Here is a 116208-nt window from a genome sequence, read left to right on the forward strand (position 1 = left end):
TTTTAAAATTTTTCAATGAAATAAACTTTGAGGAATAACTTGCATTCACAAAGGATTCTAAAGTCTACTCTTACCGTTGCTAACAATAACTGCTTCAGGTCAGCTCGACTGAATCTAGAACCCATTGACTACAGATAGGTAAATCTTCGCAGTTTTATTCACTCTTATTCTCACGTGAGCACACGAAGTGAAAGAAAACTGAACAAGGAGACCTGGGAACGATCACGCCGCAAGTGAAAGGTTGTTTGAAATTCGTCATTTTATCCATCTCAGGGTGACTTTTCTGCAATGTTACTTGAAGGACACAAAGCTAAAATTCCAACAAGAGTACTTCTCGGAGTGATATTAGTAAAGAAGTATTCTTCCATAATTAAACCCAAAAATGATAGGGTGGGTCCCCTGTAAACTCCCGACAGGCGGACCGAGCGAGGGTTCCAGAACTCACATAGTGACCTTTTCAGGCTCTGTTGATGACGGGGATTCCATTTCTGTAATGGCAACTCTCATACCCTGTACGTGGGTTTATGCATTTCCAATCACACTCTCTTATTTTCAAAGACTGAAACTAGGGAAAAGACGATCTTTTAAAAATCTCTCTGAATTGAGAATGGAATGGTTTGAAAGAGAACTGCGTCCAGTGAGAATTTGAGTGAAATTTTGTTCTATTTGAAGAAGAAAATTTCACTTGGATTCGTCTTTTCCTTAGTTTCAGTTTTAGGGAATGAATTTACCCTCTTCGGAATTTAGGGAGCAAGGGATTCACTGCATGGACTAAAGATATTGCTTGCAAATTTACTTGATCTCCCCGTCTGAATATAAAATTTCATTCCTCTAATCCCATCTGAACTTAACGCTGGCGCCTACGGCTACGGGACGTCATTACTACAGCATACCCGCCGGAGACCCCAGGAGCTGAAAAATGACGGCGTCTCTTCCGACGTCAGTGAACCTTGCGAACTTCCTGTGACAGAATGTTGAAACTGTCCCTCCAGTCGGAAAATGTTCAACCGCCATCCCCGTCTAAACCGCAACACTAATTGGTGATCGCATTCACAACATACTTAATTTATCTTACCCCTTTGCCTGCTAAGGATGTACGCTGAGAAAAAAAAAACATTAAGGAGCTTGCATGTTTGCTTCCCCCTAACTTGGCGTCACAAAACTATCTGGCATTACATAAACAAGCTTTCAAAATTATCTCGTGTAATGACACCCTGTGACGTCCGAGTCAACCTGGGCACGAAGCCTGGAAGCGGGTGGCACGGCGGTGTGTACATTCGGCCCGTGGCTGAGTGCGCCGTGCCAGTCTCTGTGAACATCCAGGATGTAAACAAAGGAGCGAAAGTGGCCGTCAGAGTGTAGCCGATCCGGCCATCAATCTCTCCTCAAAATGAAAGGGGGCTTGCACAGCAAAACAGTACTCCACTGAAACAGGGTTTGCATGTTTTTATTCGAGTAGGTCGGGTACGGATCGTAAATTGTCCTCAGACCTGTGAAAAATGTTTTTGGAAACTGCCTAAATTCATGCTGTTTTGTTTCGAATTGTATCCAAATATGGACAATTTCAAATATGTTGAACATGACAAGTACCAGGTGAAAGGTTTTGTTAGGACCATGTTGTCATCTATCAACCCAAAGCTCTGTTTGTGGATTGGTAAGAATCTACTCAAAGATAGCGGAGGTTCCCAGTTCCCAAAATCGGCTTTTCAGATGTCAAATAATGAGATCAAAGAAAATAATGAATATTCATTAAGGAAATAAAGAACCATGTGGCATTTGCTGCCTGTTCGACGAGCGATGGATCAGTTGGTTAATTCGATCAGTTAATGGTTGTTGCGCTCTTTCTTGTGCACCCTTAGCTCCTAATTTTCAGTGGCTGTTTCGTTGCAGTCCGCCAGAATGTTCATCCCTGTATTTACTTTAGTCCATGTAAAACGCCCCAAACTCATCCCGCAGGCATCTATATTTATTTATTATTATTATTACGCGGTGATTTTGTCTCGAAGAAATCATCTGCATTCCGATCAATGCAGTGCATGCATGAGCGTTCCTTAATTTCTCGAGTGAGCTAAGTTGGAGTTTGAATGTTTGATGGCAGTTAGTGGAGAACCACATCAAGAGAACCGAACATGACCTTAAAATACATGTACAATGTATATCTTTTTATCTTGATGGTTCATTGAGGCTCGCCTGAAAGTAGAAGCTAAAGACCACACAGAGGACATAACCTCAATGCTGCTCTCCTGCGATGAATTGGTGAGGGGTTGGGGTTAGCCGAGCCCGTGACAATCCCGACCAAAGACGAGGCCAAGGCATTCCGATGCGTGCAATATGAACGTCTTTTGCTAAATTTATGAGAAGTGCCTGAATATTTCAAAGTCTTTCTGAGCCCGTAAAATATGTCAATTAAGTTGAGCTACGTGTTTTAAATTTGTAAAAAGGGTCCCCTGTACTACTCTGTGTAAATATATAGTTCATCTTTCATCGAATTTGTGATTTAATAGTTACATTTACAACGCAGAATTCCTGTCCCTTTTTTGCCATGCTAAAATGTTACTGGAGAAGTTTTGGTAACACTTTTAAGCATTTCGAAAACCAGGGTCATTTTGAAACCACGAGTGTTCACTTTCAGGGTTTATTTCACTTTTTAAACACTGTCTCACCTTCCCATTTTGCGTTTCCAAACTGTTTCGAAGATTCCCATTAAAGTCTTCGAAAAACTTAACTGCAAGAATACACACTAGTTGCCGGCCGGGGGGGGGGTACTTGTCCAGAACTTTTTGAAGATGGCTCTGATCGCTCCACTTCATTCAGGGCAACTCAAGTCTGGCAAGCATCGAGATACTGTACACTGCGGCGTGCTACTGGTGCTCAGTTATGTAAGCATATCTTACAGGTTTAGCCTAGTTCAACAATTTTTTTGTGCCAAGTGGCAATGTTGGCATGCATTAAGATCACATCTTAGTATCTAACGCTGGTAAATCATTTAACGCTTAACGGCAAGCCAGACAGAGCCCTGCAGATGGTACTCCGCTCTCTGCTCGGTTAACGGCTGGAATTGAAGCGTTCATATACTGCATACAGTGCACTTTGCACGGGTTGTAACCGGTGCACGGTCGGTAATCTATACCGAGCACTCCAGTTGAGTGGTTTGCTCTCTTGAGCCGCTCGGAGCTGATTTGGTGGGCGTTACCGTAATTCACACCTGCTATTTACAGCTGGTGTGGCTTGCTCTACCAATCGGAGGACGCAACCTCTCGGTACGGATATCCAGCTGTGGTCTCGGTAACTCAACACACCTTGCGCCCTTGGCTAAATGTAGTGTATGTTTGGATTTTGTAATTGACCAGCTGAATGGAGCGATAATTATTTTCTTTCCAAAATTAAAAGTGTACCCCGCGTAGCTGAACATTGTGCTTGTTCCATGTCTCAACGCCCATCAGTGGTTTGAAGGGGAGGCGGGGACACGACCCCCGTTCCATTTTTCATTGCCCCTTTTGTGACCTCTTGAACATTTTGAGCTTTCTTTGTAATCGCTGTTCTGAAGCACTGTTTAATTTGCAATTCAACACTGGTGATAAAAATGCTTAAAGTGTAATTTTTTGAAACTTTCTATCATTATTTATTGGTGCATGATAATGAACTTTAACCTCTGTAATTAAGCTTAGATTTTGACAGTGCTTCGATGATTCCAAGAATTCTAGACCAAGTATATGATTTGGCTAAGCAAGGTCGAGATATTTGACCAAGCGATCTGGTCTTCTCCCGGGTTTTAGGCCCACGTGACGTGTTAACAGTTTGGTCAATCAGACGATGCAACCGAACAACTGAACGGATAAGCATACACCACAAACGAACTTTTTCAGCAAGTACTTCAGCCATATTTTCAGCCTCTTCGTGATCACCTTAGATAAGGGCAACCTTTGTTTCGCTTCACCTGATAAAATATACAGCGCCCTCTAACGAACTGGACCTTGTCAGTATGCTTTCATCAGATGCAGCTGATTTATCCGCTTTCAGCGAATCTGGCAATGAAGATGTAATTGGTTGCCTCAGAAACCACAGTTGTCTTGTTCCTTCCCCTTTTTTATTTCCCCACAATATAAGGTGTGTGAAATTTTTCTGGATTTAGTTCACAGTTGCCATGATGTATATCTCACGTAGATATCCAGACGATACTGTGTGAAAATCTATTTTCGGGATTTTACCGATGGTGTACACTACCTTTAATGACAGAGATTAAAGTTCAATTGTTATTTAGTCCCAGTGTAATTCACACAAATTTGAGAGCAAGGTTTTTTTTTAATTTACAACTCGTCAGCAAATAAAAAACGGGGATATGGCAGATTGATTTTAGGAAGCAAACGCAGATTCACGATCACATTCCAAAAGTTTCACATTATAATCTACAAATTTTATTATGTTTGAGTCGACTCAAGCCACGGCATCCTGCCATTATAGTAGCGTGCTATGGAATCAGTCACACATCCTGCAAGTTTTTGATCAGCTAGCTAACTCCAGTCCGGCCGTGAAGCAGAGGGTCACGTGCCCCGTTTGGTTCACACTTCCGGGACACTCTCTGTCAGTGGGGTAAATTTATGCCAAAGTTGGGGGGGGGGTTGAGCCTCGGGAAAGGTGGGGGGGTGTGTTGGCCGACCATGAAAATTGGAAAGTGGGGGGGGGGTTGACACTACATGGCGCTATATAGAGGTCAGTGTTCATGATATTGATGTACATTTTTAATACGTATTCACAAATGGCAAATCTATGTCTTTTGAAATTGTTTTCTTTTTTGAGTGATATTGAATGCATATTAACCGTTGGAAGTCTAAAAAAAATTCTTCAAAATCCGCTTAAACTTTTGGCTCACCACAGAAAAGTGGGGTATGATTCAATAGCTCATCCCCCAACTCAAAAAGTGTGCCGGGATATACCTCTATCACCCGGGATTTACGCCCATGCGGTCTGTGGGTAACATCCCTGAATACATGAAATATAATGTAATTACACTTTTTGGGGCAAGACCGAATATTTATAAGACCAGAAGGTAACAAGCCCAGGAAAATTAACTCAAGTAACTTAAGTCGAGGTAAATTGTGAAAGAAAAGTTTACGTGATGATTAATTCCATATTCTCCTGCATGGTTACAGATACAAGATACAAGAAAACACACTCCTGAAAAACTAGTGACGTTTCCAGCAGGATTTGTTGCTTTTGAAAAGAACTTGACGAAGCTAACACTTCAGAAACGGTACTACCACATTCAAATTTTTTTTACTTACAGAACAGACACTAGAGTCAGGAAAAATATCCCCATATTGCCGCTAGACTCAAAACCCTAATGAAATGGATACCGTTGATACTACTATTTTTGAGAAGAGGTCTAGTTCTATAATGTAAGACTTTTGTGTACGGTAAACTGGCCATGAAGGGATGCCAATTTCGTCATTTTGCCAATCCCTTTGTCAATTTTTGTGAGGAATGACAACATTTCAGTGGGGACTGGAAGGGTAGTGAGTGATTGATAACATTCACAACAGCATAGAAAGGACAACCTCTTTTTCGAGCTGTCCTTTACATGGTTCCTCGCAGAGTGGAAATTTCACTCTTTTGGAGGTTTTTTTTATACTCTTTTGGAGTAGACTCATGAGGTACTCACTCTTCTTGAGAGTGAGTTTTTCACTCTTGCCTTATAAGATGGTTAGGATATCCCATTTCCTATAGCTCAAAGACAAAATGCCTTGTGATTTTCCGTAAACATACGAATACAACTTACAACGGAATTTCAGTCGTGTCAAAGATATCCATGCAAGGATCAGAAGCCACACAGTCCTTCAAGATTACAAGGCCGTGATAATCGCCAATGATCATGGCATTTGACCGCATCATGAAACCTAACTCCTGCTTAGCAAGCAGGATTTCAGGTACTTGCGCACAGTGAAGTGTACGTGTATTTATACAAGGAACACAAATGCATTGTTAAAAGTCTGACATCATAGCGGCTACATCAAACTTGCGGTTTGGCTTTTCAGAAGTGAGCATAGTCACCTTTTTGTCAGCGTCCAGCGATTTTGGTATAAATATCACACTCGGACATATGCCTTGTTGATATCATCCCCCTTCTTAAACTGTTTACCACAGTTTTTTGTTTATTTATGTCGATTTGCCACTTCTAGGAAACCCTTTATTTCAGTCGGGAAGTACAAACGTCTCACTCAGCCTTGGAAGATAAGGTTGGTTGTTGGAACTCCCACCCTCAACATTTCAGATTCGGAGCATTGTCAACTCCACGACAGCGCGGTAACCCCGATCACAGGGTTAAATCTTTAACCCCATCAAAGATCACTAATGATGATGTCGTTGCTTATCTGAATGTTCAAAGAGTTACTTTGCGTGAATGTCTCGTTATTAAATCGTACAAATCGGAGCGCAAAATAAACGAGGTCGACCCAGCCCAGTCCGCCGGACCTGGCTTAGGTTTCACGGCAAAGGTTTCTTATTACCCGGGACTTTTCCTTCGCGTTTGGCCATGATCTGCAACAGGAACATCCTACAAGTACAAGAAAGATACACAGACCCTCTGGAGGGTAGATGGTTGACGTATTTCAACAGATACCCGAGGACAGATTTATGAACATCGGACTGGGTCGGGTTCTTACGATACCGACTCCACAGGAAATGCGCCCGAAGCCCGCTTCCCGCCCACCTATATGCGTGCTGTCTTTTAAAGAAATGATTTAGTATCGAAAGCGGAGCAACTTGTGGTTTTTATACTGTACTTCTCCAAGTTTCCAAACAACTTTAGACAGCTGTGTTTGTCACATTGTTTTCACTGGCCGTTTCCCCCTTAACATTTTCCCAGTAATTCTATAGGGCCGGACGGGGGACTGGCCGGTTTCCCATTGAACCATGGAGTTAAACGATTTAGACAGCTCGAGCAAATGTTGCTATCCGATTGTTTCAAGCTCGATGCACTGAGAAAAAGAAAGAGCAAGTGCCTAGTTCATAGCGGTGAACTCGGTGCTTTCGGGGATGACGCTACTCGCTTGCGGCTATAACGGCTTTGGGGGCGTGCACTATCGCCGTGAGAGGTCGTTTGAGACAGGGTGCATGGGCCAGTAGAGGGTGGGTCCGACAGGGAGATAGACCAGATGGAGTACGGTCCTTGGTTATTTACTTCTATTCAGTTTGGGTTTTTGCCATTTGGTCTAGTATGGGTGGGAGCACGGTTGTTCTTTCAGATGTTCTTAATTATTTGGATTTCCGCATTGACGCACCTGACAACCGTACGCATGCTAAGGTAGTGGGTGAAGACTTTTCGCAGTAGAAAATGCTCCTGCCACAGCTGTGGATTTCATCAATTTCATACGTGATGCACTATGTCCTCTGCACCCCTCATAAAAAGCATGCGAGTAGCACTCAGCGCAGCGCGGTTAACAGACATTTGCACTTTCCCCTTTACACATTATCACATTAGCCGGAACTGATGTTTAACCGTTTCAGTACGGGCTTTGCGGCGAGCTATATGTTAATATGAAGGAGTCCTGAAGAAGTGCAGCTCTACACCAACTTCATGCAAGTTACAAGCTCGGTGTCGTTGGAGCAATGGCCGCGGGGAGCTAGTGGGTCTGACTCCCCATGCCCGGGTGTGGTTGTCAGCTGCAGTGGCTGGCATTGTCTTACCTGGTGACCTTGTCGGGGGCCTCTCAGAGGGCTCCGCTTTCACGAAGCCGAAACTTCTCATCTAAATGCCATCTTTTGTCGGTAAGTGCTGAAGTGGAATTTGATCAGATTCGGAGAAACTGTACTGGAAAATTAGAGAGATTCTTGTTAGATCGTTTGTCTTTATTGATGTTTCAAGGCAATTTATACACCCTGTTAATTTTCCAAACAACTCAAGTGCGTTGCGACCCCGGTTAAGACATTCGATATTGATGAAAGAAACCCGACCCTTGGTCCTACAACGCTGTGCCATTGGTTTTCGCTTGAACTACTTGATTTGATGAGTCATTTCTCCATCGTCCACAATTAAAAGGTGTTTAAGTATAAGCACGTTGGTGCTGATCGGAACGACATTTCGTCCTTGGGTATTGGCTGGATCACAGACTCATGGTTTTTGTCACCAATGTGCTTTATTTATCGTAATGACACACCTCGAGACGGTTGCATTAAACCTCCGTGTTGGAATATGTAGACGTACACATACGGATGCTGCGCAATGTCGATAAATTGGTCGAACTCCCACATCATTTCCCGTTGGTGCTATTTCGAAAGAGCGTTTAGCGGACTCTCGGTACAGTTTCGTTTAAGCCAAGTCTGTCATCGTGCTGGGTTCACGGAAAATCAAGGCTATTTAACATCTTCCTCTCCTGATGGATGGATCGATCGATGACCAACGATTGATTAACAGAAAATTATATATAAGGTTAATGGTCTGATTTCACAAGGAATCTGTATTTTAGGAAATCCTTTGAATTTCCTGGCATCTATGTTCAGTTGCAGTGGTTCTGATCCAGCTGGCCACGTTAACAGATACTTTGTAAAAAGCAAAAAATTTTAACGCATTCGTATGTGGTTGATATTTTCCATCTCGGAAAGACAACTGTGCTTCGAACTCAGAAAGGTACTTGATTTTTCAAATTGGAGGTGACATCGAACATAAAGATAATTCGCCAGAACGTACTTCAAATCTATTGTTCTTTAATGTGGCACAGAGCCAATTAGTTATGAGTTGAGTTAGAAATCTCTATGAGGGGAAGACCGAATCGAAATTAATTTCGCAAAGCAAGAATTCTTAGAACTGCTGGTCAGTCAATGGAGGGGTTGCACGTGACTTCAGTTCGACTGTTGTCATTATTTTTGGTAACGGCCCTTTCTCGTCCTGAGGACACTTTTGCCATGGCTGGACGTATGGGACAGTGATGATCTCAAAACTGCCATCGCAAGATAAAGAATCGCGAGGCCGTCAAGGCCCTTGAAGTCTGATGCCCTGTTAGGGCGCCACCTATATGTCTTACTGGGACGCCGTTGTTGAGAAATTGCCTGAATTAAATTACTGTCTTATGCACCGTTCATCATGAAATTCCTACGAGGCAGCATCGAAATCGTTCCCCTTGTAGTTTTCGGGGGCAAGAAAAGGATTAAAGGGGTACTAGTTTAGACCACTGTCTCTGAATCATCAAATACTTGATTCGTTTCAAATTTGAAAGATTAGTTTGACTCACGAGAACATCATCGTTAGAGTAAAATATTCTCTTATTCTGAATTGGGGGGTTTGTAAGAGATTATCTGTGTAGTGCAAAGAAAGTGTCCACGCAGTTCCACCTCTCGACGAGATTCACGAATAAGGCCCAAGCTATTGATGAAATAGTTAAAAATGTAGAGATCGAAGTAAAATCAAATACTGGCCAATCACAAAAATACAATTAATTTGGGCCTTGACTACCGCGTATAGCATTCACACCACAAGGAGAGGAACGGTAAATATAAATAGAGGAATACCTCTGTAGATGCCTGAAAATTATTAAACGACGAGGTAAATCAACTTCATCCCGTTGGATATGATGATTCAAAAGCATCCGGTTCAAGACAGCGCCCCTTGGGATTCAACTTGAGCGTTCACGGCTAGTAACCAAGGTTAACCATCGGCCTTCGCTGCACTCTGGGGGCTTCACCGATGCTTTATCTCATTCAAAACTGTTGACAAACTGCTCCAAATTTTCTGCATAAATCTGGTATTTCCCGCAATTCTTCCTTATCGGAGAAAAGTATCGGCATTTTTGTCGTCGAGCGGCTAGGCTAAGCGACTACGCGTGGTTGACGTCAAGAAAAAGGTTGCTGGACCTATATGAATGGACGAGGCGAGGACAGGCCAGTTTTGCGGTTGAATTGAAATTGGCGCCTTAATTGTATGAATGTCTCTCTTTAATCTTGTAACACAGCGAAGGCTGGACAAGATACACGAGACGGTCAACGAGGGCAGCATTACCTGTAATTATACTATACTAAAGAACGATTTCTACACATTTGTGTGTCGGACAACTGACCTTCAGGAACTTCTGGAATTGACTGGAAATGAAAAAGGCCGCTTGCAGCCCCCTTTCAATGAATTAAAACTATCGAACGATGACTTTTCGATGTTGCGGATTATTGTTTCTCTTAGAAGAAAATTGGAACTTGTTGTAGGCTTATTAGAAAAATTTTGTGCCTTTCTTGTAGATAATTTACTTTTCAAAACTCTAACAGTTTTTGTTGGCTCCCCCCATGAGCAATCCGTTCAACTTGTAAAGTATGCAGGCAGCCCCCAAGTCAAGACATTAGATTGAAAAGTAGGCCTATGCCCAGCTCGAACCCAGTACCCAATTGGGTACGCATAAATATTCACACGTGGGATTTTATCGGGCGTTAAATCTGGTGCAGGGTGTTGAATAAGGCATGCGACACATTGTAAAATCCTATATAATGCAATACTTCATTTTTTTTAAAGACTGTAATCCCAGACGGCCTGACGTCTATTTTCGTTGAGCAAAGTCTTCCTTCTTGGGTGGGGAAACGTGAGTTTCCTGCAGGTAATAATTGTAAAAAGACGCTATGGATTTTCAGAATACAACATTCTGCTGGAAAAGTGTTACATTTGTGATGTGACGCAAGTGAACTACAAAACATTCTAGCTAAGTGTTGATACTATATTTGAAGAATGATGCCGTTAAAAAGTATTTTTAACAGCAATAACAGCCGATTCTTTCATAAATCTTGCGAATGTTTCTCTGGTAGTATGGCGTGGCATGTATGGGGGCCATGAACTGTCATAAACTAAGCGCTTAAAAGTCACTTACGACATACGTCAAATACCACTCGTTTGGGTGTCAAGTGCGTTGCGGGACCCCCACGAATTAACAAAGTATAGTAACTTTGCTTGTAAATGTTTGGCGCGTGTCTCGGTAAAATGTCGATGTGTTCATGGCATTAAGCTCTCACAAACAAGTCAGTTACCCGCGTTATGGATTCACTGAATGCATCGACCCGTGGAACCTATCTTGTCCTTTCAATCTTGTTTTAAGCACTTCTCTGTAAGGGCACACGCACTGACGCTCATGGCATTAATTTGCATGATGTTACTCTCATAAAGAACAAGCATGTCAAGGAGGTTGCTCGCTGTTGAGTAAGCCAGAATATAAAATATCTTGATTTTTCTCAAAATAACCCTTTTTCCATTGTTGCAGGCCGCAGTGTGACAAAACTCACGGTTTTGCTTTCCGGCGTACCCAACGCGAAATCCGAGCGAACCATCGATACTGGTTACTTACACAAGCGAACCCTACACAAATAAATCCGCGCAGAAATCTGCATTCTTATAAATTTGATCCTACTATAAATGTAATTACAATTGTATTGTTATCGATGCTCTTGATATCCCTGGAATAAACATAGACGTGTCATTTTCTCACAAAGACTAGACGATTTTTCCTTTGATTGTTTTCAGCAACACAGAATAGAGATTCGATTAACTTTCTGTTTCATTTAATTGACCCGAACTAGCCTTAAGAAATACATGAAACATGAATTCCTCCCAATTTCTGGAAAGTTGAAGTGCTTAACGGGAGTCACCGTGTTACCGAACTCACAAATCGCACGCGGCCGGAACAAACCAATCAGTATCGGTCATTTGATCGCCAGCAGATGGTAAACTATGAATGTGTTCCAAAGCGAGAACTCTAGGACCTGTTTGTCAAGAGGGAACCGCACGAGAAAGCCATAAAAGGGAATCACTTGGAATTTTGTGTGTGGGGAAGGGGAGTTTCTTATGTGGTTCACACGTGATAGGGTCGTTAAGATGATTTTTCTAATTATTTAACCTGTATCCTCCGTCCGACAACCCACATAGAGACCCGGAGGCGGTTTAGCTCGTTGGCGGGTGCCCAAGGGACTAGCCAAGATTTTACCATTCTGCACGCAATCTGCGCAATGACTGAACTGGCTCCCAGGAAACGGCAGGATTACTCCCCCCACCCAAGATCGCTGGGGAATTCATTCTCCAAAAGCCATTACTCAAAATTTAATCTAGTCATTATTTGATGAAACGAATATCGAGGTATTCTGTAATACTAATAGGTCCAAGTGTCAAGTCTGAACACTGCCCCCCAAAAAGGATTTTCGAAAACTGGAAGTCTATAACCACAACTATAAATCTTCCTGGAGTGCCGTGCGTTCTGATTCTTTGTAGACACTGACCCAGACAGATCAATTTTGGCAACAATTTCTTGGCAGGTGTGAAAGACATCAGCACATAAGCGCTAGAGACTGGGTGGTAATTGATCTCATTAGGCAAGGTTACCCGCCGTTACCTGGTTATCACCACACTTAACAAGACGCGGCAAGTGTCACTTTGTGTGCCCCTACTAGGTCAGATAGTGGCTTGATGACCTGAGCGCGCTGATTAGGAATCCATCTTTCTCTGTATTGGCTACAAAGATTTAACCGACCGCACATCGCACACAAGAATGCATCATCAAAATATTTGCGTGGAGTTGAACTCTGTTGACACGTTTTATAATGTGAGCTTCATTTGGCAGAGTGGTATATTTTCTTGTGTTAAAGAAATCGGAAAGCAGTCGCGGTCTTGCAGATGATCGATGATGACTCAACTATCAAACGCGATAACATTTGTGTCACGGGATGGAGAGGCAAGCATATGGTTGCAAAAATATCATGGGAAGACAACGATTTTGACCTTCAAACTAAATGCAAAATAAAAGCTGTAAACTTGCAGTTTGAAGTCACAGTGACAGGATGATAACATACATGTACATCGACCAGCATTTCCATCCAACCAACCCACTCAGCATAGCTGCGGTGTCGAATTAACACCGACATTATGGTGTTTTGATAGGACCAAAAGGCGTCACGTGGTGTTCATTTTAACACCTCGCCGAGTTCACTCGCCAGTACCACATTTCCTGAGGCAGTGCGCCACCGTAGACAGTCTACCGTGAAAACCGGTGAAAGGCCTGCCGAGATTCCTTGCTGAGGCTGCACAAGCCCGAGCAGCGATGGCAAATTTTGTCCCCTGGCTCTTGTGTCAAGTTGCTTATAACCAGATGTACATATTTTGAGATTTTACTGAAAAAAGGTACGAAAATGTATTTTTTAACTGTCGAAAAGAAACGCTGTCTCATCAAGGAAAAAGCAAAGACCTACAATAGACTCAGAATCAAAGTTCTGAAGGAAGTCTTCATGACTTGGCTTAACTTTTCTTTTCGCGCATACTGCTTGACCTCTAGGCAATTATTATGTGTAATTCGTTATACTTGTAGTCCTGTTATAGTTTCGCTGGCGGTGGAGCTTTTCTTTTCTGCATGAACTTTGGGGAATATCGGCACACAGGGGCACAGGCCTTGAAATCTTGGTCCTGCCCGTCCTCTTTTAAATAGGTATGGTGGAGCTATGATAGAAGTTGTTGCGTCATAAGTCTAAACACCCAATCAAAATTATACGTCGTTTCATACAGAGGCAAGCACCACCCCGTCCTTCAGTTTGGCATACAATTTATGTTTTCGGTTTCCTTTATTATGAAACCAACATGACTTTGCTTCGGCCGTCACCAATTAAACAATGGTCATAAAAACCATTCATAATGTCGTCTGATGCATTGATTTATCACCAACGTATGTGACTGAGGAGTAAATCCAAGACTATCAACGCTTGCTGGATGTTCGGAACACCGACCTTCGATTTATAGTCATATAGGATTTTGGTGGCGTTTGGACTAAGTTTTGTTCTCGTCCACGTCATAATCGTCTACCAATGAGGTACACATACATGATGTTAAAGTCATCAGACAAGCCACTACGAGTTCACCGTTCGTTTGACTTTGTTGGTTAGCCGACTTCCTCAAATGTGGTCATTGTTACCTTCGGTAATTTTCTGAAAATGTTGCCAGTTACCTATGGCTTACCGCAGGCACAGCTTGAAGGACGCAAAATGCTGTGAAGGTTACGAAATCAAGAAGACAAGACAGCCGCACCAATGTTCACTTTTATAACTACTCTTTTTCTCTGAGAAAATATCAATTTTCCGAACCAACAGTCCCAGAGGACAGTTCAGAAGGAATAGGTTTCAACTTAAGCCCTTCCTTTACTTCGTTTTTTTTCTAAGCATTGTAAACAAATAAAATGTACTGGTGTTCATTGATGATAAAAAGTTTGCCGAACTTGATTTCATGTCCTTTCCGTGCGCCTTCAATGCTGGAGAATAATGGAGCATGAAAAGATTCGATGTGGGTCCATTTTTCTTATCTTGTTCCTTTTCCCTTTAGGGCAGTGCCGGTATGTGACGCACACTCCGTAACGACTAATATGGAGACCAGCTGCAGTCGTTCACTAGTGCATACATATGGCGGTGGCGCTATACCCAGTATATCTTTGACGTTGGAAGTATTATGTATGTATGTATTATGTACAGTCATTTTCCCAGTTCCGGATAGAGAAAATTATTCAATCTGATTCTAGCTCAAATAATCCTCCACTTCCAATGAAATGTAGTCAGTAGAACGCCTTGTGTGTAGGAGATACTACAAAATTATTTTTAATGTTTAAACTTTTGATTTGAGCTACCGACGAAAGTGACAAAGACACTTTTCCAGCTTCTGGACCGGTTTAACAAAATTCCTCATCGCTTCAAGAACTTTATTGTGCGTGTATCAGAATTCAAGTGGATTAAAAAGAGAACTTGCATACATTTCGACTCGACTTGTCTGGCTGCGCGCAGCGCGCGAACTACCCATTACGCCACATACAAATCTTTTACGCGCGTGTAGTTGAGGTACCCACTCATGTACACGCATTTGCATGCGCGATCGGAAACTAGGAAAAAATACTTTCAGGTTTCGACAAATTTAAAAAAAAACCAACAATTGAGACTCCAGAATATTCAGTTCGAGAGTTTATGTGTCTGTTGAGCTTGAAGGAAAAAAGGACTTGGAATCACGAGTATTTATTTTGTTACGGAGTTCTTTTAGGTCAAAGTTGATTTTTTATGTCGCCTCTAAATGTTTTCCAGCACCTGGAATCCCAATCAGAAAGTAGCAGTCTCTCCATTTGCAGCGATTAACGCGGAAAAAACCAGCGCACAAACACGAACACGAAGCCTGATTTACCGACTGTCATCGACGCAGTGCCCATTTCCCCCTTTTATTGCATCTTTTGGGGTTAACTTGGAATCGGAAGCCATCGACACTAATGCACCATTAACTGTTTAGAGAACATCAAGTTTAGGGGGCATATACGTTTAAGTTGGCAGTTAACGTCACAAACTGCACGCTATGAAGAGTACAAACTGCTGCTTAAAGAGTTGAACGCATGGCATTTTGAAGCAAGTATCACTGGATATCTTGGCACGGTGGTTGTAAATCCAGCCATTCCAACCTCCTCTTGCTCTTAATGGACAATGTAAACCAATGCTCAAGTCAACTGAGTTGATGGGAAACACGCGGGCCTCGTATTTCACCGAGAGAACTTCAGGAGTGTTTCGTATAATATGGTGTGTTCGTTATGAGCAAATGGAAGTCCCGGTGGTGAATGGCGATACTTCAGACCACAGAGCGCAATCAAAATGACGCACACGAGTAGGACTACATTCTTTTAGAAGGGTTGTAATAAATTTGAAATAAGCATTGTGTGACAAATTCCAAATACAAGATATCATTTTAAGGATGATTTATACAGGACAATCAAGGCATTGGCGGGGGGGGGCAGAGCTATACAAATCTCACACGTTTGATCGTGGGAGTTTTCTACGACCCTTTGCATTGCTTCTCTGTATTATCTTTCAGAATCATTGGGGAAAAAAAGATGGCGGGTGGGTTCGGTTTCTATTAATCCCTCACACACAGCCACCCACCCCCACCAGCCGGAGTGCATCTGCACACGTATTTTCAGCTTCAAGAAAAACGTATTAAAAGGTTCTACTGGTTTTTGCCAGCTTGTGGACATTTGGTATCGGCAAATGCTGCACAGCAGAATGGTTTTGAGCTCTTACATCTACAAAGAGATTGCAGAATAACATTGGATGTATAACACAGAAAAGATGCATATCACAAGCAGCTAACGGATAGGCCTACTCAGTTTAGAAGTTGCACGTATCAAAGATCGACTGAGTGTCGGCCGCTTTGTTTAAGCAACTGGCCCGCATGTGTGCAATGGGGCAAAACACCAGACAAAGGAATGAATTTGAATGACCAGCTGTCTTCTTCTAAATTTCTGTGTTGCGTGATTATCGGCCCAGCATGGAATCCAGTCCGTGCGGCCACAATGAACACACCTGGACCAGCAGCAAGAAATATGGAAACCATCTGTACGTGTAACTCGCTTTCATAATTCACTTCTTGCCGGTAGGTATTTCGCTTCAAACTTGAAACTCGTGACGACAAACATCGCCGAGGTCGACTTAAAGGAACTCTCCCCGAGCTGGGCTGAAAATAGAAATATTAGTAAATAAATAGAAACAATTATTAACAATAAAAAAAAGAATGTTTCGCCTCCTGAACTTGGACGCTATTTTCCTTCAGAAATATTTTACGGTTTATAAACATCGGCAACTGATGAGCGGCAACACATTCCTGGGCCAGGTTCTACACTTCGTATTTATGATGGTCATGGAGTTTATTTACACACGCCGTATATCTTTGAAAACTCATATTCACGTGTTAAACAAACACAGTGTGTACCTGTGCAGAACATGACAAGTACTCCAAACGAAATGCCGAGGGGGTGCTATATGCAGACGCACGGGCAAATTCCAAGCGTTGATTTACGTTCGGTGCGGCACGGAGGTAAATGAAATATCGTACACCTTTGAATTGGGAGAATCGGTGGATGTTTTGAGTTCTCATCCTTTCGAATAACAGCAGAATAGTGCGGTGATCCGGCATTCAACGGTCACCGTGCTGGTCTGTTTTTTTTCTTGGTTTTTCCATCTGCTTCTTGGTTTCATTTTGATCTTGATTATGCTACTGCTCAGCGTGCATGAGGAGGGGTGTGTTCTTATTTTTCAAACCATAACTATTAGAAAAAAGGTCATTAAAGAACAATGTATGCAGGTATTTTATCAAATTAACCAACACAAAGTAGACGATACAATTATTGTTTCGTTTGGTGTTTCGTAAAAGCACAGAGTAACAATGAATTTCAAAAGAATTTTAAACTCATTTAACCCCCCCCCCAAAAACAAACTAAACTAAACAACCCTCACCCGAAAAAAACCCAAAATGCCGAGACACACGCTTTCTTTGGGTCACCTGGCATCGTTTCGATGAAATCATGGTTAAATCTTTCATAAATTCCCTGTAAACTAAGTCCTCCTTGTGTCTAACAGCTAATTGGCGGCCCTTTAATACTTCTAAGAGTTCACGGGAGAAATGAATGAAACTGTTCCCAACTAGGCATGTTACAGCACACTTAAAACTCTGAAAGATTCCGAATGAGGCCTATGGATACTAAGTCCGGGGTACATCTGGTGCTGGCTCTATCATATCGTGGGAAAGTACAACGCAAGGGCGAACAAGTCTTCTGACCTACAAGGAAACCGTTGAGAAAGCACGTTTTGTTTTTGTATACCTGCGGAACGCTGAAGCCACCGGGGACGCCTTGGCGGCCGGGTGGGCTTTCATCCTTGGCCCGTCAGGGACACACGCACGCCAGTCGTTTCCTGTAGGGTTTTCTTACGCGCTGCCGTAGGGTTTCCGTGGGCTGCGTTAGTTAGGCGAACCGCAAGTGATTGCCCAACCGACGTGAGGGAAGGGGGCCCCCACAAACAGGAAGCTCTACATGGCCAAGGACAGACCGGGCTATTACCTAGATCCCTATCAACGGTTACCAAGTACATGTACCTCAACCACATCTTACTTAGCCAAATATAGCCGCCCAGTATCGGCCGTTTATACAGCAGCATGCAGTCCCTGCTCGAGTCTGTGACAGCGCGGCTTGCACTTCAATGGTCATAGCAAGCTACACTTATGCACCGTGAAAACACTGCTACCTGCCATTTACAAGTCACCGAGTTAATGCGGGGCACAGGGGAACCAACTGTGGTAACATGAATCATGACTGATCATTTGTGAACATACTACAGACATTGTCATTCTAAATAGAGCTTCGTGCATGTCAAGTTTCTACAGGGAATGTTCTACCGCTGCAGTGCGGCTGTTACTGTTAGTAAATGCCCGATTGATTTGCACTTGTAGGGGCTTATCACTAACATTGCAGCTCTTAACGCCCTAAACTCCATTCGTCGTGCATCCGATCCACTCCAAACCATACCCAACCTAAAACTACATTTGACCACAATCTCTCCAAAGCACCCGTCCTTTACAGTGAAATGCCAATTAACATAAAACAGTTACCGGTGTCAAAAAGACTACATGCACAGCACTGATCTAGCACCACAAAACGGTCATACAACCATCACTCTGCAGTACCAAACTACTTCGCTTGCTAGTATTGAATTTTTTTCACATGTGTTTTTTGTGCAACTTGAGGTGTTTAGTCCTCTTCTACGTATGGATCTATTGATTGGTACCCCTTTGGGATTTAGCGTATTGAAAATTCCACTTTTTAAAACATTCAAAATTGTTCATGCTTTTCGAGACAACTGAGGGCGCCGTTGCAGTGACATCAAGGGAAAGACACTGTTTATTGTTTTATACATTTTTACAATAAAATTGTGAAACAAAATTTCGCTCAGTGAAAACATTTCTGGAAACGAGCGATTCACAATAGCGCGTGTCCAATGCGCGTTTGGAAAGGGTCAACAGATTTCGCACATTGTGATTGGCCAACGCAAACTCTTGGAGGCGCGCTATTGTGAATCGCCCGTATCCGGTTCGTGTGACGTCACTTCAGTTTTAACAACGCTCAGTGCACATGCACTGCACAGAGTTACATGCATTGATCGCCGTTTACATTGAACCATGGAATCGGAAGTTAACACACAACTTCAGCGATCGTCCAAGAAAAAAGAAAGGAATTCAGGCCATTATAATAATTATGAAAAATTCCAGCATCTTGTTTATGCACATATCAATGCGTTGTAACATTGCGGTTTTCTCCCCGGGACGACATTACAATTTTGCACATGAATATGGAAATTGTCATTAACAGGAAAATAGGAAAACCAAATTACCCTATAAAATGGCAACAAAAAACTGAAATCAAGCTTTATGGAGACACAAAGGTGCATTTTTAATGGTTGTATTTAGAAGGAGTCGCACCGCATTGACCCTTGATTGCAGTCAACAATGGCAAGTCGATATTAAACAGGATCGACGCCGATCTACAAGTACATGTACAACTATGGCTTATCGGACTGGATATGTCTAGACGTTTGTCTTGAAGGGGTGGAGAGGGGCTGGAGGCTCTAACACCTGGCATTAATTTGTTTGAAAGCTTCCCTAAAATCGTCCAAAATTCTTGGAAAAAGTTTACAGAGAAAAGCACCCCGATCATGCGGGGTAAGCGGGGAAGGGGCTATTTCGCGGAAGAACCCCTCCTATTAATAGGCTCACACTTTGCTGACAGCACCGTCTCCGCGGTCGGCCGGACGTCTGGAGACAGCGTCTAATGCATGACACGTACTGTGGATGCCGCCAAATCGCACAAAGCCCCGTTTCCGTTTGACATCGCCCCAATTCCCTCCAGTGACACTTGAAGAGAAAATCAAACCGCTCCACAAACTATATCGTTCCTCAGACGAGATCCTCTCAAAGATCTGACTTTCCTGAATAACAAGTTATCCTTTTGATTTTGCTATTGCTATAACCTTGGAAAAGTTTTATTGATTCTGATGGAAACTCAACAGTAATCCTCTCTTTGCGTCAGCAGCCTTGATCATATTCTCTCCACTGCACTTTTGTTTCATCAATAGATGTCTTAAACACTCATATTTCTCTCTCGCCATCATGTATCAAGGGGACCGACAGAAATACACGACAACGTGAATTTTCAGAAACCAGCGGCTTCCGAAGACCAAAGCCCACGGGGCAAGACAAAAACACCGGAGCAGCGTGGTGTTTGTACAGGGGTTGATTCCCCTCCAAGCCATGGCAACAAGTTGTGTCAGGACACATGCCCGCTACACGGCTCGTTGGTAAACAGTCGACGGGGAGGAAACAGATCGGCCTGAGGGACAGTTGGATGCAAAAACAGTCCCTATTGGGAAAAATAACCAAGCTACGAAGCAAGTCCCACATACTGAACAAGCGCCACCACAGAATACCTTCCACTGTTTGATCAACAAATGTCCATGGACTTGGCGCGGATCCACCCGCCCAATGTAAAGTTAAAAAAATAAAAATATAAAGAAATGAAATAACAATCACGGTAATAGTTACAAGACGAGATCCTGTAAGGCCTGTATGTGATGCATGTGCCTACCTGTCCGCAACAATTGGACATAAAAAGCTGACAGGTCTGATGACCTCCCATTGGAAAAACTCCTGGATCCACCCCCGCTTGGTCAACTGACAAAGTTAAGAGAACGTGAACAGTCAGGGAAATTATAAGAACCGTCCAAATTCTGGTGCTCAATGATACAGCCCCGCGCGCTCGTCAAGCAACATAGACTGGAAGGTATAGGTATTCAGTAAATGTCACCTTAAGTTTGGTTCATCTGTGACAGGCCCGAATAAGTTTTGCGTTTCCGTGCCGGTTGAAAAATTATACACCCACGCTTTAAACCACACTCACAGGATCACGCATGACAATCGTTCATTTCATTGCTATTTGAGCCACACCACAAATAAATTAGTGACTCCTTGAAAACACCCAAAGTTTAGAGGCGTTAAACTTTTCGTAGAACGGCAGCCTTTGCGTTTTTTGGTCATTTTGGCGGTAAAAATGCTTTGAAAAGACCACCATGTGACTGCGTGTGCATCGCAACGACAGAAACAACGCCCTGCCCAAAGTGTGACACGCAAGTTTGTCAGTTGCTTTGTTCTTATGTGTTTGCGTCTTGAAGGGTTGTGTGAATGCGAGCGTACAATCCTCGATAGTTCACTCATGAACTCCGGAAAATTTCACAACGCAGAGTTGATACATGTGCACACATTTAGCAAAAAGCTTCGCTGGGAGCAGAAGAGAGCTATGAACCGCGAGTACAGGTCTATTTCACTGCCTATATACTAAAGTGATTCCCGATTTTGCCGCACTTGATGCAAATACGAATGCTTCTTGGGTCAACGTACCCCGAGCTGGGAGTACGCTGGGGAGGGGGGGTCTGACAGTCTCTGAGCGATGGACGAAGCTTCCGTCTAATACGCGACATGAAACTGGGGCTTGTATTCTTTGGCAAGAGCAAACAAATAGACTTTTAAACTGTTGGTTTCATGTAGAGGCGTTCCTGCTTTATTATATTAATAACAGGAAGCTTCAACAGGAACAAGAAATGGATATATACCGCTAAATTAAGCTTATAAAACTACACTCAGTCGTGTATCTCATTTGAACGTGAATTATACGGACGGCATTTGGTGGACGGTGTCACTCAAAGGTGATAATATACAGATAAATAGAAACAACCATTTTCTTGTTACAAAAAGGTACAACTCATTACCTTACACAAGCTACTGAATAAAGGAATCTTTAATAAGAAAGCTTTGTTATGGTGTAAATATCGATTATTTAAAACCCTACCAAAACTTGTGAATATAAACTATGCTAAACAAACGCAACTCTTTTAAACTTATGAATTGGTAATTAAAACCAAATCCAACGGCGAAGAATATTATCAAATATTATTTTGTTATAATACAGGTACTTTGTTATAAAAGTGATACAAAATAAAGCATCCACAGAGAACACGCAATCTACACACGTGTGATTGAAAATATTCTTTATACTGGCAAGACAGTTTGGACACTTAAAGCAACACACTATTAGTAAAAAAAAGCTCTCTTGCTTCATTAAAATCAGGTCTGGAAATGAAAGATGTCTCTACCAATGCAATAACTATATTACATTTGTATCTGTAAACTACAGTAAACCCATAGACGATTGAAGCGAACAGTATCAAGTCCTCATTTTTCCCCACATGGGTCCTCGGCTGAGCAATTACATGTAAATCTGCTACAGCAAGATTTTCAGCTCAGCTGTTCCATTGAATGTGACTGACCTGATTGGTTACACTTCAACCATGAGGGAACCTTCTTTCTATCGCACAATTTGTTGCCAACTTTGCAGGGTTTTATCACTGCTTGAAGATTTTCATGCTCATTTGGATGACAAACCAAACCAAACGTCTTTTTTGAACCTTAAATATACACCTTGAGTTATATTCGATCTGTGTGTAAGAATCCCATGAATCGTTGAATATTGTAATAACGTCAAATTTGGAATAAGTTCTGAGGCCAATGGCGGTAGAATGATTTTCAAAGGGGGAGGAAGTGTGAAACCATCAGACACTGGCCATTAATCGATCAGTCCATGAAGCCCTGACTCATTTTAGTAACTGCTAAGTATGGGGGCATGCCCCCTCCCCACCGCCAAAAAGTGTGCGTGTAGGCCTACGTGAGTTTGTTTCTGCATTCAACTGGGGACCCTGAACAAGAGAGGACAATAAGGTCCCCGATTGACAGAGGGTCCCCGATTAACAACTGTGTACAAAACATATGGGTGGTCTTCTAAAAAAGTTAAAGTACAAACAAAAGAGGAACACTAGGGGGTCCCCAGTTGCAGGCAAATACACACTTGGGTGTGTGTGTGGGGGCAATTGGCCCCCCTTCTGCCACCAGTGCCTGTTTCTTACATGTAGCTTCTGGCATTGCCATTTCAAGCAAAACATTATAATGTGCACCATGTGGTCATCACATTGTCAATGTACCCTAGTTTCAACAAATATAAAAATTGAACTCAATAACTCGTAGAGCCAATTCTTGGGTGTCATTTCTGTGTATCCTTTCAGAGTTTGTAGGTCTTCCCAAGGAGCACAAAAGGCGCCAGACACCATGTCCTGGTCACACTCAAGACTTGACCTGGGGAGGAGGAAACTGCCAACAGCTCCCATCCCACAAGCCTACTACATGTATCATAACTGGCACATTTTTAACGCATCCATAGACTAAATCTGTAGATTTATACACATGGATTCAATCAAATTAACAGAAAATTGTTCAAAGTGAACTAGGATTGGTTGAGAGTCAATATAATCCTATAAGGCTGATGTGACAGGCTGTCAATGACATCTTGGCCATACCTATTGGCGCTTATCTGTCTTGCCGTTGGTCAATGGTCTTTGTTTCGATGGTATCATCCTCCCCCTTGTCCCCCAGTCTGAGGGGTGGGGTCAACAGGTCCCAGATCCTGACATTACCGTCATCACTACAGCTCACAATACGGTCACCAGAAACCTGACCAAAAAATGGTATTAAAAGTTACTGAACATGTCCTGAGCCAATGCAGAGGGTCTTGACACAACTAAAACAAAGATGACAGGTTGATTGCAGACGTTGTGCATTTACCATAACTCTTCTGAGCTGAGAATAACGCAAAATGGTAAAACAACAAAAATTAATATCATTCCAAGAAACCGTATACACGGGGACCCAATTTCAGTCAGATTCCCCATCGTTATGTATTTATTTGAAAATGTTAAATTTAAAGAACCAGACTCTATGCTACAATTTCATTCCGACCCCCCAAATCACCTGGTACCATTCCATTAAGGGTTTCGAATGTATACAATACGTTCAGGAATACCACTGAAATTGGGTAGCCCGCGAATAGGGTCTATTGCCTAAATATACCCTGGACAAAATGTTTATGATGGGCATTTTTACATATTGTATGATGATCTCAGTTATTGCTGTGGGGAAAAATAGTACCTTTAAACTCATATCTCACCTGAAACTAATTGTCCAATAAGGACAGCAAAAGATGTATTTTGACAATGCAGTTTGGGTATAAACATAAAATACCCTACTACAGTCCACTGTTGTGGCTTGTTCCTTGCCCTCTATCTCTACTGAACCTGGCCATGGATTGAATGCAAACATTATATGCATAGCTAGGGCCTCTTAAATTTTGACCTGATTGGTGCTGGCATCCCCAAGATCGACTCCATGTTTATATTCCTGCCTCATCTTAAAACTGACACTTCCATCATGACTTAGCTTTCAAACTTGGCTACGCTAGACAACAAGTTGAATGGACTTTTCGGAAGTCAGTGGCACAACACAACTGAGAAACAAATCAGAGCATCAATACAAGTTTTCAAATGCAGGTTGGTACTTCCTGAAGTGGCTGCTCTCAAACCAGCTGGAAGTGATTTTGCACGATGCCATCCCCTCTCAAAAGCAAGAATCCCAGTTAGAATTCATTCAGCAGACTAAATCTATGTTGAATCGTAACCTGCCAGCATAATTTTGGAGGTGGTGGAACTCGAAGCTAGATATCTCTGGATAAATACTGCATTTCAATAATCCGGCAGAGGCCATGAGAAGTGGAGGTGATTACCGAGTGAAACCAGTTACCAAGGAAAAAAAGTGTGAAAAAAGGGTTGCTCAATAATTGAAAAAGGAAAATGTTTACCGCCACTGGAGTAGACGATTATGAAGATCACCCCAGTAATTTGAATTTCAGATGGATAAGGCCTATGAGTGTGGTACCGACGGTTCATGATGGATCTCCCATGTGCACCAAAAGGGCACCTCACTCACTAACGGAAGTAATGGGAAGTATAAGGATGGTGCGAACAACAAATGTTGTGGAAGGTCTCATTCAACACATTCAAGGTACACTGCAGGAGAATATTTTCAGGGAAGAACCTGTGTGCATTTGTTTATCACTGCATGAGCACCCTTTCTGGTGAAAAACTGATTGTATTCATTTATACTGTACAAATTTGCTTGTTTTGTCTTGTACTTAGCTTTTCAGCTATTTACTGTATACGTGTACATGTAACTTGACTAATTTTTTTTCATTTTTGCTTGATTTGGTAGCAATTGACCAAAACCGAGTTTCATTTTAAAACGGAAAACACTCTCTGGACTCAATCCAAAAAGACCTCCATTGATACATATGAAGAAGGGACTTTGGAATGCCCAAGGCATGGCAAAAATGTCAAAACCATCACCCAAGCAGTGTCACTCAAAAGTGCCGGTAACTTACTGGTCCCCTTGTCTTATGACTGGATCAATCTTTCTCCCCAAATGCTCAAAGCTCTTAATGAATGTTTGATGCAGTATGGATTGACTGACCCCACCCATGCGATGTGGTATCAACTTATCATCTTTTTTAATCTGGTGCATAACTAGACCAGGAAATGTGGAGGGATTCAAGGGGGAAGGGATCACAGATCCATTTCCAAGTTAAAATGACGATGAATTTCTGCAGAATTGTATCTTTCCGCTCCACATGGCATTTTGATGGATGGGAAGAACTACGCATCCAAGAGGGTGCACTTTTTTGATTGAAGCCTAATGTAGTTAAATGTGTTATCCAGCGATGACAGAGTAAAATACTTATGTACATCTATTTGGTAATTCGCCCAAGGTAATTGGTGCAATGAACTTTTGTGAAGGCCAAACATCTTCTGGGAAAATCATGAATCAGATGATCAGTCAAATGCCAAGTACTCAATTGCTCTCTGACATCCCTGTCACAATGGAAATCATGAATAAACATGAAATTTGAAGTTCACAACTGTTACCACTTTTTTTGCAAAGAATTCATCACACTCCTGACACCAACCCTGAATGTGCACTCAAAGTTTTGATGCGACCCAATGGACAGTTTACAGCTACCGGTATCCTCTTCTGATCTAATCCCAAAATGGCAGTACTCCCGCTGGGTTGCAGAGGCCATCAAAGAGGTGTCTCAAAAAGAATTCATGTAGCCCCGGCCATTTTGAGGCGTGAAGAGCAGTGATAAAAGAGTTGAGAAGCTTTGACAACACCCGACACGAGCGACACTCAGCCCAAGAGAATTTGGCTTAAACCTTTCAGTTGATTGGAACAAAATAGCTCGGGCGGGCTCAAGAAATAGGCCCCGATGGCTCCAGAATAACAGTCTCCATCTCTGGCCCGCACCTGCATATCAACTGTAAAGTGGCAGAAGGCCCAAAAGTCTACCATGGCAACGCACCATCAATTCAGCACCTTTTGCTTTCCTGTAAAGTGATCAACGCCATATTGCTTTCTTGTTGGTATGTGTCTCATGTTAGAAGTTTCCTCAAGAAACAAGAAGACTGATGTCCACATGTGGGGGAGAGCTGTTGTATGTGACACAATGTGTAATGCACTTAATCTCTGTGAAGACGAGAGCCTAGAAATGGCCAACGTGATGAAGCCTTATGCTGAAGGAATACATTGTTACCAAGGTAATGAGGCTATGTTCATCATGTGCCCATCAGCTCCATGCTGGATAGAGAAGTTCTTGCAATAAAATCAATGCCTTTTCCTTTCAGAAATCAATGCATGTCACACACATAAGGCAGGGTGTTGCATAACAGCCAGCACAAATTTTGACAGTTTGGATCTCAATCTCTGCAATAATTTCCACACTTGGAGAGAAGAGTGAAGCTTCAATTCAATTTCTTCCAGAGAAACAAAACTGAAATCTTCAGATATTGTGAACACCCTGGCATGCCAACAAGAAAATTGGCAAGAGCAACAATACTTTTTCAAGGAACCAATCACATCCAATGGACAACACTTTCTTAAAGTCACAACAAGTTCCAAGCCAATGACAGATTTTCCTGTTAATGGCTATTGAAGGTGTCTTTCGCAGGGATCAGCATCAATTACACACATCCCTCCAGAATTTTACGAGCAAAATATCTGCCAGAAATCTGGTGAGGGAATCTGCCGTTTTCCCGGTGGCTTTTCTGCGCTGCCATTCAGAACTGCACACACCAAAACTTGGCATCTGATAACGCCTATGACAAATCCTTGGAGTCTTCATGCGAGGTGCCCCTCCCAATCCATGTCTTCTATCTTAATTAGAGTTGATGAGGCAAGATATATTGCAGTGAGCTTTTGGCTAGCCACAGATAAGCGGGTCTGAGTCAGGGGGGCAAGTCTCTGGAGAAGCAGTGTGCGGTGTCAGTAACCTGGGCATGGGTATTTTGGAATACTCACACTTCAGGCAACCATGGGGAGCATCAGGTTGTTGGACATTCTAATTTTCCTGGGTTGTGCTCAGAAATGAAATCCCTTAAAGAACTCTTTCCCTGCCTCCCTGGCTACTTGACCCATATCCTGGGGAACAATGTGGTGCTCCGTTTGAAGAAGGGATGGATATGTGGATTTGGAAGAAAAACCATTTTGAAGGGAAGCAAGGGAAGTTTCTACTATTTTAAAACTGCAAAAACTACTACTTTGCCAAAACTTTGTTCAGTAAGAAAACTTTAAATGATTCTTTGAAAGGTGAACTTTTACATCACCCCAGTGATTAGAATGAACACCCCAGTTGATTAGCCAAAATTAATTAGCAAAGATATCTGTCCCTTCGTAAGAACGAAAATCCACTTTTGCTACATTTTCATCCCTCTGTTTAACCTGTTTTCCCATAGGGATGGGTCACACATGTTTACGAGTGCATAGCTGACATATTTTGTGGCTTCTGCTATGCCTTCTGTCTTTGCCATTAGCAAATCATGGAAAGTAGTCAGAGCCTTTAGCCATAAAATGCTCATTTTGGACACATCCTGCTATCAAAGGTGAATTGAGGGTGGTTTGGGGGAAATAGGGGATGTCAAGAGTCTTTAGCAGCTGTAAGCTCCAAGGAAGGGGAGCCCGAGGACTAATGTGTTGATGGCAACTGCATGAATGTGCATACATCTATTTTCAAATAGAAGAGCAGAGAGACTAGACATCCTTTTTGCACTCCTTACATTTTGTCTTCTTTCAAAGAGATGCCTCCTCCTATTTCTGACTAATCCTACCATGAACGATTACATATGACCTAAAGTGTGTAATTAGTCCCAGGTCTGACTGCCTGAGGCGATACAATGCCTAAAACATCAGCCCAACGTTAATTTCAAAATATAGCTGAAGTACATGTGTTTGTAATCGTAATGTGAAGATATTCTGCAAGAACGCAAAATAAAGAGAGAAAACAGGACTGTTGTTAGCGTTACCTACATGTATACCTGAACAATGAGAATGGCAAAAGGTCTTTAACACACAGCATGTAAGAAATGTGGACAAACAAACGCTGGGTTTTGCAACAAAACTTCCTCATTTTTTCTTTGATTTCAAAATGAACTGTTTGTATGTGTTTGCAACTGATCACATACACAGGTCTCTTTGAAAGTGAAGAGAAAACGTGGAAATTTTGTGAAAAAATTCAACTTTTATATCTTGATATGCACAAACTATTTTTACTTTGCATCTTTCCACTTCGTTATAAAAGCATGTAGGTTTTATAGCTCCCACATGAGGTCAAATTGAAATAATTATAAGGCATACCTTAACATCCCGGACGGACCCTTTGTGGCCATGTAGTGCCCTCACGCATGTCATGCTGTACAAGTCCCACTCTTTAATGGAGCCATCGCTGTGAGGAATATAAAGACACAATATCTTGCTAAATACATGATCACACAATCATCACAACACTGAACATACTGAATTACCTCCAAGCTAAAACTCCAAAACAAGATGTGATAATTTTTTCCAGCTGCTGCAAGAAACCTATTGGTGGTGACTCAAATGTGAATGAGACACAGTTTGTGGGGAGATGTTTTTAACTGATGTGATGGCTATAACATTCACCTACCAAAATGTGACTAAAGTCTCCCGCTGAAAGGAAAAAAATTGAAGTAAATCTCAACTTGGGGAAAAACCTTTGTTGGTAAATGTGATGTACATTAAGTACACAGGATGTTTCCCTTCGCAGCAATGTAAATATTGATTTTTTTTTACCCTAACCCCCTTGGGTGTGTGTAGCATCCCATTGAAATTGAAGGATTTAGGAGGGGAAATAATAATAATTATACTTATTTGGGTTTTCAAATTAAAACCTAAAACTATCGGGTGAAAAACTAACAAATATTTAAAAACAGACAATAATAGACAGTGTGATAGCCAGGGAAGCTAAAAGTTTAAATTAATCTGTCGCCGAAAGGCATATGTCTCCCAAAAGAAAGCAACAAACGTAAAATGTCAAGTGAGACAAGGTTTGAGCCTACAAGATTCTCCTCCCTTGAAGTACTAATAACTACCTCCATGTACATGTACCTGTATCTAAAAATTCACAGAGAACCATTCGATCATTTCTAAGAACAAGAACGTGCCAATGCACAACCTTTCCAAATTCATGTGGGCTGAACTAAAACCACTGACTATCAAGGCAGAATTTTTCAAGGAAAAAAAATGCTCGTTGGGAGTTTGGGATTATTCCTGGAAGTGCTTCTTGTCTGTGATGTTACACATATTACAGATGAGGAAAAGACGTCATTACACAGGGCACTCCCTGTAACAGTGTGAACAGAAATCACCAAAATCTGGTACTTCTTGCACAACAGAAAGAAGGAACAGTGAACAACTGTACATAAATGTATAATTGGCAGTCCAGGTGCTGTTTCGAGAAAAAGTAGAACCTGCAAAGTGTCTTTCAATTCAAAGGGCACTGTACGACTATGTCTTTCTTTTTACCCTAAAGACAGGTCACACTGATCCAAATGTTTTTCAAATTGGCTCTGCAACATAAAAAGCACATCAACTTCAATCTAGGTTGGTTATAGGAGACTATTTCAAAAAGAACTGGATAATATTACCACATGATTTTCCCCGAGCAAAATGAAGTCAAGAGACATTTTTCTCACTTTAGCGGAGTGACCCAGTTCTGTGACTCAAGTAAACAACTCTGCCTTCTGCCACAAAAGCAACTGTTGAAATGAGCACAACACGCCATACAGTTTTTCACCTGTCACTAGCAATTTAGAAGTATATGGACATGAAATTTTACACAAATTCGTATTGCCATCAGTCAGGTATTCGGCAAAAGTGGATGAAGCTGGCATGGTTCTTGTAATGCCATGGACACTTGATGAGGATTAGTTGGCCCTTCAAATGGAAGGCGAAAGGTCAGTGACACTCGACATTTTGTGGGTAAGGATCCAGAGGGGGGTCAGACTCGGGAACACAGCGCCACCAGCAAAAAAACAGAAAAGACATCCTTCTCTCCTTGAGCTCATAAACCAAGCAAGAAACGAGCGGAAGAGAGAGAATGTACAATTGTAAATGTTTACATCTTGTGCAAACTTTGCGGGACCGGATGACAGTGACTATGAAGAATTAAGTGCCATTATTCATCATAGCGTTAACGCTTACCAACACTCCAAATGAGCAATTTGTTGGAGAGAGGGCCAGCCCGGCGTGGGCCAGCGGCACTTGTTACAAACTGACGGAACTAAACAAACCTTGTGATTTACAGCAAATCATCAAGAGGTCTCATAACAGCCAATCGCTTTCATGAAAGTTAAGTGTATCATATTGCAGTTTGTTTGCCATCTGTCTAAGGTTCAGCAGCAAAAATAGAATAGGCTTATCAGAACAAATAGTCCACATTTTTCCCAGCCAAATTTACTTTTTTTGCCGGATGTTTGCAACTGCGCCAAAAACGAGAACAAAATCAAGGCATGCATTTCTTAACACAGTCAGACCCCATCTCCTGACATTTTGAAACTAAGGCCTGTGTATAATAATTCATGTGGCGCAATCGCTTTACGTCTACAAAAGTGACAAGCAGAGATTACAGTTTTGAAAATATCTACACAATCATGCCAGGCATAAACACCTATAGAGGGTATCAGTTTTGAAATATCTCTAAGGAATTACACATTGGTTGTTAGTAAAACTTCAGTGAAAAACAAAAATGCAAACTTAATGCTGTAGCACGCCAGCTACTTCATCTTCTAATAAAATGCATATTCTAAACAGCTTTTACCAGATCAAGAACTAAAGTTTTCCAAAGGACTCGAGAAGATTTACATTTCGATTCCAAGTCAGAATCATAGTTCTGTATCTTACGATCCCTGTTCGTACCATTCTCAAAAGTCAAACATTCACACATGGGGTCCATTCTTGCCTCTGCTGCAAATCAAGTTAGTTTCATTTTTTAGAAATGGAAAGCACTTGATGGGGTATCTGTACATGTAAATCTAATAGGGATGTTGAACGCAGCACACCAACTTAACTGTTGTCGTGATGAACTCTTCAGAAACTAACAGCTGACAAAAATGTCAGGTACCCAGATCCATTTTCAGAATTAAGTTCAGATTTCAACTCCCCTTTTCTGAGAGACAGGTACAACTTTTTATCCCAAAATACTGACATACCATGAGTTCGAAACAGGAGGAAGCCTTTGCTATGCATCAAAAGCTAATGCTTTGTTTTTGAGTTCAGTTGCTGACAATTTCATATGATTGAGATTGCAGAAGAGAGTACACTAGCAAGGGTACATGTCGATAGGGCATTAGCAAGGGTACATGTAGTCATCAAGAATCTGTGCTGTCAACATACATGTACTTTGCTTTTGCTACGATTTGCCAGGATTTTACAGTTCTGTGGGTACCCAACTGTTACAAAAACAGGTAGGCCTACACGTATGTTGTTCCAGTAAAAAGACAGCTTGAAACCTTACACAGTTTGTGGCTTCTAAATTCGATCATTTTTTTTGTAACTTTACTTCAAGAGCTCAAGGCAGTCTATGAAATATACACCATTCACTTGTTTTTCCATCCGGGAGAACCCTTAACTGTATCAAGTAAAAAAACCCCTCCTTTCTGTACTTATCGTATATCAATCACGACAAAAATCAGTTTAGCAGCTTTGGACGAAATGCATGACTTCTTTTTGAAAGAGCGATGCAAACATCCTGCTGTGGGCCACTCCAAGATTGATGGTGATCCTTTATAATGATCAACCTTTACACAAATCAAAAGATGGGGGAGATTTTAATTTATCACTGGGCAACCAAAACCACCAAACAGCAACACACCATCCAGCTATATCACCTTACACTTTTCATGGGGTTGCATAAAGGTAAAATCAACATTGCCCCTCCTGTGGTCAGAACTGCAGGCTATAAATTCATCCTTGCACACCAGATCACTTTTTTAAAACTTGGATCAGGCCCTGCTCTGAAGCTGCATGACACTTTTCTGAATCTGGTTTGAGAACTGGTGACCAGTCACAAAAAGGGTTTGAGGTGGGAACTTTGGGCCAGACTCAGATTCACTGTTGGAAACTCCCTGCCCTGTGACTAAAATCCAAAACTTGTTTGGTTCTACTGTATTCATTTTCACAGGTGGTCAAATGATTCCAAACCACAAGTGAAGACATTCATCCTGTATTTACAATTGGCTGTCAGAAAGTGTGGATGAAACAAAAAACAAGTGGGGGAAAATTCAGGGGAGCCAAGACAGGTGTGTCTAATGGACCAGCAAGGCGGGTACTACTGAAGAAGTCATCCATCAAATCAGACAGATGCAATCGGGGATATTTGTGACACTTCCCAGCAATCATTTACTAGACCCGATATACTGTGTTTTTCATTGGGTGATTTGACTGTCATAGATTACTGACCCACTGAGGTGGGTTTCCACAAAGGTACAACTCCCCATGGGCAGGGTGAAATACTGTTTGCTTGCATTCTAGTGGCATCACATGACTGGTGAGTACAACAAGTGGTTTTGGAAAACAGTCTTTAAATCTTGCCAATGTAACACTTCACTTGTGTACAATCTAGCTGTTACTGGTGTGAACGCAATACTTTGAAAGTAAAGTTTCAAAATGCATCTTTCAACAATATGGACACTCTCAAGAAAAATCGATTCAGTGACTTCAAAATTTAAGATGTTGTCGGTTCTCAAACAAAATTGTGGATATGTAATCTGCATGTCACAGTTTATGGACAGAAAACAATTCAGAGTAACATTCTTTCACTTGGAACAAAAAAGAAGACAAGTGAATAGTTAAATGAAGGATAACCTGCAGCTTTTGAAGAAAACAAGTCACTAAAGGTTAATGACCTGACACATGCAGTTAGTGCCTGCAATCCTCAGACTTGCCATTTTCAAGTAAACTGGGCATTTTTCATGCCCGGGCTTTGTGAGTAAACCCGTCATCCTTGATAAATGATTTTGTCCACGCTTGTTGCAGGTAGTGTAAATGGGTGGTTGACACCATTGAAGGGCCTCCTTTTTTTATTGAGTTGTAGTGGAAGGGAGGGTCAGTGGCACTGTGTTGGGGTGGTCAAACTCTGGGTCACAGGAGGTCACAAGGGAAGAAAACAGACCTCTGGACAAGAGGAAGGTTGTGGAAAAACTGTTTGTGGAGGATTTTCGAAGAAAAGACAAACTCCATTGTCTGTTGCTGAATTTGTGAGTTTTTCCAAATTCTACAGATGTCTATTGCCAACCCACAACATGATGACACCAAGGCCTACTGGTATCACAATGTCCAATTTTAGCACGGCTGATCTAAATAACAGGCTTGTTTTCACTGGGAAAACTCCCAGAAATTGCTTCCTTTGGGAAAAGGGATTACTAGATGCAAATTAGATCCAAACGAGACAGTCTGGAGAGTTTAATCCCGGATAGCTTCTACAAACCCCCCAGCTGGAAAATTTATGAGGCAGTGTCTGCCCCCCTAAAAATGATCCAAAAAAGAAAAAAGGCATAACAAAACAACAACTGTCTTTATCAATTCAAACAAATCCAAGACTGGACCCAGACATCTTCCAAATCTCTGTGCAGTTGACTAGCTATCCTTGGTCTAGCTGTTGCAAAATATTCGGCATGAAGTTGCTTGAATATTGAGCTCTACAGTGCTCATGGGACATAAGATGCATCTTTTAATTAAGGCTGGGATTTCCATTTAATATGAAAAACATTTAGAAAACGTCCCACTTTTACCAAGGTGTCACTGAAAACTTTAAACACAACAAATTGTATACAATCTAAATAGTTGGCACAAAGTTCTGACGATTAATTCATGGTATTCCTTTGATATGACTAAACAGTAAAGTGTTCCAAAAATCATCATTTCCAATAAAATGAACGCCAGATTGTGTCAATCAAAATGTCAAACCTCTAAAGGGGTGGTTCTGTTTACTCATTTGGGAAAATCTTTTTTTTGTTTAAATGTCTCACCCTTTACTTTGCATTTAGTTCATCTTCCTTTTCAATTTCTGTATTGCACAGGGTTTCTGACTTAGGGATTTTGTGGTGGGAATGCTAATGTAAGATCTTTTGGCATATCTTCCTTCTTGGACTGCAGCTTTGATGCTGCAACTACATACACACTATACTTCAGAATGGGTAGGTTTTTGCTAAAGTCATTTTGTGGTGATTACTGCACAAGTCTGTCAACAAGCAAGAGGTACATGTACATGTATGTACAGATCCTTCAAACAAGCTACATGTACATTTGAGTTCACATACTTGTGCAGAAAACCCTTGTACTGTCATGAGTGACATCATGCCATCACCCTGATTATGGGCCACACTGGGGAAAAGCCCTTCAATAAGACACGTTAACAAGGAGTGTACCATTATTGGCTTTTTTCATAACAATAACATTATTGGCTTTTTTCATATCATTTGCAGGAGTAGAGGTCTGTTTCAAAGATATAGCATCAGTGTAAAACTAATCTCATGTAGACTTTAGACATTTGAAGGAATCCGATCCACTGTGTGATAAGCTTTATCAGTTTGTTGAACTGCAGGGATTAATTTTTGGTTTAAAGTGGGAAAAAAATGTCAAAAAAATTGTCACCCTGAAATGCAAAATCCCCAAAACACTTCGACCAGACAAACAGCCAAAGAATTAATCAGCTTCAGGACAGTGTCCTAGGCATGTGACAGGACTAATTATCAGGCAAATTGCAGACGAAGGAGCCATACCCGTTCCATAACCCTGATGCGATTATTCTGCCTGGCTGGTATAAAAGGACTATAAATTTGTTCATTATGTGCACCGGTTTTTATCTGCACTGTCTCAATCTAGCATGGTCCTTTCCTCCGTTTTTCCCTGTTTCAAGTCAGAGTTTGAGAGCAAACAGCTTATGCCTGCGGCCATGTTTAGTCCAGGCTCTTTGCCCAAGCATCTACATGTAAATATGCAATTAGGTACGTGTCAGGCTGTGCCATCTCATCAATGGGCACATGGTCAAAATCATTGACCAGTTTTTTCTCCTTCCAGTCCCTGAAAATCACATTCAAGTTATCGAAACACCAAGTAAAATATCAAACAAAATGTGGATTTTTCATGGCATACCAAGCAATAATGGTAAGTCAGAGTATTATTCAAAATCGGAGCAAGTTGGGTTCCACAATAATAACCTTTATGGAATCCACATGCATGCATATTTGGTTGGAAAAAACGCTGATCAGTGATATGAATTGTGGTGGGTACATGTTAAAAAACTTTGCCAAATCTCCTGCTCACATGGTGTGGTGGTACATTCTGCACTGACATTCCACATCTGACAACCAGTGCGTAACCAGAAGGTTTCTCCCATGCCAAAGCAACCTTACAAAAATTACCCTACGGACAGGTTCAGTTGATGAGTGGAACTCCTTCACGGAATGACAACAGATGCTCAAGAATTGTTACATTTTTCAACATATATTCCCCCCATGCTGTGACTGAGCTTCCAAGTAGGTGAACTCCAAGTGCCATTCTCAAAGGCACAACACCTTTCCAATATGAGGCACTCATTCCAGCCTCGTCTCATAGTTGAATGGATTGACTGTCTTGTTTTGTTTCATCCCCTGGCTGTACTGTATGCTCCCAGAACCCTGAGCCACAGGAAACTGGCACAGGTAAAAAGGAAAGAACAAGATACTCAGGGGGGAAGGTGTTGTGAGCAGGCTCCTTTGTCACAAGACACCAGGGGGGAATGCTTGCTTCCTGTACAAGTCTGAAGGTGTCTGCATTCTGTCATGGATGTCACCTTCCTTTATGGCCAGCCATTTTGGGTGATGGGTTAGTCAGAGTGACTTGCTATTCCCAACTCACCTTGACAATTTTTTTTCATTAGATAGGTCTATGCCATGGTACCTCTTGTTGATAAGGCACATTCTTGGGATTTCTTTCTTGTTTGGGTCTTCTGGAATACAGACTTGCCCATGCACACAGCAGGAACAAATGGTACATGTTTGCTATCAGCTGTCATTTGAGAGCTAACTGGAGAGAAAAACAAGAAATCAATTCAACTTCCCAATGGGTCACTTCCTACCAAATAGGCATGAACTCAGTGGAGAGATTTTCACAGAGGTTTAAGCAGCATTCCCATTGGCACAAACTGTCCCTTCATCCAAAGGCCCAGGCCTGTATATAAATCTCAAAGCAAAACAATGAGGGGCCATTTTAAATCAGAATTTATGGACATCCAATTGAATTGACTTTCCAGTTTGAAGTTTTTGCAGGAATTGCAGCAGTTCACCCCTGTATTGCCTGTGATGTCACAGTCTCACATTTCAAGGCCGGTCTTTTCTTGAATCTTATTTGATGATATCGGCTAATGCAGGAACTATGCACAGCATACTGGACATACTCTCACCACTTTTTGGTATTTGTCTGACCAAAAGCAGATGTGGTCAGACAAACTGTCCCAAGGAAATATAAAGGTATATCGTAGAAGTCCCAAAAGAGAAATTCTGGGGTTTTTTTCATCCTGTTTTTGTGCTTATATTAAAATAACATGCCTTCTTTTGTGACATTGGTACACACAGCGGTATACATATATATGGCCATATCTGAAATGGACTTCATGAGCTTCTATTGTCAGCACTTCCGCGTGTTTTTTCAATGGCTGCAGACCTACATGTAGACCTTGCTCTGGATACTGCCAACTTCAGATGTGACTTATGTCTGATCAATTTGGCACAAGATTGATTGTGCTGGTACATTTTGTGGGACCACTTTTTGTGCCTGATTTTGCGCACTGTAAATACTCAGCAACATATCAGGCAGACTCCTGACAACAGTCTCAAGGCACCAGTAAAAAAAAAAGAAAAGCAAACTGATTGGAACTGAACTGGTTAAAAGTGTGATGGCACCTGTTGCTCTTGGGGCTTCAGGTGAAGAATTCCTGCACTGAAACCCAATCTGTGCTGTTATTATTAAACTGTGCGATTCTGAGTAGTAACCAGTCTGCAGCCGGTGGACTATTAGCTTGGCCATGTGGCTATTCAGGAAAACATGTAGAGCCTAAAATGCGAGCATTAATAGCAAGCTGATATTCTGATGAACTCTGGCAATGTTGCCCACCTCTAAGCCCTGGCTTGCATAAATACCTCACGCACACTGTACGTGCCCAATTCTCACATGAAACTGCATTCACCAATCTGTATCAACTTGTGAAGAATGAGGGGGTATACCGTAAAGGTACATGAGTATGTATCAACTCTAGTGCAGACCCATAACACACACACAAAAAAACATTCTCGATCATCTCTCCAACCAGGACTATAAATGGGTCTCTGAGAGGGCAGAGACAGCTGCTGCATTTGATTTGGCATCTGTGTTCAAAATGGCAGCTCTCAAAAAATATCACCCCAGGAGCTGAGATGGTTTTTAGGAAAGTTCATGAGTATGGCAAGCAGGGACAGTACCGGTAGATTTGATATGCATCTCAAGCACCAGTCCCGGTATATGTACATGTACATGTGTATGAAAACTTTACAAATCAAATTTCCATATTTTTACCTCCCTAAAGGGGTATCTAATTTACATGCATGCCCTGATTTGAAATCAAATACTAACATGGGCGAATTTTTTTCTCCTCGCAAAGCAGAGTTGCGAAAGTTGGGAAAGCAAAGGCAACAGAAGGAAGCTGCAGTCTCACCAGCGCCATTTCTCATCCCAACATGCCAACAAACCACAACAGTCGCAAATTGCAAAAGCCAGCATGGACACATGCGTGAAACTAATTTACCAATCCTCCGGCCAATGATTAGTGCGCTTCCCAGAAGACCAAGACAAATGACGAGAGTTACCGGTACTAGCAAGTCATTCACCCCCATAATATCACATGCAAACATGGCCCATGGAATAAGGGGCTCTTTTTTCGGTGGGAGGAACATGAGTTCACAAATTGTCGGCACAACTGTCCTTGGCCATACATGTAGTACCACATTGAAGTGATTAAAACAAGAAGTTTCTGATGACTTGCTGAATGAAGTCCAACCTCTTTCAGGGGTACTAGGCCTATCTACAGCTTAACCACTTAACCACAGGAAACGAAGGTTTAGCAGGGATAATTAATGATAAAAAGCAGATTCATTATCAAGCCCTGCTGTGTAACTTAAAGTAACCACTACCCAATCCAGCATGTATGACCTAACTTTCTTTACCAGATGATTCAATTCCTCAGGTGCACTTCCTTCTTAAATTCTGGATTTTCTTTCCGAAAGGACAGCAGCGGGTGCATGAGGGGCAAAGGTCACGAGAGTGTATGTACTTCCCCTCCCCCTCCAATTAATATCTTAGGATGCAGGGAGGGAGGAAACCTCTTTCAAGTGGGTTATGTCACAACAGCATGATGAAAATGATGTGGGAAATATGCGCTTCCTTCAAATCAGGAAAAGTCACCATCAGCCTAAGCCTTGGTGTTCATGCATGAATGACTGGGTGGGGATTTTCAGGGCAGGCCTGACTAAGAAAGATGAAGAGAGAGAGAGAGAGAGAAAATGAGGCAGCCCATTTGGGGGTAGGGTTGTTACTACTGATGACAGCCCATTAAATTATCTAAATACAGAATCTCTTATGTTGGCTGTCCACGGCAAATAGGAAATGTGATACATATCCTATAGCTAATCCGCGGGTAAAAAGATTCTCTATTTTGAGACCACTACCAAAAATTCTAATAATCAATATAATCAGAGCATTCCAAATGTCAACTCATTCTTCAAAGTTCCGATCCTCACCACTCAGAAAGAGAATCTCTACACAGTACTGTTGCCAAATTTCCTCAAGATACTTATTCAGGATTCAAATCCTCAGATCTTACAAAACTTGCAGTTCCAAAACCGATCAGCCCCACAACTAAAAAGTTTTCACTGTCCAGTCAAAGACAACTTTCAAGAGTGGTGATTAGAGTACCTTGGACAAAACTGTGAGACAGGACACAGATCAGTTTGTGGAACATCAAACTTTGACTAAAGCACTCAAAAAAATGGCAACCTCTTCCCCTCACCAAAAACAGAACCAGCAAAGAGCAAACAGAACAAAACAACAAAAATAAAAAAAAGCAAATCAAATTCCCCACAGTTCACTTTTCCTCCTGTCAATCATTATTTAGAGGGTTATCTTCTTCCTCTTTGGACTTCAAACTGACTCATATTCCTCCCCCTAGAAACATCTGACTTCATTTTTCATTCCCTGCCGGGACTCCCTGTCGGAGAACATCCTGCTGCCTCATTTTGGACTTGGAAACTTCCAAACAAAGTTTAATTTGATTTCTATCAAGGTCTGTGTGATTTATCATTCTTGACAACTTCAGGATTAGCAATCTGTAGTTCTCCTCATCCCATATAACTACGTATCAAAACATTACTAATTGGCTTAAAGCTCTCCACATAACTATCAGAGTTAATCAATTTTTCTAGTTCCAGATGCGGTGTTTCCCTCCACTATCATTACACATCCAGTGGACAGTTTGCAGACAGATAACGTTGTTTTGGGTTCAATCAAAGGCCCAAACAAGGCAAATTTCAGAAGGAGTAGGGACTGGTGTCTTGCGCTATTTCAGCTTTTTGCTTTAAAATCGTAATTTGTTTTTATTGAAACTTTCAAGAAATATTGACTTCAGCTCAGTTAAATTTCAGCCATGTTTACCACAGAGTGAAATTCCTGCTTTAGCAGCAATACATCATGGGATAAAGTCACCATCTGTTTGTAAACATTGCCAAGTGGTAGTTGCTTTGTGCAACAGGGTTTTTTTAGTAAAGGAAACATTAAGATAGAGTTTTCATTTCTCCGGATAACCAGTTTGTACATGTATCAGAGGTGGTAGCACATCAAATCTGCAAGTCCAAGTCAACTTACAAGTCAATTTGGTCCAATCACAAGCAGGTCACAAGACTTTGTCGATATGTAAGTAAAAGTCAAGTTACAAGTCAATTTGGTCCAATCACAAGCAAGTCACAAGATTGTTTGTCTACCTGTACGTACAAGTCAAGTCGCGTGATGTGTGGATTTCGAGCTACAGCCAAGTGATTCAGACATGGTCTTGGGAAGACAAGACTGAAGTTGAAGTTGCGAGCTGAACGAAATCTTATGCAGATCATTTTAAGAACTCAAGACTTCAGTTGATAGGCCAGATAGGCTATTAAAAACGTTAATGGGTTGAGTAGTTTTCTGACTTGCATTGGTAACAAGTCATAATGTGCAAATCCAAATCAAGTCTCACGTCTTTCAGGGGGCTTTCACACTGGCCGAATTCCCCGGGAATTGCGCGACGTAAACAACAGCAGCTTGTGCATGTGCGTGCACGGCACTGTGGGATTGGACTTCTGCCCATTATTCATTCGGGAACTTCTGGATGGGCGCCCTCAATTTACACATTTCCTGGGGATTTAATTCTTGGGGATTGGCTCTGCAGTGTGAAAGGGCCTTTTATTGTGAAACCTCAAGATTTCAAACTTTAATAACATTAATAAGAAGTATAAAGAAAGTACATGTCGGTAGCACATTGTATAACATACATTTACGCATGTCTGTAAGGTATATTCTCTCCATGCATTAAGGTACAAGACCAGTTTGAAGATTTACAGCATTGGACAATCAAGAGGATGGGATGGTTGTCAAGGACATACCCCGCAGCGGTGATGAAATGGGCTCCACCACGCCCCCGGGGCAGGAAGACTATCTTGGAGATGCTGCTGTCGTGGGGCTGTACTCCTGCCACGGCTTTGCCTGACAACTTGTCCCAGAAGAACAGTTTCCCACTCAGGGTGCCCCCAACGATCAGTTCTCCCTGAACCTGAGAAAATGTTGCACTTCATTTATCTCACAATGTATAATGCACAATTAGAATATACAGAAAGCTGAATCACTAGAAATCAACACTTGCAAACACACAGTGCAGGCTGTACATTCAAAATGGTATTAAGGTCACACTTTCTTTTGGTCAGATTACAAATGTCTTTTTTTTTCCCTTTACTACTTTTGGGCAAATAAAAAGGCCATCATGTACAAGTATGTGGGATGTTGTAACTGTTGGACACAAAAACAAAATGCTTGCTGCGAGCTATTAATTGCTTTCAAAACCCTGCCACAGCATTAGTAAGAAAGTGTCCAATGGTAGTGAGTTTATTCATTGGAAAAAATATGTACTGGTAAGCCTACCTTATTCATTCAGTGCCTTTTTAAACCGAACTTAAGCATCAAAATTGTATTACACAAATCAATGGGCAATACGGTAATTTGGACTTAACACAAGTGGCAGTATCTTCTGATGCAAAACCTTTTGGAGAAAATGAAAGTGTCTGGGCCATGAAAACAAATCAGAAGGAAGGAACACGAGCCAAAGCTCAAGAACACTGTCAAACCACTGAAATATTGAATGAAAAACGCAAATAAGTAATGACCCAACTTACATCAAGCGAAGTCACTGCATCTAAGTAGTCAGATAGCTTGAGGACACATTCACCTGTAGAGATGCTTGCCATCCGAATGGTTCTAATAGGAGAAAAAACAACAAAATAGACTTTTGTGATGAAAATTAAATCAATTACACCAACACGAGTCGGATGTCAAAACAATGTTCACACCTCTCTCCTTCCCTTATTGATTGATTGCTGTTTATATACATACGTATACAATAGAAATTGCTTCGGCTCTCGTGCATTAAAAGTACTAAAAGTTAAGAAATACATATTTATAACAATACAATAATTAAGCAATAAAAAGAATTAATTTCAATAGCACTCAAAACTAACAAAGCAACAAATTACTTGGTTTCATTTAGTCCCCTGACTGCAGTTGGGTAAAAGCTTCTTCTGAACCATTCTGTATTACACTTAATTACTCTGTAACGTTTCCCTGATCGTAACTACTCAAATAACTCATTAGCTGGGTGAAATTCATCATTAATAATACTGCTGGTCCTATTCTCCACTCTAGATTTGTAAATTTCAAATTATTGTCGGAGCACCACTGGGTTAAATGCTGAAATTGATTGCGATAATTATACTCATCATTACCTTTAATAAGTCCAACAATGGTTGTGTCATCAGCATATTATTGCCAGTGAAAGGGTTTGCCAAAATTCGTGTTCAGCCCTGCTACAACACAGATTTGTTGACAGTGAGTCTCCCAGCGTATGTGTCACAGCAGTTTTGCACAAGCAAGACTCTAAGCACATTAAGTGGTACATGACACACTGCTATGACTAGTACATGTACTGTACATGAAGTTACATTATACTAGAAAGGGGGGCATTTTAAGTCTTGCTTGTGCAAAACTGCTATGACACAGACACTGGAAGACTCAATAATCTGTGTTGTAGCAGGGCTGAGCACAAATTTTGGCAAACCCTGTAACTAGCAATAATCCAAGCGGCCCTTGGAAACAGGTACGCAACTCAGACTTTGACAAAAAAATGAGCAAGTTCCAACCTTTACAAGACTTTGTACTGTGTTTTTCAATTTTCAATGGTAAGAGTAATTTATTTAATTTAATTTATTTAATTTATTTCCTACTTCACACCTTACACTAAGGTTCCTATAATTTCAGTTTACAATGCTTTTGGTGAATTTCTGTCGGTATAGCTCCTTTTAGGAGCTGCTCATTAATAGACTCCCAAAACATCTACAAACACTACACACAAGAAAATTGGTGCCTGTTACAGATTGTGATGCGCAAAGTGAAATGAATTTTTCATACAATGGTCAGCTGACAATCGTTGAAAAAATAACAAAATGTCTGTTTTGTCAACAACTACTGGGCGGAAATATTTGGCAGACTGACTGAGGCTGTTATGTACATGTACTTTCTTTCAAGTAAGATATTTCAGGATTATACAGTAGTCCAACTTGGGGGATTTTGCCAAAGGTGTACACTCCCTTTAAGGAGTTATTGCTTATTGAAATGCTGAAACTGAGCCTTTACCCCTCAAAACAAAGATTTACTGCCAACTCTTGTAGCCTGCACTAGATTCAAGATTGAAACTCTTACCACAAACGTTTATTCAAAGCACACCAAAAACAGAGTATGGTATGAACTTCTGTCAAACTTGAAAAAGTGAACTCTTGCCAGCATATAATTCACAGCTTGTTGGCTTGTTCTGATCTGATCTATGACATGTGGTTCTTGTTAATGAGTGCAGGTTGGTGGGGCTGGGGGGTGGGTTTGGGTGGTTTCCCACACACCTGCAAACCAGAGACAATGACAAGGATCCTCATCTGGTGAACCTTTCTCAGAATTTTCTATACAGAGTGGCAGCCCTAGAAAGGCAGGCTTACAAAGTCAGGAGTCACAAAAGGACTGAGAAAATTTATCCCTTCAGTATTAAACTCCATGACTGTGTCTGCCAAGAGGTGACAAGTTTCCACAAGAGGTCAACAACATCAAAAGGTGATGACACATTTGTGGGCTGCCAAAGTTTTCTCTGAATGCCAGCAATGACGTTTTGGGTTTAATCAGTAAAGCACACACATTGATCAATTAATTAATCAATTAATTTTCATGTGAAAGAAAAGGGAGTCCCCAACACGTTTGTCAAAGGTAGGTTATTTTGGGGAATGTTATTCAACGTTAGATAATGAACTCATCCGGGTAAAGCTGTAAACATCGGCATAAATCAAAGATCATCACGGATCTGCAAAGATCAGCAAGGATCAGCAAGGATCAGCAACAAAAAGATACATGCATTTTTTTTTGTTGGTACCACACTCAAAGTTGCTACCCGCATTACCTAAGAGTCTAAAGTGGCCAGCACTACACAGGATATACTTGTACTGTTAATCATACACAAACTGCACCATCTGTCACAGGTCTCAAACTATTTGGGGAAAGGCACTTTTGAGATGACTACATTACGAAACATTCCAGTTACATAAAAATTGAAGAAGGCAACTATAGCTCAAATAGAATCCACAAATGTTCAGGATTGCCAAGGCTTTGGAATGGTATCAAGTAGATCTTCCCTTTCTTTCTTCAGAGACATGTCTGTCAGCATGTTTTGTATTTTCATATACCATACCCTCAACTTTGCCAATGCCCGTTTTTACTAATTCATGCAATTATTTCTTCTTTTATTTTCCTATTTGTGAAATAAATGCTCACAGCAGGAAAACACTTGTGCACAAGCAGGCATTTCAACTGGTCCTTTTTGCCTCATGGCTGTGGAATGATCTGGAAAACTTTCTACTAATCTTCAGTGATTCAACTTAAGATTGAGGGCAACACCCTGTATGACAGTATGCACTCTCCCACCTAGACTTCCAGAAAACTTTCCTCTTAGTCTTACAAGAAACCAATGATGATGGTTTAGTGGTTAGATTTTGATTCGGCTAGCTAGCAGGCAACTATGTAGGGGGAAGGGAGTGGGGAGATGTGAAGGCATTAGTGTTAGGCAAGAGCTGGATCACTCCCTCAAACCCCAGCATCCCTTTCAACAAATCTAGGCATCAGCCAGCAGCTCTATCCAAACCCCCACTGAGAGGACACATGAGACCGCAATCCTGGCTACTGGACTTTTCTGGGTGTGCTTGGTTGCATCTGTCACTGATTGGGGTGGGGGGGATAGCCAAACTACAAGGTGGGCTGGCCATAGAGATTAAGATGGATTGAGTCACTCTATCAAATAGTTTTTGCACTGTGGCCTGACAGTTTATTATACAACATTAACAGTGCACTTACATCTGATGAGGTTTCTTGTAGTTGAAACAGCTCTCACTGGGAGAATCCAGACTTGGTCAGTTTCCCACACACTTAGATACCACCTACATGTACATGTACTTTACCCATAATCCTTTAGTGTTCCTGTCACTCTGCATTTAAAGTGTTGGAACAAAGGAACCTGTGTTTAAAGTGTTGGAACAAATGAGCCGGTGTTTTGCCTCCAAATTTTGCTTTCCCACCCTGGTATTGAAAAGCAGTGTGGCATCACCCACCCCATTCCCCAATGCAATGTCATGCACTCTACACATTCTGTTTATGTGGCCCCCTCATTTTTCTGTTTTCACCTTGATGCACTGTAAACAAATCATGGCATTACATTTGTTGTGGTTAATTTCCACGAACACAAAAAATACTTCAAATTCCTTTTTACACAGGCTGCCGTGGCAAGTCTGATTCTGCAATGTGTGCTACATTTGTGGCGGACTTTAACAAGGAAGACAAAAAATGCTACAGTAGTTTTACTGAGTGGTGCTCCTTAAGCTATGACCTGTGTCCTGTCAGTGCCGTTTCAATAGTAACTCTACTGTGGTAAATAGCATCATTCAAACAGCGAGGGCACTTCAGCAGGGATAGATGCACATTCTGAGAGAGATACCTGTAATTTCCTCATTACTTGCAAATACAATTATATCACACTTTTTTAGACTCTGTGTGACAAAAAATGCCCAAATACTAAACTGAAAGTTGTGTTCAATGACTGCATGACTGCACTTTTGTCAGTGCGTTCTATTTGGTATTTCACAATCTGTTTGGTAACTTTCTGAAGAGGAGCTATGGTTGGTATGAACTGGGCTCATGTGCATATTCTGGTATCTCACCTGTATATCAATTCTAAAAACAATGTGGAACCTCATTTGTTAATCATAAGGAGGTTCAGAGCTGCAAAAGGCATTCTAGTCCTGGTGGCCACATTACTTCTGGCCACTATGGACAAGAAAACAAGCTAAATTCATTTTCCGCGTCAGCACTCGTGTAAAAGAGGAAATGATGCAAATTAAATTGGTATCATTCCCTTTTCTGAAATGATCTCCTTCCACTTGTTGGTGCATCAAGGCTTCCAACGCACATCATGCATGGAAGACAGACATGTACTGTACATGAACAGACACAAGAACAGCAAAATGCGTGGAACAAATAGACTGGTAAATTTCTAGGTATGATGTCACCCCTACATTTAATTGGTAGGGCCTGAAATTTGACACGCCTAGTGAGATATACAAAGTGTGGCATGCCAAGGGCCTGAGTGCCCGCTACCTACCTGGTGGGGTCACAGGCTCCTCCATGACTGCGGTGGCAATCAAGCCTCAATGCCAGCACCAGGCCAGCCTCACGTTATATGTCATTACCAGCACACGCCAGCTGAAATTCACACCTGGTACACATGGAGGTAAACCCTAGCCCCAAAACCGCACTTTGATTTACCACCACATAAATCAACTGCGCAGGCAATCCTTCTCTGTCTTGGGGGTTTTGCGACCCAGTACTGCCTTGTGTCAGGGGTTTAAGTTGACTTAGGGTTCTCTTCTGGGGGGGGGGAGGGAGGAGAAAAAGGGGTAAGTATTTTCCAGTAAATACTTTGTTATTCTGGGGGACTGGATGGGCTTTGGAAGGTCACCTCAGGTGATTAGCCTCTGGGACTAGTTGAGATGTTTCCCCCCCTCAATTTTACCAACGATTTCTAGGCCACAGCCGGTCAGCATCAAAGCCCAAACCCCAGACTGCCAGGAATGCATATAATGTTACTGAAAGATAAATTGCGTTAATAGCCACCAATATGTTTTTGTCCTTGGGGTTTCTTTTTGTTAGTGGGAAAGCTGGAATTTTTGAAGGAATGATGGCTCTATCTGCTCAGTATCACTCATTCACGTGATCTAAGCCAATTGACCCAGTATCAGATCAGAAGGGGTACTTCCTCTCACTCATTAGCAGTAACCTGACCCTATTATTACTTCCTACCACTGAAAACAATCGGCTGCTGACCATGGACAGAACAGATAGATGGGCCTCTCCAAAGAATCATTCTGACAGAAATGACGGGTGGATAGGATTAGGAAGCACTGATAAAAATAGCCAACACCTGACCTGAGCAATGTTGGTTTATAAACGGATTGGGAATTCTTGAGGCAGTTTCTGAGGCCTAATGAGAATTTCCTTGAAAAAAGGAAGGCTCTCCTCTGACTCTTTCTGCAGATTTAAATTTTAATCCCGCCATAAACAGCAAAATCTTTGAAGAAACACTTTCAATGGGGCATTGCTCGAATATCGCCACAACAAATGTTTGAAAATATGGCTTTCTAATAATTCTTTAAACAAAGTATGGTTCCAATAAAAAACACTGGTCTCCTGTTATCCATTTTTGACCAGGAATATGCCCAGCCACTTGCAGTACTGATTAGTGTTCTTGTCACATCCTCCATTTCACAGCTGTAACAGGTTGGACTTCAATGCTTTCTAGGAAAATAATAGCACAAGGTCAGGTTCTGATCCAGTTTTTAATTCTTGACCAACAGAGGGCAGCAGTCACATTTTCCAGACACACAAACTGAACTTGGAGTGTGCGCCTGCTCCTGTCACATACAAACTGTCCTGCCCCAAGCACGTTGGCTGCCATGAGTGCTTTTATGAGCTTCAACAGAACATACTCTTTCTTAGATGTCAATTGATTTTCCTTCCTCACATTCCCTCTGGGGCTCTGACTATTTTTTACTAGTTGCTTTTCATTGCTTCGGTTTATGGCTGTATGTTATACTGAAAAAAATTTAATTAAAAAAAAAGGACATCAATAAAATAATGTACATGTAGTAAGTTATGAAAATTATGGCCAGAAAATATACATGTACATTTACATGTACCAAACTACTGCACTAAGAGAGAGAAAGAAAAATCCTACAACAAAACGGTTCTTCTTCACCGCTTTGACAATGTTTGCAAAGTCAAAGCAACGCTGTCAATTGGACCCTTTTTGAAAACCATTACACTTCTGCTTCACACATGTATTTTGAAATCATGAGAACAAATTTATGGAGGATGGAATGTTTCCCTGAACCTGCAACCACAGTACCCACATGAAAGTTTCTGAGTGCCAGGTTGGGATGGCACATTGTGATTGGATGCCCAATGTGACATCATACACAGACGGCATGATGCTGCATCAGTTGATGACTCGCACACTAGGTGCATGTAATTATCGCTTGTCCACAATCCTTACCATTTTCACACTTAAAGAATCCATACAATAAACTTTTCTTAGAGTTACTTTTTGGGCATGATTAAACTCTTCTTCAGCGTACGAAATCTGCACTTCAAAAATTTAAAACTGACTAAGCTTTTCCAGAAGAGTGAGTGCTCAGTAGTGAGATATAAACCAGGAAGACACTGTTCAGTTTTCGTGTTTTAATGTTCAAATTCTGAACCCCAACTTTGCTCTTTGAAAAATTTGAGAAAAAGGTTGCTCGCTGGCTTATTGCCATTACTTATCAAGAATAAATTGCCAAGGAACATGGAAATCTTTGATAATGAAGTATAAAAAATCTACCAGTATTTTCCGCACAAATTAATGCAACACTGAGGTTCAGTGCATTGGATTAGATCACAGCTTTGCTTATGAATATGCAAATTCATATTAGCATAAAAACCAAAAAAGCACCAAAATACAGATAAATATAGCAAAACAATAACTGAAAATAGAGGTTAAACCTTGCTAGTTTCTCAGAGGCTGCTCTTTGTAATTTTAATATTGTAACAGTGAATGCATGAAATGTTTATTCGAGCATATCCAAGAGGAAGAAAGAAATACCCTCTAACGTGATGTCATATGCATAATTTAAGTCTATAAGGTTAGTTGAAACATGAAGGTGCTATTTCAAGGATGTTAGCAAAATATTTCAATTACATGGTCCCAAGGATGTGGATCAGCTCATACCAAGGGTGCAAGTCTGGAACCTGGCATGAGCGCAAACAAACTGGAAGGGTGACTACACCTCCTGTAACAAGAGTGGGCCTCTCTCAGACAGACAGCATCTGAGATGACACTGACTACCTCAGAACACAATGCCTATAACCTAGGGCTCTATCCCAGACTCCTGCGGTTATCATACCTGTAGATGTCAGCCAACCCCGTTTCATGACTCAGCCACAATCACCCACAGGGTTACACTAAACACCTGGCTGCTGGACACTCACTGACATACACACACCATTATTCCCTGTCAAGTTTTAACTGTTTAAGGAATACCATACTTCCTGGGGAGTCTATGATATCGGCAAGAGCGGTCAAATCCTATTCCACCAACATTCTGCATTCTGTATAAAATGTCTACAGCTTTCAATTCGAGCTCTCATATCTATTAAATTGTTAAAACAAACCATGAAATTGCAATTAATAGGAAGCCTACACTGCAGGTATAGGAAAATACATTTATGGAACAAAGTGAGACTACCCTGGTATTTGGTGTAAAGATGATATGGCGAGTATGGTATCCTCGACAAAAGTTCCAATTAGTAAGAAACCATGCAGGACAAATCGATGCCAGTGGAATGCACAACTCGATCCTTTCTTCGGGTGGGGCATAATTGTGGTTAAGATTTATTTGGGAAAGAAACAAGAAAAGAGTGGAGAAATGACATGCCTACCTGTCAGCCGATCCACTTGTCACAAACCGGCCATCAAACACCAGACATGTCACACTATCCCTGTGATGTCTCAGGACTTGCAGACAACGGTAGTCGTCCATCGACCACACCCGGATTGTGCTGTCATGCGATCCGGTCACCCTGGTGAAGGGAAGGACAGAAACGGGCAGGTGGGAGGGGGGTTTAGACTCTGGCTGGAGGATGAAGCGGTCCCCATCAAAGCTTCAGGTGGTACAGGCTTGTTTGCTTTAGAGTAGTGTCAGTGTGACACTGGATGCCGAGGAGTCTGGGTACTGTTACATTCCTCCATGTAATCATGTCTCAAATTGGGAGGAAGGAGCATTCCAACGTGTTAATTGTGGCTTGGCACACCTGAATGACTCATCCCTTGGAGAACATGATACAGCCAAGACAAAGTGTTTGGCATAACATTCATTTCTGGGAATATATGTCACATTCACACCTGAGAAAAACTCTTGACATGCTTAACATGGTCAACTTGTACCCAGCTTTAAATGAAAAGCACTTTGATCAGGTTTTCTAATTACACATCTTTTGGTGGTCTGCTGTGCTCAGGTAGATTCTGTGGCATAACAGCAAAGGGGGGGAGGGGTAGACACACGCCCCTTGCACATTTATCTGTGCTCCAACCGCCAACCCAAGCTTGAAATGAACAAAACGTACATGTACATGCAAGCAAAACGTCCATGTGCTTCTGATGCCCCCTTGAAAACGTGTGCTCATTCGCGGGTGCTCCCTCACAGATTCAGCCCAAGTCGTATGTACACAGATGTACAAGATGTAACTACTTGTACACTGTGCATCTACATGTATATTTGATTTGAATTAGTTTTTATCCTCTCAAAGAGACCACTTGATGAAAATGACCCTTCACCATGTCCATGATGATGAGTGTGACAGTCTATGAAAGAAGTGACAGGAAGCCACAATGCCTTGTCCTCAAGCTATTAATATGGAAAACCCAAATGTAATGTGCATGGACAACCTTGTATCTCCAACAGATTACATGTACAGTGATACTGAATCAGTGTTTCTCTCCTTTATGAAGTTTCCCCCTGTCAGGGAACTTCAGGAAGCACACTCATCATTTGACACATTAACCAACACAGTGACACTGCACAGCAATCTGACGCAACAACCAACTGTGGATAGTTTCCAGTCTTGTACAAGGCTTTGGCCTCCACACTCTCAAGAGCTTTAAACAGAAGGGGTGTGTTCAACTCACAAGTGGGCCTTGTTGAACTGCAGACAGGACACCACATCTACGTGCCCCGTGAGGGTGGCAAGATTGTCAAATTTGACAATGTCCCAGACCATGACCGTCATGTCCCAGGAGCCGGACACAATGCGGGTGTCGTCAAACTGAAGGCATCGGATGCCTCCCTGCAAGGAGACAAAGGCCAGGGGCAAAAGGCTGCTGGGTTACAACGGGGTTAAGCAATTTGTTAACTTTGCATCCATTAAAGTCAAGGATGATACTAATCGAAACAACTGACATACATATTTACCCTTCAGTGGGTACACTGATCTTCTACTGTATTGGTTGTAAGCTTCAGTTTTGTCGAAACTCTACCAACATTTCTTTTCTTGGAGTTTTGTTAATGTCATTGTAAAAATTAGCCTTTTCCTGCTGTTACCTAAGCAGAGGGATGTTTAATATTTCAAGCACTTTGTTTCAATTTCTGTGTTTCCTGAAGAAAATTATAAATACCAGAGGTGATTTGGTGCACACCTCTCCAATTACAGGTTAGGGAACAGGTGAGAAGAGAATTCAAATTAAAAAAAAATAATGACCTTATTTCATCATCCTCTAGATTTGCATGAATGAAAAATGACATATGATGGATGAGTTCTCTACTGCCAAACTGATCTACTTTGAACCTCTCCCCACAAAAATAATAAAAATTAAAAAACGGTATGTTATGTGCTTATATTTGTCAATGAGTCATGGACACATACCTTGTGGCCATAGATCTTGCGTATACTCCTCCCACTTCGGATATCCCAGACACGAATGGTTCGATCCATGGATCCAGTGAGAATTCGACATTTGTCAAACATCAGACAGAACACAGCGTCCGTGTGGCCCTGTACGGAACACGAGATGAGATAAAGGGTTTTCCTCTCTCAATTCCTGGGTGACAATAAAATCAATTCAGCCACTTCATGCCCGATTACCAGTAAACACATATAAATCATAATTCTGTATGCAGTGCCAGGTGACGTCACTCTTGTCCCCAGACTAGCGCGATTCTCCTTGAGGGGTTGAGCATGTGTGAAGTCTTCAAGTGGCCGTGGATCATGGCTGGGCAGTGTTGCAAATATCCCCCGTCCAAATTGTCTCAGTCTTTTGAAAAAACTACTACATGTGACTAGAAAACTTTCACTAATGTTGAAAACATGACCGCAGAGGGTCAACATTTATAAACTCTGAACCTGTAATGGCTGTGTTTGTAATACCTTGTCACTCTAAAAAGTAGGCATTTTGGGCCAAAAACGATGCCATGTCAGGAAAAAATTTGCTGTGCAGTAATACCATGGCAAGTGGTTGTTAGAGGCCAACACTGACAAAACAGTCAGAACTGCAATGCTCGGAGGCCAGCAATAAAAACCTTATTTTAAGAAACAAATGCAATCACACAGGTATATTAACTTTAAGACAGTAGAAACTTCTCTGTACTGTTTACAACACTGTACATACATGACTACCCTTGAACCTAACACTTCACAGATCCTTTGAAATCTAACAGAAACTTTTTGAGTATTCAGGTAGGTTTGCCATGTGACTCATATTTGCAGGGAGTTTGAGAGCACTTGAAAAGAAAAAAAAAATTGTTAATGGGACTTTGGCTTATTGCACAAGTTTTTGGAGGAACTGAGAAACCTTCAAGCACAACATCTCAGGAATCAGGAGATGGATTAACAAGTTTTGCAGAAAATACAGCAAAATTTCCTAACCCCTCTTTTGATGGCATTATTTTGAGGATTCATAGATGGATAATTGACTCTACCCTAATAGGGCTCAAAGTACCAATGTGCAAAGAATCAATAATGGTTTACAGCACTTGTTGAACCATTAGGGACTGTTTAGGGGGAGGAGTTGAGGGAACTATCAAGGTTACCTGTAGTCTGCGTACTCTTTTGATCGGTTTAACCCATCCTGGATGTTTGAGGGATTTCATGGGAGGTCCCACGTCTCCTTGCAATTCACTCTTTGGAACAGAATGGAGACAGATATAAATGAGAACAGCATTAATACCGACAAGAAATGGGGGCGTTCAATCTGCCAAAAAAAGAGAGGCACTCGAGAAGGCTCTGATAACGGAATGTGTAACAGAAAGGAAGCATGTAAAACAGGTACAGAAATGAGTTTCCTACTATGAAACAACATGTTACAAAGAAATAAAGGCTGAGATTAGTTCAAATGTGATGCCTCGGGGTCAGTTCTTACTTTTCTTTATGTCAAACACAAGAAAAAGCTTTTTCTGTTGCATGGTAAATAGAACTAACTGTACTGAATCCCGTACTTATGTCTTTAATTCCTGCACTGTTCACATCTTATTTGAACAGTCCACAACATAAATCTAAAATTGTCATTTTCAGAAATTGTTTTGCTTTAGAATTTAGAATTGCCATGGTTTGCGGGGACCCCAGACCAAACTGGATTTTTGTAAAATGGCCAAACTGGAAGTCTGTATTAAACATGGCATCACAGTAGAGGGCTTGACCACACGAAGATATGTAGGAATTAACAGTATCTATGTACTAGAAGGCAGAATTTCCTACCAGAATATCCTTTGCTTGCACCAGCTCTGGCCTGATATCCAAGGCCACGTCGTCGTCTCTCGACCTGGCTGCTTTCTTCTTTTTCTTCTTTTTCTTCTTCCTTGCTGTCTTGTCGGCTGCCACGCCCGGTGCACCCTCTGCTTCTTCGTCTCTGGTTTCGTCCACACTGCCGTCTTTAGCTTTTCTTCCAGGTAAGGGCTGGCCAAGTTCAGTAGGCTTGACAAAAGGGATGGCCGCAGGCAGTTCAGCAGTTGTGGTCAGCTCTGGAAAGAGGCTGTCCGACAAGAAAAGACTATTAGGTCTACTCTTTCCTTGTCATCGTCATACTTTTGCCAACAAGTGGCTAATGCTTGGCTGGTCACCAATACAAAAGAAAGTAATTCACAAAGTGCAAAATCTCACGACATTATCAATGTCAGACTACGCTACATGAAAATATGACCTTATTAGGACAAAGGTGGTTTTGAAAATTCAGGAGGGATTCAAGATTAAAAAAAAGCCTTTGGAATGAAGGTTACAGATCCAATCCAGAGTAGTGACCCTATGGATGGATCACAAACTGCCATCTGAATGTACGCTGAATACTAATGTGCAAACTGTAATACATTATAGTATGAACATGCTCTGAAAGGGTGAAACACCATATCATGGGAACTGGTGTGTTAAGTTTGATAATTGTACATAGTCTAAATTATTACCAAAATGTAGGTAAGAAAGAAGCACTATGCTTTTGGCTTTCCCTGATGTCCATGAATATGTCCGTGGTTTTTTTCTTTGAGATATGATGACTACAACACAGGATTCTTGCTTGGTTTAAAGAACAGTGCAAACTGAAGAATTTACCCCAGAACCAGCTGGTGCCATGGTGGCCACCATGTCTCAAAAGGACTAATTTGCACAAGACCATTTGGTAGATCAGTTGGTGACATGAGCCAGGTTAGGTCAACCATTCTGCCGAACATTATTAACACCAAGTCTAAGGTCACCAACAGAAAGTGGTACGAATCTAACGCCAGAATGGATCTTACTTGAAATCCTGTGCGAGACCCTGGATTGCAAACTCGGACATGGTCAACTCCTCAATGACATCCTCCTCACTCTCCTCGGCTTCAACGGCCACCTTCATGAACTGGATCGGCACATCAACTGCAAACAGAGATGTATGAAGAATGTATGACGGAATGCGTCTAGAAACATTTTGGTACTACTCAACCCTCACAGGTTTCATTAGTTGTATGACGGAATGCCTAGAGAAACATCTTGGTACTAATCAACCCTCACAGGTTTCATTAGTTGTATGATGGAATGCCTATAGAAACATCTTGGTACTACTCAACCCTCACAGGTTTCATTAGTTGTATGACGGAATGCCTAGAGAAACATCTTGGTACTACTCAACCCTCACAGGTTTCATTAGTTGTATGACGGAATGCCTAGAGAAACATCTTGGTACTACTCAACCCTCACAGGTTTCATTAGTTGTATGACGGAATGCCTAGAGAAACATCTTGGTACTACTCAACCCTCACAGGTTTCATTAGTTGTATGATGGAATGCCTATAGAAACATTTTGGTACTACTCAACCCTCACAGGTTTCATTAGTTGTATGATGGAATGCCTATAGAAACATTTTGGTACTACTCAACCCTCACAGGTTTCATTAGTTGTATGACGGAATGCCTAGAGAAACATCTTGGTACTAATCAACCCTCACAGGTTTCATTAGTTGTATGATGGAATGCCTATAGAAACATCTTGGTACTACTCAACCCTCACAGGTTTCATTAGTTGTATGACGGAATGCCTAGAGAAACATCTTGGTACTACTCAACCCTCACAGGTTTCATTAGTTGTATGACGGAATGCCTAGAGAAACATCTTGGTACTACTCAACCCTCACAGGTTTCATTAGTTGTATGACGGAATGCCTAGAGAAACATCTTGGTACTACTCAACCCTCACAGGTTTCATTAGTTGTATGATGGAATGCCTAGAGAAACATTTTGGTACTACTCAACCCTCACAGGTTTCATTAGTTGTATGACGGAATGCCTATAGAAAACATCTTGGTACTACTCAACCCTCACAGGTTTCATTAGTTGTATGACGGAATGCCTAGAGAAACATTTTGGTACTACTCAACCCTCACAGGTTTCATTAGTTGTATGATGGAATGCCTAGAGAAACATCTTGGTACTACTCAACCCTCACAGGTTTCATTAGTTGTATGATGGAATGCCTATCGAAACATCTTGGTACTACTCAACCCTCACAGGTTCTATTAGTTAACATTTGACAGTGCAGATGTTCCTTTGTGTTTGTGCAGTTATTTAAGAAACTTGGAAAAAATTCTCAATTTTCTGGCACTGTAAACACTGTGAGAGCTAGAGTTTTACGGACATTTCTTCGACTCTTCCTCATCAGTTTGCAAGCAATAACTCTGACCCCAAAAATGTCTACAAAAACCATTACTCAGAGAGAGGGAGCCTTGTGTTGGCCTGGCTCAGCTCAATCTGCACAATGTTCGCATTGCCTGCATTATGTGGACCTGTAGTCACATGTTTAATTCTCAGGTCCATGCAAGGTATGTGAAAGAAACTTGTGCATACTATGACACTGCAACATTCAACTGACGCAAAACAAAGACTATATTAGGGCCGTGCATCAGACACTGCTGCTTGCATACCAGACCTATCGCTAATGTGCAACCAGTATTGAATTATTATATTGATGTCAAACAGAAAAGTGTTAGGCACTTGACATAATATTCTGCCAATAATACAACCAAGTTGGCTGGTACAGACACAGGTTGGCAATACAGTAGAATCTTGTTTGGACTTGGCAATTTACCGGTACCTTGTTATAATAACAGGAACCTCGTATTATCAGGAATGAAAACAATGAAAAACAAATGATTGGGACCTAAATGCTCCTCGTTATAAGCAGAATCATGTATTAACAGTGCTCTTATTAACGAGGTTTGACTTAATAGGACAAACACCAGTAAACTGTACAATACTGTTTGTGGAAACCTAACCTCTGAATACCACTACAGACTTACTGGACTGGCTGTCTTTCCAGATTGAATTATTTATGCTAAATTGAAGAATCATGAAATGATTATTTATTTCAATACTGCATTTTGTCCCTCACAGCCATGTTGCCCTGCATTGAACACTCACTGCTTTAATAACGAACACTTGCGAGGACGATTGTACCAAGTCATTGAGAAGTAACTCAAATCCTGCTCACAAGTGGAGATGTTTTATTATAACACCTAAACTGTAGATTCTCTTTCTTGATTGGCTGAGAGCTAGTCACGTGGCATTAACTATTTCTACCATCTTGCTGTGCACAGCCAAAATGACCGTACCCACAGCAACCAAAGAATTACACCTTTTACTAACCAAAGCAATTATTATACACATAAATGGTACTGTGTGCAAATGCATATATGGGTGTAATGTGCGTCTTGTGTGTATGTCTGAGAGGTAGCACTGCAGAGCTGGGGTAAAACATTTTATGGAGAAATTTGGAAAGTGAATATCAACAAATTTTGTGTTGAAATGGAAGTATTGATCCCTGCTATTCATGGACATTCATCTTGGGAGGCTACTTTTATTACACTACTCGAAGCAGCAAATATTTGTGTACTACACTACATGTACATTAGCATGACGGGGTCAGCAAGTTTGTTTGAATCCAGTGCAGTAGACAAGGGTCAAAAGCATTGGCTTTCCTGAGAATTCGTAACTCACCTACTGTGCTGTGCTTCCGATCAAAATCTTCTGTGGAACTTTCTTCGGATGACAAACTCTCACTCTCAATAGGTGCTGAAGTCAAGAGCGAGTCAATAATGAAGCATTGCTAAGAGATGGAATTTCTTTACTTTCTTTATTATCACAGAATCACAGGATAAATAGAAAGTCACTTCAAGTCAATGCACTGCATATACATATGATAAAAAAACTTGCCAAAGAATGTTTGCAAAATCAAAGAAAAAAATTTAAGGTTTTTGATCATCCTTTTTGGTAATCAAGTTTTTCCGACATTTCACTAAGCATTGAAGTGTTAGATTTCCAGAGTTTTATGAGAAAATGTAAACTGCACAAAAGATGAATGAAAACATTTACAGAAAAAGACTGTAACAGAACCTCGAATTCATGAGAGGAAATTCCCACTTTCAAACGTAAACCACGCCACCCACGTTTATGAGCCTAAACCTTTGGATGTAACAAATCATGAAAGACGGCAAATTTATACTGGCTCTTAGCCACAACTTCTTTAGTTTTGTTCTGTTGACATTTTGACCCCCCCACTTCTTTTTTTGCAAGGGCATCGTGTTGGCCATGTGTCAGTTGCCTTAAACCTGAAACAACTTCAGCTAAGTCTCTCTTCAGCTGCAAATTTCTAGAGGCTTAAATCCCCACATTCTCCCCCTCCAATACTGACACCTTGTACTGTCATCAATTGACAACACTCACTCAGTTTGTCAGACTCTGGTGTCTGGGTCCGTTTCTTCATAAATTCTGTGAACCTGATGGACAGCCACTTCTTGGTCCCAGTCTCGCCAACTGAAGAGAAAAGGAAATATTATAGAAAACACTTGAAAGCAGCATTATGGTCGTACTTTTCTAGTCTTTTTGTTATCCTCAAATATTCGCCAGTTTGCTGTGAACTTACACGTTGCAGAAAAAAACAAGATACGAGACAGCAAACATAGTCAGCATTAGAAAGAAAGCTAAATTAGGGAATTTGTTTTGAATTGAGCTTTGGGATAAAGTACTCAAGAACTACTGGGTGAGTCTGTTATGAAAACTACTGTCTTCAAAGCTTGTTTTATACAAGTTCTTGAATTTTTGGGGGAGGTGTTTACTGTCCAATGTTTGGACTACGTGCCTTTATCCACATCAAGCATCTAAATGCCTGGCAGTAAACACACACACTCAATTAACAATGTGGAGTGACTAGGACTGTGGATCTAACACTACAACACCTTCACTACTCTGAGATACTCTGTCTCTTGATTGGCAGAGAACATGCCTAGTTGTAGCCTCAAGTTTGTTTCGTTAACAGACTATTCCGTGGTAGACTGAAACTGTACGGTACTACCCACTGTGACATACATGTACATGTACGTGCACGTACATTCATGAACTTTATGTTTTTGACACCAGAAAGGAATGAAAACATTTTATCAGGAAAAATACTGAAATGTATGGGTCAGGTTTCAGTTGATTTTAAAATAATGAACAGTTACAGCTGCATTGGAATTTGCTTGAACTGAAATGACACTTCTTAAAATGTGCAGAATCTCTGGGGTTGTTATAAAACAAGTGCCACTACTTCAACTCTTGGTAATCTATTTAGCACTTCATTTCATTTTAACCCTAACCCTCCTCAATCCTCAAAAATCCTTCATGTGGTTTTGGAGGATTTCAGAGAATTGAGGATGAATGGCAAAAGTGTATGGCTTATTGCGAAGGATGCCATGCATGTCATGGTTAGACCTTGTGTTATTTTTGCTTAGTCATGCATAAATTCAGCCCGATATGTTTTAAATCAGCTACACTGCTCAAGAATGTCATTCGCACTGCCTCAATATGACAGGAATTGCTGGCGGATTTTGAAGGCTTGAGGCAGTAGGCACACCTCCAAGTAACATTTTCAAGAAATTTGGGAGGATTTCGGCGGATTGAGGGAGATTCCAATTTCTTCATCCCCCAAATTGGCGGATTTTGGAGGATTGAGGAGGGCCCCTAGCAAAAAGGGCCATGTTGAGAGGCTAGTTTGTACTGCATCTTTTGAAGCAGTTAGTATTCCAATCATATCCCACCTTGGGCCGTAGGAATGGCCGGTTTCTTAGCATGCTGGGCGACCTCACACAGCTCGGTGTATGCACTCCTCCAGTCCACACTGTAGCCTTGATTGAACTCCTCAATCAAGCCAGGCAGGTCTAGCAAGCCTTCCTTGGCACCTGCATGCACATACATGAAACAAATGACCAATGATGCTGCCAACTGCACTGATTCACTCCAGGAGTCTACACTCCCTAGGAGGCAAAAGCACCAAGTCTCACTCGATGAAGTAGGAGAGCTAAAAGACAAGGTATGCCTGAGGTCAATCTCTTCTCGGGCCTGGCAATTCAAATCTACAAATCCAGTGTTTACATGTGCAACTCAAACATTTGAGTGTGTCATACTATTCCAATTTAACTCACAAAAGGCTATACAATGCCAAAACAATGCAATCACATAAAAAGCAGAAATCTTGGAACTACATTGTACATTACAAATTCATAATTACAGGCTGTCAGTTGTCATTGTTACCAAGCAGCAAATATTGACAAATTTGGCTACAATCCTGACCAACTGGCTTCACAAAAATCACACTACTATTGCGTAAAAATGATCTGGCTACACAAACTTTGCCAAATAGGACTATGAATTATCCAACAGATACAAAATTTACATGTACATGTACATACATGTATGTATTGGAGACTGACATTTCACAAGTTCTGATTTACAGTAAAGCATACATCCCTGACGTAACCGAAACTTTACTATTTCACATAAATTACTATTTTTCATTGTTACATGAAATCTCTTCTGTGAGAAAATGCAAGGTTCTGAAAAGTTTCAAAACAAAGCTTTTTCCAACAGTGTCACATATCTCGCAAAGAGTTATCACAATTTCCAACCATCAATTTGACCAACAGTTTACAAAGTATCTTTTAACTTTTATTCTGCGAAACTTGTGTTTTAACTTCAATTACCACTCACCCATCCCTTGACACTTGATTCTCCACAGGGCATCCTGCGCACCAATGTAGCGCCACCTTCGACAGACTCTCTCAGCCATGAAGATGTCATGCGCAGGCAGGAAGGAGAAGATGTGAAGCAGTAGCTTGTCTGGCAGGCAATTGATGTCATTGCGATCGCGCAACCTGCACCAATCAACACAGACAAATATCGCGGCTCAAACTATGGGGCGCAGATGCTATGACTGACAAGTAACAACCGTGTAAAAATCAGGATACCGTTAAACACACGGGCACAGGTGAAGTTTGGGAGATGGAAAATAGTTACGTGTACATGACAGAGTTAGTTTCAGCCATGTCTTCCTTTTCACAGCTTCTGCATCCAATCTGATGTGTTTTTCACTTACATGAACATGAACTGGGCTCAGTGATACATGTTCATAAAAGTTGAAAAATTGCTGCTGCATTGTCGAAGTTGGCCAAGTTCTATCACTGTCACCAACCATGAGCTATAATACTCAAATTCAAACCCATTTTTCCAGAGAAAGAGTAATTCACCTCATGTTCAAACGTCAGGGCTTTGACTACATGTAATAATATAACACCCAGATCAACAGAAAGTAGCCAGAGCCAAAGCGGTTGGCTTTCTTACTGCATGTGGTTGTTATTGGTAACTGCAGCTGCATGTGAGCATACATGTACATGTAGCTACCTTTATTGACAATGACAAGTTTCATAGCTGCTGTTCCTCACAGCAACATACAATGTAAGGATACCACAATATTACTCATTTGATGATTGATTGCTCCTTCATGAATACTTTACCTGTGACAGTTTGGCCAATTCTATTTGCAAGGAATGTACCTGTCATATGCGGTATATTCAATATCTAAGATTGGCTATTCGAAACCTATTACATTGACTAAAAAAACCAAAGTGGAAAGACCATGCAAGATGCATGAAGTGGTAGTGTTGAGTGTGGTCGCAAGAAGATTGCTGACAGACAGCAGATTTAATGTACAGTACATTACATACATGTATGTGCATGCAAAAACACAGAAGAGACATGCTCATTGACAGACACACTGCTACAAAATATCCAAGCTCGCACGTGGAAAAAAGGTTGTGTAGACAAAAAAATAAAGTTGGGTCCCAATTATGAGAATACGTGAGTCATCACATACATGTACATGTAATAATAAATTCCTAATTTTGAGCCGCACTGACGAAGAAAAAGAATGACATACACATTTTTACTGGACGGGGTACAGCTACCATTTTAGTGATGAAACTCACATACCTTTAACTATGAAAGCCCAGGAGTGCCATCAAGTATATACATGTATTTTGAATAAGTGATGTATTTTTTTTGAAGTCCAATTTAGGGAAATATATTTTGGCCCACTTTGTGCGAGACATACATTCTACCGTTTGGAAATCTATATTTAGAAACATTGTTTCTATCTTTGGAAACACATCATTTTCACAAGATATATTTTTGATGAAATTTGTTTTTTGTGAGATACATTTTTCCAAGTTAATTTTCAGGAGATATATATTGTCAGGGTTGTATTTATTTGTCACAAAAACAAACTTCCAAAAAATGTAACTCATAAATCTGAACTTTCAAAAATATCTCCTAAAACGAACTTGGAAAAAATATCTCCTAAAAACGATTTGTTTCCAAGAATAGAAACATTTCTATTAATAGATCTTACAGGAACAAACTTGAGAACAAATGAACTTGGGAAAATATACCGCTACTTCATAAAACAAACTTCGAAAAATATACTTCACTTTTTGAAAATATATGCTTGATGGCACTCCAGGCCTTTTGTACTTATCTACCCTCGTCAATTTGGAGGTAAATTTGACGTACATGTATCTCATGTGCACAAAACTTATTTTAGACATTTTGGTGGTCCAACTTGGGTCCATAAACTTGCTCAATCTTGGTTTCAATACTACCAAATAATGGACTGAAAAGTGAAGCACTTGTTAGTAGTGTCACATAAGTATTAAATCTGTTCCATGATCACAGCACACCTTCACTGCATTGCAGGTATACATACCATTTGTACAAATGTCTCAGTCTATGATTGCGTGCAAAATGGAAAAAAAACATACACGAACAAGTAAATTTTTGCTTGGAACAACTTTAGTTGTGACTGGAAACGACAAGAAATGATTAGATATTCCGCAGACAAACAATCACATGAAAACAAGTATACTGCTTCAGGCATTTAGATGTACATGTGACTAAATAAGCCATGTCATTAAACCAAAAAATGGAAATGGATCTCGATTGGAGGTTGAAGACAGTGGAGTGGACAGACTCAGACGCCAAAAAATTTAACTTCAGCCTATCATGTGAAACTGCAATCTAATCTTATTTTTTTTTCAGCATTATATATTGCTCCAATCTGAGAATGGAAACATTGAAAAATGTGCTGGACGACTATGTGCAGTATTGGCATAAGTCTCCTGTTATCACTTCATGGCATTCAAGAGTGACTGGAAATTCAACGTCAAATCATTCTTTGATTCTTTTCTAGTTTGTAAGCAACTGCTGTTTCAGAAGGGTGAGATAACAGTCTGAGTTACCTCTGTTGGAGACAATCAGCCAGAAATTTCAAGAGATCTTGGTCGCACATCTTGATCAGCTCAACTAGCAGATCTCCCTTCTCCAATTCCTCCCAGTCCTGCATCCACTATGGGTAGATTATATAGGATAGGATATTATTATCAAGTATGCATGGGCTTGCTTGATGGTAACTGCATAGGTATTGTGCCACGAATGTTCTTATACAACGAAAGGCAATTGACAATGTATTACATAGCTCAGAGTTGGCCTGTACCCGCATGGCCAAAGTTTCCACGTGTACTGTGCACAAAATGTACATTACGCAAATGTACATATATGACGCATGCATAACATGCAGGGAGCACCAGTGGATAGTCAATTGAGACTCTGTAGCCTGCTTTGAGGAGAGACAGATGAGTGGTGGGGTATTCTGCAAGGGAGCCACTGTTATTTCTGGTTGTCATGTTCCTGTGGAACTTACCACCCACACTTGAGCTATCTGGTTCTTGAAGTGTTCTTTTAGATCCTTGTGATGAGCGGGCACCAGTTGCCGAGTACCAGTCGGCTCCTTTCCCCACCATTTGGCATGTTTGAAAGTCTTTTGAAGCGGAATGGAAACATCAGTAAGCTTGTCTGGCTTCCGGATCTGACCAGTCCGCAAAGCCCTGAACATAGTGCCTAAAAAGAGAGAAAAACGTAGATAATACGATGATAAGATCAGATAAGATTTGATAATTTTTTTTAAGTAAAATGAATGTCATTGATTACAAAGGATCCACCCACAATGTCCCACTTTGAGTTATACTGTGGGTTATTAATGAAACGATTACAACAACAGTCCTGCCACTTTGCCAGTGTCTCTCTTTGTGGCATGACAAGCAATTCTGAGATCAATTTATCACCATGACAGCTTTCTACATGTATATTTGTCCTGCCACTGCAATGTGTTTGAAATGCATGTTATTACTCCAATGACAGCAGTGGTTTCTATATTTCACTGTTGCTTTGGACAAGAAGTTATCGGATGTTTTGTTTTTTCATCATAAAATCAAGTTCATATGCATGTACACATGGACTGTTTTCTTGCTTGTATTGCTCATAACTGGCTCTCTGCTAATTTGGACCTAGCATTTATTATTTGCTAAGCCATGGTGAAGCCATGAAAGCTGGTGCCTTTCTGTTGGTAGACCAAAAGTGATTACCCAGCTTTTGTGACTGTTGCTTGTGCTCAAAGAAATCCCTTGTGCTGACACTGCCTGAGCTGACATGGCTGTTGTGATGATGAGATGCTGGCCTGCTGGCCCCTGGCGATGCTGGACTGGTTGGTGTCCTGTCCCTTCTTTGGTGTTTCATACACCAAGTCAATGTAGAAACCTAAAGTAAGAACAGGTGTGCATGTACATACATTATGTATAGTGTATATGTGTTTTAATAATACATGTGCCTGGTAAAACTGAACAGTACATTTCCATTGATATGAATGCCACATAAGTATTAAACCTTTCCATGTTAAGCCTTCATTTTTGGTGTGTCTTGAGCACATGTACATGTAGGTTTTCAAAAGCACTTGTTTTCATACAAATGAGTGATTATTTCATTGACTGTGTATGCAGAAAAGAGCTCAATAATGGGATGTGGTGTAAATTACATGTAAATGTACTGCAAGATCTTTGCAACACATGTGCACCAATGATTTGTCATCAGAAAACTGTGATGTGAAAGGGGAAGCCCCTTTCCACTATTTTGGGTGGTATGGTAAAAAACCCCTCTTTTTGGATTATTTTTAAGATCGATGGTCCAAATGTATTTCTCTTGTTTTCTCATAAAGTTGTACACATGTGTACAAATGTGAATGAAATGAATTCAAGCCAGAGCTAGCGTTGATCTAAGGTTGAACGACTGTTTCCACTCGTAAAATCTTTTCAAGATTATTTTATTCCTTACTTTATTGGCCTGCAGTGGAGCATAGCTACCAGTCCCATAACCTGGAGTGAAATTTGTACCACTGTCCGTGGCCACCCGGCCTGTCAGATTATCGGAGAAGAGGGGAGTTTGCAGGTTCTGGCAACCTGGGAAGGTCCAGTGGCGCCCGTGCTTGCAGTGTTCTGGAGGTGGCTGCAGATCCTGGACAGACCTGGCTGGACTTCTGGACTGGGAGCCATAGCTGTGTGATGGTGGGGCAGTCAGTGTGCGCGTGGCTCTTTTCATCCTCTGCACCTGGTGATCGGAATCGGTGGTTATGGTCGGTATCAACTGACCGGTGCTTTCGGAGGTCAAGCACTCCTCCTCTGATAGTTTCCTGAATTTCGGAACATCTAGGGTAAGGTGTGGAGGGACGGTGCTCTCGCCCCGTTCATGTGGCTGGAGTGGCTGTTGCATCTGGCATTGACCTTGATGATCACTTGGCGGTTTGGTCTTGGAAAACCTGCCGTACATCATCTCGAGGGCTCCCTCTATCACCTGCTTCACATACTCCTGTGCAAATCCCTCCAAATCACTGTATCCACGGGACTGCCTTCCTGACCTCACCAGTAGATAATCGCCCTCATATTTGGTCCCTTTAGTGGCCATCTGCAGTGCCTTCAGCAGTGCCATCTGGGGGTCTTCCTCCTGTCGCTTCTTGGGAGGCGTGCCGGAAAACTTCTCCTTGTTGAACGATGCTGAGAAGTCGCGGTGGAAGACTGGCTCCAAGGCTGTGGCCAGATACTCCAGTTGGCTGCTGGAGCATCGGTCGGTTATCCCGCAGAGCAGGATTCGTTTCTGCCACGGCATCCATGTCTCAAACCACTGGCACACTTTCTGGAATATCCGCTTGTTGTTGAAGTGGCTGCCTGTCTTTGCCAGCTGCTCACTAGTGACAGCTGCGCTGCCAACATGTGGGAGTGCCTTCACACCCTCAAAGTTACCATATCGTAAGTTCTTCTGTGGAAGTTGAAAAGTACTCCGTCTTCCATTAACAACAGAGAAATCAAAGTCGGCCATGGTCCATCACATTTTTCTCCCGAGCCTCTGAAAAAGCAGACCACAGCAAATTATGTTTTAGTTAAATTTCATACCTTGGCTGGGCCTTACTCTTATCCTCAGACGTGAAGTACATGCTAAGTTCATGTACTATCCCATGATATTTTAAATAAATGGACACCATCCAGTGGGGTTGAGTGAAGCGATGCGGGAATGGAACATACAAAGGATGGGTAGCTTTGCCTTCTTCAGCTTTAAACACTTTAAAAGGTGTGTCAAATAACATCTAAATCAGATTGAAAATTCCTGAGATTTGTTTGAAAAAGTGGAATTCTAACAAAGATGCTAACTTCCCATCAAAGCTCAATTCAGTTTCCCTCCGTCTTTGTTACGACCTCCCAAAAGTACATACAACAAAAGTAAGTGCCAAAAAGTAAGGCACACGATGAACTTCTGCCATCAGACTGTGTTCTACTTTCTGGAAGCTGTATTGACCATGAGGCGATCAATTACATGTATTTATTGGATTATGGAAAAATAAGAGTTCAGACTCTAAAGTTCCATTTTTCTCTGCAATTAACATCTCTAGGATCAAAGGAGAAAAAAATAGAGCTTAGTTCATTTCATTTTCAAAACATTTAATAACACTGTAAGGAATGAAATAGGGCCTACTGTTAATTTTTTTCATTTTACTTTGTTTTTCTAAAATTGCTCAAAGTCAGTGGGTCTTGCAGAACTGTATGTGAGACTTAAACAATCACGAGGCAAGTGGTAACAGTAAGTAGCCTGGGCCTTGTTGAACACATGTACTGTAGATGTAGGGCCTAGTTAGTGTCACATTTAGGTCTAGACCCATAAACAGGGCCCGACGAATACTCCTCCGTCGTATACTGGGCCATTTCCCGATTCATAGGGATTTCTTTCGAAAAAGGATATCTGGGGGCGTAACTAAACATCCGCTTGATTTTTATGAGCTGAAATTGCACCAGCATGTTCACTACTTATGGTGTAAACCATGCACTAGGTTGTTAATTGTAGGAAATCTGCCTTTTCCTCATTTGAGGAAAAAAAGTTACTTTTTTTTTGCCGTTTTCCCCCTCTGGACGAAGTTTGTCCTACTAGCACAAAAGCAACGGCTGTTTCGTCACTTCATGTTACTGAGAGCGAGCCGCGCTATTTTCTACGAGTACTTAGATCGACAGGTACTCTCGCAGATCTGAACGAGATATGTAGGTGCTGAAGTCTGGGTGCAAACTACTAACTAGACGGGCTCTCGTACAGGGTACCATTACTTAATCATACAAAGGAGTCTGTGTAATGTACAAGTCAGGCGAAAATTTGTATGAAGTGGGAAAACGGCAAAAAGGCAACATTTTTTTCCTCCAAACGAGGAAAAGGCGAGTTTTCTATAATTAGCAACCTAGTGGATTTTTTACAGTGTAAGTAGTGAACATACCGGTGCAATTTCATCTCATAAAATTAAGCGGATGTTTAGTTATGCCCACGGATGTCCTGGATAAAGTTTTTGAAAGAAATCCCTATTAATTGGGACTGGGCCCAGTATACGACGGAGCTTTGTTGGGCCCTGTTTACGGGTCTAATGTAGGTCTAGATAGAGGTACATGTACATGGCCTAATCTGGTCGACGTTGGACCTGCATTATCTTGGACTGTCCAACCCCAATGCCAGTCTTCATTATTTTCATCTGTATCTGTATCACTATCAGGTTGCTGCAGCAAAACCTGAAAACAGAAGATTCTGCATCCCGCTAGAGTAGGTGACTAGGTAGCCCAGGTAGGACGACGTATATCTTAGTCGCAATGTAATGTAGACGTCGTCCAACCTGGGCTGGTGACTACGTAATAAAGTAACGTAGGTTCCCTGGCCGTGCCCGGTAGCAGGGCAAGACTACTGGGTTGGGAAACACGAACTTCTAGAGATATGTAATAGATTAGTTTGTTACCTAAGCCAAGTACAGACACCTCCACGCTCTTACCAGCATTTCCACCGGTCTCATCACGGAAGAATATAAGCACGCAAACATTAAGCCAAGGATGCGGTGCGGCGCGACGATCCGAGAGCTAGACGTACTCATCACAGACTACACGTATTTGGAGGTACACAAATATGAACTTGTGTCCTGCCGTATTAATGAGAGATTATGTGCTTGTAACCCCAGACAACGGCACCAGTCTAGAGGCCGAGCAGTTATGATGATGGCCTGCTGTTCTGACAAAATTAAGAGCCATTTATATTAATGCAAATATTTGTCAAGATTTTGTAAAACACTAAAACATCCTACTTGCCTTGATACAAAGAACAGTAAAAGTCACCAAAGTATAAAGGTTGACCTGTTCGTGGCAACCACACTGTTCATATACCTAGATTCGGACAATAATCTGGGTAATTTTATTTTATTTTACTTTTTAAAATTTAAACCATATTCATTGAGGGTAACCCATCCAGCAACATTTGGGACCCTCATTAAAAACGAAAAAGAAATCCATCAAGATCGTAATATAAACATTATCACAAATACATGTGGATGACCACAAAAAAGATTTCTCATTCTTAAAAAAAATTACATTTAAAATCCATTAAGAAATAAAAAGTGGAAAAAGAAAGCAATTCAAAAAGAGGGGAAAAATAGGTATAAGTACAAGGGAAAATACATAAAGAAAACATTGAGCGTCCCCTACCTCCCCCAAGAATTAATATTAACTATCCAAAAATGCAAGTACAGATGAACTGGCAGAGTACAAGGTTAATACATGTATGTGGGACTATCCTATTATTATCTTTCAGCAGCCGCCGAAAAGAAGAATAAGGGCCTTAGCGAATGGCGAGAGGAATATCTTTAAAAATACAGAAGCTCTGTAACTAAAACTATATTCTTAAAAAGTTCACATTTAGGTTTAGGAATAACGAAGTTGCGCTGTGATACTACGCTGGTCGTTTGCCAAGCTGGATCCGGTTGAGTTTCCGGCACAAATAGTTCGGGGCAACACCGATGCCACTGAGCCCTAAAAGCCTGGCAGCCAAGTTGAAAGTGAATACGTCAGGGAACTATCATTGTCTCAATGGTACTGAAAATTAGATTAGTGGTCGAAAATGGGGAAAATTTAAAAACAACACGTAGGGTTCTGTTTTGAAGTTTTGAATTTTGGTGGTGAGAGCCACACCATGCACAAGTAGTCAATATGGGGTAAACGAGAGCGTTGCATACCCCCCCCCCCCCCAAAAAAAACCCCAGTAGTTTTAACAAACTTTTTGTCTTGGTTAGCACAGAAATAGAAGAATTGATTTTATTACAGTCTATAGTAACATGTTCCGAAAAGTTGAGTTTGCTGTCTCTTACTACACCTAAGTGCTTATGCTAATTGTTTCATTGTTTGTCCCGAAATGAAGATTTTCAGAGTTGTTTTTGAGCAGTTCCAATCAGCATAACTTCTGTCTTTTGAGGAGAATTTGTTTATAGCCTGTAGCCATTTTGTCATGTTGCGAACATCCGACTTTAATTATCCGTTTTCAATGAGTTCCGTGTTTTTATCACCACAATAAATGAGAGTATCGTCTGCACATGTCAATGCTACAGTGGTAAAGACATCTGGGCAAATCATCGATATGTAATGAAAAAAGCAAAGGGCCGAGAATCGATCCTTGTGGTATGCCAGATGTAATTAGGTTGACTGAAGAAGGTGTAGACTTGTAACATACTGCTGCGTTCTACCAGGTAAATACGACGATAGCCAGCCAACGATTGAAGTGGAAAAACCATAGAAAGGAAGTTTGTGTAAAAGAATGCTGTGGTTAACAGTGTCAAACGCTTTCTGTAAGTCAATAAATAAAGAGCCATAATTTACCATCGTTACTGTGATGGAGCCAGCTATCGTGGGCACGAGCCACTGCTGCTAGGGTGGAGTACTCAGGTTCGAATCTGGGGTGGTTGGGGGAAAAATATTATTTGTAGTGAGGTAAGGAAGGAGTTGGGAGTGGACCGCCTTTGCACGGATATTTGAAACAAGGGTAAAACTGATATCTAGGCCGATAGCATTTTACGATTTCCTGCTTTAAAATCCGGAAACTTTTGCCATTGTCCATACTTGAGGAATAGAACCAGTTGAAATGGCAAAATTCAAAATGTACGTGAGAGGGAGGATGACGTCATCAGGGGCTGCCAGCTTGAAGAGCTTGCCATCGATGTTGTCCAGACCAGAAGACTTCTATGGATCCAGCCCAGCAATCTCCATGAAGAAAAAATCTGGGGAATTTCTTCAACACGAAAAGGTAGTAGAACATTGGTTTAAGTAGGAGCACTGATCTTGATCATCACCATCTTGAAAATTAGCTAGAAGACCATTGCTAATATGATGCAGAGGCAGACCACGCAGGGGGGGGGGTTATGTGACATTATGCCAATATTCTATCGTCTTGAAATAAGTTATTCACGGTAAGCTGATACTCTATGCACCGCTGTAAACGCAACTTAAACCGAGCGAGGAATCCGCGCCCAGATGCCACACCGTCTGTCCCGAACTTGCTGGATTATGCGGAAAGGCCACGCCCTTAGCGATGGGATAACGTAACCGTTGTTCGCGTCTGCCTCAAAAAAGTTAATGAATTCAGAAATTTGGAAAGCAGTATAATCAGTGCTCAGGTTTCGTTGAGGATTGTGTATACAGGAAACTCAGTTTTAAAGAACGTATTGTTCTTATAGCCAAAACAAAATTTAAAAAATCTGTGAACAAAAAGGGCAAAGAGGTTTGGAATTTTGAGATCCAAACTGACAGTACTCGAAACTTGGGAAGGGGGGGGGGTGGAAATGGGGTAGTGGGTTAGCGGGTTAGTGTTACGCTAGTGGTTCTTTCTTTCCTCGCTTTGCACTAGTGAGGCACGGGTTCGAGTCCCTCTGGCTTGGCCCAGGCTTTAAATGCATTCGGTTTCCAGTCCATTTCGCTCTCGCAGGTTTTCGCCGGGTACTCGGTTTCCTCCTGCCTCTAAAACTGGACCTTCTTTCTAATTCCGTAAAAAGATGCTGAATAATAAATGTTATGAATAAACGTATCGTTGCTGGTGCAAATAGCCTAAGTAGTCCAAAGCGCCATTAAAACAAAACAACAACGAAAGAAGAAGTCACACTTGGTCATCAGGCCAGCATTTTTTATTTATTGGATTATATTATTATTGGATTATGAACATAAACATAGTAGAGGACGGAAAAAATCAAACTTTAAAGTTCCATTTTTCCCCACAAAATTAATTTATTTTGGAACTGAGGAGAAAAAATAATGTAGCCCTCTTTTTAAATTCAAAACACTAAAAACACCATAAGATAAATTTTTTTTTTCTTCAAAAATTGCATTGTTCGGAACCGGCATGTTGGTAATCAAGCTACATGTAGTAACAAACTGTTGCCCTTCAGATAGTAACGCAAGTAAACTATTCCTAGTATTTACATGGCGCCCTCAACAAAGTCGGTAATTTCAAGCGTTCAAAGTTTTGAACGTTAGGCTGCCCATACACATTAATGGTCAAAACTGGTAGTGGGAGATTTGAAACGCAAACCTGCACACTGACATAGAATTAAAAAACGCTCCTAACGACCCCTGCGTAACCAAGCAGCGACGCTTCCAAAATTTAAAACGCCTACATGATCTAACGTTTAGACTAGTTAGTTGTACCGTGTCCGACTTCATAACATAATTCCTGCTATGTCAAAAGAAGAAATGGGTGTACCAGTTGAGAAGAACGTACCAGTAAGTAGGTAGGCCTAGGACTAGTTAAGTTGTTAACGAACTAGCAGTCATGCCTGTTGAGTGTTGTTTCGGTCTCTTTCCCCTATCGGCTGGTAGACTTACTGGCCATGACATGGTGATAGCTGAGGCGTCATTCCCCCCCCCCCAAATTTTGGACTAAATAAAAGGAGTCTAGTGGGTCTAGGCAACATTTTTATGCCAATATGCCTCCTACATCATACATGTACATGTACTAATGTTCAGAACATTTTGGTTTAAAATTTATGGAAATTTCTTTGGAAAAAAGTAAATTTTTTTGACTTGTGAAAAAATAAGGCAATTAAAAAATTACTTAGACATCCCATCAAATGCCAAATTTTGTTTGTTGTTTTTGAAAATTGCCGAGTTATTTTCAAAAAGTATAGGCCAAGGCCTAGTACATACATGTACAGGTAGGCCTAAACGTTTAGCCTACCCATGTTAACCACTTCGGACCAGGGCATAATACATGTACCTGTTCATTTGGATACAAGTAGGCCTATTAGTTGTCATCAGAAAAATGGTCCTCTCCATTTCTATCCTAAATTGAGAAACGGGCATCTGAAAGAAATGGTCATTTTTTCATGAATAATTTTGGAAATAGGCCTATTTGGAAAATGCACATGTAGGGCCTAGCACTGCATACAATTACAAATCAGCAAACATTTTATGCAGTGTCAACAAAATTTCTGATATAAAAGAAACATAAGCGGGGTCAGAGACATGTACATGCAGTATGATTTTAAAAGGACTCTGAGTAGGCCTACATGTATGTAGCAAGTATCCTGCTGAGATGTTGTTAGCGAGCATTAACAATTGGTGTCAACAAGTTATTCAAGCAGATTTGTGCAAAGATATTTTATTTACAATGTTAATTAGGATCCTACATATCAAATTTGTGTATTTATATCTATCTGAAGTGATATTTGAGTGTTGAAATTTGACAAAATTGGGCCTGTTTGTGCAATGCGACCGGCCACCATCTTTTTTTCGCATTGACGGCAAGGGAAAGAAGGATGGCGGCCCCCATACATCAAGAAAAATTTTCATTTTCCTGCGAGAATCTGAAGCAAATTTAGTGGTTTTTTTACACATTGGCAATTATTAGAATCTCTAAAATATATATGTGATAAAAACCACTTTTAAATCTGTAGAGGGTATTTCCAACTTGTTGACGCTTTGTTGACACTACTTGTGTTTGCTGATACTTGTTGACGCTAAATAGCATGACCACATGCTTAAGCTTGAAACAGTTTAACTTGTCTGAAATGAAAGAGCCCAATTAATTAAAAAGGGATGTAGGGCTCTATTCACCTGGATCCCAGAAGGCCACAGGAAAGCACCTAAAATGACTGAATTTTCAAATCAATGCATGTACATGTAGTGTGTTTGTTTTCTGTTCAGATGCCTGAGGATGTTGAGATGGAGGAGGAAGATGGTATAGACAAAAATGAGTCCTGTGAGTTTGACACCTCAGATGACGATCAGCCATTTGACACTTCACCCTTAAAAATTGATTGGTAAGATGCCCATCTGTACGAAAAATGCACTCGTAAGTCGTAACTGTATGTGTTTTTCATTGTTTTATATACACCAACAGACCACTCAGTTGACTTCAACTCTTGCGTTTGAATGCGTTTGCCCACATAGGGCAGAATGTCAGTTTGTTCTTGCTGTGATGGAATTTCTCTGCCTCTGTTTGGTTCAAAATCTGTAGGTTGGATTTGTCTGCGTATGGTCTTCCAGGCCAACTTGGTGTAAGTGCTATTCCAGGTAAACTTTGGATTTTCATTTGACCGAGCAAATTTTGGTTAAAAACATCAGGTATAAAGTAAGTTTGTGTAAAAAATGCTTACATTCAGCAAGTTGTAAGCCTCTCACCCAAATCCTATAGAGGCTTTATACGGTAGCCATCTTGCAGGGCAGTTCTTTTGTACCACAGGGAAATCTTTATGCATACCCTGTGGAACAAAAGCATGGGCCTGCAACCTGGCAGCCATGCAAACCCTCTATTAATGTGTACAGAATAACTTTCAATTGTCACTTTTATGATGACTGCCACAGTAACTTCCCAGTGAGTTCTAGTATGTTTCATGTGTGGTTTTTGTTTTCTTTCTTCTGAATGTAGGATGTCGCTTTGGCGAAGTGTGGAGAAAACTGAAGCCAGATATTGGTAAGATAAGTTAACACATATTGATCCATTATCTGAAGTTCAGATTTTGTGCTTCTCCGTTAAAAGTCTTGCTCATAATTTCATACTGCGGCGTTTGTTTTTAGACGACCGCACAGACGCTGCTGTTCATTCATGGGGTGCTGTTCAGTGCCACAATGAAGGTGCAGCACGTCTGCATTCCATGATCTCAATCATTTTTTGACACAACATATTCAAGGAGGTGAGGTACTGTGTGTTTGTATTTTTAGATGACCTAAAAAGGCTGGGTATTACAGATGTGTTCCTGTTGTGCACCAACGCCGAGCTGCTCCGATACAGAGTGCCGACGCTGCTAACTGAATATGCTGTGGCCCAGTTTGGTATCCACCACTTGCCCATGGAAGATGGAGCCAATCTGGAAGTCTCCAACATTCTTGGAGCACTTCAAACTCTGAGAGATCTCCTTGCAGCTGGGAAGAAGGTAACTCTACGTGTGCTGGGTGTATAATGAAGTTTTGTTCATTCACAAAGACTTGGAAACATGACTGGATAATGCATTGAGAGTGATGGCTGGATGCCACTCTCTTTATGAAGTTTGTTTGTGTACGGCAATATGGGCATGTACACCATCCAGTTAGTACTTGGGTATCAGTGATTGATGTCTCCATAAAGATCATGGATTTATCAAACGTTCGCCATTACACTTTCATTCTTATTAAAAAATCACACATGTTCCTCACTTTCCAAGCCCTTTTTGGGAACAAGCAGCACTTTCTTTTCTTTCAATTTTCCTTACAATAAAGCTGATAGGAGCTCAACTCGAATGTTATTTCTGATTTGCCTCCAGGTTTTATTGCACTGTTACGGAGGACTTGGGAGATCTTGCCTTGTTGCCGCCTGCCTACTGCTGCAGTTGGACCCGGGGTTAGATTCTGAGACTGCCATTCAGAAAGTACGGGAGCTGAGGGGTCACAAGGCCATCGAGACCGTCAAGGTAGGAGTTTCAAAAAGCCCCTCCCCCTGTAGTTAATCATGCATGCAGGGTCCTCACGTCATCCAGGTGCATTTCACTTCCAATGTTGGCCAAAGGGTACAAATTGTGCACTGTACATATTCAGGCTTTTTCAAAGGGAGACTTTTGAGTTGCTTGTAACAAACATGTAAGGCCCACATAACCCAAAGATGCAGGTTATTTCCCCATGGGATTCATACCTTAAGTCAGGGCCATACAAAGGCAGAAATCAAGATAAAACCAAGTCCCGAGAAAGGACCCCCTTCAGAAAGTTATGCAGTGTGCTCGTGGGATTAAATTTTACTCTTTGTGTAGTTATGAATTCAAATAAAAAAAAAAAACCCAAAAAATCCTTTGGAAAGAAATTTATGAGATTCACAGATCGATTTCAGTGGTTATTAAGTTTTCAGCAAATCAGGGAAACAGAGTTTTATTAGCATGTGTAATTATAAGTCCATGATTTGTAACAGAATATTTCTTATGTTTCGTTACTTTCAGCAATACAATTTCATCAACGACTTCCGACAGCTTGCAGAAGACTGCCAAGAAGCCCTACAGGCAGTTCCGGAGCAAAGGTCAATCTCAAGATAACAGTGTGCGATGACCCAGGGGCCATGATCAGGTGATGATATGGGCAAGGATTCACCTCACGTACATGTAAATATGACATGAATAAGAAAATCCGACGTCAGCATTGGGGATTTGCCGCCTTCCAGATTTACACATGCAACTGATGAAAGCTTACTTCACATGGAGATTGTTCCTTTGCAGTGTAAAACATGTAATACATGGTGTGCATGTACATGTATGGCTGTGTCCAACTTACCTGGCTGTGGCTCAAAAATACACACAAGTCTATGGTTGTGGCTTCCGCCATTCCCCATCAAGATGTGTCTAGTTTCAAGCCAGAGCCTAGTAATTTGGACGTGGCCTATGTTATCACGGTTATAGCACCACCTATCCACCATACTTTCACATGGGTCATTCTACAAATCAGGGGTCCAATGTTTTTCATGCCCCTGTCATATATTATTTTGTAAGTTCAGAACACATTTTCTTGTCTCCAAGAGTGATGAATTAATGCAAATTACCTGCCAAACAAATAATAATAGTTAAAAATCAATTTCAGTGATATTTCCATGTCAAATAACAAAGGTCAGATGTAACAGGGACACGAAAATGTAGCACTTTTGGACCCCAAATGCCTAGAATGACCCACATACATGTCCATGAAGCTCACCAAGATCCTGCAGTTGCATAATCAGTTGCACTCTTTATCATGTCTTTTAGTTAAAAGATTTTTATGGTGGTCATGGATTGAATTTAAGAAGAAGACGTGGATATTTATCAACAGAGGTACACGAAACCTCTTAGAATATTTGCTGCACCACTTAGTACTGTTCTCAGTATTTTCAAATATATGATGTATTTTCATTTGCTAGTTTTGCTATCTAATCAGGAAATGAATTCATGTTTTTATTGCAAGAATCATTACCAATCAATCTAAATTTGGATCTCTGTGGAATAGTGAAATTTTTTGTCCGTAATTCAGCTGTATGTGCACTATCAATTCTGCACAGCTAATTTATCTATAAGATATGTGTTCAAAAAGTGATGGAATTGCAGGTACAGGAGTAGGGACATTCAGGTCCTTGCAAATCCTTTTGTTTGGTTTTGTTTGTTCTGGTTTGGGTTTTAGTGAAATGCAGACTGCTTCTATGTATTCATATCCGTAGTCATTTATAAGATTTTTGCTCAGCGAATTAAAAAATGTATTCACGGATAGTGTGTGACATTCATTTGTTGATAAGCAGCTCGGTGCATTTACATACAACACTGTCATGTACAATAAATACAGCAAGAACGCTGAAATTATAAGAGAATATTTGTATTTTTATTGGAGGCAAATAAACAGAGAACAAAGGATATTGTACACCTGACCCGTTTTTGTGTGACAAATTCTTCACAATGCACCAATGGTTATGGTATCAAATATCTGGATTCCACCTGTCTTTCCATGCCTATGCCACTGAAACAATTGTTGACTTATTTCCATTCTCTCTGGACATAAAAACGAAAAGACATACATGAATTAGCTCCTGCTTGTTTTGAAATTAATCAAATTTAAGTGACTTCTTGAGGTTTTAAAGGGCTGGGCCAGATTAGCCAGTGTACTAATTACTAGTCCTTTTATCCACTGTAGATATTTCTGAAATTCTCTGTGTTTCACTGATGCTGCACACTATGTATTTGTATCATCTTCATACAAGGTATGTTACCTAACTGATGAAATGCTACACTTCATTGAAATAATGTCATTGAAAATAATGTAATGTACCCCCGGGCCAGACTGTTAAAGCCTGAGAAATCTTGATCTTGCTCGGTTCCCTTCAGGCTTCTGTGCCTTTCCCAGTCAGAAGCCAGAAGGAAACCCTCTTGGAAGTTGACAACAGATTATCCCATCAAGATGGAATACGAGCACTGTAAACATCTATTGGCTGATGGATTACAATGTCAACATTGGAGGTTGGGTAAAGATGTTCATGAGTGTCATTGTTATTGCTGGTATGATGGCAATTGAATGTGCACTGCCCAGGATGGTCCTTTGGCTAGGAGAGGACTTGCCTCTCATCTTGAGGTACCGTACATGTACATGTAATGTCAGGCTTATAAGCTGTAATGCTGGTTACCCCAACTACATGTACTTCACTTCCAACCTCATCACCTTCATCCCATTTCAACCTATTACAGATTTCTGTTCTCAAAGTTATCACAATGCTATTACTGAATACATGGGAAGCAGAAAAATTATGTACATTATTTGTGAGTACTTTTCATGACATTCTGCATAATTATAACATGGCATATGCACTGTTTACCAGGGCTGACTAGAATTGAAGCTTCTGGTACTAATGACTACATGTGCATAAAAAACTCTAAAAGTGAAAGAAGCTGTATCACCAGCCTCCTCTTCAAACCACGGTTCTGGTTTAGTCTTCTTTCCCCTGAGATTTGGCTTTTCCAAACCATCACAGAGACATGTAAACAGGAAGATGGTGACAAGGTCCAGTCTGCAAACCTTGTGCTCATGCACTGATCACTGGCTATCCGGTGGCTAGTAAACGAGGCATCCTGTTCTGACATCACCTCTGCGACAAAATTGATGATATGTCTTGCGCCGACCACATCATGGCTGGTCTTGCTGCTTAGATGTCCTTGGCATCTTTGTGGACACGCACTCCTTGAACCTGGCCACCTCTTTCTGACACTGTCGCCAGTCCCTATGCTCCGCCATGCAATTCTGAAGAAAGCACACAAACTCTGGAGTTTTGTGTTTTTTGTGTCAGCTGTTAAATGTTGCTAACATCACTTTCAGGGCATGATAAGAACTGGCTTTGGTTTAAAAAGCAGTGTCCTAGTCAAGACCAAAGATCGTATAGTGCCGCCAAGCGGCTAAGATGGCAAACTTCACCGTGAACACACGTAAAACGTTGTAATCGCATAGGCGCCATTTGAGCAAGCGATACACCTGCGCAATGCACATTAATGCACAGGCGCCGCGGCAGGCACGTCCACCTGGTGAGCCTGCGCCCAAACATTACTGTAAACTGCGCAGGCGTATCGCTTGCTCAAATGGCGCCCATGTTAATTACATCTTTTGGGCAGAGTTATCCATCTTGCGCCTTCGGCGCTATACGATCTTTGGTCAAGACTCCTTTGGACATCACAAGACCAACACGAGACTTCCATTCTGAATTCTGTCTTTTCGCAGACATGCAGTTATTTGAAATCAACAGGAACAAAAGCATTCCTTCCCTATTCACCCTGTAGCTAGTGATTGATCTTTTGATGGTCCCGACTTCAACAGTGCTGAAAAGTTAGAAGGAAAACTTGGCAGATGTCTTCACACGTCACGGTTGTACTGTCGTACATGTAGCTGTCCAGAAAACTACACACCATTCTCAGAGTTTCCCAAATAACATGAGCTCACTGCATTTTGTGCATCTAAACTAGAGTGTACATATACATGTATGCATTACATGGAAGCCTATGAAGGTTCCTCACCTGGACATCACGATGGAGTGCCAGGCATCCGGCTTTCTTCAGCATGGAATCTACGGGGTCATCCTCTTCGTCCTCCTCCTGCTCCTCCTCAGGCTCTGCCCCTTCTCCTTTACCCTCACTCTTCTTTTTGGACTGACCCCAGTTGTGTCTCAAGTGGTCTGGGACTTGGGTGGACATCTCGCAAGATCCAAACTACGTGTACAATAGAATGTAAGAGCATCAATGGAATCTACGATATCTCCCATGTCAGATGTCCTGTTCATCTCCAAAGTGGAGAAACAAAGTGTGGCTGGGACCATCCAAACTGTACTTAGGACTCATGCTACAATGTAATGTGATGTCATAGATGTTATGATTGTAAAGCCGCCCAAACCCTCATTTTGGCACCTGTCAGAATCACACTGTAAACAGTAAAAGAAGGAGTCGCCGAGTATACAGTCACATCATTTAGGGCATAACGACCCACATCATTTTCGGCACAACAGAGTACCCCGCCACCCACACCAGTAGCCAGCTACAAGGTCACACTGTCATTCTTAATTAAAAATAAATACATTTGACACCATTTCTGGTTCACATACAAAGCAACACCACCTCCCTTTGATTTATTTGTTGCACTGGGTGATCTGTCTAGCTGGAGAACGTCAAACCCATCTATATCTATCAAATCATCTGGGATGGATGAATTTAACCACGTTTCAGTAAGGTACAGCAAGCTTGAGTATCTAACATGTAATAAATAAAGTCTCATGCTTTTCCAAAATGTTCTGGATGCAAATCTAAATCTTTCATTCTCGTGGCCTACTGTAGGAACAGGGTGCTGAAGGTGGACTCAGGTCAACTCGCCCCTTACCAACTCACCCCTTTGCCAACTCGCCCCTTACCAACTCACCCCTTTGCCAACTCGCCTCCTAGCAAACTAGCCTCCTAAACAAGTCGCCCCTTCGTTACTTTTCCTTTTTCCACATTATCATGTTATTTTTGTTGTAATATTGTTTTCTCTTTTCTTACAAAATTGTTTCCCTTTCAAGGTTAGATAGCTTCTTCCTTGAGCTCTGTTAATTTTTTTAACATTCTGTTGAAAGTTGATTTCTCCAGTTTATATTTTTAATGCATGTGAGTGGGATTGAACTTCTCCAAATCGTGTCGTCTTTGTTTTCTGGCTTGGCCCCCGGTGTACGTCGCCAAGATATCAGCACGGAAAATTCTTCATTAAAATAATAACAATGGTAATAACTTATAATAAAAACAAAACAAACACAGCTTTAAATTTAGAGTAAAGAACATTTCATTTAAAATATATTTAAAGTGAGATTTAAATACTTGTAGGTCAAGGTAGTGATGCTTGCCAGACATCAAATTCTGACAAGCTTAGTTTATTGACTAATTGTCAATAATCCCCTTAAGGTGAACTCTTCAATATCCCACCTTCTGCCAGGACACTTAGGCCTATTATTACTTTGGAAATATACATGTAGTTAATTGTCCAAACCAGTGGACTCTCCTCTGAGGGGACGACTTGGTCGGGGGTGACTCGGCCAGGGGGCGAGTTGGCTAGGTTACACCACACGCAGTCTCAAGGCTTGTCACTGACATGACTGATGAGGAGTTACATTAGTTTTTCTCATTACTCCAATGAAACACTGCATGTCACTTACACAATTCGCTGTGAAATAACCAAGGCATACATGTACATGTAAACACTTCAAAAAGCAACACTTCGTGCGAACATGGTAAGCAGAACTCGAATGTGTCAAAGGCAATTTCGTTTCCTCGCTCTCGATTATTCAACTTCAGTTTACTACTTCTGTAGCTCTAGTGTATTACACAAGCGAGCCACACGCAATGATGCATACGTACATGTACATATGCATGTACAGTATGTGCACAGTAAGCCTTTGCAAGCACCACTGCAGCAGCACATTATGTACGACTGTGACTGGATGATATTTGTAAAGAACGCCACCAATAGTTGGAAATTGTCTTATTCATCTTCCGTTGCAAAGGCTGCTGAAAGTTGCCAAACTTGATATCCCCCCGCCTAACCTGAAAAGAAAGTCTCTAAGACCCACATGAAATTAAAGCCTATTTCCTCCTTTTTTGTTTTTAAAAGAGTATAATCACAGCGGGGAGATTTTCTGTTGTTTGAATGAAAAATACATATTGTTCCCGAAATAGGTCATAAATGCCAACAAGCCAAACTGTAAGAGAAAAAATTAAATTAATTGGAAGTCATTTAATCATCAATTTGAAACTTGTTGATTTCTGCAATGGTTGCGTTTTATAAAATTAAGATTTCACGTGAGTTAGGATGAAGCCAAACCTTCTTGAATTGTCCCCGCCTTCTGTACTTCCCAGACCAAAAATGTTGTGGAGTAGAATCATCATGCTCTAGTCATTGCAACTCTGGTTTGCTCAATTATTGCTTATTGCTATAGTTACTCGATTTTATTGAACTGAAACGGACACAGCCCTTTTCTTCTTTCTATGAGGGATGAATTAAAAGATGAAAAGAAAAAGGGCTCCCACTTATTTTAGCACACTATCCAATTGAGGTTCGCTTGTTGGGGGGCCAGTTACTTTATTGGTTTAGCGTGCAAGGTTGAATTAGACAGGCGATCAAGCCTCATTCTTGCACTGAGTGCGTATAACTACAGTATGTAAGTCCGGAATCAAAGTACATGGTTTTATCATGGCGTATTGTAAAATCTTTGTTTACTCAACTCTTATCATTGAACAGCGAGTGAATTCGAGTAGCTTTTCAAAGGGCAAGCAGGCCTGACAGAGGGATGGCTTTGCGTACGCGTGCTTTAAAAACGAGCCAGACCGCGAGGACGAGGTTGAACCCGAGTCAACTGTGGATCCTACTCAAATACATTTGCATAGGAAACATATAATACCCTCAGTTCCAGGACTGGCTATTTAGTTACATGTATCTCGGACGAAGCGTCGGTAGCAGAATGGAATCCACTATGCTTCGTGCAAATCTTTTCAAGCGCGTCGATGTGGGCTTGTTTCTGATCGGTTGTCTGATTGTTGTCACCAATGGCAACGGTAAGAACTGACATTACTCAGATTGAAATTAAAATTAAGGCATTGAGGGGTGTATTTAATATGATTAAAATCATCATTCAGTTTTGTTGCATTAATTTGACACTGTCCCTCATCAAAAACTTGTTTTACAAATGATTAGGCCCTACTAATTTCTACGTGACTTTTGGCTCATTTTTACAATTCGTTTTCGACAGTGTTGTAAAAATGGATCGTGGCTCATGGCTCAAAATATTTTCCACTCGTGAGGCATTTGACAAAACCTCCTTTGTTTTGTCAACCACCAAGCACTTGATTCTGCTGGTTTAAAAAATGGAGGCAAACTCAAAGCGATTCCATTTTGGACTTACTTTGGGACCACTGACGTTTTACTTTTTGTGCAACTGTCATAAGTTGGAGAAAAAGATGGTTGTTATTGTCAAAGACCAAACGGTTAACTTGTCTGAGATGGATTGGTGTCTAGGGTCTTCTCAAGACGAGGAGTCAAAAGCCTGTGGTTTTTAAATAGTCGGTGCCTTTCACACGTTTACACTCCCGATAACAGAGTTAAAACTGAAGTCACATACTCGACTCAATCAACATTTTTTAGCGACCCGACTCATTTTGAGAACCAACGGGCGAATAACTTGACTCACTGCAAGAAAATTACTACAATCGACTTAAGACGCTCATCAGAGGACTCGACTCGAGTGAAAGTTAATAAGACTTGAGCCTCAAAAACAGAAGTAAAGCTTCTTTTCGGAAAGTGTTGGCAATGGCTGAAGGTGCCAAATCATGTCGTGAATGTCCTTATGTGCATGCGTACTATCACTGTTTCCATCACAAAGAGACATATCGGCCGAAAATCATACTGTTTTGTCGTTTTTCTCGAAATCAATTAAGCTATGTGAGATGCCTACAACTTGGTGTAATAATTTGTTTTTACAAAATCTACTGAGATCAGCAAAATAACGATGATCTCTGTGGGGCAAAATTCAGCTAAACCACATTTTCGTGTTCTAGAAAAGACAAATTTGTCTTCCACAGATATAAAAAAAGCGTAAAACCATGGGAATGTCTCGTTTTGCAGACGAATTTTGACTCCAGAAATGTTACAACTTTTGCACCTGGCACGCGCTATGGCAATTAAAACCCTACCTGCAGCGAAGTTGATTCATTCGGGATCCAATTTTTTTTCTAATGATGTAATTAAATTTAAAAAGCAACCACTTTATAAAAGACCCACCCTGATCCGCGTTGCGTGTGAGCCTCCACGTCCTCAATCTGTTTCTGCCTTTGCTCGGCGAGTACATTTTTAATGTCACTTTTACTTACGACCACTTTATTTTGGCTCGGGAAGGTAAATGTGCCCAACTCGGTCTTGTCGGGTTTCTCCAATTTGAACTGTACTTTGACGGTGGTTTGAAGTTTATAAGACCAAATTTCTCAAAATTCGTCTAATGCTTTCTTCTCGATGAAAGTCTTGTAAAAATCAAAAAAGTGTACAAGATCGTATTCAAAGAAGCTGGGTATTAGCTCCCAGTTGCGGTAGTTACCTGAAAGCGTCTCACCTTTCTAATATCAACTTCTGCAGTTTCCTTGGGTTGGGTGTAATTGTTAACGGCTTTGATGAGATCTTGCTTTAGGACTCTGCCCATGTGTGTAAATGGAATATTGTTCTCTTGAACCGTTTTTAAGAGCTGGCGATATGATTGACGCGGGAGGTACCTGATTTGCTTTTGGTTCGTTCGAATGGCTTGAACAAGTTCAGGTTTGGTGTGAAATTTACGATTTGGTGGTTGTAATGGAATGTTATACTGCTTGACAAAATTTGCTAAAAATGATTTCTTAAATCGGTTGAAGGTCAAAAATAGTGGTCTTGATTTGGGGCTGATCGTATCTCTCTGTTTATATATAGGTTTTTAAATTTAATCTCTTTTTTTCTCGCGACTTGACTTGACATGCTTTTTTATTAATAGCCCATTTATTTAAGGAAGTCGTAAACATAGCGCATTTTACCTAAAACAGAGCCCGAATAGGCCGGGCAAGTCGAGACTTGTAGCGGTTGGGAAAGCGATGGGAATTCCCAAGTAGAGCCTCAAATTGTTTATGAAAAGCAGCGGGGTCAAATTTCCATGTTTTTGTGAGGAAGCCCCGGCGCTTGTGTAAATAGATCTGTGTGCGTTGGACCGTGGAAGCAGAGCGAAAAAATTAAGGTGGCTGATCCCGAACACTCCTATATATACTACTACATTATATAAGTTCGGAATCAAAGTACACGGTTTTATCATGGCGTATTGTAAAATCTTTGTTTACTCAACTCTTACCATTGAACAATGAGTGAATTTGAGTAGCTCCAGTCCCAAAGGGTGAGCTGTAAAAACGAGCAAGACCGCGAGGACGAGGTTGAACCCGAGTCAACTGTGGATCTTACTCAAATACATTCGCATAGGAAACATATAATACCCTCAGTTCAAGGACTGGCTATTTAGTTACATGTATCTCGGACGAAGCGTCAGTAGCAGAATGGAATCCACTATGCTTGGTACAAATCTTTTCAAGCGCGTCGATGTGGGCTTGTTTCTGATCGGTTGTCTGATTGCTGTCACCAATGGCAACGGTAAGAACTGACATTACTCAGATTGAAATTAAAATTAAGGCATTGAAGGGTGTAAATAAAATGATTAAAATCATTGTTCAGTTTAGTTGCATTGATTTGACACTGTCCCTCATCAAAAACCTTGTTTTACAAATGATTAGGCCCTACTAATTTCTACGTGACTCTTGGCTCATTTTTACAATTCGTTTTCGACATTGTTGTAAAAATGAATCGTGCACTCGAACTGCTCATAATGTTTTCCACTCGTGAGGCATTTGACAAAACTTCCTTTGTTTTGTCAACCACCAAGCACTTGATTCTGCTGGTTTAAAAAATGGAGGCAAACTCGAAGCGATTTCCATTTTGGACTTACTTTGGGACCACTGACGTTTTACTTTTTGTGCAACTGTCATAAGTTGAAGAAAAAGATGGTTGTTATTGTCAAAGACCAAACGGTTAACTTGTCTGAGATGGATTGGTGTCTAGGGTCTTCTCAAGACAACGAGGAGTCAACAGCCTGTGGTTTTTAAATAGTCGGTGCCTTTCACACGTTTACACTCCCGATAACAGAGTTAAAACTGAAGTCACAGACTCGACTCAATCAACATTTTTTAGCGACCCGACTCGTTTTGAGAACCAACGGGCAAATAACTTGACTCACTGCGAGAAAATTACTACAATCGACTTAAGACGCTCATCAGAGGACTCGACTCGAGTGAAAGTTAATAAGACTCGAGCCTCAAAAACAGAAGTAAAGCTTCTTTTCGGAAAGTGTTGGCAATGGCTGAAGGTGCCAAATCATGTCGTGAATGTCCTTACGTGCATGCGTACTATCACTGTTTCCATCACAAAGAGACATATCGGTCGAAAATCATAATGTTTTGTCATTTTTCTTGAAATCAATTAGGCTATGTGAGATGCGTATAACTTGGTGTAATAATTTTTTTACCAAATCTACTGAGACCAACCAAATAACGATGAGATCTGTGGGGCAAAATTCATTTAAACCACATTTTCGTGTTCTAGAAAAGACCTTTTTGTCTTCCACAGATATAACGTTGTCAAAAAGGGCAACACCATGGGAATGTCTCGTTTTGCAGACGAATTTTGACTCCGGAAATGTTACAACTTTTGCACCTGGCACGCGCTATGGCAATTAAAACCATACCCGCAGCGGAGTTGATACACGCGGGATCCAATTTGTTCTAATTACGTAATTAAATTTTTTCGGCCAAATGGAAAAACCTCCTGTTACTTTGTACCTCTGTACATGCTGAACAGCCTAGTTTAGTCACCTTTAACATGGGACTTCCCCTGAGTTGAGTAATTCTTTTCCAGAGTCAGCCTCCAGTCAAGTCAAATAGGGATTGTATGTAAATATCTCAGCCCAGTGTTGATAAGGGATTATTGACAAAGACGGTGCCTGGGCAAGCCTCGGCCTGTCTTAAATCAATTGTCGGTCTCTCTGATGTGTCTCTGAGCTGTCTAGACAGCTATCTGAGTAGTTTAATTGTGTTGGGGGATGTCAAATTTGTGTTGACTGTCGTAGGACCCCCGCCTTGACTGGAAAAGGGTACCGTGACCGTACTCAGACTTTTTTGCGTGTTTTTTTTATTTGTAGGCACTAGGGACACCCTAGTTTTAATTAAAATGCCAGTACGTTGGATTGTGGATTTAGGAAGAGGGTTATAACGAAGTGATCTCGAAGTGATCACCTTGGTGCAACGAGCAGAAAAAATAGGCCCTTTGCAGCGCAGTTAAAGTGTGAAATGTGTGTGCCGTTTTCACAAAGAGACGAAGCCAAACGAATTTTAGCGTTTTCACGAAATGACGAACCCATTTATTTGTTTACACAATAAACTATTTTGATTGCCTTATGTGCCATCCAACTTGTTGAGATCCTGCAATACTTTTTTTCGGATGACAACATCGTAGAGGTAAGATGTCGACATCCTGAGATACTTTATCATAGGATGACGACATCGTAAAAGTGACATGATGACATTATTTGTCAATAGATGCCTTGACAAACCACATCGAAAACAGGTGGCCTGAGATGGCAGAGTTTTCAAAGCATTGTCCTGTTGCCGTACATGATATTATTTAGATCACGTCTCACCGCCTGTTACAAGTTGTCAAGTAGACATCACACTTGGTTGATGTGTCTGGATGATATAACATCCTGAGCTGATGATTATCGTCATTTTCTGCAGATGTTATCATCCAACGTTTACCACGTCGTCATCCTGTGATAAATTTTCTCAGGATGTCGACATCTTGCATTTATTATGTCGTCATTCCAAGAAAAACATGTCAGGATCTCAACAAGTCGGATGGCACTTCCAGAGCTCCGTACATGCATGCGTATATGGGAAATTAAACGTTTGTAAAAGAGACCAACTTCAAATGCGCTTTTCTCGAAAGTAAAGTTTTACTCTCCTGCGAGAAACTGCTCTCTTCGTGAAACCTGTGACGAATAATCATGAGTTGTCCTTTCTCATTGGTTCATTCAATAGAGCCTGAAAGTTGACCCCTGATGGCGCGCTTCCAGAACCCTTGGATACGAAAAATAAAGCGCAAAGATTTTAGAATTTGTAATATTTTTCGTTCAGTAACTTCTTTAAATCAAAAGAGAAATATCCTGCCAAGATTGACTCATCATTTCCGAAAATCTAAAATACACGAATAACAGTGCAATGCGGCAGTCTCGTGCGCAGATGAACATTTACGGTTTGAAATTTTATGGTAGTCGTCAGTAAAATCCGAAATAAAAATACATCAAAATATTTGACACACCTTTATAATGTATAAGGTAATAAACAAAGCAATATTCTACTTATACGAAAAATTCTAATATTTATCTACCGGGTATCCTTTGCTTACAAGAACTGCGTGATGTCAACTCAACGGAATCTGGAACCCATCGACGCAGGTAGGTAAATCTTTGCAACGTTGAACAATCCCGTTTTCACGAGAGCGCAGGGAATGAAAACAAACTCGCATAAACAAGGAGACCTAGGTACGATATCGCCGGGCGTGGAAGGTCGTTCCTGAAATTCGTTTTTTACCCATCTCCAGATGACTTTTCCTAAATGTTATTTGACGAAGACAAAAATAAATTTCCAACACGAGTGTTTCATGGGGTGGTTTGAGTTAGGAATTATTTTTCCAAAAATTATCGAACGTGATAGGAAGGCCCAATGTAAAATCCCCCGTAGGCAGACCAAGCGCGGGTTCCGGAAGCTCGCTGCGTAACCTTCTTCTTTCAGACTCTATGATATAAACAATGAAATCCAGATTACCGTAGCGTCTGGGTTAAAGCGTCACGGTTTCTGTCTGCGAATTATCTGCATTATCAGATTCTGTGTATTCAAGTGATAATAAAAGTGTTAAGTCAGCGATAATAAAATGAATAGGACATGTCACACTTGACGACAAGCAGCCCAACTGTCATGGCTTGTCCACGAACTTCAATTCAAATCAACAGGCGTAGCCCTACCTTGAGTAGTAGAGAACTGACAGTTCTGGACCACACGCCCTTTTCACCGTTTTCAACAAAAACCCCTGGGTACCTATACGGCCCAAAAATCTCAGGGAATTCCCTAAAAATCTTAAATTCAAGATTTCAGCAAAAACCCCTGGGTACCTCATCGACCCCCCTAAAATCTGGCTCTAAATATTATACATTTTGAGCCAAAATCTCTTTTACCCATCGCACACACCGCTCGCTACGCTCGCTCACCTTTTGACCCCGGCGCCGCTCGTTTGCTCGCTGACTAAACAACTCGTGACTAGCGCCGGGGATTTCCACTCAACTTTTGACCCCGGCTGGCTAAACAACTCGTGACTGGCAATCGGCACTCATTCACAAACAAAAAGGGATTTCCCCTTGCGAACAAGTCGAGACTTGCCCGTCATAAAAAACGAAAAAATAAATAAACAATACATAAAAATAAATGGTAGATAAAACTACAAACGTGAATTGTTATTTTTGCAAAGACACGAGAAATTCGGTTGACTTGATAGATTCGTACGATTGCTCTCGTTGTTTTAATTCCAAAAGTTTACGCAAATGCATTGATTGTAAAGAGTGTCGCAATTGCCACAAATGTAAAGACTGTGTCAGATGTAAGGACTGCTCTACCAGCGACGATTGTGGCAGATGTATAAATTGTGTGGCTTGTTTTGATTCTTATGACTGCAGAAATTCAAATGTCTTGGACAGTTGTGAGGATTGTTATGACTGCCTTAATTGTATCGAGTGTTTTGGTTGTACGTACTGCGCCTGCTGCGTAAATTGTGTCGAGTTGGAAGGAATGGATCACGTGGTGCTCGTAGACGACAAGCATAAAAAGCTGAGGCACGCGCGACAAAACGAGTCATTGCCCGATTCAGCTACTAAACTCGACGCGGACTTATACAAAATTGGATTAATTATTGAATACAACTCGTGACAGAAATCCCGCCCGAATAAAAATGAAAAAATTTTTAGAAACCTAATTATAAATAGAACATGTCAACTCAAATGTATATCGTCTCAAATGACCACGAACGTCTAAATGCCGGCAACAAAAACCCAAAAATTACTTATGGCCCCTTTGACTCTGAAAACTTAGTCATTTTAAGACCCGCAAAGAATTCTTCTAAGATTCTCTATTCTCACGAGGGGCAACACAAGCGATTGTTGATTAGACTCGAAGACCCTTGTTATGGCGTTAACTCGGTTTACAAATATGGCACTAAGGAACCTACTGGCCAAGATCAAATTTGTTATCAAGTGTCTCCCGATACTGAATCGCTGCTACTACGTATAAATGAGTCAGTTTACAATCATTTTGAAAAGTTAACAGATGGGATCTTGGAAGACTTACCTGCGATTACGCGCAACTCTTTTAAGGTGTCTCAAAAACTAGATGACATACCCGACCAAATTAATTACTTAGTTAAGCCGGCTTATACCGATAAAAATAGGATGTACGTTAAGACAGCCTATGACGCCTCTTTGGTGGATAAATCGTTTAAAGAAATTGATCGCTCTCTTTTTGCTAATAAGAAATGCCAAGCGATCTCTTTGATCTCTCCTAAAGATATTTACTACGGCGCGCACGGTTCACTTTCTTGCGGCGCGAGTGTTAGGTATAGAGTTATATCAGCTATGCTAACGGTTGAAGAGAAACCTTACCTTTTGGACGCGTTTGATTAAAAGCGAGCAGAGCGAGCGAGTACGACCGAAGGGAGTTAAATAAAAGTTAGTGAAAGTCAATTTAACCTCGGTTATCCCGGGGTTAAATTTTTTTTTTTACTTTAAATAAATAAACTCTTATATAAAATGACTGATGCGGAACTTTGCCACTTGCTGAATCTAAAGGAAGTACACATAATTGGGGCAACGAGAAATGTTCAACCGAGGCCACCTTGCGATCACCAAATACTTGAAACGGGTGAAAGATACGCGTGTAAACATTGCGGTCAAATTTTTGGGTGGGTTTCTTCGTTCGGAGCCGCAGACGTGGGAGATCGATATTACAAGCATCACGTTTGGAAAAAACCCAAGCCGCCAAAATCGAGAAAAACGTTGCTGAAGTATAATCTTTCTTTTCAAAACGGCGAAGCGGGTGAAATAGAATATCGATTGAACCAAGTTTTAAATGGTAATATCTCTCGAGGTAAACCGTTGAAGGCTTTAATTGCAGTCTGTTATCAAGACGTCACTGGGGAAACCGAATCTAAAGTGAAAGAACTTTTTGATGTCTCGGATAAGCACTGGGAAAACGCTATGGAGAAGTTTAAAAATAGTTTAATTTAAAAATGGAAACGCATACGTTTTACTTGACTGAAAATCCTCAAACGTTTGAATTAAAAAACGAGATTAACAACATTAAAGGCGATAAAGTAGTCCGAGTCAAAAACATTCAGTTTGAAGCTGAATATTTATACGTGGCGCAAGACACCGACATTCAATGGGATACAAATTTGGACAGAAACGAAAAAAGAAGAAAAGAGACGGCTCCAAAACTTATTTTGACGGGAATGAAAGAACCTATATATGCTTTGCTAGCTCCAAGTTTGGCTCAACCGTTGCCCGAGTCGCAAAGAGGAAGCATCGTGGTGTCTACCGGGTACTACGGAATCGATTGGTTTGATTTTATTTTAAACGCCATCCCTGGAGTAAGTTTTCAGGTGCACTCAGAATCGAAAAGGGTGACCTTAACCATTACGGATCCCAATCTCAAATTGCGGCTCAATAGAGAGGTGGCTAACTTGTTAAACTTACCCGAAAACAAACTTTCACCCAACGTTATTTATATAGGTGAGTATAACTCAACTCCTACGTTTATTCACTGTCAACAATTGGATCACTCTATCAATTTTTATAACGGAAAGTCTTCTAACCTGCTCGGCGTTATCCCTTATGAATCAACGAATAAAACACCTAAAAAGCTATTATCTCGGAACATCAGTGAGTTGACCTTTTCTTTGAGAAACGAGCGAGATGAACTCTTGAACAACGTCGGTAAAATCTTGATTGAATTAGATGCTTATTAATAAAATGGAGACGCATATATTTCACTTGACTGAAAATCCACAAACATTTAAACTAAAAAACGAGATTAAAAACGAAAAAGGGAGCAAACGTATCTGCGTCAAAAACATTCAGCTAGAAAAAAAGTTTTTTAACATTATGAGAGAGACAGAGATCGAGTGGGACTTAGGGGATATTTTACCTGCTGAACCCGGCATGTATGGCGGCATTAACGCAGGTTTTTTACAAAAATATAGCGATTTATATACAGGTGAAAGATATGAGATTGAAGAACCGACTTTACATTTAATAGATATTTTTATGGGATTTTATTATACTTCTAGAACTTTTTTAGCAAACGTGGAAAAATATATTAGAAATTGGGAATATAACATTAGACGAATAAAAATCTATAAATCACACATGTTAACTATAATAGAAACATTAAAGCGCAAGTTTATAGATTTTTCTTCTTTTTATTTTGGTGGTGAGTATGAGCCAGATTATTATCTTGATATTAATTTTCCGGTTGGCTCAGACTCGTCAACCGAAGAAGATGTGCCTCTTGAACTTTATAGAGTTGCTGCGACAACAAAGAGGCTATCTATTCTTAATTCAGATTATGACTATTTTTTCTCAACTAGATATAAGAGATTTAGTTGGAGGCGTAGCATGTATGACGATCCAAGAAGAGACGAGAGCTTTTTGGGCGTGTCTACTACTAACCCCTTTTTTCAATCGATATTAGGTACCATTTATTATGCGGTGCGCGAAATTTTTGATGATTTAGATTATAAAAGTTATCTCGTAGAGGGGCCGCCCGAGTCAACTGGAGAAAAACAGGTGTTTATATGGGATATTGTGAAAAACTCTGGGACGCCTTATGAGTTTGGTCAACTTTATGTTAGTGAGGCGTCTGAGGCATCAAGCACATCTGGGTTTTATAGTAGTAATTTTGTTCACAAAACGGGGGGCCATCGGTATATAAATAGAATTACACTTACATCATCAGGGGCACCTCATAGTAGTAGTATTTTTGTTCTCAAACCCGGGTATTACGGAATTGACTGGTTTGCTTCAATTTTAAACGCTATCCCGGGTGTTATTTTTAAAGTTTATAAAGAGTCCCAAATAGTAACCCTGTTAATTTTTGACCCTTATTTAAAACTTAAACTAAATGAACGCGTGGGTCAATTGCTCGGCCTGCCCCAGGACGAACTACAAAGCATAGTTGTGCACAAAGGCAAATATGACATCGATAGTATCAAATATCTGTTTATACACTGCGAGCAGCTCGATCCAAATTATAACTTTTATGACGGGAAGTCTTCGACGATACTCAGTACCAGAGACACAGATCTTTGTAACTTAGAGGTCAACCCAACCTGTAAAAGGCTCGTAGATCGGAACATAAGCAAGCTCACCTTTTCTTTAAAAAACGACAAAGGTAGGTTGGTAAGCGGTGAAGGAGATGGAATTTTGCTCGAGGTGAATATCGTTTAAAAACTCTTAATTATAAAAGATGATATACCCAGATTTAAGTAATCACTCGGAGTTGGCTTTAAACTCGGCTGAACAAGCGGAAACAAAGATTTACAGACTCAGGAAGATCGAAGAAATTAAATCTCAAATCCAAAGAGAACGCAACGCGAGGGAAAATAGTTACAAAAAGATCAAACGACTCTTAACAGCGCTTGGATACGTAGAGTACGGCGTAGAAGCACTGGGTGCCACATCGGCAGCCGTAGGCATTCCCGCCATTTTGGGAGTGATCACTGGTCCCGTCGGGCTCGTGATGGAAGGAATCGCTATCGGTGCGTTTGGCGCTTACGCGATTCTAAAGTATGCATCTCGTAGACTCACCCACAAAACTAAAAAACACGACCAAATTCGAATTTTGGCAGACGCTAAATTAAATACCATCGAAGAATACGTATCTCACGCGATTGAAGACGGCGACATATCCCAGGAAGAATTTGCCCTTATTTTATCCGAGCTGAAAAAATTTAACGAGATGAAAGAAAAGATTAGATCGCGTACATCTACAAAATTGGAATCGAGCAAAGCTCACAGCGAGCAAGAATTTGAACGTCGAGTCAACGAAAGAGCAGAAGCGCTAGCGGCGGTTTTAAAAAAAGATCTTATGAAAAAACTTGGCGAATAAGTTTTACAAAGTCGGTTGGGTATGAGCGTAGCGATCCACCCGCGTACCGAAACTTGACCCTTCCAACGGCACCCGTAAAAGACTGGTAAAGATTATTTTTAAAATTCTTTTAAAATAAATGGGAGGTAATTTTAGCAGTCTAGATATCAGAGTAAACAAAGACAATGCCTTTACAGCCGAGTTTCCAAATTTAACACACGCGTATAAACTACCAAAAGTAACCACGGACGAAGTGGTAGAACGCTGGAACTCAGATCCGTTGACATTTTATCAAAACCAATTTAATTTTGCGGTCTATTGCGCGACAACAGCCTGCGGTGTGGGTTCTGATCTACTGTCTAGTCACGACCCATATGTCTCGGCTATAATGAGGTTCCACTTATATTACACCGTACGAAAAATATTTTATGACTGTGTGATGCCCATTCCGAGCGACGACGTATTTGACGTGATTAACAATAATTATGACCATCGGAAGTTTTCTGACACGTGTCTTTTATACGGAGTTGACCCAGATATGAACTTTAGGCAAAAAGTCGATCCTTATACAAATGGCCTTGGTACCGCTTATTATTTTGACCGAGCCGGTTTGATGGACACGGGTGTTAGACAGTGGTTACCCGTACCAGGAAACGATTATACTCCAAAATTAGATGCAGACGAGGTAGACAAAGACTGGACCGCAACAAATTTAAGTCTCGGGGTAGGTGCTAGAACGCCTAACCTTTCTTTTGTGCACAAAGTCATGCGACTCGGTTACTCTAAGGTTGACTCCGGCGTAACGGCACAATACGTAGTAGAATATATTTTGCAAGACCCAAAGGTTGCGACTACCGGATGGTGGGGTTTTATTCCTAAAAAGTCGCAGTTTACAGATATAGGGTTTATAAAGGTAAATGAATCTATTCGAGCCTATGTCTACGCGTTATTAGGATCTCAAGTTAATAATAGGGTGAGTATTTTGTCTTATGGTACAGGATTAATCGCGCAACAAGAATTTAAAACAATCGTAGAAGCGGAAATTCATCCAAACAACCCCGATTTTTCTGAATCGGTAGATCATTTTCAAGATATGTTACAGAATGCTAAAACACCGTTAGATTATGTAATAGCTCCGGGGTTATACCTGGTGCCCTCGGACATGGACTTACGCATCGGTACGTTTGAGGGATATAACAACAATTTACAGGCCGCCTCTGAAGATATGCCGACAGGATATATACAAGGTTTAAACTTAAACCCGGTGGCCGAAGACAATTTTAACCCGCAGACTACCACCACAACATCCCCAACCCCGACCCAGACCCCGACCCCGACCCAGGCCGCAGCGACCAAGCCGCTCGACGCACACAACGAAGAAAAACTGTCCTTAACCATCGGAGCCGTTGCCGTGGGTGTCATCGGTTTTACGCTGTATAAAATTTTAACTTAAACGGTTTGATGTAAGGCATAAAAAAATTCACCTCAAATTTGGGGTGAATTTTTATCTTATTTTAAAATCTATTTTTACCCTTTTTGCACGTACGTTAAAAGCAAAACACCCAAGCCTACAAACAAGGTCCATAAATGTTCTGCCACCCATCCAACCGCTTTACTCGCTACGTTAAAAATCCAACTCAAAATGCTACCGATGATCCCGGGCAAAGCTCCTAATGCGCTCAACCCGAGTTTCTTTAATACGTTGGCTAAATTTTGTAATTGACGTTTGATCCAATCGGTGACCCCGCCCTTGGAAGGAGGAGCAGGCGTTGGTTTAGGTGCGGGTTCAGGCGTTACGCTAGGAGTTCCAACAGCTCTGACGCTGGCAACTATACTACTAACGATGGTACTTATCGCTAAACCAATAGCCGTTAAAATGCTAGCTATTGTGATACCTTGTTCTCTAAATAAAATATTAATTCGTTCGCGTAGTGTTAAATCCGAATCCATCACTGCCGTAATCGTTTCTTTAATTCGATTAATTTGACTTCTCAATCGATCGGTATTTCTATTGATGACTTCTAATCTACCCCGTCTTTCGACTCGTAAGTCGTCCAATTGCCGTTGAAGTTCATACGTTCTCCTTCGGACGTCGCTTCTTCCAACTCGGCTTCAAATTGTTGAATTTTTGCGTCTAACTCATCTAATTTACCTTGATTTAAAATTAATTCTCCTTTTACCGTTTGTAACGTTTTATCTAAAGCGACGAGTTCTCTATAATTTAGTCCTTCTGTTTGAATGTCTATGTCACTAGTGAGGTCTTCTTTGACTTCACTTACTTGGTCGGCTGTTTTGGGAAGCTCTTTCATTGGAATGTTCTCGGTTTGAATGGTGTCTAATTTTGATCGTGCTTCTTTAGTTTTAGTTTTCCAAGCTTTTTCAGCCGCTAACCCATAGTCTTCAAACCCTAGTTCATCTCTAACAAAAGCTTGAGCCTCGCCCCGCTCAGTATTATAGCCAGCTTTTCGAGCATGATCGACGATTGTACTAAGCTCTATGGGTTGGTCAACTTTTTCTTCTCCTATGGTTACTTTCTTGGTGAGCAGAACATCGCCTTTTTTACCCTTGTAAAATAAACCCTTAGAGGTGTGAACAAACTTTTGATAGATATAACTCGGTGGTTTGTCTTCTCTCTCGCTAAAGTGTTCATAAAATTTATTTACATTTTCTTCACGAATAATCTCATAATTTTCATCATTCTGCGCTTTTAGTTGACTGATGGTTTCTTCGGTGCTCGCCCCGGGTCTTATTGTGGGAGGATTTATATTTGCAAGTTGATCTTCAAAATAGTCATCGTTTATAAAGGTCGTTGTGTAATAGTCACCGTCAGATTCTAAGTTACCTCGATCTTGATTTTCTAACATAGATGTTGTCTCATCCGTTTCAAATCCCCCTTCTGCCATTTAAAATAAGAAAACTTAACTCGGTCCGCCCATAGGAAACCTTGAGGGTAAGATACCCTGCCCCACCAACCAACCTTGGGTAAAGAGTGCGCCGCTGGACAAAGCGGTTAATTTTAATGCATCTTCGGCGGACAACTTATTGAAGTCCGGTGGTTTAATTTTAAATAGCTTACTCGACAGCATGGCGTATCCGAGTGAGATTCCTGAAACAACTGCGCCGTGGTAAACCGTATTGGCGATTCCGTTTACGTCGATTGATTTAGCGTTACTCATATTTAATAATAAGGAACTTTTAATCCATAACCAAATCTGGTTCTTGTTTGGGAATAGTCAAGCTTTGCTTTGGTTGAACGCTAATTTGTTGTGAACTAGTCGACTTATTTTTCCAAATTAAGTAGAGAAGAACCCCCGCAACCCCCAACGAACTGAGTATCAAGCTTCTGTTTTCAAAGGCCGTTTGGGTAAAGCTAGATTCTTCACTCGGTTCGTCCGCTAATTTCATCTTGACTAGTTGTTGCTTCATCTTCTTGTTATGTTCCGCCAACTTCTTACCTTGTTCTACACGCTTTGGGTTCTTAGCTTTAGTAACTGACTTAACTGCTTTCTGAATTTGGTTGCTCGAGTTCGCTTCGTTGTTGCTCGCTTCTGTTGGGTTCACTTCGTTTGTTGACATCCTCTTTTATAATAACAGAACTTTTGTTAAACTCCAGGTGTTTTGTTGTAATCAGCATTGTTGTAAGTGGAGAAAGATAAACTCCATATTTATAACAGACCTCTGTAAGTAGTCTACCCATAGTTTGACTGATAATCGGATCGTCGTTGAGATCTTTAGTAAGCGCTTCTTCGGACTTTAAGTTGACGTTGAATCCGAGTAGATCGATCGGGGTGGCTATTCCTAGTAGGCGAGAGTACAAACTTAAAATCGAGTGACCGAGAGTTTTAACGATTTCTTTGCCAAACTTAACTTCGTACAAATTGAATAATTTTTCTTGTTCTTTGGGTGACATGGCTTCGATCTCTTTTATCGTGTATTCTTTTCCGAGGTACTTCTTACTTTCGCCCGAGGCAGCTATCGCGCAAAGGCGGTCTTTTACGTTTGAGCTGATTGCTTCGCTGCTCGCTTCGCTTCGCTCGGTGAATATGCTTTTTATGTCGTCCATTTTAATAATAAGTACTCTTTAAATTTGTTGTAGGTATGCTTTAGTCGTATGTATTCAACTGTATAATAAGTCAAGTTAGCTGCAATAACTAGCTGGACGTATTGTAGCATTGTTATCTATTTACTATAACTAAATTAAATTTTATTATAGCACAGCTGAATTAGCTATGCTCAAGCAAAGGGTAAGTAATTAGTAACTAGTTAATCAACAAAGTAAAACAAATAAATAACTAGCTAAAACGTATTATAACATAGCTATTATTTAGTTACAACTGAGCTGAGTAACTAGCTAAAAAATATTGTAACTTGCGGGCGCTTCGGTATTTAACACCAACTTACTAAATCTCACGGTGCGTAGATGCCTTTTAATTTCCCCTCTCTTTTCATCTGGTACAATGCCGTTCTCGTCCAGACACTGATCAAACGAACCACGGTCCTTGCAATGAAAAATTGCTGTCCAAGCAGTATGCTCGCGAAAATCTTTTAAAACTGAATTGCACTTTTGCGTCAAAAGCCAGCAGCTGTGAAGGTAATGTCTACCCGAGAACGCCATTTTCGACAACGCGCAAACTGAACCACTCTTAGATTTCTTTCGATATTTGATAAACTGATCGGCCGCACAATCGTCGATAATAAATAATGTATTTACACCATCAAATACTCTCTGATAAAGTTCGATGGCCTCGTTTAATTCTAGTCTTTCTCGATCCAGGTCACATAGGTAAACGTTTTCATCGGTGTACACCCACAGTCGTTCTAAATACGTTTTATTCTTAAAAAGCGTTGGGCATATAATGACGATAGCTTCAAAGGTGAATCGGTATTCTGTCTCTAAAAGATTTAAGATCCAGTTAGTCTTCCCGCTGCCAGTTTTGCCCACGATCAAGGCGCAGTGGGGATTCTTAAACATCTGGTTCTCGCTACGCTCATACTCCCTCCGGTCGTTCTCACTTCTTTCATAACTCGCTCGCTCGTTCTCGCTTCGCTCGTAGTTCGCTCGTTCCACTCGCTCGTTCATTTTTAATAAACAAGATTTTTAAAGTTTCCGTCTTCCACCGTTAGTTGAGAGTCCATCACCAGGAATACGTACATCGTCAACGGTCCCGCGGTTTCGGCCGTTCGTTCCATCTGTATAGATATGTCTCCTCCTCCGCCTAGAGGTCTGCCCGATCCGTGAGCCGAGTTATCGTCGGAACTTCTGAAGTCGAGCCATAGACCGTACTTGTCTTTTAGATAGTCCGCCATGTCTACTCCCAACAAGGATAAGTCCGAGACGACCCCTCTAGCCAATTCTTTATCCGAGTCTCCGAAATACTTTGTAACTTCGTTCCAGTGTTGATATTCAAACAGACCCTGTGAGTACAATTGATTTGGTTTTCCTTCGACTGTGACGACCGTTTTAGTGATGTGCGGATTATAAAATTTTTGCGGATTTTTGATCGTCGGGTCTCTGAATAAAATCAACACCCCTTTTAGGCTTCTAATACTCTGGTCGATGCTGATGTTCCACAGCGTGTCTGACTTGTTTACCGCTTGCTTCTTCCACGAGTGAATACGGTCGAAAAGGTAATACATCGTCTTCTTATTTCTCAAGGTTTGGGCCAAGTCTCGGTTGGTGACTACCTCGTATTCCAGGGTCAGATCTGAAATTTGATATTCAGCCGCGGTATCTGACGAATTAACCACTTTGTCGTGCCTGTTAAAAGTTAGTTGATACGTTAGAGGCTCTTTAAACCACGAAGGATAAAATGGAGCGTGATCCGTCAACATAGGCGTGTCTAGTGGAATCGCGTACCTGTTTTTAAAAGCGTCAGCAATTGCTTTGTCCTTACCATCGTTTGCAGCGACATTAGCATCGTCAGCCCCTAGACGTATCTTAGCTACGTTTTCTCTTTCCAAACCAAAATACGCCATATTTTTGGTCTGCGACGGGGGTAACCAATTGTCCTTGAAATTGTGAAATACGTCCGCGTCATAGTAACTTACGATTTTGTTTCCCTGGAGACTCACATTTATTTCCGACACCAGGTTTCTCGCCACGTTGTTATAAACCGTCCGGTTGTCGTCCGAGGCACCGTCGAGATCGAGTTTAAAAGCCAACTTTGCAGTACCGGGTACCATGACTTCGTCCATACCTAAAGAGGGGAATTTTACGTTTAACGTGTGACCCGCGTCTACGGTACTCGGGTTGTGCGTAATGGTGACTTCGCGCCGCTCGCCTTTGATCGCGCGAGGAACTTTAAGTCTGCGACTCGGGTTAAGCTTTTTGGTATACATCTTACTTTTATATAATACAATTCTTATTTTATAATTTTAAAAAGAAAAGAAAACACGACTAACGTTAAACCCGCTGCAAAAAACAGATCTTCATATTTTTCACCTTCTAACATATGGGCGATTTCGTCGATCTTTAGCTGAGTTTCTACCTGTTCGGTTTGAATCTCGATTAATTTATCTTTAATTTCGGTAATACTCGCTTCGCTCGTTGCTCGCTTCGCTTCGCTTCGCTCGTACTCCCTCCAGTCGTACTCACTTCGTTCGTTCTCCATATTTAATTTAACCTTATTTTAAAAATGGCTAGTGCTTTAATGATGGTTGGAGGAGCGATAGTAAACGCCTTAGCATTCACGGGCTCAAATTTTTTATTTGGCAGTTTATCAAAAGATAACAACGTCGACGAAGAACAAAAGCGTCACGACCTCGCGTTAGAACAATTGGAGCAAGCAAAACAAGAGTGGGAACAAAAACGCGTAGACATGCAAGACTTTTTAAATGAACGAAGTCAACAAAAACTCAGGAGTCAGCAAACATTTGTAAAAGTAGACGAAGGGTCGCGGGCTTATTCAGAATTGACCGGTAAGAGTATTATTCCGTTACCACCAGAGCCTAAGTTGTCCGATTTTTACGAGCCTTCCGAAGATCAAAAAATTCGCGAGTTTGTTTGGATTATAGGTGGAACTGCGATAGTCGGGTTGTTGGCTTACCAGTACTCCCTTCGGTCGTAGCTCGCTTTGTGTAACTTATTTTAAAATGGAGAGAGAATTTTCAAAATTGTTTTACAGCCCGCAAGGCTACTGGCGAGGAGAAAGTGCTGTCGATCGTCTACACAAAAAGACCGGTGCGGACAAATCAGTTATTAGGAAGTGGCTAAAAAAGCAGGCCGTTTGGCAAATATACTTACCCGCACCACATTACGTACCCAGACCTACAATGTTGCAATCAGAATCGGTCGAACCTAATTACGCGCATCAAATGGACGTTTTGTATTTACCCTGGGACCGAGTTAAAAGAAAAACATTTAAGTACGCTTTAACCGTGGTAGACGTGGGTTCGCGGTATAAAGAAGCAGAACCGTTGACCAGTAAAACCGCCGAACAAATGAGTGAAGTAATAAAGAAGATTTATTCGTGATCACCTCTGACCTGGCCCAAATTCGTAATGGTAGACTCGGGATCTGAATTCAAAGGCGAGTTTAAAAAGTTAATGACAAAAAATAAAGTACAAATTCAAGTGGGTGAACCTGGGGTACACAGATCTCAAGGAATTGTAGAAAGGTTTAACCGTACTTTAGCCGAAAGGTTATTTGGCCACCAATACGCTCAAGAAATGTTAAACGTGGGTGTGCGTAACGTGGAATGGGTGGAACGTTTGCCTCAGGTCGTGAAATCGTTAAACGCGGAAAAAACGCGGTTAATAGATGCCGTTCCTGCAGAAGCTATAAAATCAAAGCGAGTGAACCAAGAACCAAGTACACCTGTAAGCGAGCGCCAGCGAGCTACGAGCAAAGCGAGTATTCCTCCAGACGCAGTCGTCAGGTACCTCTATTACCCGGGTGAGCAAGAGGGCGGCACCGTCAGAAGGGCAACAGATCCGATATGGTCCGTGGACGTCTACCAAATTGAAAAGCGCACCAGTCAATTTAAACGAGTGAAAGGAAAACGCGTCAAAACGGGCCCAACATTGTACTACCTATTAAACGGCCCGAATAGGAGTTTCGTCAAAGAGGAACTTCAGGTAGTACCCGAGGATACCGAATTACCGGAGTAGGTAATAACTACCTGTTGATTAGCTTATGCCCGTCAGCTCGCTGCGCTCGCTTATGCCCGTAAGCCAACGTATCGATTCCATTTGATAATATGTAGCGCTTTGTGTCCAACGGCGACAAACTAAGTTTATTTTGTGAAATGGTGAACATCCGATGTTTATCCGATCTAAATAGTTGTTGTTTATTGAAATGAGAAACCCTTTCAAATAGGCATCTTTTATACATCTCGTGGGTCAATCGTTTCTCGGTTACTACCTTGGAGACCCCTTTTGCCTTCTTTAAATTGTGATCGGTAGTTAAGATTGAATACATTTTTGGCCTAATACAAACGGCTTCTAAAATTGTTTTACCGCCAAACTCGTCTTTCATTTTACCTATGACTTTTTTATTTTTGACGCTGTAAAGCGGATGACCCGGTGGATAATTACTAAAGTCAAACAAATGGCGCTTTTCGTTTAGGTAACCAGTTAAATCGTCAGAGCTTTGCTCGATTTGAACTAATAAAGAATCAGTGTCCGTGTAAAGTAACCGTACTTTTTCACCAAAAGTTGTTTTTAGTTCGTTGTAGTAGAAATCGTACATTAACGTTTTTGAGATATCGAGAATGCTTACACCGCAATAGATTGGCTTATTTAATTTTGTTTTGGTTCGGTACATCTCCACAAACGAAAGCTCACAGTTCCCAAATGGTACCGTCGATTTATAATTCGGTTTATACGTTAATTTTTTGTATTTGACGGCGTCTTGTTCGTCCCTTAGGAGGTGGCCGTCAATTCGATGTCTTACATTTTCCATCGTCTTGCCAAAGACCGAGTTGTTCATCAATTTAAAAAAGTCTTTCTCAAAATCATTTTTTGCTTTCTTGCGCAATTTTGTGTTTTTATCGATGTAGCTCTTCATCCACGGCTTTTGGCGGAAACGCAGTACCCGGTGAACTTCTTTGATCCACAACCCTAGTTTGAGATATTTTTGTAATGTACGATAGTGAACCACGTATTTTTCTTTGGTGCCGAGAGTAGCCACTAGTTTGTCTACCGAGGTCACTTGCTCGCCATTACCAATTAAATCCTGTTGGTAACTCGAAAACCATTCGTTCGGCACCGACATGTTTTCGGGTGCAAGTGGAAAGTCATTATGTTTGTCATGGTGACGTTCCGGGTAATCTAAAGAGATCTCAAACATGTAACCGTAGTCGTCAGTTAGTCGCAACTCTTGGATGTAATAGTAATTAAATTTTTCTAAGTCTGTTTCCCAGGTAAATTCCCCTACGGGTAGATATTTGCTCATCGCCCAGCCGTATAAATTATTTGCGTCTAGGTACATGATCTGTGACTCTGGCTTATTTGGGTCGTAGTCGGGTAATTCTGGACTATTAGCTTTCGCGTATCGCTTTGCGCCCACACTCGAGATACCACCTCTTTTGGCCCTTTCAAAGAACAAGTGCTTGTCAATGTCTGTCAATAGTTCCAATTGTATACCCGAATGCTTTAACAATGCATCCCACGACAGGCCTGGCGCCGTATAATAGTTGGCTGGGTCAAGGCCGTAGTTCTTCTTGCATACCTTCCGGAAGTTCTCAAATACACCCGCTAACAATAGCACGTCCGTTTCCACGTATAAGTCGTGGTAGTCCCCCAAGTTTTGACAACCAAAGGCTTCCCATACTGTCTCTGCACGAGTGTATTCTTGCTCGGTTATCCCTCCCTGCTTCAGAGAACTATAGAAAGCGTCTATAGGCGGTAGTTGTCTCTCTTGGAACCGATCAAAGGAGTCTATATACTCATAGGGGTAAATTCCCTTTTCCAAGAGTAAATTTGGGTTATTTGGAAACCTTTCACAAAGTAATTTAAAATCATCTGGTGAACAATTTTTAACCAACCGATCTAGCGAAGCCGCCATGAAATGAAAGGAGTCTAAAAATCTGAGTTGGCCAAAAGAAAACGAAATGTAGTTCTCGGTATTTTTAGCGATCAACTTAATTGATTTCCCATAAAATTCGTGAGCACCCTGCATAATCAAGTGCGCATCGTATTTCTCCAAGTTGTGTAAGATAACCGGAATAGGTGTTTGGTCGGGCACTATTCTTAACTTGAGATTACAACTAGCGTGCGCTGGGCCTCGGTACCTCCCCGTCACGTGACAATGATCGCGAACTTTTCTAAAATTGTTGATGGGCTTTTCGCAATCTAAACATTTCCACTCTTTGAACCCAGCTTCATTTTTATGACAGAAAGCAATTTTGTCAGCTTTTGTCTCAGGTGGTTTTGGAATATCACATTGACAGTGAGATTCATACTCACTTCGTTCATCCGCTTTCGCCCGATCTATCAACTTTTCGCAGATCCAACATCTATTACATTTTTCGTAAATTTTTTGTAACTCGGGTGACCAGATCAACTTCGCTTTGTTTTTAAACGTTTCGTTTATTTTTTCTTCTTCCTGAGAAAGTGATTCTACAAAATTAACAGCCGCGTCTTGGCCTCTATATGTTTTTCGACTAGTGCAAACTCCATCGCATCTAACGACAGCGTATGAGTAACCGCAAGGCTTGTGAATCTGTGTTTTAACCGTATTTGTGTCAGTCAGCGGTAATTTTTCTAAAACAGACTCAAAATCGGCGTAAATGACAAAAGGCGCGTCTTGCTTATTTTTGTAATTTTTGAACTTGAGTATATTCTCGCCTTTGACTGGCATTTCGACTTTACACGTAGGAACGTTTAAGCCTTGGCAATCTTCTTTGTGGCTGGCTAACTTTTCTTCAGTTAGGAAATGTGTCATGCACTTGAAACACCAGTATTTTTGGCCGTCGTGTTTATTGATGTCACCCGTCAACCGAGAAAAGTTTTTAATCCAACAGTAGTGGTTTTCGTCACCTTTGTTAAAGTAAAGTAAATTGATTGGTTCTCGCTGCGCTCGTAGTCCGCTCGCTTCACTCGCTCCTTCTTCTTGACGCTTGCTTTTGTGGAGAATGTAAATACCGTCTTTTTTGGTGTAACCAAACACATTGATTGCCAAGTTATTTTGCGATTCGATACGAGGGATTTGTGAAATCGGTGTTGGAAAGCTTATGTTTGTAAAATTTAGACCGTCTGCTTCTGACCGGTAAGTCGAAGGCCGCTCGTCATGTATTTTATATTTTGAATTTGTTTCTAGCTGACTTTTGACTCCGTCTGAATACAGCTTTAAAGCTGCTCTCAACGCCCATCGGATACATTCTTGATCTTTATTTTGGACGTTTATGATTGCTTTTTTGTCTAACAGTTCCTTAGGCAACGGAATGTAAGAAGAACCCACTGGATTATATTTAACCACGTTGATGTAAAAAGCGACAACCTTGTCAAAGATCCAACCCGAGCCTTTTTGTGTATGAGCCTCCACCTGTTCGATTTGTTCTTCGGGTTGCTTAGCAAGTGCATTTTTAACGCTTGGTTTACTCGTTACTACGTCTTGATCACTCTGAAAGGGAAAGGTGCCATAGTCAATCGTTCCGTCAATTTTTTCCAATCTAAACTGCACTTTAAGATGTGTTTGTAATTTGTAACTCCCGATTTCTTTGAGTTCAGCTAACGCTGTTTTCTCTATCAACTGCTTGTAAAAATAAAAAAAATGTATTAAATCGTCTTCATAGAAGCGAGGAATCAACTCCCAATTACGAAAATTATCTTTAAAACGCCTTATACGTTTAATGTCTACTTCCTCCAGTTCTTTAGGTTGTGTATAAGCTTTAATCGCATCAATAAAGTCCTGTTTGACGTATCTGTCTTTGTTTGCATAAGGAATATTATATTTTTGTACCGTTTTCAACAGCTGCCGATATGACTGACGCGGGAGATATCTAAATTGTTTTTGATCTGCCCGTATAGCTTCAATGAGCTCGGGTTTAGTGTGAGATTTACGGGTGATTGCCGGTAATGAGATGTTATACCGCTTGACAAAATCTTCTAAAAACGCTTTCTTAAATCGATTAAAGTTCGTTAGTAGAGGCCGGTGTTGTGGGTTGCTCATGTCTCTATTTATATGTAGATCTCTAAAATTTTCATCATTTTTTCTGACGCCTTGACTTGACATGTTTTTTGTATGTTTATATATAGACCATTTATTTAAGGCGGTTGTAAATATAGCGTGTTTTGCTTTGAACAGAGCCATGCTTTAAGTAGAGGTCACGAGTTCAGACCGGAAAAGCAAGGGGAAATCCCTTTTTGTTTGTGAATGAGTGCCGATTGCCAGTCACGAGTTGTTTAGCCAGCCGGGGTCAAAAGTTGAGTGGAAATCCCCGGCGCTAGTCACGAGTTGTTTAGTCAGCGAGCAAACGAGCGGCGCCGGGGTCAAAAGGTGAGCGAGCGTAGCGAGCGGTGTGTGCGATGGGTAAAAGAGATTTTGGCTCAAAATGTATAATATTTAGAGCCAGATTTTAGGGGGGTCGATGAGGTACCCAGGTGTTTTTGCTAAAATCTTGAATTTAAGATTTTTAGGGAATTCCCCGAGATTTTTGGGTCGTATAGGTACCCAGGGGTTTTTGCTGAAAACGGTGAAAAGGGGCGCTTGGTCCAGAACTGTCAGTTCTCTACTACTCCTTGTAAGATAACTCACTCACATAACTGGATTACAAGCACTTGACTAGTGCTATCTCGCACCCTTATTTATCCAATACACCTTGCAGTGTAAGCAGCGGTATAAGACCATTGGCGTTGTGCTATTTGTAAATGAAGATTCATCCATTGTACTTTTAATGAGGATTTCTTATTTTAATACGTCAAGGAATATTTGCTGATCTGGAGAGGTACATCGATGAAAACACTCAAGTATCAACTAGTCACTAGAATGGAATGTATTATTGTGAAATAGTTGACTTAAGTTGTATATTTGCCCCAATCAAGTTGGTAAGGTAACGCTACACAGAGCAGAAACCCTCGAAGAAACGACTCGCAAATCATCCGTTTGCAAGTTGACAGAATTGTCACGAGAGTGTATAAGAACGTGCTGGCTGCCAAAGTATCATAATTATTGCTGAGCCTTAAACCTTTATTCGCGGATCCAGGAACTGTTTTTTAAGTACAAGGAGAAACAGGCAATTTTGGGCGGCTTTTTTATTTCTCTTCCTCTCAAAAGCATAACCCCCGATGTCTCACCGCCCCTCAGAAACGCATAAAATTGATTTATTACAAGTTCGATCCCGCGTACAGTCATTCCCCAGGTAAAAACGGAAATGCTGCCCCATCAAACAATAATTTTTGATAGGTTTTGTACGATGTGCACATATTTTTAGCGTACATAAAATTGTACAAGACTATAAAGTAGGAATTGCGTCTTTCTCTATTTGGGCGGCTGATATTAATGAGCTGTAGTTTATACCCATCTCTTCCTGATAATTCACAATTTTGATGAAGCATAGGGATTCATTTCGAAGGAGGGTCACAGGCTGGAAAGGGTACGACATTGTGGCAGGGAAACCCAACTTAATTCTTGAGAAGGGCATGAGTTATGCATATACTAGGGGCCAGGGATGTTATAAAGTGTCAGGCTGGGATGTTATAAGCTGTCAGGCTATGTTGCAAAGTGACAGATTGCAAAGGGTTGGAGATTTTGAAGGAACCACAAAATACAATTATTTTCTTACAGCCTTTAAAATTTCACAGTGTTTCAATTAACCTTATTTGAATTTTTTGTTTTACTTTTTTATCTGATTTGGGGGCTTTATTGGGTTTTAAGTCAATATAAATCTGCATATTCATAAGCAAACTGTGATGTTGTCCAAGGCAGTGAACAGTTTGATTTTTACGATTTCTTAGTTTAAATTTTCATTTCTTTTGCAACCTATTGTTGTACAAGTAAGTAGCAGTAAATCCAGCAGGCAATCTTTTTCGTGAAATCTTTTGAAAATCAAATTTGAGGTTCAAAATTGGAACATGGAAACATGTCAACTGAACAGCATCTGCCTTTAATTTTGGTCACACGACCAGCACCGTCACCAGTCCAGAAAAGCTAATTGGGCAATTATGTTTTAAAAATTCAATTGTCAGTCAATTTAACTCAAAATAGATTTTGAAACTGTTCTCATGCTTTGCAAAACAGGTTAACAATGCCCAAAATGCGAGCCAGTAAAAGTTATCAAATGGATTCTTAAAAGGAAAATTATGACACTGGCATATATATGGATGGCAGAAGTGGGCGAAGTGCAACATCGGGACGTTGTTAACTGGATAATAATTCAAAATTCCGAAATGAGGACAAACCGACCGACCGACCGACCAACCAACCAACCAACAAACAAACAGAATTATTTGATGAAAATCCCAGTCCGCGGTACAGCAAGTGGGCCCGGAGGTATTAAACTAATGTTGTCACTTTTTTCTTTGATTAAACAGAGCTTCTTTTCCCATTTGGTGCTGAAGAAGGAGATGTATTTCTTGCACCAAACGACGATGGAAGCTCTGGAGAGATTCCGATTTCTATCCCTTTCCCATTCTTCGATCGCAACCACGACACTCTCTTTGTAAGTAGCATGCCTAATTTAATGGTTGCAGAGTGGGCCTACGACCAGGCACTTTGTCAGGGCTTTGCTTGCCTGTTAAAGGATTTCACACTGTTTGAATCAATCATAGAAAGGCTAAAAGCAATATTAATTCGGGAGTATGGGAATTGAATCAATTTAGGAATACTTACATGAAATATTATTCGGTGCATTTATCTTATACTTTTAATACTCCAGTTTCGTATTTTTGACCAATTTCAAAAAAAATCATCCCTATATTCCGCAGAGTAATTATTTTGCGACATTCTTTTGATTTCGAGTTGCATGTAATGCTTTGATTTAAATTATACTCCAACCAACGTCTTTGGCTTTTCATTAACTGAAGTGTTTTCCTTTTGGCAGAAGTATTTGCATCCGTTTCGATATAACTTTCTTCATATTTTTCCTTGCAACGTGTCTCTTTCGTTTCTGTTATTTTTTGCCGCAATTGTCTGCCTTCTATGACGTTTCAAACTACTAGATATAATTGTACATTGGATTGCAAGTAATTATTTGGTCTGAAATCTTTTTAGGTTAACACCAACGGCGTTATATCCTTCCTCATCCAAGTGTCACAGTTTACTCCGTCGCCATTCCCACTGGATGGAGACAGGCGAGTGGTGGCAGCATTCTGGGGTGATGTGGATATCACGCTTGGGGGGAACGTGACCCATCGTGAGCTTCATCGCACGCCGAGCAATGAACAATTGTTTAACAAGGCCGATAGTATCATTAGACGTGGCTTTATCGACCAGTCTAAGTTTTCAGCATCCTGGATGTTCATCACCACTTGGCATGAAGTGCCTTTCTACGGAGCCCATGCTGAAGCCCTTGACATAGTAAGCACAAACTCTGAAAAAAAAATTGACAGAACACTTAAGGAAAGACCGGTGTGCTTCATACAGTACTAAGACTAGTTTGAACACAACTACTGTATCGTTAGAATCTCTTCCCGACCTTTAATATGGTAGCTGCAATGTCGCGTTTAAACGCCGAGCAGAAAGGGCAGAACACGTTTTTAATCATCAACAGAGCACCCATAACAGGTGTTTTTAATACTAGTATATACCAAGTTAACGTCGGATTTTCTTATGCCAAAAAGCTGCTGTGGGCGGCTTTTCCCCTCAAATTCTTCAAACGTGCAATTTATTTATGACGTTCATATAATACACAGGAAGGCACAGCTCTTGGGTTCAGGCATCAGTAGTTTCATTCATTTTCCCGTTTGTCTAACTGCCCTGCCTGGTAAAAATTGTGGTACAGGCCCGCACGTCAACCGGTTCGCATACATAAGGTCCATAGCTTATAAAGGCGTCAGCCGTGGCCACGTGTATTTTTGTCAATTGTTTTTATACAAAGGAGTTGCTGGTTGAAATTATGTAACCTTATCTCTTTTGTAAGTGTTGTTTCCCTCCCTAGCAAATCTGCTCACCTAAAGAAAGAAGGTCTTTATAGCTCCTCTGTGTATGGTGTGGGCTCCCAATTCAATTATAATTACTGAACCGTTTTATTGTTGATTGATGGTGGGTCCACTTAGTATAGCCTTGCATTGAGTTCTTGCATTCTTTGACCCAACAAAACACGACGTGTTAACACTTTAAATGCGGTATGAAAGAAAATCTAAAACAGTTAATTAACGCATCCACCGTGGAACAAATAACAAAAATTGTGTGTGTTTAGTTTATCCAGTGTCATTTTTCTAAGGATGATACTAATGTGACCTCGAATTCTCTCAATTTTCTTCAGACGAACACATTTCAGGCTTTGCTAGTGACCAACGGGAGACATTCATTCGCCGTTTACAACTATGACGAAATTCGTTGGACGACCGGCACAGCAAGCGGTGGGAACAGTTCAAATGGACTTGGAGGTACCCCAGCTCAAGTAAGTGCTAAGTTCCTTATTTTTTCAGCGCTTAGAAAACAAAAATGAAGGTTTGCAACGAGCAACGTGTTTTACAATCGGTAGCTGCTATCGTCGTCAGTGTCGGCAAGGACGTTCATAGATTGAGCTCCATTCTGATTGGAGAGCAAACCGGCATATCTTGGGGCTTTAGCGCAGATACATGTATATGTTTTTCTGCCTTGAAGGTATCTGATACGCATTATTCTATTTCTTACTCTGCACTCTCAATACATGTATATGTTTTTCTGCCTTGAAGGTATCTGATACGCATTAATCTATTTCTTACTCTGCACTCTCAATACATGTTTATGGACCGTGAGAAAGGGAGAAATTATGCTAATGGTATCAGCTCCTCTGATATCCAAACGAAAGAAGAGCCATATTTTCTTTTGCTAATATAGGTTGGGTTCAACGCCGGTGATGGCTTCACCTTCTACGCTGTTCCCGAATCCCGAACAGACGAGATCGTGGACATCGACGAAGATTCAAATGTCGGCACTACTGGGCGCTTTCTTTTTCGGATTGACAGTAGCGATATCGTTGATTCTGGTTGCAACTCAGAAGGTAGAAAAAAATCATTTATAAGGATGTAAAAAACTGATTGCAATTCACGATTATTTGCAGTACAAACTTGAGATCTTACCATGCAACTTTTCCTCCCGATGTATAGGAAGCCTGGCTGTCTTTCCTGTTTCTGCCTCGATGCTTGGCGGAGATATTGTCCACATTTCGGGGCCATGTCTCGACGCATCTTCCAACATCGTGTGCCGCTTCGCCGGTGTCGAAGTACCTGGAGAAGTAATATCTAACACCACAGCCAGATGCGTCAGCCCGTTGGTATTTGAAGTCGGTCGTCTGCCGCTGGAGATGTCAACCGATGGCGGAGAATTCTTCAATTTCACAGGGCTTTTTACGTACCGTATGTAGCATTGTCAACTACTGAGAAATTGTACATGTATGCTGCTTAATACCATACAAAGTGCTTAACTTGTTCTAAATAATAAAAAGGCACCTTTCTGTCATCATAACCCCTTTATCCTCTGCATGTTACTTCCACAGTAAGTCCCGAGGATATGACTCCGCTTGTCAAACAACAAGATGCTGCAGATTGGCTGAACCAGGAAGTACTGACCGTCACATGGAATACTGAGCTATTACAAGGCTATGTGGACGATGTTCGGGTCTCTGTCTATGCCTACGAAGAGAATTTACTCACAGGAGAACTGAAGTTCCCATTTGTGTACGCCCTGTACGGTGTCGCCGAGGAGCAATCTGTGCCTTACAGCGCCGGGCAGTTCAGCTTCATTCGTCCACGTGCACCTAATGGAGCCCAGTATACAGTCGGGGCCATCCGCGTGTCCCAGTATGTAGGACAAGATGAAGTGGCGAAGTAAGTTTGGTAGATGCGTTGCTTGCCCGACCACTGAGTGGCGAGAGTACGCAGTATAAGTCACAAGGACAACCTTCCTAACCTTATGAGTTTCTTTTGGAAGAATACAGAGCTTGGGACTGTTGGTCAATTCGAACCATTTTTGTGGCTAACTTCACTGTTAGCCTTCGTTTTAGTTCCTTTAGTTCCAATCTGATAATGTTATAATTTCAAGAGTCATCTTTTTGGCATTGTGAACTGTGGATGTAATGTTTTGGCCGGCAAACACAGAAAAAGTTTCAAATTGAGTTGAACTCAAATTCAGATGTTTGATAGTGGAATAATATTGACAAAAATGACTGCCACTGCTGCCTCTGATTTTTTCAAGGAACCTGCCGGGGATGTGGAGCGACATCCACAACCTCCACTGGCTCTACCCAGTTCCTGACCCTTCAGCATGGTGTGGGAATTGGTTGGAGGAGGCCCAGCTGGACCTGGAGTTCCTTGCAGTAACCGAGCCTTGCCCGTGCACGCTGACCCAGGCTCTGGTAGACACAGGCCGGTTCAGCGATCACCCTCTCTGCAATTCCCCAGAGAGTTGCGAGGTGTCGAAGCCCGGTGCCGTTCACTGTGTCAGGGTCGACACCGCAAGGTTAGTGCAGTGATTGTCCACGTCAACCTCTGGGATTTTCACATCCATCAAGGAACGTAGGCGGCAATAAGATAATGGGTTTCTTATGTTGTCCGAAATGTATTCGACCATGGTACGTGTGCGATGGAAGTCCAAGGATAATCTCAACATCCGTTTCCCTATGCGGTGCGTCATGTGGGACAACTGGCATTAGCCAAGACTGTTTACAGGCTCCTAATAATCAGTAAAGCAGAAAGTAAATAGTGGCAAATTAATTGGTAATTTTTGACAATTTTGGATGTAATTTCCTCAGCATGTTTGTAAAGTTTTAAATAAAACAAATCTAAACTTCCATTTTACACAAACGGAGATCATCCACGCTATCGTTGCTTCTTTTTTTACAGTGAGTTGGGAAGTGGGCAAGAGTGTTGCTATGGCAACGACAACAATATTCTGGACGTGTTAAAGAGTACAGGCGGTGGTTTTGCTCTGCGAAGACATCAAGGGGGCGTTGCACCATATAAAGTAATAATCATGAAATGAAAGTTGACTAGCGAATTACGAAATTACTTTGTTGCTTCACTATATTTCTTTTTCAAATACTGCTTAAAGTTGATTCTTTCCTGTCAGTTCGATAATTAATCTTCCTGTCCAGGTAGCTGGCCGTGTTCCTTACCTCTCTCATTGGTTAGCGGATATTCTTCCATTGGAGCACTGCTGTATGTTCTCGGAGTTGTTTTGTCAGATGTACAAATTGATGCGGCCTTCTCAGACCTGCGAAAACTACGAGCCACCCCGACCTGGTAAGCAACCTTTAGTATTTAGATTGTGCAGCAAGGAAACAGATGATACCTTATACATGTACATGCCTGCTTGCAGTTTAGATAACATTATAGCGGTTGGGAAGTAAACAGAGCTGTAGCCTTTGACCTACTCAACCCTCCCTTTAGGATTTCACGGTCCCTGTCTTTGCTCAAACTTTTACAGCAATTGGAACTGGGGATCCCCATCTGTTTACCTTGGACGGAATAGAATACACCTTTAACGGCGTGGGTGAATACACCTTGCTGGAGACCTGTGATAGTATGCTGGAGCTCCAAGCGAGAATGGCCGTGCTGCAGCCAGGTAAATCCAGCCGATGAAGTGAAATTTAGTAACCAGGCTGCATCCGAAAAGATTGCTGTGGTCGTACTAGAATATATGCCGATGGGGGACACTGGCTGGAAGCTGTTGTCTTTTTTGCATACACGTGTATCCAACTGCTGGCCGCAGCCAGACATTCGGACAGCAGCCTTAATGATTCCTAATAGTGCCACCGCAGTCTATCATTGAAAAAGGAACGGGGTAATGGGGAGCATAGTCATATTGTACTTTGTAGAGGTCCTGCGGCCTGCAGGGACTGGCAGTTCGTACCTCGGCGAGATCGTTCTTACAGATCATCAGCCGCGAGATAACAACGGATGACTGCTGATGGGATTCGGCTCTCCCGCCGAACAATTAACTGGGAATATAATAGCTATGGCTCGGCATTACACGTAGGTGACATTCTCATGGATACCTTTTACATTTCATACTGTTTCAGGTCAGAAAGCAACAGTCATCACAGCTCTGGCGGCAGTTCACAGAAACGAATCCGACCAAGTCCACATTGAAGTCAGTGAGCGACGCGGCATTGATGTGTGGTTCCGCTCACGAGGGAACGAGAGCGGGTGGTCGATAGTCGATTTTGAGGAGACGCAAATCAGACGGGCCGAGTTGGAGGGTGAGTGCTTCAGGATCAGCATTATGGGTGCTGTCCACGAATTTAAATGAGAATTCTTGTCAGCTTGTTAGTGTAGTATGTTGAGGGGGCTCCGCGTAGAGCCGGGGTATCAATTGTCTCTTGACAGACGAACAGATGCCCTGAGACACGGCTGTCTGATTTTGATGATTCTGGCATTTATTCCAGCTCTCCCAAAATTTGAGTAGACTTCCAGTCAGTCACAGCAGGTACAGGTAATAAATGATGTGAAAGTGATGAGTATCCCCCCTGATTCAAGAATTATCCCCTGGCAAACATATAGTGGTGAGTCTTCCCTCGTGACACTCACGGCGCCATGTCGTTTTCCAGTGTCAGCAACATGTAACAACAACCCAACTCCCCAAAACGACAACTTTTTACGTACGTTCCAACGGAAGACCCCAATTCTATTGTTCTCCCTGACCCGAGGTCACACACCGTCTTCCCAGATACAAGGTCTATTTTTAGTACATACATACGGATACCAGGTACTCAATTTAGAACAACGGAGCGCCCTCTCGTGATATAAATACCATTATACCAACGAGTTCAATAGTCAAATGTGTACGTGCTTAATACTGAAACTTATTTGTTGCTGAAACCCTTCCGCTACATCCTCCCCTACTTTAACGATCTGCGCCTGAAGATCGCAGGGATTACTAATCAATACAAACTATGATTTTTTTAACAATTTCAGTTAAATAAACAGCAAAACAGACCATGTAACACAATGTGTCCATTTGTACAATGATAACTCCTGCTACTCTTAGCAAAGCAGAATACTGACATACATCAAGTTAGAAAGTAGACCCAGAGGGGTTTTTTTGGTCAATTTACAAAACTCGAAATTCAAAAAACTTAACAAGCCGGCTGAGTGTCTTCTCGTAATGCATCATACCCAACTGGTTTAAGTGTACCCCGTCAAGGATAAAGCTAGGATTTCTCAGGGACCTGTGTCGCCACAGCCACCATCTATCCTCTGTGAATGTTGAACACTCTAGCAACTCATTGAAACATTGTACTCTTTCATTGAACTCTTCTAATGAAACTTGGTAACTTCTCATGCCACTTGTTCGTGGTAAAACGGGTAAGAATACAACAACTTCTGGCGTAATACCCCAACTTGAAAACTCTTTAACTAATTTACACATAGAGACATGTACCGCCTCCGGACTATTCTCCCTAGAACACAGATCATTGGTTCCCAGATCAAGAATAAGCACCTTAGGTGAAGCCTCCCTAAGTTGATTCAAATATCGCTGAGGGTCTCTTAGCACACGGCCAATTGTGAGACCACCCTCCCCAAGACACTTTATCGAATAAGTACCTCTCGACAACTCAATATCAAAATATCCACGCTGGTGGCGAAGGCGTTTAACAAAACTATGTCCAAACAATACAAACATGTGAACTACTTCCATTGGTAGTGGGACTCACCAACACACATTGCCCGCTTGATTACACCCAATGATTAACCACAAACCTGACTACGGTGGCTGTAGACACTGCGCTGCTATCCAGTTGGGGCGCCCGCAAGGAAGCTGGATACCCCAGTCCTTCCCAACAGTCGGCCTTTAAACCAACCTTCAGCCATACACAGGGAACTACCAACCAACCCTTGGTATTAAATACTCAGCGCACCGCTGACCTTGGCAAATGAAATGGGTTCTTATGCTTCCCACGGGTACTCCGCTTGGATCTCCAAAGAGGCTTTACATCCCTACTAGACCCCGTGGCTGGCTCCCCTACTTTATGTTGGTCAACCAGCTTCGCACCCAAACTCGGAGTCTGCTCTGCAGCATTACCACTGGTTTCAATAAAACCCCAATCAGCGTCATCTGACTCAGTTTCACTACTACTGCTTGACTCCCCAAATTCTGGCGGACAAACCCGTAACAACCTTCTGTGAACACTCTTTTGTTCCCCTCCCAGTAATGGTCGGATGTGATACACATCACCATGGTCATTAACTCCAACAACTACATAGGGTGTGCTCTCATATGCATTTGCCAATTTGTGTCGCCCCCGAAATGCACATTTCTTCAACAACACTTGTGTACCAGTTCCAATAGGTTTTGTAGTAGCTTTCACATCGTAAGCAGCCTTGTTACGGTTACAAACCTTAGCTACTCTATCACTGACTAGTTCGTTAGCTCTATCAATTAACTGTGACTGCTCTTTTACAAAGTCTTGGCCCCAATCACTGTCAGTTTTCCCAAGAAGCTGATCTAAAGGAATAGTTGGTTCTCTCCCAAACATGAGAGTATACGGTGCCTCCCCAGTCACACAATGTGGCGTGGCATTATATACAAACACTAAATGAGCCAAGAACTCAGGCCACTTGCGTCTATCCCGCTCACTAAGGGACTTGATTAATCCGAACAATGTTCTATTGAACCGTTCTGCCTGTGAATTTCCTTCAGGGTGATAGGGTGTTGTTCTAGATTTAGTTATCCCATACAAAGCACAAAGTTCCCGGATTACTTCCCCTTCGAAATTCCTTCCCTGATCGCTATGTATTCTACTAGGGATCCCGAAACGAGTGAACCAGAGCTTTGGCTACCGTAACAGCAAGTTGATCTTTGCAAGGTACCGCCTGCACAAATCTGGTATAAACATCTGTAATGACAAGAACATCTTCATAACCACCCTTTCCCTTGTCAAGCTTCACAAAGTCAATCGCCACAACCTCGAGCGGTCTAAACGCAAGTAGGTGACGCATAGGCGTCCTGGGTTTAGGTTCCATGGCCTTCGCGGTTATACACTGCCTACACTGACTAATATAACGGCGTACCATGGTAGCCATGTTGGGCCAATAGACTCGCCTCCTTAAGAGTGAGCAAGTCCTGGTAACACCCTGATGTCCCCATCCATCATGACAACCCTGCATCACCCGAGGGATGAGACATTTCGGCAGTAAAATCTGAAACAACTCTCCATGCAATGGATCG

At 41.2% G+C, this 116208-nt stretch overlaps 4 protein-coding genes across 8 annotated transcripts; 2 read left to right on the top strand and 2 right to left on the bottom strand.

Annotated features, from left to right (window-relative positions):
* Positions 1-21372: 21372 nt before the first annotated feature.
* Positions 21373-67781, bottom strand: LOC147800560 (uncharacterized). Of its 4 annotated transcripts, none has more exons than XM_087140287.1 (20): positions 67653-67781; positions 64640-65704; positions 63898-64069; positions 63177-63373; positions 62716-62822; positions 62184-62204; positions 60134-60297; positions 59185-59325; positions 57833-57922; positions 57107-57181; positions 54376-54493; positions 53348-53621; positions 52684-52773; positions 51521-51649; positions 50787-50944; positions 49541-49681; positions 41602-41683; positions 40819-40985; positions 28457-28544; positions 21373-23395 (listed from the first exon to the last, which is right to left on the bottom strand). In XM_087140287.1, exons 2-20 carry the CDS (start codon positions 65675-65677, stop codon positions 23252-23254), a joined length of 3396 nt encoding a protein of 1131 aa, XP_086996413.1. In that variant the 5' UTR covers positions 65678-65704; positions 67653-67781; the 3' UTR covers positions 21373-23251. The 4 variants fall into 4 exon arrangements, with proteins under 4 accessions (XP_086996413.1, XP_086996419.1, XP_086996424.1 ...); XM_087140293.1 differs by having other exon boundaries at positions 67620-67758; XM_087140298.1 differs by lacking the exon at positions 62184-62204.
* A 3407-nt stretch (positions 67782-71188) lies between these two features.
* cdkn3 (cyclin dependent kinase inhibitor 3) lies at positions 71189-76527 on the top strand. Of its 2 annotated transcripts, none has more exons than XM_022233431.2 (7): positions 71189-71420; positions 72835-72950; positions 73148-73203; positions 73559-73603; positions 73852-74063; positions 74430-74576; positions 75093-76527. In XM_022233431.2, the coding sequence occupies exons 2-7, from the start codon at positions 72835-72837 to the stop codon at positions 75183-75185; spliced, it is 669 nt and encodes a 222-aa protein (XP_022089123.1). In that variant the 5' UTR covers positions 71189-71420; the 3' UTR covers positions 75186-76527. The 2 variants fall into 2 exon arrangements, with proteins under 2 accessions (XP_022089123.1, XP_022089121.1); XM_022233429.2 differs by having other exon boundaries at positions 71189-71412.
* LOC110978434 (uncharacterized) lies at positions 76467-80572 on the bottom strand. The gene is made up of 3 exons (XM_022233432.2): positions 80318-80572; positions 78660-78851; positions 76467-77895 (listed from the first exon to the last, which is right to left on the bottom strand). The coding sequence occupies exons 2-3, from the start codon at positions 78834-78836 to the stop codon at positions 77782-77784; spliced, it is 291 nt and encodes a 96-aa protein (XP_022089124.2). The 5' UTR covers positions 78837-78851; positions 80318-80572; the 3' UTR covers positions 76467-77781.
* Positions 80573-83988: 3416 nt separating this feature from the next.
* Positions 83989-115970, top strand: LOC147800561 (protein mesh-like). Its single transcript, XM_087134766.1, has 13 exons — positions 83989-84309; positions 107427-107554; positions 108106-108411; positions 109319-109456; positions 109879-110041; positions 110148-110396; positions 110537-110867; positions 111235-111498; positions 111882-112002; positions 112133-112280; positions 112465-112602; positions 113060-113239; positions 115786-115970. The coding sequence occupies exons 1-13, from the start codon at positions 84186-84188 to the stop codon at positions 115968-115970; spliced, it is 2475 nt and encodes an 824-aa protein (XP_086990892.1). The 5' UTR covers positions 83989-84185.
* The last annotated feature ends 238 nt before the right edge of the window (positions 115971-116208 follow it).

This window comes from Acanthaster planci, linkage group LG01 (assembly GCF_054643075.1).
Source record: "Acanthaster planci isolate LZ-2023a linkage group LG01, COTS_SCS, whole genome shotgun sequence".
Lineage (NCBI taxonomy): Eukaryota > Metazoa > Echinodermata > Asteroidea > Valvatida > Acanthasteridae > Acanthaster > Acanthaster planci.

Excerpts from the sequence above, each read along its gene's own strand:
- cdkn3 (XM_022233429.2), top strand. The coding sequence starts at position 71,368 with ATGTCAAAAGAAGAAATGGGTGTACCAGTTGAGAAGAACGTACCA. Across the intron at positions 73,604-73,851 it reads AAAACTGAAGCCAGATATTG|ATGACCTAAAAAGGCTGGGT; the intron begins GTAAGATAAGTT and ends TTGTATTTTTAG. Across the intron at positions 74,577-75,092 it reads AGGCCATCGAGACCGTCAAG|CAATACAATTTCATCAACGA; the intron begins GTAGGAGTTTCA and ends CGTTACTTTCAG.
- LOC110978434 (XM_022233432.2), bottom strand. The coding sequence starts at position 78,836 with ATGTCCACCCAAGTCCCAGACCACTTGAGACACAACTGGGGTCAGTCC. Across the intron at positions 77,896-78,659 it reads CACTCCATCGTGATGTCCAG|AATTGCATGGCGGAGCATAG; the intron begins GTGAGGAACCTT and ends TGCTTTCTTCAG.
- LOC147800560 (XM_087140287.1), bottom strand. The coding sequence starts at position 65,677 with ATGGCCGACTTTGATTTCTCTGTTGTTAATGGAAGACGGAGTACTTTT. Across the intron at positions 62,823-63,176 it reads AGATAGCTCAAGTGTGGGTG|TGGATGCAGGACTGGGAGGA; the intron begins GTAAGTTCCACA and ends ATCTACCCATAG. Across the intron at positions 53,622-54,375 it reads GGTCTCGCACAGGATTTCAA|CCTCTTTCCAGAGCTGACCA; the intron begins GTAAGATCCATT and ends CTTGTCGGACAG.
- LOC147800561 (XM_087134766.1), top strand. The coding sequence starts at position 84,186 with ATGTATCTCGGACGAAGCGTCAGTAGCAGAATGGAATCCACTATGCTT. Across the intron at positions 112,003-112,132 it reads GGGGCGTTGCACCATATAAA|GTAGCTGGCCGTGTTCCTTA; the intron begins GTAATAATCATG and ends CTTCCTGTCCAG. Across the intron at positions 113,240-115,785 it reads CAGACGGGCCGAGTTGGAGG|GGATCCCGAAACGAGTGAAC; the intron begins GTGAGTGCTTCA and ends GTATTCTACTAG.